Below are 138738 nucleotides of genomic sequence, written 5' to 3'. Positions count from 1 at the left end.
ACTTATTAACAAGTCAATGTACATTAGCACGAGGTACACGTGGCACACACGTATAACTGTCTAGTTATGCTGTCAACCATGCACATTTTTAATAGTAGAAAATGATGAAATTTTTATCATAATTAACCAATTTACTTTTTAATCTACCATATAAAAACTAATTTATTTATTTTTTAATAAATGAACTAAAATAAAATCTAACTCTTATTTTTAATTTAACATTACATACCATATATCACATTAGTTATTAATTAATTAATATTACTTTTTTTATTATCACATAATGATAAGTAATATAATAAATTATTTTTAATGTCAAACAATAAATGGTATTTTTTTGTTAATAAAGCCATCTTTAAATTCTAAAATAATTTTTGTTTTCATTTTTAGGGAGTTTTCATATTTTATTTCTATTTTCAAACATGTTGAATAAATAAAAATGAGAACGAGAATAACCTCTCTCATACTTTTATATGAATATATTTATTTAGATAAATTTATTTCACTAACTATTGAAAAGAAAAGAAAATATATCATTGAAAAAACCGCCGTTGCCGGGGATCGAACCCGGGTCACCCGCGTGACAGGCGGGAATACTCACCACTATACTACAACGACTTTGTTGAAAGAACTGGGCAAGCTATTATATTATTTTTTTCCGATAACATGTCTCATTTTTTGTACATTGAAAGTGGAGGCTTGAATATATCTACTAGGATTTAAGGTGGATTGTTTTATACCAAAATGAGTGTCTATTTATGGTTGAGTCATCTAAGAGACTCATACTTTGTATGATTCGCTTGCTTTTATTTATTTTTGTTATACGAATTCATTAACTAATTGTGTTGCTCGTATTCTAATTTATTATGTTTATGTCTGTATCCTTCCTTCAAGTATATGAAATATATATCTAATATTTTAGATATGAATCTAGTTATATAAAAATTATCGATAATATAAATTTAATATTTCACATATTACATATATATCATGCTAAAATAAAATTTATTAAATTCAGAGTGAAACACATGGGTATTATTTTTTTATTATTTGGCAAATGATGTATCATCCAATACCATAGAAATTATAAATTTTAACAACATTTTAATTTAACAAATTTTGATGAAGACTATCACCAATAATAATAGTTAGACAACCATTACCAAAGACAATACACAACACACTCAAATATTTTTCTCTCTTTTCCTCCTTTGGTTTGAGCCTCCGGGCCAACACCGCTCACATCACCATGCCGCTTTGCCGGACCTTGGTTCTCTCTCCCCTCCTCTGTGGCGATGTTGTTTAGGTCACTAAGGTTCTAGGTGGCTGTGTGTGGATCAAGCCTTGGGCTTTTGATTTGTATATGTTTGGGCTTTAACCCATCCTTTGTAACTGGTTTTTAATGAATGGATTTTCATCTGATAAAAAACAACAACAATAATAATGATTACACTATGATCTTTAAATAGAACAAGTAGAGGAAGACTTTTAAAATATATAAATTAATTTTTGAATTTTTTAGAAGTACAAGGACTATCAATTAAATAATTTTTTATAATTTTTGAAATTTTTATAAACAGTATCAAAATTTGTAAATATGAAAAATTAATTTTAAAAAACAGAATTAAATGATATAATACGAAGGTTAAATTTGTTGTTTTATAAGTTTTAAAATATTAGAAAAAACTTAGTTTTATTTTTTATTTTTAATCCGACTTCAAACTCTGACAAGATTTGAAAGATTTGGATCACTGTTTTAAATCTTTAGTTTACAATCAAAGGTGCTATCGCTATGGTAGAGTTGACCTTCAAAGAGGATGCCACCGTGCAGATAATGTTTATCTTTTATAAAAATTGTGGATTTAATTTTTATATTTAATTTAATTATTTTAATTTTTTATAAATTAAAAGTTTAAATTGTTTGTCTTTATTAAATAATAATTATTAAGTTTATTAAGTTAAGTTATGCTATTTTCAAATTTTAATATGAAAAATATATGTTATTTATTATATTATTCACTAAGAATTTAGCTTATGGATTAATAACGGTTATTTGTTTCAAGATTAACATTTCAAAATTTGAAAATTATAGAGATTTAGAATGATCTAGTTAGAGAATACGGGCTAAATTTACTATTGTTCGTATAGTACAATACTAATAATCAAATTTCACCAAATAAATTTATTTGCTACTATTTGAATTATGACTAAAATTGATAAAATTAAAATGTAAAAACTTAATTTGGCAAAAAAAAGTACAGGTACTCAATAGCAGAATTTAACCGAGAGGAAAAAGAAAAGAGAGGGGGGCCGGGCGGGGCCATCATGAAATGACCTGGTCAAAGGGAGGGACTATCTGTTTTTTTTTTTAAACAGAAAGGCGGGTTTTGGGGGCCAGACAAAAATTTAAAAAAAAAAAAAGGAAAGGAGTCCCGAGTCAGAGTGCTAAGAACCAGTCTGGGCCCCTCACCATTGAATTCTTCCCAAGCAATTTTATCCTCAAACACGACCCTCTTTCATTGTAAAAACCAATTGCAACAGAAATGCAACGCATTCAAACGAAAACCAAGTGTCTTTCTTGGGGAGAATCAGTATCAGGAGGTGATCATGGATACTCAAGAGCAAGAGCTTGAAGACATTGAGCTTTTCCAAAAGCATGTTTCTGATCGCTTCACCGAACTCTCATCACCACCCGAGGACGATGCCCTCCTCTCAGTTTCCTGGCTACACAGACTCCTCGATGTTTTCCTTTGCTGCGAAGCCGAATTCGAGGCTATTCTCATTATGGATCGTGACCCTTCCCAGCTCTCCAAGCCTCCTTTTGATCGGTTGATCCCTGAATTCATTGAACGCGCCGTCAAGGCTTTGGACATTTGTAATGCCGTTGCCAACGGGGTTGACTCCGTTAGGCATTGCCAAAAACTGTCTGAGATTGTTATTTCGGCTTTGGACCAAAACCCTCTTGGGGACGGCCATGCCAAGCGAGCTAAAAAGGCCTTACTTATGCTCCTCTCCGCAATGAATCTGGACGATAAAGAAGGTACCCATGTTAAAGCCACGGAAAGGAGCTGGTCCTTCGGTCGCCGAGGTGTTAATAAGGAGCAGATTGCCGGACATTTCAGGTCACTTTCTTGGCAGGTGGCTAAGAATTGGTCATCCGCAAAACAGATTCAATCCATGATGTACAACCTGGTTGCACCACGTGGAGCAGAGGCTTCGGGTTTGCCCTCTCCAATTTATACCATGAACGTGATCATGATATTTGTGATGTGGGCATTGGTAGCTGCAATACCTTGTCAAGAGAGGAACGGGTTGCCCACTCATTTCCCGGTTCCCAAGCAACTGAATTGGGCCCATAGCTTGATTGGATTACAAGAGAAAATCGCTGATGAGTGGAAGAAGAAGGAGAAGAAAGGGATGTCTGGATTGTTGGATGAGCTGCAGAAAATGGAGAAACTGGCTCAGAGTTTGATTGACTTTACGGATTCTTTCCACTTCCCTGGAGACGCTGAGAAAGTGAAGGAAGCAGCTGCAAATGTTTCGGAATTAAAGGAGATTTTTGGGAGGATGGATCAAGGATTGACCCCTTTACAGATGCATATTAGGGAAGTGTTTCATAGGATTGTAAGAAGCAGAACTGAGTTCCTTGATGTGTTGGAGAAGGGTTCTGCACCTGTCGTATAACTCTCGATGGCCACGGGGGGCTGTTGACTTGAAGGATACAATATTTACGAGATAAGATTTTGATCCTTCCTTTGCCTATGATTTGAAGATGGACACAAAATGAATATGTTGTTATTTTATTTATTTTTAAAGCTTTGGCCTTTGGTTAATATGTTGACTGTTATTTGATTCTTTGCTTCTCAGGTAAATGTAAATATTCAAAACTACTGCCGTAATATCTTGAATTAGGAGGCCTTTGGATTCACATTTTCATTTGCACTTTTCTTTTTCTTTTTTTTAATTATGGCGTAAGTTTTAAATTAAGAGATCGCATGAAAAAAATCAATTTATGCATTTAATTTAATTGATTTTCTTTTTTAATGTTTTGGTGGGATATTTCATGGATGGCTAATACTGTCATATCCACTCCACTGGATGATTTCGATTTACACAAAGGCTTTTGCTGCAAATGTAGCCAAAAAATTGACTCAAACAATATTGGGATAAATCTTGGAGATGTCAACCTCGGATAACATCTGTTTGGTTGGCTGGAATTCTTTTGGATTTTTGCTTTCTTTTTTAATTTAATTTTTGAGATTTGATTTTCTTTTTACTGTTTTAACAAAATAACTGTTTTGAATATCATTTGATTTTTCGTAAATATTTTTTTTAAATTTAATTTTTTAAGTAAAAAATAACCATAACTTTTATATGATATTTAAAAAATATTTGTTATATAGGACTTTAAGTTATTTCCACACTGTTAAATATAAAATATTTTTTATATAGAACTTTTAATTTATTTTACTATTTTATATAAAAACTAGAAGAGAAGTTAAATAAAAGCTTTTGTTTGCTTGGCATTGCATACGAAAAAGTCATACAACAACTATTTTAATTGTCTAGTGACTTAAATGAATTTTTTAATAATTTAATGACTATTTTATAATTTTTGAAGTGAGTGACAAAATGTAAACTTATCAATAGTATAGTCACCTTAGATGTAGTTTACCCAAATCTTGAAATATTTTTCGATAATATTATTTAAAACAATATTTTTTAAGTAAATACAAAAATTCAATAATTTTATATATTTTTTAAATATTTTTATATACAACTTTTAAATTATTTTCACCATTTCAAATATAAAATATTTATTTTTATTTTATAAAAATTAAAATTAATTATAAAATAAATAAATAAAATTCAATTGAATTTTGAATAATGATAACTTTTAATTGACATGTCATAAGTAATCTAAATAATCCGATTCAGATTGATTTTAGGTTTTTCAGAGCAATAGATTTTTTTCATTTTGGTCTAAACAAATTACAAAGTTCAAATTTTGCTATTAAACTTTATATTTGGTATAAATTGTGGATTTAATACCTATATTTTAATTTGATCAATTTTAGTTCATATATTTTTAAAATTTTAAATTTTACTCCTAATCCGATGGTGGCAATTAAATTTGTTTGGTTAAATTATGTCATTAATCTCGTATTATACGTGAAGTTATAATTTTAGTCCATGCTCATCAATTGGATCATTCTTCATGACTATATTTTTGAATTTTGAATTTCAAAATTTCAATCTTAATACAAATGACATTTGTTAAATCCATTAACTGATTTTTTGCAAGTAATATGTAAAAATAACAAAACAAACATAGCATTGCACATCAAATTTTAAAATAACAAAACTTAAATTAATAAATTTAATAATTATCATTTAGTTAGGAGTTTAAAATTCTAAAAATTACAAAATTTGAAAATGACCAAATTAATATATATATATATATATATTAAATCCACAACTTACTCAAAGTATAAAGTATAATAACAGAATTTGATCTATTACAGAACATACAAAATGAAAAATATTCCTCCTAAAACATACATTTATATTTGGCACTCTTATTTATTCAAATTCAAATAGCATAAAATAAATCTCACTAACATTTATTTGTTTTGGTTAAACAATTATTCTTCTAATTTTTAATTTGATATAACTGAGTTGTTAACCGGAATTATAATACTAGTAGTTTGATCCACGCATTAGGTACAAAATAGTTTTAAAACTCGTGGTTAGTATATACTTTTTTAATGAACTTACAAAACACGAACAATTAATCATTGGACTCGCTCTGATGGATATATTGAGAAAAAAAACGAACATTAATGATACTTACCCAAAAACAAACCAAAATTTAATTTCTGGTGACGAGGATAAAGACATGATTATCAGTGAGATTAATAAATAAAGGTTATTAGATGGAAAAAAGCCAATTGCGTACAACAGAAATGGAAAATTTAGATGATTACAAGCATTTGCAACAACCACTATAAGATATCAACGACATGCGTCCTCTGCAATTACCAAAGTGTTGTACATTTGGATTTGGTCCCACGTTGTGAAGACGAATAAAATAAAATCAAAATATATAAATATATTTCATCTTCCAAAAATGTAATCAACTAAGGCGTAGCAGAAGATATTAAATCATCAACTTATGATGTCATCTATCGTGTTTTAGTCCCAATATTCTGTGTTGAAAGCAGGAAAGATACAGCATACAGTGTCCAGGAAATGAAGATTGAGTGAGTAATCAAAGCTTTAAGAGCAAGCCAGATGATTAAATCCAGGTGTTGATATTTACAAATGACTTCTTATTATATATATGTAGGCAAAATTATTGTTACGAGATGCAGTGAATGAGGAAAATCAACACGAGATTGTCATCTACTGTGTTCTATACATTAGCTCTCAACATATAAATGTGTAGAAAGACCTCCTGTACACCCGAATTGAATATATACTGCATCCCACACTCACAACCCACACTTTGAGAGTAGGATAGGATTTCCCAGCAAGTCAGTTTTTGAACATACATTGATACTTATAAGTTAAGAAGGTGCGGTTATGGACGGATGTTGAGGAAGCCGAAGACAGAAATCTGGACGATGTACATGGTTATCAGTTTCTTGTCCACTCTCACCAGTCACCATGCCCGCTATGCTCTTCTTCTTCTTCTTCTTCTTCTTCTTCTTCTGCATCCCAAAGAAATTTTGCGTATGAAGCCAGGAGAAAACTGCAGAAGATCACACATTAAGTTTCAGGAGTTCCAACAATGGAAGTAGAGCGTTGAAATAGATTGAATTCAAAGAATCCATCAAGAGCTTTGAAACTTGCAAAAGCTTCAGGCAAATAGTTGGTCTATTTGGATCTTATAGTATTTAGATGCCAAGAACATATAAAATAAAGTAATTCTTTTGATAAATTGGTGCTTTTTTTGGGGGGGGGGGGTATTTTACCAGTCATGTGGGGAAGCCTGAACAGCTTGATCAAAGTAAGTTTGGGCTCTATGAGCATCCTTTTGGTTTTCCCAAATTAGAAGAGCATAGAGTGACAAAACATTTCCATCATTAGTATTTGCCAAAATTGCTCGCTCGCAGTACTCCTCAGCTCTGCCAAAATCCCCTCTAATCTGCAATCAAACAACACGTGAATCAATGTAACGAAACCAAGATGTAAATTCAGACAGATGAAGTTGTTTGTCAGATCAAGAACCCAACAAGAGTTTTCCGTCCTAAGAATTTATGCCTTACCTCTTTCAAAAACTTGGCATAATTCCCAAGAAAAAGCGGATTACCAGGATTTGCTTCAATCATTTTCTGGTAGTAAACATTAGTGCTGTCAGTCTCAAATAACCCTGAGCCGCCGCCACCACAATCATCTCCAGGGCCGCAGATACTACCACCATCCGTCACATTACTAACTTCATCATCATCCACTACTCTTTCTCCCAACTCAGAAATTGAAAATAGTGTTTGGATGGAACAAGACTTGGGTTCTGACTCTTGTTCTTGGTCATCACTTTCCTGCTCTGCTTGTTTGTGGAGGTCGAGAGAGTGCGGTGTTGGTATCATGGGTTTGCCCTCTTCTTTTCTTGGTTTTGGGATATTGAGTTGTTTATGTTTATGGTCATCAATGGAAGCTGGGGTGTACAAAGAGACTGATCCGGATCTTTGGAGAATGGGGAAGTCGGGGTCTGGTGATGAACAACAGTCTTTGGAGTGACATAACCATGAGTTTAAGATTGGTGTCGATAAGCTTCTCATGAGCAGCATTTCTTTCTTTCTTTTGAATCACAAACCCAACTAACCATATGGAAATTTCTACAAGCGAACCAAATTTGATATTTTCTTGCAATAAGTAACAAAGTATAAAGTGAGAGATTCTATATATATGATTCTTGTAAGGATTTATGCAAGTATCTGTTTCAAAGTGAGAAGAAGACTCGACAGGGTTTGGGTTTGGGTTTGGGTTTGGGTTTGTCAAGGAGGAGACTTCTCTGCTTACAACAGCAAATAGCTAACTGGGATTTAAAGAAGAAGAATAAAGAAACTGCGTATTATTTGATCAGATCCACCGGATAAGCATCAGCTCAATCCATCAAAAAACGACAAATATCCCAACAACCCTACTTACTTTTCCATGTCTTGATACTTCATGCTTTGATAAGATAATTTTATTTGATGATGATGATGATGATGATAATAGTATTATCTAATCTCGCCCTTGTCACGAGCTACACTTCCAAAACCATTTAATTAATTCATGAATTTAGTCAACTTTTCGTTTGTTATTTATATAATACAAACCCAAGTTTGAGATAATTAAATTTAAAATAAAATACAAAAATTCAACTTATTTTTATTAGTTAAATAAACTTAATCGTGTACCTTAAATACTTCATTTTTATCTCGAAAGGTTTTAAAAGTAAAACTTGACATACAATTAATACTTCCCACTAAATCCATTAATTTAAAACAAGAAAAAATAATATCATAATATGCCGTATGAAATTTATATAACAGACGAAGCATTAATCCACTCAAATTTATTCAGACATCTAATATATTAGATACAATTATAACTTATAAAACCAATATGATCGCAATATGGATATAGGTATAGCAGATCGATTTCCGACTTACAGGAACACCTGGAGTGGGCAAGCCACACTGTGGGCGGCGCATTACCAATCACCATCACCATCACCATCATTTGACATCTTAGCTTGCCCAAAACTAGGTCGACACGTGCCCTTTGCTTTTCACAGATAACACACACGAACAGATCGCTATCTTTAACTTGTTTCCAGGGAAATCCACACCACCCCATCCGAAAAACGAGTCAGATTTGGGCAAAGATTTTTTTTTCTTACCCGATCAATTGAATCCTATCTGAATTTCATTTAAATATAAAATTATATATTTTTTATTTTACTAATAACAAAACAGTAAAACGAGGGTCAAATTTGAGCCCAAGCTGTAGAGTATTGCCGTCAATGGTATTTCTTATAGATTTATATCAAATCTACTTTTGTCTACCCTTACCTCGTATGCATCAACGTTAGACAAACAATGGTCTTTTGTCAAATCTTCTGTCCATTTCACATTACTCAGCTGGTTTTATATTAATAAACCCTAAAATACGAGACCAATTCAAGCAGTCTTACTACCTACTTGAACCACCAAATTTTCCATTACTCCTAGTCCTAGACCACCTCCCAAGAATACAATCAACTAAACCCTTCCCCTTCCTCCCCTAACAATGCTGTAATTGAACATGAAACAAAACATCAATTCTCCGAGTCTAATTAATCATATGAATACCTCGTCCTACGTACAAAAAAAGCTGCATACATAACAAAGCTATGTTATCTACACCTTTTTTATTTCTAAAATAACTATTGCTAGACACGCATGTCTAATATATATAGATATGATTCTCCGAATATTAGAACATCTTTAAGGAAATTGAGCATAAACATGTCAAAAGCCCATCCATATCAGACACTCACCTCTGGTCCAAATAATATCAGTCAAGTACGTAGCTATTTGACCTGACTACAGCTGCATTAAAAGGGAGTAATGTTGAAATACAGCTTCTTGAAAAAGTATTGTTGATCTTGATATTATTGCAATAACTAATAACAGCTTTTGTGCAAAATCTCAATCATAATCTAATTGGTTAGCATCTCCACCATGTACTCAAGGAACAATAGGCCTGATATACATAAAATTTATAAATTCAATAAACGGCAGCAAGAAACGACTAATAGATTTTCATATTAATGCCATCTGATTACTCATGTAGCAACTCACTCTTATGATGTCTAATTAGGCATAAGAGTAACTATTATTGGGATTGATTTTGTAAGCAACATAGAAACATCTACGTTACCTGGATTCAAGATCAAGTATTGGATATCAATACGTAACCGACATAGGTATGCTCAATTTTTTCTAAGTTCTTTCATATATTTTTAGGAGCCGTGCCAGTGTATCTGAATATGTTGTAAAGGAACAGAAGTCAGATAGGATTCTTAAGGGAAAATAAAGAGTACCAATAATGCAGAATAACACTCACGTCAACAAGTGAATTTTTTCTACTCATGGTGACAAATAACGGTACATAAAAAGCAGTAAATGAATCTGTTAATCTACAACAACAATGGAAACTACAAACAGCAGCAAGCTACATTTGATCTTAGAGAGTGAAAGAAATATGGAATTGATTCACTAAGATGTTACAGGAAAATGTTTCCTTAACATAACAAAACCAATTGGAAATGGAAGAAAACAATTACATATCCATTGTCTATATTCGTGATGTATTTCTTGTATATATTTGCATGTATATAGAATCAAAATCTTACTAGCTTATCTTCTAAATCGAGACCCTTTATCTGGTCTACCAGAATTCCCCCCATCCCATGCAGAGGACCAGAAGAACAGAGACACCCAGAAAAGGACAGCAAAGAAGATCCGCACTTGATCTTGAAATTTTGATAACTTTCCTGCAAACTCTGTTCCATGAAAAAAGATCATAAGACGCCACCTTCTAAGCAATTTAAAATGCAATAAGCAAGGAAGAAAGAGTCAAATCCAGCCAATTACATGCAAAGGAAAAATATGGGTACTTCTAATTCAAATCTTTTCCATTACCATCGTCAAAACAAAAATTTCTCATCAGTCGCTTTTAGTCTCTGCATTTATGGATGATGTCCAAAATTAAGCACTAATGCTTATTTGTTTCAACAATTATATTATTTTGTTTAATAAACTACATTCCGGAGGAACTTGAAATACAATTGATAAACTATGATTCTCTCTCTTTATTTCTTTTTTCTTTTAACAATAAAAAAGAGTAACCTTGCCAATGTTTTTCCTATACAAACTTTCACTCTCTTTGTCTACGCTAAGCTTGAATTTACATTGATATATCTGCAATTTAAAGAAAAAAAAAACAGAAAGAAAAACTAAGCAATTAAAACTAGAAGGACAGAACCTCAACATAAGAAACCTAGGCTTAACCTAACACTCCGATTTCCCCATGCCCTTGGCCTCCTCTTGCTCAAAAAGAGTCTTCAGCATAGTATGTCCACTCAATTTCGGTTGTGAGTATTGAATATGGATATGTGTGCATATTTGAAAAGCTTGAAGGATCATATCCCGTACTCATATTAGAGGAATAGTTTTTGTTTTAGTCGACAAAGCCTAAATTTTGAAGAATTATTTATAAAAACAAATTAATCTGAGTTCAAACGCATGAATAAAATTACCAAAAATAAGAAAGCGGATTCAGAAGGCAGTGGAAACCTGGGGGAGGAGGCGGGTCGGCGTCAGGTGGTCCGGGGCCAGCCGAAAGACAACGTGGCGAGCGCATCTTGGAATTGGACCGGAGGCGGACAAGGAATGAGGGACGATGGGGATCAAACTTCCGGGGAAAGATCAACTGTTGAAGCGAATCCGAATGGAAGCTTTTGGAATTGGAATAAATGAAACAATAGTGATGGCGCCAAGGAGACGAAGCACACAAAGTGGTGGTCATTACCATTTCTAAGGTATCGACGCCAAATGTCTGAAATTGAGAAAACCATCAGTATATAGTAATGGGCTTGAACTGCGTGGCTCAATTTCTGCTTCGGGACTCATTATTTTTATTCATCTTCTCTTTCAATTTGAGCCTACCTCTTATCTTAATTTTTTTTTTTAAAAAAAACAGTTTTATATAATTTTAGTTAAATTTTTAATTTTAAAATCTTATATCATCCCTTTATTTCTTATTATTCTCTCGAAAGTATTTCTTTATTCTTAAATTACATTTAAATTTCACTACTTCAAGCATATACCCTTGGGGGAAAGGAAATTGAAATTTATGTTTGATGTATTGATTTTTAGTGAATAAAATAAAATCATTTTGGTCTTATCACTAGATGGATTTTATTTGCTGGTTTATTTGGAAAATGAAGCTTGAGGTCATCCTTGGTAGTAAGTATGTAGATATTAATGGGGTCATTTGTAGAATAAAATCTAATACTCCATAATATATGTCAGTCACCATATTTAACATCGAACGTCTTATATTTCATATAGTCGAACTTGCTACTAAAAATAGATGGGAGAATGTGATTTTAGAAATTGATTTTCTTATTGTCTTATCAGAAACTAAAAAAAAAGATTATGAGAGAAGTTGGAAGCTGAAACCAATTTTGAAGAGGTTTAATATTTCGAAAAATCAAGTGAATAACTTTTGAATCTAAAAGATCATAAGAGATGCTAACAAAGCTACGGACTGAGTAGCTAAGCATGCTAAAGTGGGGATGTGTTTGGAGGATTGAATTCATCACCCACTATTTTCTTTGGTGTTTATCTTGAACAATGATGACTTGTCAGCTCCGGCTGTTATCTAATTTCGGATTCGGCCTAACATTGGTAGAGTTGATTTTATGTCTACTCTTTTAATTTTGTTAGGCACTTATTTCCCCTGCTGATTCATTGGTGTTTTTTCTTTGTTGCTGATAATGTAGTGCTTTGTTTATTCAATCAAAACATGAATGTGTTTTTTTGAAAAAAAACTAATAATAATAACATCATTTTATTTTTTAACAATTATCACATTTGATTAAGTACATTAAATATAAAAATTTAAATCAGACAAAATACTGGTTAAATTTTTATTAGCAACATATGTTCAAACTGTTTATTTTCCCATTTCAGTTTCATACGGAAACACCCAGCATGGCAAACAGAGGTACTAAGCAAGCAAGTTCATACATGAAGGTATCAATTGATTGGAACTTGCTTCACATCCTTTTTGGGTTGTTCAGTTCTAGGGACGATGATAGAAAGCACACCATCCTTCAACTCAGCCTTAATATCATCGACTTTGGCATCATCAGGCAACACAAGGCTTGTATTATAGTAGCCATAGCTCCTGGCAGACCAATGCTCATCGCCGGAACCTTCTTCTTCTTCTTCCTTATGCTGCCCTTTTATGTTTAGAACCCCATCATCAATTGTGATCTTTACATCCTCTTTGGTTAACCCCGGCATGTCGTAATGCAGTTTGTAGCAGTCATCTTGCTCTTTTACGCGCCCAATCAACTGGGATGGTGTCATATTGAGGCTGTCGAATAGCCTGTTTATGTTCTCACTCGCTTGCAACAGTGCATTCCCAAGGCCTGATGGGAATAACTCTTTTAAGAACCAAAAAAGGAAAAAACAAAAAAGAGTCAGCTGAGAACAAGATAAGAAAAAAAATGAAGAATTAAACCAGGAATTTGAAATCCATGAGATTTACCACCATAAAGGGGAGGAGCATAATCATGTTGTTTATTCCTCCAATTCCAAAGACTCCTCCTGTTTTTCCTCCTAGGGAAAAGCCTGAATTTCTTTTCACCATCTGACACGGATACTTGTTTTTTGTCATCAGAGTCCTTATCAGTAGCTGTTGCCATAAACCTCTTCAGCATCTCACCATTCCACCTCTGCCTTTGCACCCCACCAACGCTCCTCTCTCCAACATTATGACCCAAAAGAGATGATGAAGAAGATGACAGCCTTGGGTGCAAATTTCTCAAAACCAAACGAGCCAGTGCCATTGTTGGTTGCGGAGATAGATGGTGAGTTTACAAGCTGCTACGCGGGCAAACTTAGAATGGTTGTACTTTTGTTTGTTTCCTGTTTTATCTTTTGTTGTTGGTGTCCAAGTGTTTGATGTTGAGGGAGGAAATTTAAGGCAAATCTTATACGTGTGTTGGACGATTGGAGTTTGGAGGAGTGTTCTGCGAGGTTCTAGGAGGTGGTGGAGACAATCCCATCAACAGATTGATAGACAGTTGAGAGGATTTTTCCTGGACCTTCTCAAACATTTTATAACTGTTACTCTTGTGGAGTGTTCCAGAGGAAAAGAAATCAGATGCTTTCTAGTTTCTCACTTTGTAAGATATTTTTTATCGTTTTTTTTCCTTTGGAAAAATGATAAATTTAGATAACAGTATTTAATTATTTCCACAATCTCTCCCTGTGATACCCTTGGGTAATGAATGAAAGTATAAATGCCTTGCCTAGAGAGTCTCATTTCTAGCAAATAGCTTCTAATGCTTGTATGTAATCCAGGCCAGATGTAAGTCAATAGCTCCGATTTAAGTAAAGGTAAAATAGGGCTTAAGCTCTCATTATTTCATCCTAATCACACACACAACTAATAGAAACTGAGTCATCGGTCCTTGACAACTAACATAATTTTCACAAAATAAGAAACAGTCTCTGAAAGGCGAGAAAGGTCTGAAAGGTGAGGCATTGCCTGGACTAAATGAATCTGTAAAGTTTTATCCTTAGCTAGTGAAAGGGAAGATCATAGTTATTGAATTAACAACTCAAAAACTACCTGGAATAAATAGTTGACCCCGCCCCAAACATCACATAAATTTTGGATTTGTCTCTCGTCCTTCAGATTCCAATCTAACCAACACGAAGATCCTGAGGGACTAGCTATATATCTTGGACTTTTGAAACTAATGAAAGCGTAATACTTTCTGATGGGACATATGGTCACAACTTATCACTAACCTATGGAAGAAATTTGGCGAAAAAAACAAATTGCTGTCTCAAACACCTGAGGCAGCCAGCAATTTTTTGGATTAGTTCCAATGCAATACAATGCCACGTTCAAAAAGGTCCATTCAGTTGGTGGGAAAAAAAACAGAACATGGGAAACCGCAGGTAAGCAAGACCCTGCAATTGCTACAATAGACATACAAGCGAGGCTAAGCTCTAGTGCGTTTTCCCTATGGGACCAATAAAAATGTTACAGCAAGTAAGATTGATATTAATATCTAACCATCTTCCAAATGCAGTTTTTATTCTGTTGCTCAGTCATACAATCCTTCCTGCTCCCAGACATCCACAAGAAAATCTATCATTTCCTGTCAAATTTCAGGAGAATGCAAATCAGGTAAGCAAGCACTTTATGATTATATGAGTTCGGTGGAGATGGGACTTACAGAAAGAGGAATAGGCTGAGGGAACAGCTTGTTGCTTCCAAGTAAACTTTCATAAGTTGCATTCCAACTGCAAAGCCAGAATCATTTAACCATGCAGAGCCAATTAGAAAGGGAAGTTCCTAAATGATTAGGGGTTATATCCCAAAAGTGATTTTCCCTCACCATACACAAAATTCTGTTTCAACTATAATAACCTAAGATACAGGTTCTACAATGGCAAGCATCTGGATTTTTGCTAAAACCAGGATGCTAGACACAAGTCTTAAGAAACCAAAAAATAATGCAAGCATTATGAATTATTGACATACACGCATTAACCTTCTTTGTTTTCCTTCTCTTTAATCTTCAAATCTTATGAGCTATGGAAATGAATACTAGGCAAATAAATATCAACATACGTGGAAAACAAAGTGAACTAATGGAGAAATCCAATGTCAACTAGTGAACAGAAAGACAAAGATGTCATAGACAGTAAATATAAAAAGGGACCTCAATTTTATGGTCGCAAATAAAGCATAGTGACAAAATATGATTCACACAGCCAGCCCCACATAGGAAAGGTTTGGTAGCAAATGGAAGAGAATTCATAGGAAGAATAGAACTTGAAGATCTTAAAACAATGGGAATTTAAAAAAACACTAATTAACACTAATTTAATACATTCTGATAACAACTCACTTTAGTTTCGGTTCTCGGGCCTGCTGAGGCTGATTTTCAGACTTCTTGTTTCCTACCCACAGCTGCCTAGTCTGGTTCCAGAGAATAAGGCCTGCATCCAAGAGCAGCAGTAAGTTGGAGAAAACGCAGCATTATCTTGTTTAGTGCCAAAAGTGGTCTGAACCGGACTATCCAGATTCCAGATAGGCGGTATCCAGATGTCAGATATATTAGTCCAACACCAACCAAGGTAACCCTTTGTTTTCTCACTACCAACCAAAGTAACTTAAGAACAGAGAACTTGCCATGATTTACAAATTCGGAGGGGCCATTAGCACTTGCAGCATTGCCATTTGGATCAAGTGTCTGGAGGCTTGTGCTGATTGAGGAGATGCTTCCCTGTGACTGCACAGCACTGTTATCCATATCACAAGTGCTAGTGGTCCAGAAACCTTCTGATATACTGGGTTTACTCAATTTCTGTCCTTGAAATTTTAATCCTTTTGATGACTCATTCACCAAGGGATTGAAAATGGGCCTCGTACAGCATCCTAGACAACCACTGCTCTGTTACAATCACGGATAATCAAATAAATGATTAGTACCATACCAAAAACTCCGAAGTTGTGCCAAATATCATGATAGAAAGTTCATTAGTAAGACACAAGATCATATTCACATAAATTCAGAGGGACACATTGAACTTATGCCAAGTACAATAAACATCTTGGCAAGACATCTCTTTCAAAATGACAAAACTTGCTAAGAGGTCATAGGGATTAGAGCACCACCTTAAATAGCCAAAAAGTACATAGTACAATAACAACAATAAAGCCTTCTCCCATGGTGTAGAGTAAAATTTCACCATTTTGTTCTGTTTAGGACTAACATCCCAGGTAAAATAATAGCAAAGTCCTTTTCAATGGTTTCCACAGATGTACTAGTTGATCTCAATCTACCTTTTTCTTAACGAGTACTCTCCATTAAATCACATAACCTAACAAAAAGCATTGATAAGCATTTTATCTCAAATGTTCAAACTAATTTAAACATGCCTCTAATGTTAACCCATATTGGTACCATCCAAATCTGTTCTGACTGTGTCCATTTTCTAGTCCCAACGTTTTTGCATATCCAAATGCCGACCAAAGAATCCTCATATCAGCCACAATAACCTTTTTTCGTACATATCAATAATTGAAAACCCAACAGTAGCTATCACAAAACAATGTTGATCTTTAAGATGCCTTGTAGAAGTTTCACTTGATCTTAAGAAGTATGTTGCATATGTAACTTCTAAAGCACTTCTTCATTTTAGCAATTGTACTTGTGGCTCCTTTGGTTGACTTCTAGAGTGATGCCATCATCATTTGACATGATTGGGTCAAAGTATCTGTTCAATTTGCAATAGGTTTTGCTCTCCATGTTTTATAGTTGCTCCATTAACATTCTTTCTTTTGTGAACTCACAATCCATGTACTCTATCTCAGACCAACTTGACCAAAAACATTCCATTCTAATGTTTCCTTACAGAACTCAAGTCCATGTTAGCCCTTGACCAAAAATATTCAAAGGTGATCCACGGTACAAATCTATTACTAAGCAGAGGTATTGGTCGCATTATTACATCAAAACTTCAACTTCTTGGAACAAAGCTAAGTAGGTATAAACCTACAATAAATGCTCCCTAAAGAAGTAAGTGCTGGCAGTTTATCTGAAAACTAAACCAATCAAAACTATGACTGGAACCATTCATTGACCTTGAAAATTGATGCCCAGCATTGCAGCGGGGTTACCAAGATAAACATCCCTTGATAATGGACTCAACACTTCTAACACATTTGAAACTGGGAAAAGTGGTAGGGCATTCTGAAGTCCTTATGTTGCCGTATCTTATCAACCTCAATAAAAAATCATTCACGTTCACTCAATAAAAGAAAAGTTATCCACTAAAATAAAACCCCTAGACAACATTGCAAAATTTCACAAATTATCAATGCTAATAAAGAAGCGCATACACTTCATGGCCATATCCATCAAAAACTAAATGGACTTTCGTATTTAGTTTCAAACAAAACCATAGTGGTTTGCAGAACCAAGTGCTACAACAAAAACTTATGATCATAATTAAAGAACCAAATGAGCATGGAATTCCTTAAGTAAAAAGGGGTCAGGATGAAGCTTATGTCCGAATTGAATGGGTTTCAGTACTTCCCATCAAAATGTTTACAAGTAAATGGTAAATTCAAAACAAAAAAAAAATGTGAGGAATAAAATTTCCCTAAGCAACTGGGGAAAGAATCAATAAAAACGGCATAAAACAACAAAATCGTATGAGGGGGAAAAAAACAGAAAACTTACCCCATATATACAAAACAAGAACTAGCAAAAGCTAAAAGAGATCTGCAACTCAATGGAATCTGATTTCCTGAAATGAAAGACCAAACATTGAGGAAACAAAAGTTAATCAAATTCATGGAAATGGAACAAAAACCCAGTAGACATAACAATATATATATATATATATATATATATATATATATATATACATATTTGATTGATTCTTCTTGGGAAAGAAAACAAATTTACCTGTGTCAATTTGGGTTTTCTTTGTTTTATTCAGCGTCTCTAGTTGCTCGAAAAATTGCCCTTCCCTGATGATGCCTTTTTGAGTCTTATTTTTCCTCTTTTATTATTGTTCTTCTTCTCAGTCTTTCTTTTCCAGCAACTTGGGCAATTTGAAGGATTAAAAGAAAAAAGAAAAAAAGCAGAGCTTACATAGACCAAAGAGTTCTGTTTAAGCTTTCCTTATGCTGAAGTGTTCCTTTTAACCCTTTTTTTTTTTTTTTGGTAATAAGTCAACAAAATACAAAGTTCCATATTTTGTTTTTGGTGGACCTTTTTTAAATATTAAAAAAAAAACCCTTAAAAACTTATTGTTATTTCTATGCTATTATTTAAATTTTATCTTAAAAATTATCTTTTCTTAAAATTGAATCTTCATGTAAGAAATTAAATTTGATAAAATAATAAGTAATTAACAAATTTGGGAATTTATGAAATAAAAAAATGAGAATGAAATTATCATAATTTTTAGAAGTTCTTTTTAACATTAGGGTATTTGTTTGCATATAAAATGTTTTCATTGTTTTACTGTATTTGTTTGGTGAAAATTAAATACCAAAGCAAATCATTCTTCAAAAAGTAAAATCAAAATTTTTTTTAAGGAAAATGTCTTATCAATTTTTTTGTCCGTAAGACATTTTTTTAAATTAATAAGGCTTTGTTCAGTATCTTCACTGTCGAAGAAACAAAAAGGGAAAGCTCAGAGCAACAAAAAGGAAGCTCTATTCACTGTCGAAGTAAAACAGTCCCTTATATTCTAATTTTTTATTTTTTATTATTTAGTCCTTAAAATCCAAATTTTTACTAGTCTACAACTTAATTCCTCAAAATCAGATTTTCTTGTTCTAGAGTTCAGTCCTAAACTTCGTTTTGTACAATTTTGTAAAAGTCTCTTTTCTAAAATTTCCAGATTTTATAATTTAATCCTTACAGCAAAAATTGTCAAAATTTCCAAAATTTAGTATTTGATTTTTGAACAGTTAAACTTTCATATTCTATTTTTCAAAATTGTAAATTCTCAAGTAATGTAAATTAGTCCTAAAACTCAAGTTTTGAAGTCTTTATTATTTAACCCTTGTAGTTTCAAACTTTACTATTTTATGCTCAACTTCCCAATTTTTCATATTTCATAATCATATAATTTAGTTACTAGTTACTACATCAATGTTTCAAATTTTACTACTCATACCCTTAGAACTTGAAAATTTACAAATTTTATAATATTGTCCTTACTTCAATTTTTATCAAGTTAAATCATTTTTCAACTAACTCATCCAAATAATATTCAAAATAAATATTTACCACTTTCAACTTAATTAAACATAAATTTATATTCCTTAATATACTGAAATTAACAATTAAGCTTAATTAAGATTAATTAAAATCAAAACATGATTAATTGAAATATAACTAAGCTCTCTGAAAAAAAACTCAATTAAACAATGAAAATATAATAAAACCTCAAATGTATATTTGTTTCGTTGAAAACAACTTTTTAAAAATATTTTGAAATCTACCAAACAATGAAAATATTTTGCAGATCCATCCAAACATTAGAAAATATTAACTTTTCAAAAAACTAAGTCATTTTCTATAAATTATTTTCTGAAAAATATTTTCATTGAAACAAATGAACCTTAACCTCATTATAGGTTCTTATCATATTTGTTCTTTTTATATAAACTCACGTGCTCCTATATTAACAACAATAACAATGGCAAATAAACTAAGAGCCGATCAATAAAAATTAATTTTAAATTTTTTATAACTCACACGCTATTAACAGAAATAAATTACCGTCGCACCATGACTCACACACCATAGTTTTATTGAAGTGAATAAAATACAGTAAGATTTTACTCCTCCATATGCAATAACAGTTCTCTATTTGTGAATATTAAATTTGAATGGTATTTATATATAAACATATATATAATGCGAGTTTTAGTTTAAATATTTTTTATTTATAAATTTGCATGTTGAAATAGTTTAATTTTATTTTGTAATTATTTTTGGAATATTTTAAAACACACTTATTCAATTATCTTGCAAAACATTTAATTATTGCAATTCTAAATTAATATTCTTGAAAATATTAAAGCCTTATTGGACTACTCATCCAAGACGAAAAAGAGGCCCGTGTTAATGTGGGCCTCTTACAGCGATATAAAAATTAATTAATATTTTATTTTTAGAAATGTTGCTTATTGGTTTAATGTATGAAGTTATGTATAAAATTTGATTTTATTTAAGTTTTGTAAATAATTAACACTATTACGGTTATAATCATTATTTTAAATTTACATATTACATGCACAAATAATTATACTTATCTAATATAAAAATAAATTGATATATTTATTTATTTTAATATTTCGGTTGAATAAAAATCAAAATTTTATATATATATTTGGACCAAAACTAAAGTTGAATGTGTATAATTATATAAAATTAAAGTTGATATATCAAATTATACAACTTATATATAATTTTAATATTCCCGTATTTTAATATAGAAGAATTATATTTGGCATAGCGAATATGCCACCAAATAACAATTGCCCTGCAATTGAATAGAAACATTTAAATAATCAAAACCAATAAATTCACCATCATAACGGTGGGCTACAATCCGACCAAACACTTAGACGCTTATTTTTGACCATTTTATTCATCATTTTCAATAATTAAAAAGTATGACCATAAAGTTTAGGGTTTGTTTGTGAAACACAAAATAATTGATTGAAAATATAATTATTAATTTTGTAGTTATACTCTCTTGTAATTATAAATATTTGTAAATTTTTAGGCGTATTTGATTGATAAAGTGTAATTATATCGTAATTATCTATGTCTTGTTTGATAGTATAATTTGTAATTATACCGTTACATAATTTATATAATTTTTAAAAATATTAATTACTATAAAATTTTCGTGAAAAAATTTTAAACAACAAAATTTAAAATCAAATCATCATATATATTATTAATCTAAAAAGTAGTTGATAATGCAATTGCTAATAAAAAAATAAAACATGATATGCAAATTTATCTAATTGTCCTGGTATATATTTGTTGAGTTATTCTTTTTTTAATATTTAACATATGCTCCTTAGCATCATGTGTTGGTCCTTGATCGAGTTTATTATCATCTGAATATAAATCTGCATCATTAAGATTATCAAGAAATCTCATTTTTCCATGTACTTTTCGAAGTACAGATCATCTCAATTCTACCTATGATTGAAGTTATGAAATATACATGTTCATAGGATCAAACATTATCTATTTATGTTATACTAATGTGATGTTGTTAATATTAGAAATAGTTTACTAGAACAACAAATGTCTTTCCAACCACATTTTGAAGCTTTAAATGTTTTAAATTAAAGAATTCACAAGCTATCTATAATGATTGTGCAGTACCATTCTCTCAAATGATATTATACTTATACCTTCATGATATAGTACAAGAAAATCTATTGTATTTGCAAAATTAGCACCAACTTTATAATATTTGGGTTCACTTGTCCAAATATTTTGTAGTTTTAATTATAAAGATTTATATAAACTTAATTTGGATAAAGGCGAATGGTAAAAAAAAATTAGAGAAAGATTTATGCTAGATTATATCCTTTTTATAATACGTAAATCAAGTAAAATTATATAAAATTATATTATATAACTTTTATAAATAAGGTTTTATAAATTATCTAATAACTTTCGTAACACTTATTATAAAAATATAAAATTTTTCATAATTTTATTTTTATAAATAAGTAGTGATAGAAAAGCTATAGTATTTTTTATGAATAAATTTATTATTTTTACAATATAAAATAAATTATGTCCGTACTTCTTGATTATAAAATTCTATAAATAAATATTTTATAACATTTTTATAACATGTAAATTATTTTATAATAATTTTTGACTATAACTTTAATTTTTAAGATTTAAATAATATAATTTTTGATATAATTTTATAAAATACACAAATTATTTTTATAATATAATTTTTGGGATTTATAATGTCATAACCATTTCGAAGGCCCATATGTATTCATGCATATATTATATATAATTTTATAATTTGTATTAAAATAACTTTTAAAATTTGACTTTAGTGTAATTGTTTGCATGATTACTTGAATTCTCACATCTCACGGATAATTGGAAAATATAATTGAGACACTTCAATTACATCAAATTCAATTATTAATTTATGATTGGTATAATGATTCAAATTATTAATATTTCTTTTAATTTATTTTAAACTTCAAAATTTTAATTAATTATATGACATAATGACTTATTTGGTTCTCTAACTTTATAAAAAATTTATTTTAGCTTTCTATTCGATCATTCATCTCTTTTAACCGTTAAACTTATATTTTTTTGTCAAATCACTCTAAGATGGACGAAAAAGTTAACATTTTTAACTTTACTTATGTAACAAACACATGGATTGCCACGTGGATGACACATAAATATTTAGTTAATTTTTAAAATTTCAAAATTAAAATAAATATAAAAAATATTTTAATAGTTTTTATAAATATGTGATTTCTTTTATAAATTTATAATATTTGACGCAATAAAAATATGGTAAATAAATTATTTAAAATAAACTTAAATTACCATGACAAAGACACGTCATAAATAAAAATATAAAATAACATAATATTAACAAGTTTGTTCACATCGTCTACACTCTACACCAATAAAAAATTATCATCTTTTTTTACAGTTCAATTTATTTTCATTAAACAACTTTAAATATTATAAATTTACAAATTAAAATTTAAACAATTTTTCTTCCAGCCTTCAATGTATATTATTAAACAATTTAAATTTGAAATATATTTTTCTACTTGTCAATAAGTATTAACCCATACATCAACAGTGATAAAGATAGATATGGGCTGATTGGTCAAATGAGGGGGGCAAAAATGGGTGGGTCCTTTTTTTCTTGTAAAACTGACGCTCACTAAATCTGAATAATTGAGAAAGGCAGCCAGCATGGTGGCCCCAGGCATAGCAATCAATCTTTGCCAAATTAACCAATCCAAAACTTACACTACTGTTAAACACAAAAAGCTAGATGATTAATGCGGTCCATTTACTTTTGTTTGGCCCAAATTAAATCACGAGATAAAATCTTGTGGGTCAAAATAAATTGAAACCACTCGTATAAGCAAACATTAAATATGGTATTGCTTTGTCAATTTGCAACTGGCTTCTTCATTTTAATCTTCTTTACCAGATTTTTATGCTGCAAAATATCGACATTCAAAAGTGCAGATTAGGAATATGACCATATAATTAACTTACCTGTGCTGTTTATTTACCAGAATTAGGAATTAATTAATCAAAATATTTAACTTTTCATTTGTAGATTTCTAAACTAAAGGATGAGTCCAGACAAAATATTGATGAAAACAGTTCATACTTGACAAAACTAAAAATATTTTCTTTTCTTTACTGATAATTACAAATAATTTTTATTTAATTTACATTTTGAAAAATATGTAACTTTGGTTTTAAGTCTTTCGTAGTATAAATATATCAATTTATTTTTGATAAATATATTTATTGTGATGCAATATATAAATTTAAAATGAGATTATGTTAATAGCACGCGAAAATTTAATTAAAATAAAATTATATATAAAAAGTATTAGATAAATTTAATGTTCATCTAAGTTAAGTAAAAAATAATGTGTAGTTTATGATTTATAAAGTTGGATAAAATTATAAAAAGTCAAAAAGGATGAAATTTACAACAGTAATATATTTTTTCCCGACATTTTCATTACTTACATTCTACCAAAGTGGCTTTTTTTATATTAAAAAAATGAAACTTTTTTTTTCCCAAAATTTAGAAGCGAGTTAAAAATCAATAAGAACTCTCCATTCTATGGAAACGAACACGATCCCTGAGAATTCCATTGAATAAAGCAATCCTGTTAGGCGGCATTTCATTTCTGCAAAATCTATCAACTTCTGCTGCTTCCGCCATTATCTTCTTTCGTTGTTCTTTCCTATACTCTTCTCCATTCCCATTTGTTTCCTTCACATTCTCAGCGAACTGCACTTTTTTCTTCTTTTTATCCCTTTTCTTCCCCTCTGACAAAATCCACCACCCATCAATAACAAAAATATGTCATAATTTAACAACAAAAAAGGAGAGTACATATATATATATATATATATATATATATCTAAAGAGACCCCATTAGTGTATACCTGAAGAGATGCAAGGACGAAGAGTTTGCTTAGGAGGAGGCAAAGCCTTTTGCCTCGAAAAAGTAAGGAAAATCACAGTGCTGGAGACAACCATAGCAGTAGCTAACACCAGACCACTTTGTGAACATATTCCTGAAGACATAGTGGCACCACCACACACCAAACTGTCACTAAGAAACCACCAAAGAAAGTTGCAGTTAAAGCTGTACAACTAAGTAGAGTAAGATTTCACCAAAAATAAAAACTAAGTAGGTAAGACGTGTAGGGAAATTTTAAAATAAAGTGGGTAATTGAGTTTCTATATATAGATTGAAAAAATAAAATGGGGGGGGGGGTTATTTTTTGAGGAAAAGAAAAAGGTCGAAATGAAGAATGTGGGGATATTTGAGATCTTAAAGAAAGAAAGAAGGAAGAAATAGGCGTGAGAATCTGGAATTCTCTGGCGTTCTTCTTATGGAGTTCGGTGTGGGATTTGGCATTTTATAAAATAAGTGCACCACACGGAGAAGGCAAAATGGAAGGGAGGAGGAACTTTTGGAGGACATGGGACAACCTGTGCTCATGGCCTTCTAGAACACTGAGTCAATGGTTTTTTTATATTAAAAATATTTTATTGAGAATATCAAATAATTAATTTTATTTTTAACAAAAAAATAATTTAACTCAGTAAATTAAATCATATATATCATTAATTCATCGAATTTTCTCTGTGTTGAATATTTTAACAGAACAAAGCATGCAAGTATCGATAATTGCTACATATGATGAAAGGCTCTGTTTCTGACAATCATTTATCAACTGAGAAGCTCTAGCTATTTAATTAAACAAAAACAAAATAAACCAAAATTTTTGTAATTGCTAGAAAAAAAAAAGCATACATCTGTTTTCGTGACATAGAAACCATAAATTTTAGAAATCTATGTGATTTTTCGACAAGTCACAAATCTTTGCCAACAAAAATCAGTATGTGGATAAAATGTAGTGGTGAGAGAGATCAAATGATGGAGGCACGGAAGATGGGAGAACCCACCAGTTGGGCATAGCAGCAGAGCACCATGTGTCCAATCAATCATGTGAAATCAAGACCCGGCTGGTGTACGATTTTGACACTCTTACACGCGTCCCCTCCTTTTTCTGCAATTCAGTCTCACTGTCTTTAGATTAACTGGCATTTTCTCTCCGAAAACCAAATAATAAGCTTATACTTTTCAAACTGGAACTATTTAAAAATAATTTATTTTGGGTAAAAATAGACAATTTTCATTTATTACGACATAATCCTTGTTTCCTGAAATTCAGATTGATTTGTTTGGTTCCACGTGTTTAATGCTTGTCGAAACAACCAAATTTCAATTTGTTATATAGAAAAGGACGTGAAAAATCAAAAACAACTATTTACGTTTCACAAGGTCGCCCAATGGCGAGTAGACATTTGTCGTTATATTTTCAATTCTCTATTAAAATAAAATTGATTTTGCAAAGCAAGTAATGATGATGTAGTAAATACCAATGGGGTAAAGTTGCTTTTTTAATGCGTAAATTATATGTAGACTTTTAATTTGAATTTGTTGTAGTATAAGTCGTGCATGTGTGAATCTAATTTAGATTTATTTTAATTATAATTATTTATTATTGTACTAGTAACATAGAAATATAATTATGTATCAATATGTCATCTATTTAAATATTTTTATGAAATTTTAATTAAAAATGATTGCGTTTAAGAGTAATAAATTAATATTAAAATATTTTAACTAAACCCCACAAAAATTATTTATAAGATCTTAAATTATTGAGAGATTACACTTCAAAATTTTATAAATAATTTTCTTTTATTCATCTTCAACTTTAAGATGTTATATAATTGTAAATTAAGTCGAAATTCTATTAAAAAGAAAAATTAAAGAAGTATTGAGATAAATTTTATAAAATTGAATCATCATTTTCACTTAACTTACACTAATTTAATTTAGCTAACTCAAACAAACATGAATTTTATAGATATAACTTCAACCTAAGCGTTCAAAAAACCTAGCACAAAAAATTAGACACAACAAATAGAATTATTGTTGGGGTGAACGCCCAATGCTACTGCAGTTGCACCAATAGCCGAGGTTAGAAAAATTGAAAACTTGATTGTAAAGGTGTCCGACCCACAATTTGTTAAACTTAATGTTAATAGTAAACCTGGTGATTTACTCTTCATGTATAAAATATTATCATATTCTATGGATGTTTCAACATGTCACAAATGGTTTTATCGGCACTGTCCTTCCAAAAACTGCCAAAGACAGAAAAAGCACATCTATTGATGCTATTGCCAAGTAGGATCTCATGGATATTTCCGATGGATTGGAGAAAGATGTGATGTAGACGTTTTATATATACAAATAATACAACGAATGAGAGGGAAAACATTTGCAGCAGCAGCATCGCAGAATATGCATATTCTGCAGTGTAGGTAGAATATTCTGGTTTTGCAATGGACAGCATCAAATAATATTCTACCTCGTAATCTTCATTGCTCCAAGCTTCCACCCAAAGTAATGCCTTTCTAAAGACATTTTATATACAAATCCAGGTGTGCATGAATATCCGCTTAGGCTCTTCACCAGTTATAGGAACAGTGAGATAGAGATGAAACACGGAAAAAAACATCGAGCGGAGGTAGCAAAAAGCTTACCTGAGTGGCGAGACGAGTTTATGTCTTACAAGGCATTGAAGAGGGAAGTGAAACTGATAAACCCCATTCGTTTTAATTCAAATGGAAAGAAAAGGTCAAGATCGTGGCCAACTGAAGAAATGGGGTTTGCCCTGTTACTCGCCAGGGAACTTGATAAGATCAATACCTTTTACATCGACAAAGAGGAAGATTACATAATCGGATTCAGGGTATCATATTGATTCTTTCCATACAATTAAATCAAAACTTTGTTTCTTTTTGTGTGTGTGTGTGGAATTGTGCAACAAGTACATTTTGGCTTGAAATAAATTAATTGGTTTTGGGCGTTTCATCTCAGGAGCTGGAAATCAGGGCTGAAAACGTGAACGGTAATGAAGAAATGTTGGAATTGCAGAAAGAAATTTTGGGTTTTCATTCAGAGATGGTGATGCTGCTACATTACAGTGTCATTAACTTTGCAGGTAGATATACCACCTACCCTTTTTAGTCATGTTGATTAGTATTGTAAATCATAGGTAATCAGTAGCTGAGTTAAGTGTCATTGAAGACGAAATGAAAATTATCAATCACCATCGATTAAGAGAGCTGAAATAGTAATAGGCAGAATTAATTGTAACCTAGAAAAATGAACATGGTTTAAACAGGGTTGATGAAGATCGTGAAGAAGCACAAGAAGCGGACGGGTGCCTATACTTCAGTTTACTCATTCTACATGCCAAGAGTTCTTCAACAGCCATTCTTCTCTACCGATTTGCTTTACAATCTTATCAGAGGATGTGAAGAAATACTTGACCGTCTCTCTCCCCCCAGTCATCCCTAACGCCCAATCTCATTCAACACAAGCAAGAAAAATTCCATATGATAGATTATAGATTTCATTTCAAGAACATGAACCAACTGTTATGATGTAATACTATCCAATGTAAATAGGACATGGGAAACAACAGCACAGATTGAAATGCTATGGATGCTATTAAACGAACAAAGACAAGGGAAATGTCCAATGTAATATTGGTTCACCAGGGTGTCTTTTAATGACCAAATTGGTTCTATTTCTATGCAGTGACATCTGAGTAAATATTTGATAGATATGGTGAGCTTTTCTTACAAGACTGAATAGTGAGAAAAGAAGAAGAAGTAAAACATGGATTTATAAGGATAAAAGATGAAGAGATTTCTGAAACTCTGTATTTTCTTGGGTAGATGAAAAGCAGAAACATATGCACATGAATGAGCTGGGAAAACATTTGTCATCCTCTCCTTTGGACCTTTGTTAATTAGTACCCCTTTTCAACTTAGTTGGTAGATTCGGTTATTTTAAATAATTTTTAACACAATAAAAATATAAGTACGAAGATACTGCCAAGATAATATAGGACAATGAAAAGGGGACATTAATTTGGATCAAACTTAGAACAGTACAATGTTGTGATATTTCTTTTTTGCCTTTCACTCAAAAGACTCACCTACCCTTTCTTTTTACTAGAAAGCTCGAATTGTATTTACATTCAATATTTGGTTAAAATATGCTGTTAGTCACTGTAATTGTACAAAATTTCAGATTTGATCCTCATGCTTTAAAAGTTAAAAATTCAACCCTCCTACTTTTTCAATTTAAAAATCTTAGTCCAATCATCATAATTAGTTGGTAGTTTCAGTCAAAATTTGTCTATTTTATATATTTAATTTATGTTATATGAGGGCAACCTAATTAATTTCCAAATTGACAAATTTTGATAGAAAATACTTACGATTTTAATGACTGGACTGATATTTTAAATAAAAAACTAGGAGGACTTAAATTTTAAAATTTTAAGGGTAAGGACTAAATATAAAAAATTTTCAAAGTACAGGGGCTAATAGCATATTTTAATCTAAATATATAATTTTTGGTCAATGATTTAGATTATATATCCGGTAGGAGTTTGTTACCCAGATAGATGCTAGTTTTTCTCCTCTTCACAGAAAATAGTGACTTGGAAGATGATGAGAGCAGTGATCTATTTGCTCCCGTTGACTTTCATCTTCTTCACCATAGCTGATGGTAAGCGCATCCTTCCACTGCTTCAGCCTCAGCCTCTTGAATCCTTCAAGGTCAATGCAACCCAGGTATGATTATGTCTCCGATTAGATTGATCTCTTCCTTCTGCTTCTTTTCCAACTCATTCCACTAATATGTAGCATTTCCCAAGTGATTAATATCCATACATGCCTTGAAAACATCTTCGATTATGAGATTGTTTTGGTGAGAGTTTGTTTGAGCAAATCTTGCTGGGAAACTTCAGTGTTACAGATTCCCCTGTTCATGAAATTTCCAGGAAGTTTATGAGGGAAAAGACAAATATAGTGTCAGTTTTTATGGGTTGTTTCATTTAACTTCTAAAACATACTGTTTTACATCGTTCCTTTGATAGAATGTGGGGAGCTGCACTTACACAGTATCAATAAGGACAAGCTGTTCTTCAACTACCTACACAAGAGATCAGATCAGTCTTGCATTTGGCGATGCTTATGGGAATCAGGTATGTTTTAATTGCCCTTATTGGACCATCACATTTCAACTGCTAAATGCTTTTTCAGTGGAATCAATGAAATTGGTAAGGGGGGGGGGCATTTTCTTAAAACAGAGTATTGTTTGAATTGAATAGGTGTATGCACCAAGGCTGGATGATCCATACTCGAGAACATTTGAAAGCTGTTCAACTGATACATTTCAAATAAAGGGTCCTTGCACATACCAGATTTGCTATCTTTACCTCTACAGGAGTGGATATGATGGTTGGAAGCCAGAGAGCGTGACTGTGTACGGATATTATACCAAAGCTGCCACATTTAATTACAATGTCTTTATTCCTAATGGGGTTTGGTATGGCTTTGATTTCTGTTATAGAAGGGGTTCCGCATCTGCATGAACAATGTAGCAAATTGTGGGGGGAGGTTCAGTTTGTGAATCTTTATTCAGGGATTTGGAGAAATAAGTTTCTTGTTTGAACATTTTGGGTAATAATGAGTAATGACTTGTTTTGCAGCGGTGATTGGCATTTATGTGGTGAGTGCTGAATGACATTATTGCTTCAAGTGCTTACAGCCTGTAGTGGGGACAAAATCCCTCTTTTAAGACTAAAATGGTGATAAAATTGAGAGTGGCAAATACAATAGAAGAGGAAGTCTATAACTGTGCTTACATTGCATTTCATACTGAAAATACCAAATTGATACTGAACAAAGTAGGAAATTGTTTTGGGGGGGGGGGGGGGAGGTTCAGGTTGTGAATCTAGTGTTTTTGATTTATTGGAGCTTTATTCAGGGATTTGGAGAAATAAGTTTCTTGTTTTAACATTATTGGTAATAATGAGTAATGACTTGTTTTGTCTGAGAAAAAAAGGCCGTGAAAAGATGCAGCGGTGATTGGCATTTATGTGGTGAGTGCTAAATGATATTATTGCTTCAAGTTCTTACAGCCTGTAGTGGGGGCAAAATCCCTCTTTCAAGACTAAAATGGTGATAAAATTGAGAGTAGCAAATACAAGAGGAAGCCTATAACTGTGCTTACATTTCATTTCATACTGAAAATACCAAATTGATAGTGAAGTGTGACAGGGCGCACTTATTGGTATAAACAAATAAATTATAATTCAAAAAAAAATTATTAGGCTTTACTTTAAAAAATACTACTCATAAAATACATGGTACAAATAATGATTTAAGATTTCAATATATTTTCAGCAAGTAGAAAGCATATCACTTACGAGTCAAAGATAAAAGTAACACATATGAGATATTTCTAAATTGAACTAAATTGTGCATTCAAACTCTCAATCTAATCATTACATCGCTTATTTATAGGGTACAAAACTTCAACTGTAAGAGATAAATGAAATTATCATAAAATTTACTTAGATAAAAATATTATAAAGACTCTTGTACTAGTGTCATGGATTGCGCAAGGGAACCCGCAACCATGACACATTTGATTGATCCATCTTGTTCACGAGGGGTCACATGGCCCAACAGGATTAACACGTTGCTTGGAGAGATTAAATGTCCATCTACAAAGCATGACAAATATGAGACATAATCTTCGAAAATATGCAATCGTAGAGGATTTATAATCTTAGAAGATTTGATTCTATAAATCTTAGAGATTTGATTTTGTAGTTAGCTTTTAATCTTGACCATTGATGTACTTTAATTTGTACCGTTGAATTTGGGGAGGATTAACAATAAATAGAGGCCTCTCCTCCTCATTATAATCATTTCATTCTTGAGTAATAGAATTCTTTGGGAGCTTTCACTTAAAACTCTTGTGCTTTTGCCTTTTATTGAGTTGCTTTCGCCTTGCATTGGTGCATTAGTGGGATTTTGTGAGAATCCTCAATTTCGGGAGTTAGACTGACTTAGACGTATTTGAAGCAAAGAAATCATTTAAGGCCGCACAGATTGTGAGACTAAAGATCTAGCGCTGTGACAATAGAAGGTGGATTGTAATTTTTTCCCTCTACTCAAAAGAAGGCAATTAGCCCTTATACGTTAGAAAACATGTGCAAATTGACCATTCTTTAAAAAATTTCATTCATATGTTTAGTTAAGTGATGATTTGGCTTTTTCACTTTTTTTTATGTAAGTGATTTGGAAATAAATGATGAGTACCATGGAAGCTCCAATATTAGGAGTTAGTTTGCATTTTATTCCCTCTACTAAAAAAATGACAAATCAGACACTAACACATGGTGTTGCCACGTGTACCTCATACTAACATGATAATATTTTTTAAAAAAATTATAATTATTTTAAAAACCACATCTAAGAAGAACTTGAACAAATAGTTATCTAAACTCAAATGAATTGAAGAAACATTTGTCTAGGTCAAACCCCCCTAAAACCAACTCAAATAAAGATAGAAGAATCTCCAAAACCCAAAGCTGTTAAGGGCACACATTAGCTTTGAGAAAACCACATGTGCAATTCTATGGCCGTCATCTAGTACCGTGGCTCCAAAAATCGACACCCTTCTCTTGCCAAAGCATGTGCAGCTGCATTAGCCTTCCTTTCAATGAAACAAAAGGTGATCCTTTCAAAAAACCACAATTTTGACTTAATATATCGAATAATCGGGACTCAACACTGATCTGTCAGGTGTGAAAGAAGTCAATTTGCACTTTTAATCCATCTTTCACAAATTTTCAATTTAATCTTTACGAAAAATTTACTATTCATTCTTTATTGCCCAATGTCTTGTTATTTTACTATTATTATTCGATCGATAAACTGTTACTTTCAGAAAATTTTACTATTTGAAGTATCAGCAACATCAAAATCAAGATTTTTGAAGGGTTAGACTTGGTGAAAGTTTTTCTGAAGAAGCCAATTGTTTGGTGGTTTCATACTTAATAGCAAGTTACTACATATATAGTTAATTAGTGTATACCATGATTTCTCTGCACTAAAAAGTAAAGCTTGATTCCTTCCTAAATAAATAAATAAAAGTGTTAACTCATATTTAGTGCCCTAAATAATATCTTAGAAGCCTTACCAATATAAGGAAAATATAAATCGGTACTTACAAGAAAGTAGAGTTTTAAGAATATGTATGTCCCATGTATAATAGAAAGGAATTTAACATATGAACTCTTGTTATAGAATTAAAATATATTGCTTTCTTTTAAAAGTAAACAACATGCTTGGATGAAATGGGTAGTAAATTTTATTTAAAATATATTGCTTGGTTAAAGATATAAATTTTATTTAAAATGAAAATAAGGTTTTTTCCTGTTGTTGAGAGTTGGATAATCAAGATATTTAATGTAATAGATTATGAAACTGTTGATGGACGATTCCCAATTATATTTTTTTAGATAAAACCTTATTCATAATTTTGTTTTTCATTTGTGAAATTGAACTCTAGTCTGAATAATTAAGTTGAATATAATTACTATAAATAAAAATATATAATTATATTTTGGGACACATCTACTTTTCCCATTACTTCAGTTTGAATTTTTTTTAAAATTAACTAGTGAATATTACCAGAGTGAACTGCGGGTATACGGTATGGTCATTAATTAGGCAACCTGTTACCATGGTTAGAAATCGTTTGATTTTTATTTTTTAAAAGTGAATAGTAATAACATTTGGAGTTTATTTCCAGTGTTGGGAAAGGATGGTAGCGATGCAGAAGTGGAAGAAATACATGGCCGGTATTTCAACAGTATCCATCTCACTCTTTCCACTTTGGTCTTTTTGTTGGTGTACTAATTAAAACAGGGAGGTTGTGGATATCATATTCCAAGATATCTCTCATCAATCCTCCTAATCCTATCATCCGTCACCAGTATTACTGTCTCCCTCCTAATGACTGCGGAAATCAGGTCAGTTGAGGGGATGGATTCAACACCTCCGCTTAATTGTTTCTTACCTTCAATTTCTACATCAAACGTCAAATCCATTCAATCTTTCATTTTTATTTCCATTAATTTAATCGTTATAATAATTCAAACATTAAAAATTAAGAAAATATATAAATATTAAAAAACCATAATTGCAATGAACCAAGACCTAATGAAATAATCAGAAAAGAAAATTGTTAAAAGAAAGTTCAGTTTTCAACTTTTAACCTTTTTTCCTCCAATTTCAAATTTTGGTCATAAATTGAGCATTCGATTTTTTGTTAAATCAATCTAATCATAGATGAAAACAGATTTCAGGCAACTAAGATTCAAAGTCCTGTCCAATAAAAAACAAAGGTTGAAGAGGTAAATAATCCTAAACTCGAATCAGGTTATAGACTAAATTACTAATGTAAAAACTTTACTATGTAAGTATAAAAGGTGAATCAAATTACAAGAGATTTAAAAAAGTTGATTTTATTTTAAATTTTGGGTAAAGCAAGTTTTTTTGAGAATTAAGTGATTTTTTCCTTCTCTATTTTTTAGGGTTTCTTAAAAAGAACATCCTGCTATAACTCCCGATTGGGTGCGCAACAATGGGAATGGAAAAAAACTTCTGGTTAAATTCTTCCAAGGCCCCAGAACTCTCTTATCTTGTCAATTTGATCCCTTTTTTAATTTCTTTTACTTTTTTTTTTTACAAGTTATTCAAGGATTTCGAGGTTTCCGCATCAGCTGACCTTGTATTTTCATATCATTGAGGCACATTTTGAAAGTGGTAAAATTTATTAGCTGGAGGGAATTAAATTTTGACTATTGGATTAAAAAATGTTTATTTTCCAGATACCAAATTGGTAGACTTAAAATACTTTAGGGCTAATTATGCACTAACCCAAAATATAACGACTAAGTGAAGCCGGGAGCTGGGGCTTTTGCAAGGAAGCAAGAAACAGAAAGAGATAAAAGAAATGGGGTGGATCGGAGACACCGTAGACTCCATCAAATCAATTCAGATCCGGCAGCTCCTCACTCAGGCTGTCAGTCTTGGTACGTTTCTTAATGGTTTTGCTAATATATGTTGCCCTGAATGTCATAAATCCCCTTTGGTTTTCTCAGTTTAATAATTCTCTCAACTTGTTTTAGTTTAAATTGAGATAAATTTTTAACCTTTTTGGAAAAACCCAAGCCAAATTGCATTACCCTTTACGAATCGAAAACCTTTTTTTTTTTTTTTAAATCTTTTTGTTTTGGATAGATCCAGAGTGGAGGAGCCTGTTTTGTTTCTGAGTTTGTTTAATGGGTTACTGGTGTTGACTGCCAATTTACTTGAAGATGACTCCTAGTGACTTTCAAGCCTAAAACAAGAAATCTCTTTCTTTTCTTTTCTTTTTTTATTTTATTTTATACTTTTTCTTTCTTTTAACTCGTATTGATCCCAAATGTACTTAATTTGGGTGAAGATTAAGAACTTGAAATCTAGATATTGATCACAAATTAAGATTTTGATACAAGTATATCTACCTTTTAATTTCTTTTATTTTGATCAAAGCTGAATTAACATGTTCGAGAGTTTAAGATATATCTATTCAAGTCCTGTTAGTACGGCATGCCTTGCATTCTCGAATAAACAAGTTTGAAAGGTTGTTGTCATTAGTTATCCTCCCTGTGAGATTTTAATCATACAGGAAGCCTTTGTGTTCCAGGTATGATCGTTACATCAGCCCTTATAATATGGAAGGCATTGATGTGCATCACTGGCAGTGAATCTCCTGTTGTGGTTGTTCTTTCTGGAAGTATGGAACCTGGCTTCAAGAGAGTAAGTGAACTTAAAGAAGCAAATGCTTAAATGATTTTGGTGTGTCTTGCAACCTTAATTGTAACCTTATACCACTTTGCAGTCAAGCAAAGAATGTTTTTCCAGAATCTATGAGTTAGAATACAGGAAACTATGATTGATGTTATATTCTTCCATGCACTATGGTTATTTCTTTCATGTCACTTTTTAAGCTACCGAGAGTTTGCCACTGTAAGATTTTTCTTTATGGCTCACCCAGTAGGAAGGAAATGTTTCCTTCTGATCAGAATTGTTGGTTCTCCACTTTAGAGTGGATATCCTGTCGTTTAGAGAAGTTCAGACTTCAGATTATATACTCTGTTATTTTAGAAAGAAACCTAAGATAGTTTGAGAATGAAGATCTTATGGCTTTAAAATTCTAGCTTGTAACTTAAAGCTTTGACTAATAGCATGTGTCACTTTTATTACTTCGATCTATTTTCCCCTGAAGTCAATATCCGTTTTTTACTTGTATATTACCATTATCATGGAAATGTCTCTGGACAAACTAAAGTATGCATTGATGACAACTATACTCTGCTAGTTATGGTCGGCAATCTGTGATTAATCATGTTCATGTCATTCAATTTAATGAGTTACTTGCTTTGGATGTGTAATAAGATCATAATGGAGGTTATTATATTTTATATGAACACTTCTATGAACCTACTTGACATGTCTGATCATTATTGTTCATTTAGATGCCCCTATTTGTAGCTGTTGCTTAACTAGTGAGGATTGTATCATATGCAGGGGGATATTTTGTTCTTGCACATGAGTAAAGATCCTATTCGTGCAGGGGAGATTGTTGTTTTTAATGTTGATGTAAGTCCCTTTCTTTTACTTTTTATTTGTTTGTAAGTTTTGTATTTTTTTTATTGTTGATACCGGTGTTTTTTCCTTAATGCTCTATTGCTAATTCATTTCCCGTACTGTGGATTTCTCAGGGCCGTGAAATCCCAATTGTCCATCGTGTAATTAAGGTAGCATTTTGATATTTTTCACTTATTTTATTGATCTTGGACTAAGGTGTATGCATCATATGATGGCAAAAAGTGGTTTTCAATTGATTTTGAAACTTTAAAGAGTTGCTGTTGTCATCTCTGTATGGGCATTTCATGCATGTTAGCAACCACTATTTTCACTTTAACATTGAATAGGAGCATAAAATCAATTTATTAAATTTGCTAGTATGGTTGTGAACAGTTAGTCTCATATAATAGTCAGTGTGTGAGGAACATGATTTTGGTCGATCAATTGGTACATGATTGATCAATTGATTAGTCTTAAATAGTGGATGACCAAGTTCTTTTTGCTAAAGGTTTGGTTTGAGATAATGATCTAAAGAATCTAATTTTCATAGACAAAACTTATTATTTTTAACAGATTTATCTAAGAGCATGATCTGCCATCTTTTGAATTTTGATATTAAATATTATTTTAGGTCCATGAAAGGCAAGATACTGGAGAAGTTGATGTCCTCACCAAAGGTGACAGCTTATTTGAATTAAGATTAAGGTTGTTAGAAATAACCAGAATTGCATTGTTTGGTATTTAAATGTTCTTCCTTTATTTGTTCATTTTCAGGAGACAACAATTATGGGGATGACAGGCTTTTATATGCTCAAGGTCAGCAATGGCTTCATCGGCACCATATCATGGGCAGAGCTGTGGGGTAAGCCTCTCACATTTGATAGTTCTATTTGTGTACATGGAGCTGATGGATATCATTTTTCATCATGTATGGTTGTCTTCAAAATCCATAGTAGTCCATCTCAAGAGTTCACACAGATGCACGTGTATATATTTTCATACATGCTTATTATGGAGATAGGGCAATTCCTTTGGGACAGCATTGCTGCTTTCATTTGAAATTTGGGTTCCAACTGATTAATTAATCTCAACATGTCATATTTCAAGCAAAAGGTTGTTGTACCCTTAGATCAAGAAGAACAAAACCAAAGTTTTCTGATTACTTTCCTCGATTGCAGGTTCTTGCCTTATGTTGGTTGGGTAACCATAATCATGACTGAAAAACCAATTATCAAGGTATGTTAAATGACATTGCTTTGCTTAAAGTAGGAAACCATTTCCCTACAGTTATGCCCAGGTTTACCTGTAACATCAATGATTATCCATATTATACAATACTCCTTTCCTTCATCAAAACTTGCTAGTGATTCTTTTCATCATTGCAGTATATTCTGATTGGAGCATTGGGGTTGCTTGTTATAACTTCTAAAGACTGATCAGCAAGTTGAAGGGTTGGCCAAATCTACAAGGAAATCCTCCTACAATTGCCAACGCTTCTACCCTCTCCTTGGTATCGGCCATTTCTTGCTTTTTTATACACAGAACAAAAATTACAATTCGATAATTTATGGCAGAAAGAAGTGTAGTGAAGTAGGCTTCAGCAACTGTGGTTTTACTCTGCATTTTTATATATCGGATTTTCAGCTGTGGATCCCATGTTCCTGAAATGTTGAAACTGAATTTTTATTTTTTATTTTTTTGAAAGAATGAAACTGATCTTTATAGAATGAAGGTATCAGTGATACCTTGTAGATCCCAGCCCTGATTTTTATTGAAGAAGATTAAAAAGCCCATGACGATTGTGAGCTATATTGGGCATTGGTGCAATGTAGGGATGAGCTTTAAAAAAATCAATCAATTTTGGTTCTGGTCGATTAAAAAATAGTTTATTTGGAAACAGATAATTGAATAAATCAATTTATTCAACTCTATTAGTTTATTTTATTTAGTTTTATATGCAATAATGTATTATGATATCTTTTAATTTATATAATATAAATGGTTTTCTTTAAATAGTGAAAATGACCACACAAAAATATGTATTTTAATAATATATACTAAAACAGGGGGGGGTGGAGGAAGATTGAATTGAAAAATAGAAAACGAAAAACCCAAGAAATAATGAAGTATGAGAGGCAAAAAAAAGATAAAGGGGGTGATGATGCTGGAAGCATCCTCCTAGTACATTCCACCTTCATCATCAAATGGAAAAGTTTAGTTTCACACACTGGAAATAGTTGCTGTGGGTCATCTATCTATAATTCAACATGCAAGCAACATCATTCACATCCTTATCGTATAATGGGCCAAGGCTGTGGATGGAAGATTGAGATAAATCAACTATTTAGGTGATGCATAATTAATAACTAATAATTAATTATTGTGTCTGTGCCAAAAGAAAGAAGAAATGAGGGAACTCTGAAAGAGATAAAAAGAAGGAAACAAATCCTTGGATTTTAGAGGATCCGCTCCTTCGTCATTTTCCTTCCATTTTTACGACTCCTTTGCCTCATTTCAAGCACACGTGAGAAAGGCGACAATGGACTCTTCACATGATTTATTATTACATCATCTCACACATTTTGCATCAATCCTTTATCTGTTTAACACGCAGAATTAAGCAGTTTTTAATTGTAAAAATCTTCATAGTGGATTGTCAAAATTGATGTTGGAGTTCCACCATGCATAATTGTTCTGCGTTGGTCTCCAATATCATCTGTTAGCACACGTACCATTCAGTTAATAGAAGTTTTTTACAGTTACAGTATTGGTTACAAGTTAATTATTCATCCGTTGCTTACCAGTCTCTATAAATACAAATGTAGTTTAAATAATTCTTTTTTTTTCTCTTCATATATAATTCTCGGATTTAGTTATCGTCTTACTCTCTAATATCATCATACCAAATTTTACTTGCAATTGCTCCGAGATATATATAATGTGGTAAGTAGAATTTTGCCTTTCTTTTGTAATTCAAAAAAAAATGATGTAATAAATTGAATGCATTAATTTTAATTTAAGTTTAAATTGTGCTTTTTCTTTTGTGGGTGCTTGAACATTTTATATGAATGGCTTTAATTTATGACCTGGATTGATAAGATTAGAGATTGGAGTTTTATGCCATAATATTTTGGTAGGTAATCAAGTTTGGGTTCTTCCAAATAATTAAATGAATCAATGAATGAGATCAGCTATGTAACACACATGGTATTCAGAGCTTCCTAAGAGTAACCAAAGCAGAGAGGGGTTTTAAGTGCATCTCTGAATTACCAATAATTAAAAGTACATTAATGCAACCAAGAAGTAACTTTGATGCATATGCAAAAGCATCAACAAACAAACAGGTGGGGGCAACCTGGTTAAATGGGTCCACTCTCCCCTGTTTTTGATGATCCCTAGAAATTCCTGAATTTTTTTTTCTGACAAAACAAAAACAGAACAGAACAGGGAAGAGATTCTCTTGCAAACTCACCTTTTTCATTAAATTTTTAGTTTTTACCACAAATTGAGACAGAGAAAAACCCTCCACAACCCAGAAATTTTAAAACTGTTTTGATACTGCTATATCCAAAAAGAAAAAGAATAACAAAAGTAGATAAAATAAAACCAAGATGCCAAGAGATGAGTGTGAATCAAGATTTTGCCTTCTGTTCATCATGAAATTTTGTCTCATCATCGTGACCCAAATAGTGAAACATTTACAGATTCGTTTAATTACATATCAATCCAAACCACATTTTTCTGAATAAAACAGAAAACAGTAATCGCTAACAGAACATAAAAAGATCAAAACTTGAAACACCCAAAAGAAAAAACAAGACAACGATCTATTCTTTCTTTCCTAAAGTCCGCATCTCAGTTCACGGAGATGGGCTAAAGAAAAAAAGCCTAAAAGACCATATATTGGTATACCAATATACCAATCAAGTTCACCGGAATTTCCAACTCCGGTTACCGGCAAATACAAGAAAAGGATAGGCAAAAAAAAGCCTATTTTGTTCTATGCTTACGAGGCTTTTTCCTACGATTCTTGGTTTGTTTCCCAAGAGCACTGCAGAAACCACAAGCTGAAACCTTTGGAGAAGGCGGGTCAATAGCAGGGGATACCTTACCACCAGTCCGGTAACCTCGTCTTTCACCATTTGATCGGTTTCTTTCGATGGTGTTGATGGGGGCAACACCCTTAACATCGTCAAACTTTTCTGGGTTACGGCTGTCTTGCAACTGCCTTGGTTCCTCTTTCTGCAGCTGTTTCGTGTCTCCTTCTTGTTGCTGCTCTTCTGGTTTCCCTTGATTCAACTCCGACAAAAACTTGTCATCCCAAACAAGCCCCGAAGACCCTTGCCTCCTAAAAGACACCGCTGATCTTTGCAAACCAGCCATGGCGGACGCTGGTACCTCTCGCTTCTTCTCTCTTCAATTAAACTAAAAGATAAAACCCAATATCTCCATTTAAATATTCGAGCTTGTTGTAAATATATGGAGAGAGTGGAGGATAGAGAAATCTGGAAGATTTGGTTAAGAAAAAGTCACAATAAGGCAACTGAGTCAATATTTCAAGTTTTTTTACATATTTTTTTCTGTCGAGTGTCAATTGTTCACTTAAGTATAGATAAAAAAATTTATGTAGTTGTAAAAAGTCGGTTTCTTTTTTTGATAATCGACATCATAATATTTCACTAAGTAGTATAATTAAGAGTTGGAGGACAGTAATTATCTTTTAAAAACGTTGGCGAATGAGCCTCGACCAATGGCCTAACGCCCACTGATTATCACTTCATGCTGATCAAGTTTAGAAAATAACGATTTTATATTTTTAAGGTCGATCAAGTTTTAAATAATATTCATTAATGATGTTAATCAAGACACATGAGAATGAATTTCGTAGGTAATAAGTATTGGTACATGGAAAAGTATATGCTATAATAAATTTAAGCATTTAATTCACACTCACTCTCTCTATAAATATTCACTCCAGCTTAAATAAATACCTAACATATCATATCATCACTTCCTTTTAGTAGGGGAAAAGAGGAAAATATACATGCATGATAATTCATGTAAAAGTAATTACACTCCAAGCTTTTTCCTCATCAATATTAATGAAGCTTTCCATTTACCCTATTTTATTTACTTCTTTTCTTAAGTGACCACAAGAACACACTTAATTTATTTTATATCTTTTGTTGATAAGATACCAAAAAGAAGGAAATTTCATTGTGAAATGGACTAGTTTGGAGAAATATTTATTGTGGAAGATGGCACATTGAAGAAAGTCAATAAATTGGACAAAATGAAAGATATGGATGAAAATTTGTTACCCCCACCTACATGATAAAAGCCAAAGGGAACAATTCTGTGTGATGGTCCCCATGTTTTGATTGGGATGTTCAGTGTTCACATTTGGTGGGCAATGTGAGAGGTGAAGTCTAAATTCTCCTTTATTGATTACTTTATAATTTTAACTCCAAAATCAAATTTCTCGTAATACCATCGGCCAATGTATGACAGGCACTGCAGTATCGTCTTTGCCAGTTGCCATGTTTGATCGAAAGAACAACTACCTTCATTTTCTCTTTACAACTACAAACCCAATGGAATAATCATTAATTACTAACTTACGTCACTCATTCCACCAAACTTGTCTTTCATTTTATTCTTTTTTTTCACTTAGTTGATTTTTGGATTTAATAATATTATTTTTAGAGTTTTAATTCATGTTTTTCTTTTTGAGAGTATAATATATGTTATTAAATTAGTTATTAATTCAAAATAATATTTTTCTTTTTTCTTTTTAAATATTTATTTGATTCTTAAGTACAATAAAATTTCAATCTCATTTATAAAATCTAAAACGTACCAAATCCGTTACAGGGCTGGTGATCCAGTGAGAAGCACGAAAAGCCCAATATAAGAGTTGGCGCTAAATTTAAGAATTCAAATAAATCAGCCGCCAAAACCTCTGCCTTGCTGTTAGATCCATATATCTACTTGATTTTTCTCTTCACTTTCTCGCACTTTCATTTCTCCCAAACACCCCAAAACAGGTATCTACTCTTTATTTTCTCTAAAACCTATTTTATTATTTTCTCAACTTTTCCAATATCTCCTTCTTTGCTTCTTCTCTGTTTCACAGTTCTTAAAGCATAATCGCTTTTTTTTTCTTTTTCTTTTTTTTTTTGGAATTAAAAGAAAATTTATGCAACGTGTTCGGTGAAATGTCTCAAAGATTGTTCGATTTTGAAGGTAAAATATATTTGAAGGGGTGGTTAAAGTTTCATCTTTAAGATGCACGGCAGAAAGGCGTATCAGTTGGTGAAAGAGTTTGCCGGTAGTGAAAAAGGGCATCTCAAGATTTTCAACGTAAGTCTGCTTGATTTCTCACTTTTGTGTGTATACATTATTTTCTTGCACACGCAACAATAATTTGGAAATGAATGGACCTGATTAAGTATAATTGAAAATTTGCTTGAAAATTTGGTTGGTGGGTATGTTTATTCTCTTTGAATTTGTGTGTTTGTGCCGTGCGCATTATATGCGCTTACGATATAATACATCCGAAGGCTAATGGGTAGTCTAGTATAGATATGTTATTTTTATTTTCGGCATAAATTCCAGAATCTTTGCATGCCTAAAACGCAGCCAGCATAAATGCCTCGAGTATGTGGAACTGAAACGTCGAGAGAACATTAGTTTACGTCAATTTTCGCAAGTGTTTTTCGTAGGGATGGTGCTGATACAGGGGCACAAAGAAAAGAGTAGTGGATGCAATGGAAGTCAGTTCCGTTAATCGGGACGGAGAGTTGGAATAAGGAGAACATGGGAGGAGAAAATGCTGAAGAACTTGAAAGAGTATGGTGTGGGGTGAATTTTTGCCTACTTGACCCAACCTAAACCTTGAGGGATCCACCTTGACTCAACCTCGATTCTTAAAAAAGAATTCATCCAACTTAAATTCAAATTTTAGTAGAGAATTAATTTCGATTTGACTTTTGAATTTAGTTTAATTGTTTTATTTTTTATTTTGAAGCAAATAAGAGTATATTTGTTAATTGTTTTATTATTTTATTTTAAAGCAATTAAGATTATATTTTTTAATTGTTTTATTTTTTATTTTGAAGTAAAAAAATTTAAATTTCTTTTGAGTTTGTAATTAAAATTTAATATTTATTTATCTATTAAAAGCAAAAACTTAATTTACAATCGTTTTTTTTTTTTTGTAAATATATCGAGGTGGGTGGATTTCAAACCCGATTTCGACTTTTTTTTTCCCCTAATTTCACCGGACTTGATTCATCATTAACTCAATTAAAAAAAATTCTAATCCTAACTGATCGGAGGGTCTGAATTTGTCAGATTCGAGGTTCTTAGCCATCTCACTTTTTTTTCTAAAAAAGTTCCCTTTTTTAATTTTTCAGAATGCATCTTTCTATATATATACACTAAATTTTAATCTTGTATGCATAGTACATTTATCTATTTTTAATTTATGAAATATTTTATTTTTATTTAATCGATTTAAATTAACGTGATTTAAGTTGTTAACATAATTAAAATATATTAATATATTAATAATTAAAATTTCAAAATATAAATAAAACCCGAATGAAAACAATGAAATTGAAAGATTTTATTTTTATTTTTATTTTTATTGCTATTAATGGAATAAAAATACTTAAATATTGAACTTTTATTAGTGATAATTTTTTATTTTTTTTAGCCTTACCTCATCATATTTGATAATTTTATTTCAGAAAAAAAATTCATGAATTATGCTGTCAAAGCTGTGGTGTAAATAGATTTGTGCTGTTTTTTAAATTGTTGTATGTGATGTCATCTCACAGGAAGAGCTGTTTGAACGAGTAGCTGAAGAATGCAATGAGCATCATAATGCACTTCAGTCATTGATAAGGTAATCCTTGTTGCTATTTTGCTTCTTTAGCCTTTTCTCTTTTTCTTAATCCATCTTTGTCCCCCTCTTTAGTGCAATTACATCTGCTGCCTTTTTCCATTTATTTATTCAATGAATCAGCATCTCTATTCTCCAAGTCTTTCCTACTACATCCTAGGCTTGTTTTTAGCCATGACCACTTCCTAGAGGTTTAGTTCTGTATGCTTTAATATCTTAAACTCAATGCTCAATTCCAATGGTACTAGTTGCAGTAGGTGGTGTTGTCTGAACTTCCAGTGGAGCTTGAGGTTGAAAAAAAGTACTGTAATGGAGTATTCTCTGAAGATTTTGGCTATAGGATGTAAAATATACTCTTGGGGATGCTGCTTTACTATTGTTATTATGGATTCGCTTGGGGGTTGGTTTCAAATTCTAGTTTCACTTCTGCCTTTAACATGATTTATGTTATGATAGGAAAATGCAAGAGGAGGGACTAGAAGTCCAAACAGCTAGAAATGCAGATCATTATGGAGCACTCGTCCATCACCTTTCTTTAATTCGCAACAAGCGTTGCCTAATGGCATACGTGTAAGTATATCACCTTTCTTGCTAATTTGAGTGTTTAGATGAAATTTATTGTTATCAGCTGCTAAATTTTATACAGGTACAACCGAGCTGAAATTATTCGAGATTTGGCATGGAAGGTAGGGCTGCTTCATGAGCTTCCATGTGAAATTAAGGAGAAGTTCAGTGACTCAGAGGAACAGTATTTCAAAGATCATTCTAAATCTTTGAAAATGTACATGTCACAGCTGAGTCTTGATGTGAATGTGGTAATGTCTATCTTCTCATATGAATTAAACATTTTACCATAAGAACTTAGGAATCTAGGTTTATCTCCATGCGAATGGCAAACCTTCTAAGGTTAAAAATTAAAATGGAGGCCTTTAGATTATGATTCAGTTGTTACTTACAAAGAACTATGAAAACGGTTACGATTATGAAAACAGGGTAATAAGTACAAGCTGTCTTCCTTTCCTTCTCACAAAGCATTGAAAAGCATCTGTTGAGTGTGACCTAGATTGCAATGGCTGAAGTTATCGGTTTGTTTTTTTTCAGGATATGGTGCCTCCGAAAGATCCCTACATCAAGGTAAGAGTGCTTGAAGATTTGGGAAGTGGAATAATTCTTAGTGATAAATCTGCCAATTTTGCTAGCCACTCAATGCACTTTCTGAAACGAACTGATGCAGAGCAATACATTGCACGGGTGGGTTGCTTTTTTCCAGTTAGTAAGCTTTATATCGTGAAGAAACTACTGAATCCTGACTCATTTCTCACTATTTGTTTCAATAGGGCTTAATGGAGGAATTGATAAGCTGAGCCTGAAACAGTTGTTTATATGATGTTTCATATATTCAGCGGCCAATACGGTTAGCTTAATACCGAACCTGTTTATTCATTCACTCTTGAGTGCATTTTAGGTCTGAGCAGGACAAATGTAATAAATGTTACTTTGACAATGATAGAAATTAAATTTGATTTTTTTTTCTTTGATAGCGTTTTATATATACATTTAACCAAATATTTACATCTAAAAGAAATGGTAAAGGATATTAACATCTTTAAATTCTTTTGTTAATTTAGGTTTTCAAAAATAGCATGAGTGTGAAGAGAAACACGAATTTCTACTCCCAAGTGACTGTTGAGGACATTTTTATAATCAAACGGGACCTTTTTCTATATTTTTAGGGACTGGTAACCAGTTTTTTGCATTAATGAGATGTAGGTATCTATTGTCACTTTCTATATTCTTTCTCATGCCTTTTTTAACCCAATTTTTTAATATATATATTTGCTGTTTATTAGCAAGAAATAAAAGACGGTTGCTCAATTTCACCACTTCAAGAAAATGACCCGAAAACAAGAACTTCATCTCATCCATAAACATCAAATCAAATGTACTTTATGACTCACATTTTTTACAAGTTGCGAAGTACGGTCTGCAATAAAAAAAATCAGAATGTAAATGGAAAAAGATTTGGGTGAAGAAAAAAACCCTTAATGGGCAAATTTGGAACTTGGTTACCACCAATGGAATGACAGCCTTCAATCCAAAACCATGCCCATCCCGCCTTTTCTTCCATTTCTCTCCAGACTACCATTCCTGACCCAAGTTCCTTGTACAGATAAATGGCCTCTTCGCTGCCCACGCATTTAATGCTGCCCCAACTCTTCCCACCCAAAAGCTTTCTCCCCATTTCCATTGGCACCTTTTGGATTAACCCCCATCTATCCCCCTCCTTCAGCCCCCATATACACGCCTCTCCTTCACTTGCTCCACCCACAAGCGTCAACCCACCGTTGTGGCACAACAGCGCCGCAAATTCAAGCTTGTCCGCCATTGGAACACCGAATCCTCGCCACCTGTGGCCATCAATCTCGTACCCCATTACGCTATAAGCTCTGGCTGAAGTCATCCAGTAGAGAACCCCGTTTGAGTACACACTCTCATTTGGTGTCCACACCGTTAGTCTCACTGCAAATTCCGTTGGCACGAACCCCACGACGTGCCACGTGTCGTCCATCGAGTCGTACATTTCCAGCTTGAGTTCGTACTTGGCACCCCCTCGTGGTGCTTCGGACATCCCGCCTGCCACGTAAACTCTGAAGTTCGGGTTTGGACCGTGTTGGACTGAGTCTAATGTTACAACGCCAACCGCCGGATTCGTTCTACTGGTATTTGACATTGGAAGGTACCTAAATTGCCTAGTAAAAGGGTTACATAGAGCTAATTGAAGAACTGTACAATTTGTTGGTCTCACAAGGATAAGAGCGCCGATGGATGCAACGGGTCGTACCGGGTCGGGCAAGAAATCGAACGAGAGCAGGTGCCAGTTGTCGATGACCGGATTATGGACATAGCAGTGTTGGCCACGGTTTCGAGTTGGGAGAGCCAAGAACCAAGCTCGGTGGTGCAGGGACAGTAGAATGAAGGAGGTGGCGATGGGGTAGGTGTCGACACACGCGTTCCAATGCCGGCAAGTGGATCTGGCACGTGCCAAAGAGTCCGGGGAGAGGAAGGAGAAGATCTTAGCTAGAACGTCAAATGGAAGGTTGCTCCACATTTCTACTGGGAACAAAAATGGTGAAAATGGTTGTGCAACGGAGAGGTGTATATAGTTCGTATAGGCAATTATTGGAGGGTGAATTATAGGACCACATGATATAGAGATGCGTGACCTACGTCACCTTGATCATGTGACTCTGTCATTTTATTTGTTAAAACCTATAAAAGGGTGGTTTTTGGAAGAGCCCAAAGGCCAAGAGCATTGAGAAAGAGAATAACTTGAAAAGGGAAAAAAATAATCTCCTCTCAGATGCTACTTATTAATGAATGCTGTTGGTGTTGGATTGATTTTTCATATAAATAATGGGTAAACTACAATATAAATTGAGCTGTCAAATAATGTAACCTTTATATAAATTCACACATCTTATGATTTTTTAGTGCTAAATGTCTGACTTTTAGGACTAGGTTGATCCCCAATCCCTAGTATGTTGATCCAAGTTGAGTACAGAATTTAATAATATTAAAGTGTGGGGTAGTTAAAACTAATGATGCTTGTATTGTTTAAATTAGGTTTAAGGGTAAAAAGTTGTCAAATTTTTTAATAAAAGTAATTAAGTTTTTGTTTGTTTTTTCCACTCAATTGGGTATTTGAAATTTTAAAATATATAAAAAGATTTTCAAATTTTTCCAAAAAGTAATTAAGCCATTGCCTTTTTTTTACATTTAATTGAGTATTTGAACTATCAAAATACATTAAAAAGCCCTAAGATTTTTCAAACAAAAACAATTAAGCCCTCTTTTTTTTATACTCAATTGGGTACTTTAACAGTTGATCTTTAAAGTTAATTGTCCCTAATTTTTCAATTAAAATCATCCTGTGTCACAACCACGATGATATGTAGCAAAAATTTATAAAATTAAAATCAATAAAAATTATAAAATTATAAAATTTTAATAAAAACATTGAAAATTAGAAAAATATAAAAATCATAAAAAATATAGAAAATTAGAAAATTTTATAAAAATCATAAAAATATAAAAAAATGTCTTTTAACCATTGACTTTAACCATTGACCGTTAAAGTTAACAACCTCCAGTTTTTTCAATTAAGCCATCACATGTCGCAACACAGCGTGACATGTGGTGAAAAAAGATAAAAAAATAAAGATCAATAAAAGTTATAGAAAAATTATAAAATACTTCTTTTGGTATGATAATTTTTATGATTTTTTACAAATTTTATATTTCTTTACATTTGTCATCATTTTCTTACGATTTTATAAAATTTTATAAATTTCTTTTCTATATTACTATATATTTTATAATTTTTATGGCTTTTATAAAATTTTACACTTTTTATATATTTTTATTTTTGTATTTTTATATTTTTATTAAAATTTAATAATTTTACAATTTTATTTTTATAATTTTTTATCACATGTCACACGTGATTGTGATACAAGATGAATTTAACTGAAAAATTAAGAACAGTTAATCAACTGTTAAAATACTCGATTGAGTGTAAAAAAGAGCAGGACCTTAATTACTTTTTTTGAAAAAATTTGAAATTTTTTTTATGCAATTTAAAAGTTGAAATACCTGAAAAGATAAAGACTTAATTCTGAAAACATTTAACTTTTCACACATTTAAGCTTTTAAGTAAAAGGCCAATGAAGATAAAGATGAAAGAAACACGCCACAGTGACAGCTTTGGTAGTCAATAAAGTCAAAGCAATGACGTTGATTTCATCTTTATCATAAACTCAAGATTTAATCAAAGCATCTAGAGATAGATTAGTGCTTATTAAAGCTACACATATATTTTAAGTATTTATATAATTTGATTACCACACATGATCTTACTACATAACAATCCAAATTTTAATTTTATTAACTTCAAAATTGTTGATGTATTTAGTACCTATTTATTACAAATGACGAAATGAAAGAGTGATCAATAATGATATTTTTTCTCCTCGTTTTTATTGGTTTTATTTCCCACCTTCACAAATCCATTTTTTATATAAATAAAATAAGAGAATTCACATTAATTTCCTCTTCATATCTTTAGAAACTTATTGTCATTCTCATTATTTAGAGCTTTAAATTACAAACACACATATCGGAGATTGAATATTTATTTGCTCTTTTTATTTTTGCATTAAAGAGCGTATTTAGTTTTTTGGGTGGAATACCTTAAAGGAGATTAAGAGATTTCTCGTTGAGTGTTTGTAAAAGCTAAAAGAATTTAGTTAAGTCAGAGAAAGTTCTTTTTAAGCCTTTGAAAAGATAGAGATAGTGAATATTTATACATTCTCCTTCAAATACAACAGTTCTTATAATGAACCAAGGAATCCTTAGTTGATGTATACCATAGTAGTGCATGTAGATAATTGGGGTTGAATCATTATGAATCAAAGTGTTTAAGTTTTTTTCTCTCTTCCCGTTAATTTAGAAAAATTTGTAAATTCTTTTCAAAATCTCAATTCATTCCGCTTGGTATTTTTAAAACCTAACATAAATTTATTTAATCAAATATTTTAATGAATTTAAAATTCTTATTTATAAGTATGATAAATTGTATTATCAAGTAAATTTGTTTATCCAAACAATGCAATAAAATAAAATCATATTTATAAAATATTAAAAATAGCAAATTTTGTAATATAATCAACGTTAAATATTATATTATTAGTCTGTGTTTATTTGATTTGTTTAAAAAATGATGATGAAACAAATAAATAAAGAGAAATTAAATATTTATTAATGGACAAAGGAAGCTTGATTATTTTAAAGATGCAGAGATTCGTCTAAGAAAGGTAGGAAGTTTTTTTATAATATCCCACAATTTGTCCTCTTCCTTCCCTTAGCTCCAACAAGGATTTTTAAAAATAAAAATAAAAGAAAATTGCGGTGCTCCTGTATATATATTTTTTATATAAACACTATAGATGTTCGTTTAAATTTAGCTTCATTCCCTAATTATTCAATGATTTCACAGTCTAATATTTGCATTATATCAGATTCTTATATTACGAGTCGCGAATTAGAATTTGGGATTTTTGTACACATAATGTTTCATAGAAGTCAACTTATTAAATAAGGTTTATTTGATCTACATTAACTAACTCGATTCGTGAACCCATGATTAAGCATATCTACTTGAAGTTTTGATGGTCCAGTGAAACACTCCAATAAAACTAGAGTTACTAAGGTAAATAGTGTAAATCCTAAAAGGGATAAAATTATATAGAATTTAAATCCCTTAAGACTCTCCATTATAGATATGATCTAATCTCGACCTTTGATGTAACTCAATCTGCACCGTTGATTACGATGAAGTTCAACTATAAATAAAGGCTTTCCCCACATTTGTAACTATTCCATTGTATTTAATTATTCTTGAGTTAAAAATATATTAAGAGTATTTACTCAAATATTTTGTGTGTATTGTTTTCCTGTGACTTTTCAACTGTCTTGTTGATTTTTTCGTTTTGAGTTGATTTCGTTACATTTTTCTGCGCCTCAGAGAATTTTCGAGACAATTTTCATATTTTAAGAGTTAGACTAACTTAGATGCATTTGAAGTGAAAAAAAAATCACTTAAAATAATGTTGCACATTAATTCAAAGAGTTAATAATTAATTTGATCCTTGAGTTATAGTTAAAAAATCATTTTGATATTTTTAAAATCTATAATTAATTATTTAAAAAGTATAAAAATATTTAAATAGGTCTAAATCTAAAACATTCTTAAAAAAACACATTTCTTGCAAATCTTTGTTATATAAAAAATATAAAAATTTCAAAACCGTTCATGAACCTCTTCATTCACATTAACTTCACGTTATTTTACTCAAAAATTGCTTTGTAAATTTTATTTATTTATTAATATTTTTTCAAAACCCTAATAAAATACTCTTAATGCAAGATTCAAATTTCCACTACTAGACAAATTATTGCTACTCAAGTTTTTATAAACAAAATCTAGGCTTATAAATTTTTTGATAATTATGATAATTATGAATTTTAATTTTTGAAATGTAAGATTTTCTCTTTTAATTTATAACACAAAGTACCCTACTTCTTTTCTAAACTAATCATTTCTTTTATGTAACTCCGATTGCTCTTCTTCGTTTATTCAAACCCACCATTTCTTCTCTCAAGTTTCAAATCAAGATTTTACTTTTAACTATAAATAAAATATATATTATTTTTAATGATATGAGGAAAGCGGAGTCAATGTTATTTACATGAAAAAGAGAAAAAAGAGTAAAGAAATATGAAAATGAAGAGAGTGTAAAACAACAAAGCAAATGAAATAACGAGTAGGATCAATGTTATTTAAGTGATTGGATATTTAATATTTTTTTACCAAAGTTTAAAGATTAAATTTTATGAGATTAGATGTGAAAAATTAGCTGCAAAATTTTTCTTTTCCTTTTGAAATTTAATTTTATATGAGTTTTTTATTTATTGGTAAGAGTTTTAAATTATTTTATAATTATTGTTAAGAAAATTTTAAAATATTAAAATGATTTTTAACTATAGTTTAGGGATTAAATTAGTTATTTATTCATTGAATGAAAGTGCAACGTTAGAGCCGAATCATGAAAATATAACAATTTGATTATGTAATTTTAAAAAATTAAGTGGTTGAAATATAATTTTAAATCAAATTTAAATAAATAAATAAATGGAAACTTCCATGAGAAAAAAAAGAAAAAGAAAATGGAAACTAAAGTAAAAAGCGAGAAGCACCATAAAAATAGGACCATAAAGCGGGTCCCCGCTCCCCACCACTTCCCACTCACCCAACCTGCACATTCTACAAACACAAGATGACAGGCAGAGACTTAACTCCTCCCTTCTGTTCCTCATTTCTTCGCTATCTTCTCTTCTTCAACTTTAAAATTTTAACAAGTATACTATAGTGAGAAAAATGTGTGTGTGAGTGATTCTTATACTCCAAACCACAAAGATTCTTTCCCCGCTTCCCGTAAACTGCTGCTTCATTTCTAAACCACTGGTACATATCAATACAATCCTCTGAATTTCAAACTTTTCCTTTTTTGTATTCACTTTGCCTTTGTCGCTTTTTTCAACTCTGGAAGCATAGAAAGTGAAACCTCCCAGAGTTTGGAATTGGGTTTTTCGTTTTTCTCTCTGGGAAGGCGAATCCTAATTGAGTTGGTTTGTTAGAGCAGCTTTGTCTTTTTTTGTTTGTAGCTGTTCGTGATGAAGTTTTTGGTTTTATTCAAGGCTGAAAATTTGATCAAGTTTGGACTTTTGGTTACTTCTGTAACTGGGTTTTGGTTTTAGAAGATAGAGATATTGAGAGAAATGTCTTTTGATTATTATTTTTTGTTTTTGTGAAAATTAGAAGTTGAGATGGTTTCTATGTATGGTTTTCTCAGGTGAACTCTAGCTAAAATTAATTCGATTTCAGATGTGGGTTTGAGTTGGCAGATGCTGATATACATTGCCTGTGGAATTTAGAATCATATACTTATATGTCGAGTTCTATCTGATACTTTATGTGTTCAGATGTTGGATAGAAGCTTGCAAATGTCGCTGAATTGCCCATCTTACTTATTAGTTAGGCAGAGAACTCTTTGTTATAAAAGGTTGAATCCAGTTCGTGCTATGCCCCCATCTTCAGTGATCTTACACACTGATGAAAGTGGGAAATTTCCTGAATCTAGGAAAACTTGTAATTCATTAATAGCTTCTTTAAGCAGCTATGATGGGCCCTTGCTCAGTGCTCCTAATACTGTGGGAATACTTGGGGGGTTATCTGTTGATTCTACTCTAAATTTCTTGAGAAAATTAGTACATTTGAGCAAAGAGAACGAAGTGAAATGTATGCCTTTTGTTGTTTGCTCTGATCCAGTTTTGAATAGGGAGCTTTCATCACTGGAGAGGAGTTTGTCTTCCCTCTGCAGTAGAAATGAACCTTCACAATCCGATCATACCCGCATTGTCGAAAATCTACGGAGTAAAAGGGTTTTCCTTGAGAAATCAGGAGCTCACTGCATTGTAATGCCTTGCCATATTTCTCACTCATGGCATGATGAAGTGTTTAAGGGGTGTTCTGTTCATTCACTTCACATGGCTGAGTGTGTTGCTAGGGAGCTTAAGGAAGCTGGGTTGAAGCCACTGGAAACCGGGAGCCCTTTGCGTATCGGGGTTCTCGCCACTGATGCAACTCTAAAAGCAGGGTTTTACCAAGAGAAACTGCAAATTGAGGTAATTGTTTTTGCCCTGTGAAATAAGCTCAATGCATCCCTTTAGGAAAAATATGTAGTTTGCAAAAATTCATGTAAGTAATAAACTATTAAACAGATAATAATTATTTGAAAGAAAGAAAAAGAAAAAATATTTTAACTAGGTAAGAAGATCATTCATGGTTGACCGTATCTGGTTTGAATGCTTTTGAAGGTTCTAACTGAAACTTTCACAATTTTGAAGAAAAGCAGATAAGATTGGAACACCTGAAAGGTTTAAACTAAAGACTAGCTTCATCTATTTTTTATGTTCATGACAGAGGTGAGTTGCCTGCCTACCATTTGCCAAAAGATTTCGGAGGTGAAGGAATGTTTCATGGCTTCTATATTACCTCTGGGATCTCAACTTGTTTAGATTATATGTTTGGTTCGGTAGGTGATGCCACGCATTATATTCGAGTGTAACTCATCTTTCGGAAAGTTCCAAAAGTCTGTTTTTTAAACCTAACTTGCTGTCTTCAACTGCCGTGGAGATATTCAATGTTGTTAATTTGGCTGTAAATTCATGTTCTTAGTTGTTCATTTTGTTACTCTACGCAAGTTGGAAGAAATGCAGACAAAGTTCACCAAATTTAATGGTACCAATATTACTGATCTCTATGTTTATGACCTCATTGTAATGTTATTTCGATTCGGCATGTTCATGTCCCATATAATACTAGTTTAGGCAGTTCGTGGTACCGATTTGACTATTGAGACAACTTAATAGTTACTTCAATATGTGCATGTAGGGGTTTGAGGTTGTGATGCCAGATAAAGCAACCATGGAACACGCAGTAATCCCTGCTATTGATGCTTTAAACAGAAAAGACATGGAAGGAGCACGGAATCTACTGAGAATTGCTCTCCAGGTTCTTCTGGTTAGGGCGGTTAACACAGTTATCATTGCATCTGATGATATGCGTGATGTTTTGCCTCGGGATGATCCACTTCTTAAAAAATGTATTGACCCTATGGACGCATTGGCCAGGTCAACTATAAAGTGGGCACAGCAAGCTGCGGAGGAAGGTACATAAAAGCTGCTAAATTAATATTTTCTAAATGCATTCTTATTGTGTGTATTTTTTGGGGGGTCTCCTTTTCAATTACAAGTTTTTTTTTTTTTTTTTCCATTCTTGGGGATTAAGTTGTGAAAATGATCTGGATATTGTTGTGCACTATTTGTGTCAATTAAGAAAGGATATAAGAAGAGAAACTAGAGAGGAAATTAGACATAAGAAGTGCCTCTTTGTTAAAGATTGTTGCAGAAATCAGATATGTTGGTCGAATTTTCTACCATATTTTATGTGGTCTACTGGTTGCATTTCATCAGATCACTGTGCAAAAATGGCACCTTGTGATTTTAATATTCATTAATCTAACCTTTTCTGTCTGCTAGCACCAAAAGCTCTGAGCTTTACACGCATCACCCAAAGAAAAAGAAAAGGTATTGGCGTGAATCAATAAGAAACAGATCCTATTCCTTTCTCACAATGTATATGTTTTTCATGGGATAATTTAATATTGAAAGGGGTAACTGTAAGCAACAGATTTGGGCCGAAACTTCAATAAAACATATAAAATGAGGCCAACATAAACAAAGACAAGGTTTGGAGTGGGTTGGGTTGGGTTGAGCTCTGTTCTTTTTTATTTTTTTAATAATATAGTGTTAGAAGTAAATCTGTTTGTGGGCCAAGCTAGGCCACAACTCTTTTCTTTTCTTTTTTTGTTCTTTCAATTCTCTTAACCAAGCCTGGCATCTAATGATTCAATGAAAATTTGTATATTAATTTCATAATTAAATTAAAAAATAAATGTTACCGTTAAATGATAATTTGGGTCGTACTCGTACCATGCCAGTTTAAATTTACAAAAATACAATATCCTGATTTTGACATGCTAATATGATTAGCCCGAGTATGTCTAGTTGGAAGAGTACATGTTGCCTTTTTCTTTTCTTTTTTAAATCCAGTGCGTGTAAACTTTTTGAGATACAATAGGTCAATAAAGGGAATCCTATGTTTTGAATATACTTGGATTTTTTATTGCCACCTTTCAATTCTAAGTTTTTTTTGTTTACGTAGACGACAAGAGGTTTTTTTTTAAAAATAATGTAACGACTAAAATGATGGCATTTTTTTATGTTATTTTTGTTTGGATTAGAAAATGGAGTCGATAAATCTTTAAAATATTGCCAAGTTTAGAGATCTTGAAATTCGTGTTTTGAGATGTTGTCTATACTTAAATTAATATTTTGATAGGGAGAAAACAGGATTAAGAATAATAATAGAGTAAAAATATCTTTGGAAGAGATCATACCAAGTGCCACTCCAATTTGAATTCGGCACATTGCCTTACTGATGTAATTTCTCTTATTCTTTTGGGATGTTGGCACTACATTTCTCATGTGTTTTTTTGAGTTGTGTAAAACTTTCTATTTGTTGAATGAAGATGAACTCATCTTCTACCTCGTGGCTCTATTTATGTTAGTCAAATAAGCTATTGATCTCTGGATCTTATATGGATCTAAGTCCATTTTATTTCATTTGCATAATTTTCATTAAGTTACTTCACACCAAGAACTTATCTGTGTATAAGTCTATTTCAAAATTCTATAACTTATTGTAGAGTTATGCCTCGTATTTTTTAGTTTTTCTTTTCACAGTTAAACTCTGTTTTTAGTTTACCACTTAAACTCTAATTAGTATAGGTCATTTTAATATTATTTTACTTACAAATTTAGCCTATAAATATGTCATTTTTCCACCCTAGAAAAATAACCCTTTATGCATTTAGTTATTAGGTTTTTTTCCACTCTAATTAGTGAGGGTTCTTATTTCAATTTCTTCATTATTTTACTTGTTCGTTGCTTAACCGGGTTTATCCCCAACAAATTGGTGTAAGAGTTAGTTCGATTTCCGCAATCAACCTATTCAGGGATAAAAACATCACAAATTTCAACCTGTGACAAGTTCGGATGATGACAATTTTGATTCAGGGAGATATTGAAAAGGTCCTTACAGAAAAGAAACCTACAGATATGGATAAATTAGAACGGAGTAAGTTAGATAAAAAGACTGTATCCACGATTCAATTATGTCTAATAAATAATGTGTTGCAAGAGGTTTTGATGTAATAAAAACAACATTCACCTTATGGAAAAAGTTAGAAACCCTTTACGTGACAAAGTCTCTAACTAACCAATTAGTGTTGAAACAACGGTTGTACACGTTCCGCGTGAACAAATGTGAGCACCTTAGAGATCACATTAGTCAATTTATTATTCTTTTTAATGATTTGAAAAATGTTGAGGTTTAGATTAACGATGAAGATCAAACTATGCTATTATTGTGCTCTTTACCCCTTCATACAAGTCTTTCAAGGAAACCCTGATTTATGGCAGAGATAATAGCTCATTTGAGGATGTGAAGGGTCATCTGTTAAGAAAAGACAAACTCGACAATGAGTTTGGTTCTAATAGCAAGTCAGATAGGCAAGCCTCAGTTTTGGTAGCATCAAGGAAGCAAGACAAGAGATGTTGCTATTGTAAGAAGTTAGGTCACGTCAAGGTAGGTTATTACAAATTGCGAAATAAAAGGGTTGCTGAGAGCTGCGAGAAAGATTGAGCTGATGCTAATTTGGCTAATGGCAAGGATGATGATTTCTTGTTGGTGTGAACAAGTTAAAACTCCAAGCTTACATTTGAGTGGATTCTGGATTCAGGGTGTTCTTTTCATATGTGTCCCAACAGGGACTGGTTCTCTACATATAGTTTAGTTGAATGTGGATTTGTGCACATGTGGAATGATTCACCTAGTAAAGTAACCGGTGTTGGTACTATTTAGATCAGGATGCACGACAGGACAATCAGGACACTGTTAGATGTCAGGCATATGCCTGACTTAAAGAAAAATCTCATCTCCATCAGAATTTTGAACTCGAAGGGTTGTAGAATTAACATCGAGTCAATAAGCATTAAGGTATCCCGTGGGAATCACGTTTTAATGAAAGGTAAAAAGATTGACAGTCTTTATGTTCTGGAAGGATCAACGGTGATTGGTTAAGCAAGACATCCCTCGTTTGTTAAGGAGTCGAAGAAGACTCATTTGAAGCAAAGACAACTTGGTCATTGGAGGGAAAAATGTATGACTGATTTGTATACGAGAGGTTTTCTTTTGAATACATGTTTTGAAAAGATAAGGCATTGTATTCGCGGAAATCAGACTCGAGTCGGTTTTGATTTGACAGTGCACAAGTCAAAGACTAGAAGTCTTCCAGCTTCTAAACACAATTTCGACTCAGTTAATATCCTGCATAGTTCGAGATAAGCCCGTGGTAGGCTTTGTCAAAGAAGGCGTTGTGAAAATACGAGTCAATGTGGAGATTTGTGGAGTTATGCATTGTATCTTTTGGCTTTTCTTCTCTCAATCAAACTTTTTTTTAAGTTTACCACTTAAACTCTGATTAGTGTAGGTTATTTTAATATTATTTGACCTACAAATTTAGCTTATAAATAGACATTTTTTCCACAAAAATAACTCATTACACATTTCGGTATTAGCTTTTACAAGCTTTTAGAGAATTTTGTGTTTACGTTTTTGGGGGTTCTTGTTTTAGGTTCGGGGTTTAGTTTTATCTCCATATTTTATACTTTTTGTTTTTACCGTTTTAGTGAAATTATCTTTGCTCGTGGTTTTTTAGCCTCTTAAGAGGGTTTTTCCACATAAAATATTTGTGTTTAATCTTTTCAATTTCTTTATTATTTTACTTGTTCGTTGCTTAACCGGGTTTATCCCCAACACTTATATACTATTTGTATTTAGAATTTTTTTAAAAGAGAAATTACAGTGAAACCAATATACATTAGATTATGGAATACTCACACTGCTATGTCTTGAGTTCAAATCTAAATATATGTATGTATTTTTTTACATTTTATATAAAATAAAATAAAAACACCCTAAAATATATTTATTACTTTGTAAAACAATATTGATCTTTGACAGTTTTATAATTGAACCGAAACACAATTAATAAATAACATCAACTCAATAAACTTTTAAAAAACAATATAAGTTAACCTCAACGCAAAATTTGATTATAAAAAAAAATCCTCAAATTGTGAAGTCTTGACTCAATTCGAAAACCACCGGTAGGTGAATCTTAACTTGTTTTTGTTTTATTTTTAGCTCGAAAGCAGCCTTGCATAGGAGTTCAGATAATGACATCATCTATGTTATTTAGATTTTTTTTGAAATATCCATATTTAATAATGATGATATATATTCAAATATGATAGATAAAATTAAAAGTAATATTTTGAAAGGTAAATTATTATTTTACTAAAGTTAATGCACATAATAATTTCTAGTAATGTAAAAAAGAGAAGAGAATCATCTTCTTTTAAGAAAGCCAAGCACCATGCATTACAAATATAAATTAGTAAACTCTCTCTGATAATAATAAAAATAGAAAAAAAAAGTACAACAGAAAGCATCATCATCACAAAAATTACTGGACTGTCGTAATTTTTATGGGGGAAAACATGAGAAAATGCTAAATAATTAATTAATTTAATTAAGGGACAAATGGGTTGTAGTGATGATCAAACAAAGGGGTTTTACACCCTGTTTTCTTCACCCTTGTAGCACACCCCCAAAGCAATATATTAAACAGGAAAAACAAAAGCAGTAATATTCTTCTCTCATTTGAGTCTCTCTTGGTTTGCAACACCTACAAAGCCAAGTCAAGAGCCACATATATTAATTAGACTTATAATCAATTTGCATGAAAAAACTAAAAGTTAAAAAAATATACCCAAAACTGGATAGCTTGTATTTAGTATGAAGTTCTAGCGGTGAAGTCTCTTGGGGCACTGCATCTGAAACATTCCATTCGGCTAGCAAAGTTGTGCTCATTGCATCCCGACCTGCATTCATCCATCGGTCGAAACTTTTTTAAAGATAATTGTATGAATCAGTTCAAATGTATACATTAAAGTTCTTTGAAAAGCAGTCAAAAGAAAACTGTAGTACGGAAAGGAAAGATATACAGTAGCAACTAAAGCTGTTGAAGAACAGAACAGCTTCTCTCAGTTCATTTTAATTGAAATATTATGTATTTACACCTTTAAAGAAAAAGGACAACAAGAATTCACCTGGTACATATCCAGTCGCCGGATTTCCAGCCGGATCGATTACCGCCGCCAAATCCTCTAGAACGCGGAACGTCGCTGTCGAAACCTCCGGCAGGGTCGTCCTTGAATGCACCACATTTGAAGCAGCTGGAACGACTGGCGAAATTGTGGGTACCGCAGTTTCCCGCAGTGCAGTACCAATCACCAGGTCGGACGTCGGAGCCGGTGGCGAATCCAAAGGAGGAGCCACCCCTCCCACCACCGTAGCTACCGAAGTGATCACCCGACCGGAATTCCCCGCAGCGTTGGCAGGAGTCCCTCCTTTGGAAGTTTAGGTGTTGGCACGACCTGCAGTTCCAATCTCCTGGCCTGCTCATCTTTTCTTTTCTACTCTCCAAAAAAAAAAAACACATTTAATTCAACAGCTAATACAAAATCTGAAAAAGAAAGCATTAAGATTTGAAGTACTAACCTTAATTAGAAAAATGGAAAAGGTGGTGAGTTTGAGTTAAATAAGAGAATGGAGTAGGAAGGAATTCTTGAAGAAACGACTCGAGGAAGGCCTCTTTATATATAATGCTTAGACCATAAATGGAGGGCTAGCTGTGTGTCTACTTTTACGTGTTCTTCACATTTAACCTTGATAAATGAAATATAAATACTTTTTATATTTAGTAAAGGAGGAAAAGAGATAAAGAAAAATTCTGGGTATGATTCCAAAGGCAGAAATATTTTGAAATTTTCAATAAATGCTTTGGCTTGGCATTCTTTTTATTAGGGTTTTGGTAGTGCATGGACATATACATATGATGCATCGGTTTTCGGGTGAATAGAAACGATTGAGCTCTTTTTTATTTTATTATTTTATATATGTTTTTGCAACCCAATGCAAATATCCTTTGCGACATTAAAGTGAGGGATTATAGTACAATATTATTACTTCTCCACTACTAAATGTCTTGTGAACTGTGATTTTTTTTCCCTTAATGGATCAATATTTCGAGTCCATTTTATGGTTTTTTCTTTTGAATAACATAAGTAACGCAACCAATATAAATTAGTGCCTCCGAGATAATGAACCTTTTAATTGGCAAACAGCTCTCCAAAAATGGTCAAAGCATTTAAATATCATATCATGTGGTTTTTTTCTTTTGTAATTTTAAATTTCATGCTCTCTCACTAAATTACATCTTGGTAGCTCTTATTCCTTGTACGAAACAAGTCATTAGAACTATAATATAGTAAATATAAATCAAACGTATAAGTCTAATTTACAAATTTAACAAGCTAAATAATGGAATTTTCAATTTATATGAATTTGAGTTATTTCATTCTTATAATTTTGTTTTAATTTGTATAGAACAATGATTAAAAGTTTTGTCAAATATTTACGTGACATCAATTTAAATTATGTTACTCTCATCTCTACGCCTAATATAGAATAGGATTAAATTACAATCATAATTTTCGAAGAATTGAGAAATATAAATACCTAGGTTATAAGACGAATTTAGTCACGTTGGAATAAAATATAACGGCGTTCCTGATAGTGTGGTCAAACAGGGCTGAAGGTGGGGATAGCGACGGCTTGATATTGGGGGGAGGCAGTGGGATGCAAGTAGGGCAGGGGAAGGCAGCAGCCCAACAAAATGAGGATCCACATCAAAAGCCAACAGGGATATCCGTATCCCCCCTTCCTTCCTGTTACCCTATAACCACAACACACCTAATCTTCATTCAATTATGCATGAACCTTAGTAAAAGGTGTTTTTGACCATTCCCATGTGGGCCCTTTTTCTAAATCTGTACCATTTGAATTTAAATATAAGTTAAAATTAGAAAACAAACTGATAAAAAATCAGAAATTTTTTTATCTTATAATTGTACACTTTGTAAAAATAAATAACCGTAGAGTTTACAGGGTTGGTGTATGAGATAATTTATTTAAAAATATTAAATGAAATTTAATCTCTCTATTTTATTTTTGATAATTTAATTTAATTTTTATATTTTAAAATTTAAATCTAATTGATAACACGATTAAAATCATTCTATTAAATTCACTTGTATAATGTTTTAAAATAAAAAAATAAAAATTCATTTGATTATCATATAACGTTATAATCAATTTGAATTTAAACAGAAGAGTTTTAATACTATTAACAAATAAATTTGTATTTTAAATATGAAAAATAAAGAAATCAAATTATTAAAATAAAAGTAAAAGGAGTGAATACCATATATAAAAAAAATACAAGTACTTGACATATATTTTAACCTTTTAAAAATTAATCCATATATTTAATATTTAGTTAATATTAAAATCAGTTATCACGTATCAAAAATAAAATTGAGTTGACAGTCAAAGAGCAGTAACAAGCGTTGCTTGGCGTTTAAGGAATATTCTAGACAATGAAATCTAGGCAGTGGCACGGGCCAGGCCTCAATTATTTAGGTCATGTCTCTTTCAATCATACTTTGGAGAATCGACAGTCAAATAAATATGAGTAAAATTGTTGCTCCTTTACATATAAATATATTTGAGTATTCTCCTTTTTGTACTTAAAGCGAATTTTCCTATAATTTATCACCAGCCCAACTTTTTTTTTCTAACATACATTTAATTTGTAGGATTTCTTTACAAAAGAGATTTCATTTAAAAAAACAAAAAATAAACATTACAGATATTGAAATTCAAAATTTAGACAACTACAAATGAATTTATTTATTTATTATATACAAGAGATGTTTTGCTTAAAAAAGAGAGAAAAAAAATTATAGCTATTGCAATTTAAGTTTTGCTAATGAAGGGTCTCCTCTCTGCTTTTCCATTGTTTTAATGTTTTGGTTGAATGAGGTTAAAGAGCAACTAGCTTTAGTCTTTTGGGTTTGGTTTTTTTTTTTTTTTTTTATGTGTTGGTTCATAAAGAGGGTTGCTTTATTTATATCATGAATCATTGAATTGTGTTTATCCTTTCTAAATTTGGGTTTTAGTCCCTGATTTGTTCCATGAAAGTACCCTACTTTATATTTATATATATTAAAATAAATTACTTGTGATTAAAATTTAGAACAGGTATCAGATTTAGTGGACTTGGTATTCATAGAATACAAAATAACATCAAATGACGTGGATCAGGGTTTTCCGTAAAGGCTCTCTCATTCATGCCACATTTATTTTTTACTTTGATTGATGAGTCACATACAGTATCAAAGAGGAGAAAAATAAAGATTAGAAAAGGAGGCAACTAAATGGAATCATGCATGCACAATTTTCATTATAAATTTGATATTTTTAGAGGAAAAAATTTGAAAAAAAAAAAAGAAAAAGAAAAGGCAAATGAAAAAGAGAGAAAAAAGAAGAACAAAGGGAGAGTTTCAATAAAGATAGGGGTTTGAAGCTGATGATGGAATATAACAAGTCCTTCGAGGTTTTCATTTTGACCATCTTTTCTTTTTCTTTTTCTCTCTCTTTTCTGCGCCTGCTTTGCTTATTCACTATTCCTTTCTTTTTTTTTCTCTCTCTTTTATCTCCCAAACCACCACCTTTTTTTTTATCGTTTATTGTGATATTTAACATGTTTTTTTTCTCATATTTATTATGAATTACGAATATAATAATTAAACACTAAATCCCCATAACTATTTTTCTTTTTTTTCCCCTCAATTCATTCTCTCTCCAAAACCAATATTAAAAAAAAATGAATGAATGAATGAAGTGAAGGGAGGAATTGGGAAAAAAAAAAAAAAGGAACTGTCGTCCATTCTCTTGAAGAAGGGAAAAGGAAGAAGAGAGCAAACTGTAAAGCGAAGTGGTGGGAAGGGACTCGCCTTGGGAATCTCCATGCATCCTTTCCATCATATGTTTAATTTATTTTCCCCTTCTTTCTTTTGCCGTGCTTTTTGTGTGCTCTGCTCTGCTGTGCGTGTGTTTTTATTAGCTTAACCATACATTTCCTTCTACTTTATTTCCTTTCAAGTTCAATTACAAAATTATTAATATTATTAGGAGAAATTATTAATAATGTAATTATCCCTGAAATTATATAGACTTCTCAAGTAAAGTTCATACAAATGAAGAATAAATGAATCGTTCAAACATACTTTTATATTTTGATCCACTTGTGATTAATAGTCAATATATAAAAGATTTTTTTGGTACAAAAAATAGCTATAATTTATACATTTATTGTCCGGTTATGAAATTAAACATACTTACAGTTGAATGCCAATATAATTGACCTGTTAATTAAGATAATGCATGCGAGAGTAACCATATTATATAAATATAAAATCTAAAAAAGGAGTTTTAAAATTCCCTACTACTTTAGAGGTTTAGGAAAGGGGCCGAGATATAAGACTAGCATCTTGGCATACCAGTTTCAAAAAGAGTGAACCCTCTCAAGTATGATTCAAGCAAACAAAAAGCTAACGCTCTTCTGTTGCTTAATGTTTTTTTAGCATCTCTTCATGTGTACATATAGTAACATATTTTGATGATGTGGTATCATCAAGTTTACTCATGACACATGCTTAAAGAAAAAGGTTTATTCATGGCACATAGAATTATATTTCACTATAATAAAAAAATTACAAAGGTCACTTACCAAATATAATTGCATTAACCAATGCCACCTGCGCTTTTTTTAACCTTACTTTGCATGCAATTTTATGTAATTAATTAACCATATCACATGTAGATCATTTGTAATTAGAAAAGAGAAAAAAGGAAATGTAGAACTTTATGCTGTCGGCTACGTCAAGCCCACTTAATTTGGGTCCTTAGTTCTAAACAGTTTCATAAAGTGGGGGGAAGCCCTCGCTTTGAACCCATTTATTTCCATGCACTTTTCCAAGTGTAGTACATACAGATAACGGCGGACTCATTTTTGTGCAATTGAAAGGAAGAAAAATTATATACCGACAAATTTATAACAAGTTGTTTTAAGGATATACGCATTTTTGGTTAAAATGGTATAATTAAAATGATTTAGTTTAAATCTTATAATTTATGTGTTCTTTAGATTTTATTTAAAAATTAAAAAAATAAAAAAGTACTCATGAAATAATATTTGTTATTTTTTAAAAGTAACGTATTTTAACCGATTGAGTCTTAGTTTAATTGGTGTTGGTATTGTTGTTAGTGTAAGAGGTCGTGGATTCGAATACGCTAAAACGTATTATTCTTTCACTTAAGGATTAGGAAGGGGTATAATAAAAACTTATAAAAAGCAGATATAATAAAAGACCTACTATTAAATTTGATCTGATTTGGAGAATTAAAACTTAGCTTTCCCTTATATAATTATTTGTGGAGGCTTAAGTGTTAAAATTAGAGGCCAATTGACACCTTTCAAAAACCTGCACCCCCCATTCTCTTGTTTGGATCTTTCACCAGCAGCTTTCTTATCAAATCATGCGCCTTCCCCATCTCTACCTTTACTTGAACAAATCCTGGGAAATATTACGGGTTGTTGTAGGATGTTTGTCAAAGTTTTCCCCTCACTATCACCTCAGAAAGGACTCCCGATGCTCACCCAAGGCAAATCCAGCAATTTTTAGTAGTGACTAAAATTTAATTATAATTTTTTTATAGATCAAGTTTATTATGTATTAATTTATAATTTATATTTTTAAAAGATTAAATATAAATCTTTTCATATTTAGGAGAGAAAGTGAAATTTTACTATATATTAATTTATATATTTTTTATTTATAAGAAGATTGGATTAAAATTTTTTTATTATGACATCAAAGTGCAATTTCTATATATATTAATTTATAATTTATCTATTTATAGAAAGACTAAATTAGAAAAAAAATCATTTTTGAGACCAAGGTCCCTTCCTGTCTCTTTAAATTCGCCTCTGCACCAATTTACACCACTTCCATGGCCTAATCCTGGTATCACCTCCGGAGCCAAATACTCTCGCGTGAAGATATTCCAATGCTACAAGCACTTCAGCTGCATAGGATCTGCAACACCAGTGGTTCTTATACCATTACAAACACAAAATTACGATTACATGAACCAATTGGGTTATGTCTGGAGTTCCGAAAATTCAAGGAAATTTTTCAACAGATATAGGTTTAGCAATATGAAGACTTACTTAGCTGATGGGACATTAAATCTCATATCAGACTGGCGTTGCAGAAGAGTGAGCAAGTCGCCACCAGGACAGTACTCCCTAACCAAACATGAGCAGTGGAAGAAATCAAACTCTGCATATAACGTTGGAAGGAAAGGATGATCAAGCATTCCCAGAATGTTCAGCTGTATGCAACTTTTCTTTAACTCTTAGTTAATCCCTATCTATTACTTTCATGGCATAAAGGCAGTGATGATGGTGGGAACCCGTGGCGGTGTTGTTAATCTTACAAACATATACATTTCCTATACCCCCACCGCCTACTCGACGCAAGAGCTTCAAGTGTTGGATTCGAAGTTGACCATGTTGGGATAAAAGTCGGTTAATGGTTGCCCAAGCAGGATTGTTTCCTTTGTGGGGTTTGTGAATGGTGGATCAGAACGAAGATGAGGATTGATTAGGAGTAGAATCAGATTTTGGCGTGGCCATTGTTTAGATAAGTGAGTTTCATTTGTGTTCTTAGCTGCTGATTCTGAATCTATACACACTTGCACCCCGGATCCCAGCCCTAATAAAAATGAGCTTTTTCTTTTTCCTGTTGAAATATATATATATATATACATTTAATGTGTAACTCAAGTCAATTAGTGGTTTAATTTATCTTTGGGAGAATTTAGGACGAAGCCTTTCACTGAATTACTTTGAATGCGGGTATTTTCAAGCTTATTAAAATTTTAAACTTATTACAACCCAATTAATTATTTATCTTATTATTATAATAATTAAAATAGTAATTATTAAATTTAAAAATTCATTTAATAAAAAACTTCCTAAATATCTGGTAATTGATTCAAAGCTTCTAGATTAATGAAATAAGAGTTAAATTTGTAATTCTGGATATCATGAAGTGGATGAAAATGAACTCTTGTACTTGATTTTGATCAGGCACCTTAGTTCTTGTTATTGACTCATTTGGAATAGCCATATAATAATGTATGTAACCAAAGATTTAATTGTAGGGTTTAAATTTGATATGATTATGATTTAAACAGTAAATTGCATAATTAAATCATTATGGAATGACATTCTATCCTTAAAAATCAAGTTGATAAAATCAATCAAAATTTAATTGCATTAATTCATTTAACGCACATTACCGACAACACTCTCTTAGGACATTTTACGACATGTCAAATAAAATAATTAAACTATTTATAGATGGCAAATGACTAGGATAAGCAAGGGAAAGCAGAGAAGCAGAGTGGAAACGCGGGTTTCAAGTCCTGGGAGGAGATGGGTTGCTTGGATGATCGGTGCTGGTGGGCTTATTCATACCCAGAGTGTTCTTTACTGCATCAGCTGCTCCTTGTGCAATGTTCTTCATTTGCTCTCCCGTCTGCACCAGAATGATTAATATCCCGGAAAAAAGAGGAAAAACATGTCATGAGTGATTGATTATTTTAACTAAGGATCCGAAGTTTTTAAAAAAGAAAAAAGGAGGGATGGATGCCTGCTGAAGTAAGTTGGTGGCTTGGGAAGTATATGAAGAGGTCTGATCAGAAGCTTGAGAGCCCTGGTTCAACATCTCATCCCTCGCTAACTGTTGAAGGACATGCCATTCATTAATTTTCATACATGAAAACCACCCTTTAATGTTTAATTAACATCTTTAAGAAGAAGAAGAAGAAGAAGAAGAAGAAGAATTAATAACCTGAGCTTGACTGGTTGTTTCAGCATTGTTTGCAAAAGTCTGAGATGTATTTTGTCCCGACATTTTTTTTTCTTAAGGAAAAGGAAATTTTAGTTTGAAATATGAATAAAGTGAAATGAATTTATAGGAGGTTGTTATGGGTAAACCTCAATCTAAGCATTCACCAGCACTTGGCAATGGCATGTTATGGCTTGAATTTTAATTGGTGGGTCAAGACTCAAGCCTCGGCCTACCGTTAACCACGTTTTGGCAGAAATTTATGTTTCATATATAAAAGTTACTGATTATTTGACAAAAAAGAAAAGTTGACCGTAATTTTCGAAAATGAAGTGTCAATGCCTTTCTGGTTCAGACCAGACATTATAATTCAGATTTAAATAATTTATAATCATTTCCTAAATAATCGAGTCTAAAATGAAACCTTTTTTAAAATTTCATTAATTAATAAATTATTTATTTAAAATGCTCTGAACTACATGTCTTAATTTTTTCCCCAGAAGATTCTTTATATAGTACCATACTTTCATTCTCTAAAGAAGCAAAAGCCTAAAAAGACATTATACTTTCATTCTTTATGTAAAGTGTGCACCAAAAAGAATTTAACACTAATTGAAGCAAATCCAAGCTCTCAAAGCTCTTAAGATGTCACTTTTCTTATGCAGATGAAATCATGCTAAAGAACAATACATGCTTATAAATAGTACCCAAAAAAAAGGGTTTAGAGAAAGTTTTACTTTTACATTCCTGCAAATATGATGAAAATTGCAAATTCTGGAGAGATACTAAAATTGAAAAGGCCAATGGGATTTTCGGTATTTGTTCGAGAAAGGAACAACTTCCATCAAAGAATCCCGGTTATAGCAACAGTACCTGCAAGTTGGCATCAAATCTTCCTCTCCTACGAGTACGTGTGCTTCCTGGTGTAAAACATGAATGAGCAAAATTTAAACTCCGAATTTGTTTGTGGGATGTCTCCCGTTTGCTTTTCCTTAAATCAGTATGCAGTGTATTTTCCGGTGAGAAACAAGGTTATGGTCTGTGAAACTCATTGCTTTTCTTCTTCTTTCAATGGTTATCAGATCACTTTATGAGCTTTCAACAGAATGAACACCAACCAATCGTTACTACTCAGTCACTCATATCATCAATCCCTTCAAAATCACTAACCCCATCAGATGCTTCATCAAGTGCTTCCCCATCTTCGTTCTCTTGATCATCAGTTTCCATTGCATCTTCCGGTTCCTCTTCATCACTTTCATCCGTGTCCTCAAATATTACTGGAATTGCAGCATCCTCAACAAACTCATCCTCAACAACCTGTCATCAAAATCGCAAACAACAAGAACATAAGTCCTAAAAAATTAACGCATAATTCCGATCACCACAAACCTTAACATAACACATACCCCTGCATAAAGGAAGTCTAAGCAACTTGATATTTGAAGAGCTGATTCAAAAGTTGAGACTCTAGATTCAATAAGCTGCATAAAAACAAGCATTCACATTATGAATATTAGTAATATGATTGAAGTAGGCCAATAAAAGATGTAAATATATATGTTTTTAAAAAGAACAATCCATAATTATAACCCCATCTGACCTGATACAAAGAGTTCAGAGCAAGAAGAGAGGATTCCTGGGACATAATTCCACTAGCGTGATGAAGAAGTAAACTTTTTATCCAAGGAAGCGCACATGCCAATACTGCACCCCTGTGTTGATTTAGAAATATTATGTATAAAATTTCAGCAGAAGTTATAAATGAAAATCAAGAGAACTATGCTATCTAACAATAAGCAGTGGGCCAGAAAAGGGAAAAAAAAAAACTGAAAAGAAAAGCAATGAGCCACCAGAGAGTGAATAGACTTTGTTAACATCACTGTTTTGTCCAGGATCAGTAGTAAGTGAATCGACTTTACATACAATTACAACAGTAAGGAAAAAGGAAGAGTACAAATGTCTTCAAAGTAATTCATGGTTGGTCAAACATATAAAACATTACCTTGATTGAGTTATAGATACAAGAGATTGTAAAAGCTTGAGAACATCAGATGGATTTAATTGGGAGACTGAATTTGCAATAACCTGTGAAAGAACAAAGTTTTCATATTAGCGTTGCTGTTATACATAAACTTCCGTCAACAAAAGACTAGTGAGTATGAGCTGACCTTCTCATCTTGAGTGTATAAGCAATCTAACAGAAGTGCATGATCGTCAGCACGGAGTGCCTGCTTAAGCAGAACAATAACTGAATCCGCGATGGGAGGCTTGCCATGAGTAGAGGGTTCTTTTCTTTCTTGGTTTTCATTGGTTTCATTTTTTCCATTTTCTATTAAATTTAAACTTGCAAGTTTCTCAGCCATGGTAGGCTCACTCGGATCATCATTGACGAGAACTCCATCAACATTCTCTCCATGACCTATTCCAAAATCACAAGTAAAATAAATCTCAAGATAAAGAAAAAAGTGCTTGTTTTAACAACTATTATAGAGATCTGATATGCATTAAATCATGTATCATATTTACACCGATAATGCGGAATACTGTGTTCTTGGTATCGCCTCATTTGACATACACAATATGCTTCCTCAGAAGACATGTTGCTCTATCAATAGGATTAAGATACAATATGAATAGCAAAATCAAAACCATGTAGTACATGATACAAAGAGATAAGAAAGAATAGCAAACATCATATTTTAATATTTCATTCTTCCTAGCCAAGGGTTTTATTATAAACATTGATACATCAAGCATACGACATACATGCACAAAATTGAAATGCTAAGTTCTATAGAAATTATTGTTTGAAGGGAAGAAACATTTTGGAGTCATTAAGTCCTATGAGAGAACAGGGGAAGGGGAGGCAGCGCATGAGGTTTGTATGATTTGATTCTTATCCAAAAACCATTAGGACAAAGAAACAGATACTTTGGAGAAAAAAGTAATAAAAAAAGAAAAAGCCATTCAATTTAAGAAAACAGATTCTTATCCAGAAATATGTGTCAACCCTCACCAGTATCATTCGTGCTTCTTGTCGTAGCAAGGTCTGGATCAGGAGCAGCTCTTTTTTTATTTGGTTTTCCATTTGGATCAACTGCCATTCAAAATAATTGCATATAAAGTTTGACTATTCAAAATAAAAGATTGGGATTTTTTCTTTAAGAAATAAGCAAAGTTGCAGAACCATGGATTATTATAAAAGGCATTTTAGAAAACAAATTTCCCACCTTTTAACAAAGATGTCCCATTTTCTTGAATAGTTTCAGTCTGATCCACAACATTTATAACAATATTCTCCCCTGCTTTGCTAACATTCACAAGACTAAACTGTGGAGAATCTAATGGACCATAAGCAATAAGGGCAACAACCTGTTGGTCCATGCCTGTAGCATGTAATCTAGCAGAGATAACAGGAATACGACTTTTCCTTGAGCCTGCACTCTTCTGCTGGTCTCCCTCTGCTTTATCAAGTTTGACAGTAATCTTCGTTGGTTCAACATCATCCTGGGAAACGGTGTCCAAATTCCAAACATAAGCAATACCAGACTCCGAAAGTGCCAAGATCACAGAACCATCTTCGTCACTACCACTATTCTTACATTCAAAAGCTAACGGAGGGCGAGGCATTGAAATAACAGAGCCACCACTCAGAGTTTTGGAACTCAAATCACAACTCCAGACTTGAAGATTTGTCTCCCCAAACCCTGATGTAACAATTGTCTTGGCATCATTGGATATACTTATATATTGCACAGGATCCTGTGATAACAAATAAATGAAAACCATCAATGCCTCAAGGATACAAGGAAAATCACTAAAGATGTCAGACAAGTAACTCACCAAATCATCAGGAGACTTTAGAAGCTCTTTCCCGTTTTCCAGGCTGGAGACACGAAGCTTACCATTGGCCAAAGCCAAATACTTCCCATCTGAAAAGCATATTGAAAAAATAATTAACAAGGAACAGAAAGTGAGTTAATAGAGCAGTAGACATTTCATAACTTACTGACCTTGTGAAAATGTCAAAGAAGTGATGGACCTTTTGGAAGCTTTGAACTCCCTTATCAAATCTCCATTTTCTGAGTTTATTTCAGATGCCTTTCCATTGCTTCCAATGACATACAGACTATGACCTTTATTTCTGAATGAAAGACCTGCAATTCCACTGGACAAATAATGGCTCAATATCAGCTAAACTATCCACTAGAAAAAGATAACCATGAAGAAATTTCACATGCTTAGTGTGTTCACTCAAAATCATGTAAAAGAATAAAGAAGAAAAGGGACCAAATTTCACCATAAACAAAGATAGACACAAGGTGCAATCAGATGGAAATGATGAAACTCCAAGCACTTTGGCAACAATAATTCTTAACAAATTTATCATCATACCTAGGATAATAACCAGTAGATGACCACTTCTTGTCACCAGCTAAGACATCAATAATCCAGATGTCCCCTTCATTTAATCCAATAGCAAGTAAGCAAGTTCCACGCCCCTTTTTAATTATCGATACAGAAAGAATAGAAGAATGATTAAAAAACTGAAAAGGCATGGAACATTAGAAAGCTCTCAAGAGAATCTGGGGCTACCTTCTTTGGGATAAAACTGCAAGCCATACAGGAATAACTATTAGGAAGGTTGCCATCTGACTGCTTCCACTCCGCCAATAAACTCCCAGTACTTGTGCTCCAAATCTGCAAAAGTTCAATGAATTTTTGCCAATATAAGAGGAAAATAATACTTATGTAATGCTTTCTATCAGGTGGCACTGGAAAAGATTTACACCCCCAGAGAGAGACTGAAACAATGCAGAATCTTCAGTATGAAACCAAAATGGCAAAGAAAACATTTAAGCAATAAGAATTGTAATCCCAAGTAAATTACATAGAACAACAATGATCAAGTTACAAGCAACCATGTTCACAATTTCCATTAACTACCCTACGGTGATGTTGCTATCAATTAAAAAAAAGCAACCAGCATCTTATCACACTTCATTTGACCTTTATTAACTGAGGCCATAACCCCTTGAGATAGCTTCTACATGAGAGAACTCAAATGGCTATTGTTGATAAGAAACAACCACTATTCCTCAGCAAATATCATAATCTAGATTAACCACTCATGATTCAGTGAATTGAAACAACAACCTTCATTTCACAGGTTTGAACATTTGCTTAATATCTCTTGCAACTAATCAAGACAAATGTATATATTCGCAGAGTAACATTTCAACGAGGGAAACTACTTTTCACCACGCAACACTTTTGAACAGATTATAAAAGTAGTGCTTGATTCCTTGTGCATGTTTATTTGTCTCAGTACCTACCACTAATCACAACTGATCTTCACAACAACATTTCCAATATAGGATTAGCCCTTAAACCAACCACCTTATCATAAGCATTGAACAAACATAGGTAGCGGTACTTCTTTATACAAACTACAAATTTATACTCTTGCTTTTTGCATGAGGAAGGGAAAAAAAAAGGAAATAAAATATCAATAAAAGAACTCCAAAAAAGAAAAAGAAAAAAACAAACACTATGAGATATCGACAACCTACATAAGAAAAAGTTGATAGGGGGAAACAAGAGAATTACTTTAACAGTTCCATCCGGAGACAAAATGGCGAGATAATCACCTTCTTGAGTGAAACATGTAAGGAGGGGTTTCACTTTCTGCTTTCCCATTTACAGAACCAAACCCAAACTCCTTTATTCTTTCTTTGAGATTAAAACAAGAAGGAACTCTAAATTTCTGCAGTATTCGGTGCAGGCTGCAGCAGACGTGATGAGGAAGAAGTAAAACAACAACAAAAAAAAAGCTACGGGAGAACGAGGGTTTTTGCGTTTTGGACTTCGGGTTTAGGGTACACACACTACACTATGGGCCGGTTGTACCCGATCCAACTCTATTCTTAAAAAGGGTTTTATATTTAAATTAGGATAAATTACACAATTAGTCACTAAATTATGAGTAAGATTTCATTTTGGTCACTTGACTAAAAAAAGTTACAACTTAATTACTGAACTATTTAAAAGTTTTCATTTATATCATTGGGCTATTAAAATTAATATTATATGTCTTTCTTTGTTCGCACTATCTACACCAATTGAAAACTATTTTTCCCCTTCTTTTTTATAATTCATTTTTTAATAAAATAATTTTGGACATCATTAATTTGTGAACCAAAAATCAAATAATTTTTTTCTCTGATCTTCGACATTGATCGTCAAATTGACTTGAATCTAAAATATGTTCTTCTACTCGTCAATTGGTATTGATCAAACATACTGATCGCCAAATCCTCGCTTGGAGTGTACTAGCAAAACTTTAAAAGAAAATCTTAATAGCCAAATGACTTAAATAAAAAGTTTTAAATAGTTTAATGATTAAATTGTAATTTTTTAATTAAATGATGAAAATCAAAACTTAACTATAATTTACTAACTAATAATAATAAATTTATGTACGTACTACATATGGGCCCGTCTTACCCGACTCTTATTAAATAGGGTTTTATTTAAATTTAAAATAATAAATATTAAGAATTTAAGTTGAGATGATAAGAGGTTTTTTGCAACGTTAAGGAAAACCGCTAATTTAATCAAAGTTGAATTCGAAAACGTAATACCAAAAATGCCCACCAAACATTATCTTTGGGTTGGGACTTTTAAGTACTTTCAGCTGTCTCTCTCCAACAAGAAGGTGGCTACCTGTTGTTGCTTCTTAAAAGACCTCTCTCTCTCTCTCTCTCTCACACTATTTTCCTTTAATTAATTTATTTTCCATCGAAACGCTCCCTTCAAATAAAATTCCAATCTCCTGTTTCCAGAAATCTCTGGTACGTTCGAACCTTAAGCAATCGTCTAATTTCATCTTAATTTTAACGATTAACCCTATGGATTCCTTTAGATTTCATCCAAACTGCATCTGGGTTTATGATTAATTTACTTCTGTCTCTTTTTTTTTTGTTAACCTAAGGGAATAATTCTGATCTTGATTAATCTTTTTGGTTTGATTTCTTTCTTTTCGGATAAAATTTAATTTATTTGTCTTATATGATCATAACTGAATCTGGATTTGTTTTAATGTGCTTGAATTTTTGTTTTTGACTTGTTATTTTCATGCTTAATTTATAATAAATGTCATACGAAATTTGGAAATGGTTGAAGCGATGCAATTGATGCATATTTTCATATTTGTAATTTATTCACACATGAATTTCAATCTCATAAATTGAATATTATTATCCTAGGGATTCAAAGAGTGCCGTATAGAGGTGTTGAAAAAAGGCAGATTTTTAAGATAATTGTTACTGGTAATTTTTTAAAGTTTCAGAAAAAAAATGCCAAAGGATAGAAGGGTTGGTTCCTTTTTTTTTGAACGCTCTAGGGTCTCTCCTTACCCATGTAGTTCCAGGGGCAGGGATGCCAAACAATGCCAACATGAGGATCCTTTGGAACTAGAATTTGGACTTGAGGATGTTAAAGAGTGGGAGGATGCAAGGTGTCCTATTTGCATGGAACACCCACATAATGCGGTACTTTTGCGGTGTTCTTCCTTTGAAAAGGGTTGTCGCCCTTTTATGTGCAATACAAGCTACCGCCATTCAAATTGTCTTGATCAGTTTTGTAAGTCATCGGTGTCGTCTCCTTCCACTGCTATGTTGCAGGAAATTCCTTTGGGAAACTTGACCTCTACTTCTGATGGTTGGAGGAATCCACCGCCTTTTTTTGATCAGCAAACCGAGGCTGGTAGTGATAAGCAGCCAAAGCTTCTTTGCCCTCTTTGTCGAGGAGAGATTTATGGCTGGAGCGTGGTAGAAGCTGCACGTCAGTTTATGAACTCCAAACCCAGGAGTTGTTCTTCAGAGACATGCGATTTCACTGGGACTTACGGTGAACTCAGGAAGCATGCTAGGTCTGCTCATCCTTTGGTCCGGCCAACTGAAGTTGATCCAGAACGACAGCGTGATTGGTCTAGGTTGGAGCGTGAAAGGGATTATGAGGACATGCTGAGTTCAATCCAACCAGTTGCTAGGGAAGAAAGTAATGGAGAAAGCATTTCAGATCTTGAGGATTTTCGTTCGTGGTTGACAATAAATCTTGCATACTTGACACTTGCACTTGAGTTCATTAGTGATTCAAGAAACAACGAACATGATAGATTTAGGAGGAGACCAGGGAATAGGAGGTTCAGGTATGATCGAGAGTCTGATCATGGTACAAGGGAGAATAATAGTTCCACACCAGATAGAGCACTCTTTGGCCACCGCAACAATCCTACACCAGAAGAGAGAGTTCCAGGTAGACATCGTGGCTCACAGGGAATTCTCCATTGGAGGAATCGCAATTCGCCATCTGACAGAATTCCCCAAGGCAGGCGTCAGAGTTCGCAAGCTGACCGAACTCATCGTGGTCAAGGTGGATTGCGATGGCGAACACCTAGATGGTCCACGTTCAATGATGGGCAGTGATTGGAGCACATTGTCTAATGGTTCTTCCAGTCTCAGGTACAAAGGATTTTATGCTCCAGTTCAATGTTAACTGTTGTTTCTTAGCTTTCTCGTATGTCCTTGTTCATTTTCATGCCTTTTTTTCTTTTTGCAGGTGGAAATAAAAGCAGGAGGTCAGTGTCAGTGTTTAGGTCTATTAAATGTTAGACTTGGAAGTAGGAAGATAAGCCATTGTTATCCCTTTTCTTTTTTCTTTTTAATCACAGAAACAATGTTTAATGTTTGAAACATCAATTTCGCTTTTGAAATATCATGTGCTTTTGCAAAAACTTTATCCTCCATTGTGATTTATAAGTTATGATTTTTTGCAGTGTGGGGATTGTTTATAATGTTGTTGGAAGCAATTTTGAGAAATGAATTTATTTTCTTCATTTTCTAGTGCTTTTGATGGATGATTTTGTGTAAAACATTTCTTTTACTTAAGAAATTATTTTGAGTGAAACAAACATGGAAAAACTTAACAAAATTTAGCATTAACATAAATTTATTTTATTTTATCAAAATTCAATATTTGTTCCAGAAATGGATGTTATGAAACCATTTTATTGGTTTTATTTCTTTTTTCAAAAAAGATTTCTGATAGTATGTTTATCTGTATCAAATCTGTGATGACTCTTAATTGCTTTAGTTATCCTTTTACCTGTGATGTTGTATGGAATGGCATTTACTTGTAAAATGCAGCTGAAGCGTTAAGTATCATAGGTGCTGCAAGTTAGTTATTCTTTTTAAAGATTTTAGGGTGATGAATATTAATAAACCAACATTTCTTTCATTTGAATTTTTAGCACTTGGTTTACTTGAATAGAAAGATTTAAAAAACTTTTGCAACTAGATTCACTTTTGTATTAGTATTTTTTTAAGTTCATTTTGATATTTGAACTTGACATCTATATTCTTTTGGCTATTGAATTTGGATTCCATCAAAATTTAATATGTGATCGATGTTATTGGAACATGATTGGATGGGTCAATTGAACTGATTGAATTTTCTAATCAATCTATATTTTGTTTGAATAAAGGGTTGAATCGATTGAATTAGAAATTACTCAAAATCGATAAAATTGAAAATTTAGGTAAAAATCAATGGTTGAACGAGTTGAATTGGTTTAATGTATTAAAAGAATTGTGAATTGTTAATTATTTATTTAATTATTATTGATCTAATGGTTGAACCGATTAAATAAATTTAATCAAAAACTAGTGATCTAATTTGTTTAACCATAATCTAATTATTAAAATATTGTGATATTATGTTATTAAAATTTTAATTTTAATTTTAATTGATGATAGTCATAAATGTTGTTTTAATAAATTTTATATTTTTAAGTTCAGGAATTAAAATAAATATAACTGAATAAAAGAATTAAAATAAAACTTATATTACTCTAAAAGTAAAGTATTCTATTATAATAGACTTGACTATACACATTGGGGAAAACAATGAGCAAGGATGTAGGCATTAATATTTCATTTCAATTAACGATAACATCATCTTGAGCGTGGAGTCGATCCATCTAATTTACCTTATGCTAATTTACGTTTCTATCCTTGTATAGAACTCCATAAGCAATATCACTATGCAAATTCAAAAGCCCGACAAAATTTATTGAGATTTTCCTCGGCGTAGTGCGACTCTTTACCAACGTCTTTTTTCATCTTTTTTTATCTTAAACTCCTACTTTTCTCTCTCGTTTTGCACTCTTAAGGAAGACCTTTATCATTGGCGTTAGCCGTTTCTTCAGTCTAAGTTTAGCAACCAACAAGAGCTCTTTCACTCTTGTATTGCCTTTGTTAATCGTGTGGTCCGTAATCTTTCTTGGTTCCCTTAAATTCCAACTCTTTCTTTTGAGAAGGTCCCTTTAATTTTTCTTCGATATTTTCCATTCGGTCTCTCACACGCCAACGCTTTGTTGTTCCAACCAACCACTGCCTATTCTTCTGTACACTACCCACTTCGCAGTCTCTCCACTTAGGTCACCAGTTCCCTCCATTCTTCAATAGCAGAGCTTAAATGGCTATGTTTTGATTTATCAAGTCTTTAGTTTTTGGTTGTTGTGTGGCCAACTCTATGGCTGTTGAACAACTAGCTAGCCAGCAGCTTGCTTACCGGCTCTAGTTTTGTTCCCATGCTCGATTTCGTCCAATTTTTTCTGTTAGGAAAGGACAAGCCATCAAAATAATTAGTTTTTTTTTACTAAGGTTTGGGTCATTGTGTCATGCAGTGTTTATCATAACGCTTAGGTCTCGTGGTGACTTGTTTTTTTCTAAATCTTGAGTGACTTATGGTTTATCAAGTCTACTCGTGAGTTCAATTTTGTTTAGGTTTCGTTGCATCTATTATTTTAAGTCAAAGATGTTTTCACCGTCAGAGGAGCAATGAACTATATAGGAACTCATCACATTATGATTGATGGTTAAGATTGTGTTGTTGAGAAAATTGCTTGTTTCAAGTCTTTTTTATTTTCAATTTAGGTAAGGAGGCTTGTTTCAAGCGATGAAAGTTCTTTTTTTCGTCATAAAAATTTAATTTACTTGCCTTTCGAGGCTTTGTCTGGTATGAGACCGAGGTGTTCGATCACTTTCTTTGGTATTTATAATAGGGTTTGTGACTCTGTTAACCTTTGCCTGTATGAAAATTTTGTTCGTGCTTTACTTATACTCTTTTTTTGTGAAATAAAATGAACTTTCAAATAATAAAAAAAGACAACTTATTAAGTGTTTCTCATTCTTTGCTTTTGACAAATATCACTTCAGGAACATAAATACAATACTAATTATAACATGAAAAATTATTTGGTACATTATATTATAGAGTATAGTAAAATATTAAAAATACATATATAAAGTTTTTAAAGCTATTTATGAAATAAAAAAAATACGCATGCAGTTATAACATAATCAAAATCATATAATATAAAAATAATTGTGAATCTTTTTGTTCCAAAGCCACCTTATCACATCATAATTTTTTTCTTAGCAAACAAGCACTAAGAAAACAAGAAAAGAAACAAAGCAGAACCATTACGATGTGTTTGATTGCGAAAAAAAGTTGAATGATAGGATGAAAAATAAAAGATCTTGCTTGATAGAGAAAAGAAAATAAGAAAGATGATGAATAAGGGAGTGAAAAATAGGATTATAATTGGCAAAACCAAAAGCAAGAGCAAAGAAAAAAAAGAGAGAAATTTAATGATAATGCATAAAAACAAAAAAAAAATGAGAGAGTTGAATTTTAATTTGAAATTTACAATTTTTTGTTCTCACATTGCTCAACTTTACGAAATAATAAATTTAACTTTTACATATTTCGTACTAAGCACATTAATGAAAATATATATATATATATATATATTCTAGTTTTGCTCCTTTTACTTTCTTTTTTCTTTTCAATTTTGTACCAATGAAACTCTTATATTTGAAAGGAAAATAAAAAACACGTACAATGACCAGAGCCTGAGGGTACCGCCGTTGAACACAGAGAGATATCAGTGATGACATTTTCACACGAGCTGGAAAGAAATGGTGAAATGGTTTAAGGTTAGGGGTTTGTTAAATGTAAGACACTGTCTGAACACGACAAGTATTTTTCTTTGACTTGAAAAACATTATAGTTTGATGAAATTTATTTTACACAAACAAACAGTAAAAAGTTTGACAAGATTTTTTATTTTATTTTTAATATTTCCACCGAAACAAGCACGACCTTGATGTCCAATATCACGTACATGAAATAGGGAGAAGGAAATGTTCATTTTCTTTTGTTTTTAATTTTTTTATTTATTGAAGTGTATGGTGAGGTTTAGGGTGCCACCAAATTTCCCATATTACTGTCACATGGATTATATAATCAGTGAATCCCCATTGAAACGCAAAGCTAAGAATTAAAGCTCAGCTTGTCTGATCTTCATTAAGAGCTGCATCAATGGCCTTCCATAACAATGAAGGAAAAAAGGCAAAAAAGAAACATTATTGGTAAATTTGGTAAAGCCCAAAGATAAAGAAGGCGACCATCAGTTGTCTTGTCTTACAATTTTGAGGGATTCACATGAAAGGAGAGGTCGATGTTTGATGCTTGCTGGCTAGTTGTTGTTCTGTTTCTTCTTTTCCTTTCCAAGTATAGGACTTGTTCTGTGAGATATAAGTGAAAGTCCCATAGTTTTGCTACAACAAACTGCGCTTAAGTTTTGACATGTATATATCATAATCGAGAGTTGAAGTTTCTGGATATGGAAATAGAAAATGGATGCCACTAATTTCACATTTCACATTATAACCCATACCAAATTGCTGTGAACGCATTCAAAACTTTATTTTCAGCACAGCAAAAAAAAAGAAACAAGAGACAAAAAAGGGATATAAAGAGGGCTATTTCAACAATACCATATACCCCAGCAACCAATTTTGTTAAACTACCTTATTTATACATATATAGTTTTATCTCTCTTTCTCCAACATTATTGTTTCCCTCTTCTGTTCTTCTTCCATTAGCTTCTACTATAAACCGGTGCCGTGCTACAGTTAACGAGATCCCTCAAGCCCCAGCCTTGCTGTTAGCCAATTGCAGACCTCATCCATCTCTTTAGGGACTGTGTAATGCCCAATCCTGAACACCCAAATCAACCAATACTTCAGATCATGCATGGTTTGTCAATTAGCAATGAGCTGTAATTACTGTTATTGCAGAAACATATTGCAGTTACCCTTCATAGGTTTTAAAAGTGAGGTTTCGGAATCCTGCTATACTCAATGATTGGGCACATTTTTCTCCATTCTTGTAAGGGACAACATCATCACCTTCAATAGATATTATAGGAGGATCAGATCATGTTAAACATAGAACGGAGAAAGTTAATGCTTGTCCGCAAAGCCTTTGAACTGTGAGATGAAGTAGGTTGCAATATTTGCTTAAACGAGACATAAGACACTTACAGGTTCCATGGCTAAGCAAAATTGGCAAGGATGCAGCACGCCTTGCGGCTTCACTGGATACTTCTATTTTGTTCCTTAAGCCCCTGCCAAGCAAATAGCTAATCTCATGCTTGCATGTCAAAGAAGTAGAAAACATGACATGAAATAGTTTACAAGTGACTTCTTGAGAAAAGTAATCCTGAAAGATGCCATACCTTGAACCTGGAAGCCATCCACTTAGTCCAACAACTGCCCTTAGGCTGATGGGGTATGGGTTGCCATTTCCATACCTTCCAAGAGCACAAGCGGTTGCAGAGTAGAGGGCCATTGCAGCACCCATACTAAAGCCTCCGATACCGACCTTAACTGTCATAACAAAGTTGACATGATGGTAAGAATTTAAAACATCAATTTATATTTCGGCTTAATATTCTATACAGTTAACGAAATGAAACATTAGACGATGGCACAAAGACCAAAAGACTACAATCTGGGGAGGAGGATAAATAGTGCATAAGATAGCATATTCCATCAGTAGTAAATGTTTATTTCTAACTCAAGTCTAAACTTTATTCAAAAATTAAGAACTGAAAAAGGGGTAAAAATTAAACCGCCACTTCATTTGCAGGTATTGATTTGAAGTTCAATTTAAAGCATCTTGTTTAGTTTATTGTTGAAAGAAATTTGTGTTAGAATCTTGTAGGATACATCTTTTTGTTGATAACAAAAATAAAGCCTTCGAAATACCATCAGATGGCTCTGTTGACAAGAAGTTTGCAATATGTGCCGCTGAAGCATCTAAACCTTCCCAATCATCCGGACCATCTTCTGAAAGCTCACCAGCATCAAACCCTGATGCAAGCAATTAAAAAAAATTATTATATCAGTGGCAAGCATTACAAAATAGTGCTTATTTCAAAACCAGATTAAAAGAACCAAAAATAAACTTTACAAAATAGTGCTTATTTCAAAACCAGATTAAAAGAACCAAAAATAAACTTACATGCAGTGCAAGGAAATCCCCCAAGAATGGCCACAGGACGAGTAGGAGCGGTGGGGCAAATCCATTTTATCTGAAACAATAGAATCAAGAGAAATATATAAGAATTATTTCTCTTGAACTATTCATGTCTGACATAGATACGGTTACAGGTACAGAAATGACTCTGCGAGAACTTTCTAGATATATGCTTCAAATCCACAACATTCATAACTGAATCAAAGTAACAGAGAAGCAATATGTGTATCAGAAAGTATCATTTTTAATTTATGAAAGCATCCTTACATTTGGTAGAGGAAGGCTTTCCAAAATCTGGGACCAGCTGCAATGCAACAGGAAGAAAGATTAGGATAAAAATGCTAGTTTTCTAATTGACTTTCTGTGCTCTATTCTCAGCTACACATGAAAATGCAACAGGAGATAAAGCTTCTCTATTTTTTTTTTTTTTTGAAAAAGAAAATAAGGAAATAAAAACTTTCTCAAATACTGGGATGAGATCATAATATGAGGGCAGTAAGCATCCCAAAGGCAAAATAGCTGCAAATTTGCCACTCTTGTCCATGCAAGGTGATAAAGAGTAAAAAGTTAGTGATAAAAACCTGTTTTACCTTGAATCTGGAATTTGTGCTTTATTGCTGTGGGATTAAGTAAAAAGGAGTTCTAGAAACACAAATAATAATAAACAAACATGACCATCCTTTGCCAAAAAGATAAATAACGTTTTGTTAATTTGGCATGAGAAAATCAAGTTAAATTTGTGGTCCAGCATCTATGAACATGGAATATACTCATTTTCACATCTAGAGGCTTTCCCAAATTGAGCTTAACACTCAGATGAGACAAATAAAGAAGAATAATATAACGAATATTATTATTTCACAGCTGCACTGCTTTCTCCAATCTCCATCCAACTTATTCCATTTAATAGTACAATGAAAAGAAAGCATAACAACTCTACAGTGAAAAGCATAGCATGATATGGCCCCTTATAAATAAATCATGCTCAAACAACTTTTCTTCTTTAATGATTCAGAAAGTCCAATCTTCTGATACAGGATTTTTGCTTAAATTCAAAAGGATGGCACAAAACTGTATGTCTGTATATGGTTCTCATGTTTGGGATGGGATGGTCTCGATTCAATGAATGAATTTTATAGAAAAAGTGATTGACACCCTGGTTGTCCCATATGGATATGAACTTGATACTAAAGGACACATATCATGCTTCTTCAGCAGATTGTTTGTAGTAAACTAAGTGACAAATGCAGGAGTTTTGTAAATCCAAAGATGGGTTTATTTGATAATCAAAAAGGCAATACAGCAACTGAATAATGAGAGGATAAAAGAGAAGCAATAATACCTAGAACCATTGTCACCAAGGCCATGAAGCCAGACTATAGTTGCCTGGTGTTTTCCTTTTGGTCGAACAACATGCGTCCTTCCAAAGTCAAATGTCTTTCTAGCAGTTCCACTACCTAAAAAAATCGCACCCATAAAAGGTTAAGTTCAAAGAAGATAAAACATTAATTTGAGAACTTATAAATGAATCCAATAATTAAAAGGCATCATCAATCCCTATATATATCTGACAGAAACTAATGCAATGAGAAAAAGGAGTAAACACAAAGAAAGCAGCAAACCGGAGCCGACGGTCTGATATGAATAACTCATGTTTTTGTTTTCCTAGTACTTGTGAGAATGCAGTAAAGAGCAGGCCAAAGTATGAGGTGACACAATGAAGAAAACCCAGAAGGGGTATTGCCTATTTATAAGCAGGAGGGGCAATGTGAAAATGGAATAAAACAGGTGAATATTGAGTGCAGCTGGCTACAAACTCAGCCTAAAAATTGCCTAGAAAACTCAAAAAGGAGCGAAGGGAAGGGCATCCTTGAAAAGGAAGGCAAGGACAAAAGCAAATGATCTTTTCAATAGTAGAGAGAATCCAAGCAGAAAAGAGCGCCAGCACTCCATCATCCAACCCCTTAATAGAGATTTGCAATATAGAGAGAATCTATGCTTGTGGGCAGTGGCCATACAATAAAGCAAAATCCCCTGCAACAACTCAACAGAATATTACTGAAAACAATAAAAAGAATAATCAAAATTTGAAAAAAAAATAAAAAGATAAATTTTTTCTTTCAATCATTTGTTTATGAATTCTTTGATGATTTGATTGATACCCATTAAGAATAAAAACTTAGAAAGATTTCAACTTCCATACATCCGTTCAAATTCATGGTATAATGGGAAATATACTGAAAGGTTCCATGACTCATGACTAGATACATACACATCTATACATGCGTACAGAAATATGTATAAACTAATTACATTCTCTTTTTTGGAGGGGGATTTTTCGTATATATTTTGTAAAGTTTGCTTTTTTGTTCTCTCTTTCTCTCTCTCTCTCTCTCTCTATATATATATATATATATATATATATTAGTATTGTAAAGTCTACCAACCTCAATTTGTTTGTGGAAGAGACAGCAAGAAAAGAAAAGCATGTGATCCTCTATCTTCCTTTTCTGCTTGCCACCATGATTTTTGGTTTGCTCAGTTCCCACCATAAAAGTTTTGTTTTCCTTCATATTTATGCAAAGGTTAACATGAATATATTGACTTTAAAAAAAAAAGGATTTGTTATTTATTTGCTACGCTGGAAGCAACATAGCTGCTGAAAAGCCTATTTACTATTACTAATACCATTGAAAATTGCAGAGTTGCAGACCCACTATTTAACTGGTCTCATATTCATTCATATCAATGTTGTCTCTGAACCCGTGTTGTTCCATCACTTTTGTACCTAACAAAATGCAACCTCCAAAGAAATTTAGGTTTGGTGGATTTCATCCAATCCAACTAATGTCACGACACACATGCAAACTCTATATTTAACTGGTTTGACTAAAGGGGAACATATTGCTGACATGGCAAGCGACAATTGGTTTATGGTGCTGAATGCTCACATCTCATTACCTTATAGGTCAACTTTTCAGTAATTTTTTCCCCATGTTGTCTAAAAAAATATGAGGCCCAACTTTTTCATTGTCAACTCCTTTACCCCTACTTGCTACCAAACACTCATTTGGAGCAAGCATCAATATCAAGTATATATACATATTACACGCACTCACATTGGAATGATGCTTAATCTTTTGAGTTTAGTTCATTCATTCTTTAGGTTATTATGAGTGATAAACAACATATGCTGTTGGCACTACCTCTGTGTGTTGCCTAATTTATTACTAATATAAAAAGTCCGCTTACCTGATGTTTATAGGTATCGGATAAAGCTAGCTTGTTTATTATTTGATTTGAAATCTGGGAAAACCAATGGTTTTAACATCACACACACACATACATATATATGTGTGTGTGTGAGAGAGAGAGAACAAAGAAAGGGGCTTTATTTGGAGTAACTTGTTTGTATAAAGCTATTTAAACAACATACTATTCTTTTTTTTCTTTTTCCCTTTTTTTGTCATTTCAAGCCAGTAATATTCATATAAATGGGAGAAAACAGTTGTACATAAATATACATATTATATGTTTGTAACCATATTCATAGTTTTTGCATTTTAGATGCAAGGAAAAACAGAAATGAGAAAACTTAAAGTAGTACTATTGCAAAGCTGGATAAAACTTGGGGGAAGAAATTTCATATATATATACAAGGGCAAAAGGTAGGAATCTTTTATCGGGGACAGGATAAAAACAAAAATAAAAAGATCATGCTAAAAGGACTAAACTAAATTATTAATTGCTAAAAGTGGCTAAAAACAAAAATTCTCTATTTTATCGAAGAGGGCCCAAAGCCCTTGTCTGCCAGCTTTCGGTTCGCCCCGTATATCCAACACTCACCCAAATCTAGGTCGAAAAGCTGGTTCTCATGTAAGCATGGACTGAGCTAGCTCCACAACAGTTAGGAAAGATATAGAATTTATAGAAGGTTTAGGGTTCTTTTTGTCCTTAATAATTTAATTAGTGAATATAGGTTAAAAGATTAGTGATTGAAGGGTACCAACATTTTTCCAAAAATCAAAGTTGGGAGCAGTCAGGGGCAGACAAATGGAAAAGCTGCACATTTGGTACCTCTAAAAGAATAATTTTGCAATTAAGTCACTTTAGCCTCTTTGTTAAATGAAATTATATTTTTGGCCCTATTATAGATTAATAACTCAATTTAATCTCTTTTAACACAACAGTTTTTAACTTTGCCTCCAAAAATTTTGTGAATTTATCTCGACCCCCACACGATATTCCTCGCATGTGAACTAAGATATAGAATTAGTTCCTAAAATTAAATAGGAGATTGACATATCATGTGTATGGGTTCTTTTTTATCTTTCTTAAAGAAAGATTGTGTTCATATTTTATCTTTATATCTTATACATATTCGAAAATTAAATATATCATTTTTGTAATTGAGTTATACCTACATTATATATATCTTACCTTCAGCATACTGTATTATCTTTTTAATATATATATATATATATATATATATCATTTGTTAAGATCAATACAACGAGAGAATCATAAATATAAGAAAAATTCACCCAACCAGCCTTACAAATTTGACAATCTAATTACATGCAAAAGGCATTGATGTAATATATAAACTGTGGGGCTAATTGCAAGTCTTTTCGGAAAGCAGAAGATAAATGATTCGAGAGGCTGCTATTCCATTACTGGGATTCACACTCTGCTGTTTTCGGGTTTGTTTGTTTGTTTTAAGTTTACAACCACAATCAAATACTAAATAAAAAGAATAAAATCCATTTCTTATAGTACAAATGGATTAAGAATTAAAATAAAGTGTGGAATTAAGTAATTCCATTACTAATATATCGTGCATTTTAAAAAAATATTTATTTATTTAAATTTTAGAAGTTTCAAGATATAAATAGTTTTAAATGTTTACACAAAAATATTATTTATACCATTAAAGATGAACACAGTAAAAACCTTCACATTTGGACGAGGGATGATCGGTTGTAGCTTAAATGTTAAAATTGATTTAGTGAGTCTTGCTAACCAATGTTCCCAGTGCAGTTTGTGAGATAAGTTAATGTAGATTATTATATCATTTCTATAATAATAATAATAAAGACAATATTGTAGCAAATGCTAACGTTAAACAATTTTATTATAAACTTAAATATTGAGGAAGGAGATGTGATGGTGAAGACTTTAAATGGCAATATAAAAGCTTTAACCAGAAAGTGAGGGGATTTTTGAATCTAATTCTTTTTTGTCGTTGTAATCTCCAGCAAGTTAAAATGAATAATAAGATATTGCAGAATTCTAGAGGAAAGACGGTTAGAATACACGTTGCAGAGAATATATCAGCCTTTCGTTCCTTTTTGGTTGCAAGAATATGAATGTCACTTTCTTCAGGTTTCATTTTCCTGTCCTTTGTTTTTGTTGTTTTTAGCTTCTAATCCATGCACGCTTTTGTTTGTGAATCCCAATGGGTTAATTTGATTGCAAACTTTTAAAATCAAATTAATTTACACATTAAATGATTTTAAGTTTTTTGAATGAATAGACTTGGATGGCTAAAAACGGATTTTAATTGGCCATAGTTTCAAGTAGGTTCATTTAACCAATATTTCAAAATCATGTTGATGTAATTGAGATCATTTTGATTTAATTTAATGCAAGATGAACACACCCTTACTCAAAACTGAAATAGAAATATATAAATCTTCTTCACCATGATATAAAACCGTATTTAATAAAACTGCGTGAGATAACAATTCCCAACTGACAAGGGCATTGATCTGAGCTGAGGGCATATTTTGGGTACTGACTGAGAGATGAAAAAGAAAATGGAGCATCTGATGAAAAGTTACCAGTGAATTTCAGATTCAATATTCCAAAGTTACGCCAGCAAAACGTTTAACGCCAGCAAGTTTCTTTCACGAAAGAATGGAAAGGCAGCCATAGTTTATTTGCCAACGCATTAAAAGTTCACCTAAGAAGATTCATAGTTCAAATAGACCACTGTCTCTAGATTGCCCCAAAAAGAAAAAGTCATACCATCTCAAATGTTGCGAGAGCAACTGCCGCCCAATTGGAATCAAACAAGACATGAAGATTTTAACATTTGAAGGTGCACTGTCTACTGGACATCATTCCATCTTACTCCAATTTTATTCCAATAGGAACAACTGAGTTGCAATTAATGACGATCGTCTCCATGTCCATCCGGAGGTCCTCCAGGACCTACAACTTCCAACTGCAAAATAACAGTGGAAATAGTTAGGAAAACCCTAACAGCACGTTTGGTTCGCTGTATTGGATTAGAGGTGTAATGGAATAGAGGTGTAATGGAAAAGCTGTGTAATAGCAAATCAACTGTTTGGTTGAATGTAATGGAATAGAGGCGTAATAGTAATCCTGTGTTTGGTTGAGTGTAATAGAGGTGTAATAGCATAATGAAAAAACTAAAATGACTAGAATACCCTTAGCAGAAATTTGTTTTGGTAAATGATTATTGTTATTGTTATTTAAATTTTAATAAGATTATTATTATCAATAATAAATAATTTAATCATATTTAAACATAATTATTATTAAATATATTTTAATTAAAATATATAATTTAATAAAATTCTTAATAATTAGCATAAATTTGTTTTGGTAAATTATTATTGTTATTGTTATTTAAATTTTAATAAGATTAATATCAATAATAAATAATTTAATCATATTTAAACATAATTATTGTTAAATATATTATAATTAAAATATATAATTTAATAAAATTCTTAAAATTAATATTCTTATATGAATTTACTCAAATCATAATATATGATCTTGTAAAATATAAATTAACATAATTATTATTAAATATATTATAATTAAAATATATAATTTAATAAAATTCTTAATAAATAAAATTCTTCTATGAATTTACTCAAATCATAATATATGATACTATAAAAGAAAATTTCAAATAATTAATATTAAATATGATTTAATTAAATATATGATTTAATAAAATTTAAAATTATTATAACTAATATGATTATAGTTTATGAATTTGTATAATTTAAAATAATAATTATTACATATAATTTAATAATAATATATAATTTCATAAAATTCTTGATAATAAAAATTTTCTTATATGAATTTATACAATTTAAAATAATTAATATTAAATATAATTATATAGTGATATATAATTTCATAAAATTCTTAATAATAAAATGTTCTTATATGAATTTACTAAAATCAATATATAACTTGAGAATTATATTATGCATAAACATAATTAACTTATATTAAGAAAAGGTTAGATGAAAATGAAATTGTACATTAAAATCCATATGTTATATAGTTTTACAACATCAAAAAGTTTGAACATTGATATTTAATGGTAAGAAAGAAATCTCCTAACCCATTCCAATCGGGCAACTGAAGGTAAACTAAAGAAAACGATCATTTGAGTTGGATGGTCGGGAATTTTACTCAATGCATCATACCCGATCGTTGGTTAAACCTTCAATTGACCATAAGGCTGAATATAAATTTGAAGCTCTCTCTTCCATATGTTGTTCTGACTTCTACTGAACTACCACCTCGGAGGCAAAACTCCTACTGATTTGATCGCCAACGGCCTGGATTTTCTCCCCGAACAAAGTGGCAGCCTCATTAAATGAAGAAAACACATTATCACGAGCATCAGATTTCTTCTTTCTCTTGTTTGAAGATGAGGAACCCCTTGGTCTCGATCTCCTCGCGGATCCGTGCGAAACATCCATGTCATCTAAAGAGACGTCAGCTTCGTAGTCATAGAATGTGTTTCTCTCTTCATTCATATCTGTAGTACGTTCATCATCAGCATGTATTTCTTCAAGAACATCAGCAGCTGTTTGAGCATCTCTCCCAGTTGCTCGATCTCTTGCGTATATGGTAGTAAGCTGGTCATAGTAAGGGAAAGTACGAAATCTGAATTGGGCGGCTTCTTTGTGACTCTAAAAAAATGAGGAAATCATATTAGTCGTAAGTTTGGTAAAAATAATATAATAAAGACTTGAAATAATCTTACCTTTAAATAGGACTCCCAAACCGCATCTTCAGCAACAACGAGCTACCTATGCTCGTCCCAACCAAAACCGCTATTGTTTTGGCCATTAAGCATGTTGTAGACGATTGACCACTCCCTTTTAAGTAACCTAATCCTTGATTCAATATTAGGTTTCGCCTTCAACATTGCATTTCGTAAAACCGTTTGTAGCATTCTTTCCAACTCGTTCAAATAACCGCTTTGAACCCAGTATCAAGATTAAATGTTCCAACATTGTGTAGGTCCACCATCTTTGAAACTAATCTCGCATCTTCCTCGAACCCATTTTCTTTTGCTTCCTCGAGAAGCTTGAGCATTTGATTCGGAACACCGACATAATGATCTTAAGAACAAAAAAACAAATTATATTAATTACTATTTTAATATCATGATTCAAAAGGTCAACACTTTATAAAATCTAAGTAATTAAGTTGAATATCATGAATCAAAAGTTCCATAGCACAAAAATTTAAAATTATAACACATCTTTGAATTAGAAGAAATTATATTATAATTTCGTAGTTTAGTACAATACAAAAATCAATACAAAAGTTTCACAAAAGTTTCACAAACTAATTTCTAGATGCTTGCCATTCATCGAACATTTGGTTGGCTAGTTCCATCCTCCAAGTAGCCCAAGCATCCGATGGATGAATATTTGTGATATTCGGTTCATCGTCATCCACCACATTAATTGTAGGTAATCCTTCTCCCACCTCCGCTTCAATGGGATCACTACTCATATGGGTTCGAATAAAATTATGGAGCAAACAACATGCAATAATAATTCTATTGTGCACCCTTACAGGATAGAACGATGGACTCCTAAGTATTCCCCATCTAAGTTTTAATAAGCCAAAGCATCTTTCAATGACATTACGTCTTTGAGGCATCTTTCATATTAAAAAACTCTTGCGGAGAACTTGGCTGATAACCCTGACGCCACTCGTTCAAATGATATCGTTGTCCTCTAAATGGTGCAAGAAATTCCTCACAATTTGTGTATCCAGCATCAACTAGATAATAACAACCTATAAAATAAGTTTCATATTAAAAATGATTAATTCAAACACAAAGTTTGATCTTAATGAATAAATCAAAGTCCTCTAACTATACACTTTACCATGAGGAACTTTTAATCCATGTCTTCTACTAATGGCATCTCAAGAACCCGTCCATCAAGAATCGAACCTTCCCAACCGGAAGAACATAAACAAATTGCATCTCGGTGTACAAACACCTAGCATATTTGTTGCTATGTCACCTTTTCGTCCGATATCTAGGTTTATCAACTGTTGGAACCCTAATCTTGATGTGGGTTCCATCAAGAGCACCTAAGCAATTCTATATCACATGATATAAAACCTTGAGTTAGAATACTAATTTAAATCTAAATCAAGTAAATGTTGTTGAAGCTATATATAAAACTTAGTCCTATACCTTAAACCATTTCCACCTTGTGTCAGAAGAATCGGCTGTAATTGGCTCCGGGTTTTTAAATAACACATCTTGCAAGCGTGTGACATGACATTTAAAACACTATGAAATGCTCTGCTAACAGTTTCCCCGGACCTTCTAAAGTGATGCTTGATAACTCGATTTTTCAGGTGATGGGAGATGATATGTAAAAACATTGCTACTTGCTCGTCAACAAGCATGAACCTTGTCGACTTCAATCCCCCTATCGATTCTAACATCTCACATAATTTAAAAAAGGCACTCTATTCATCCTAACTTGTTCAATATGGTCTCGTCACTAGCATATACAAGCCTATTCACATAATCTCGTTTTGCATAAAAATCTACGGTATAGGACCTAATCCTTGGTCTATGTAGGCTAAGGTGGCACCCATTCTAAATAAGAACCAAATCGCGATTCTCTGATTTCCAACCATATTGTCACAAACAATACTAATTCTTTTCGCCTCACACTTTGTGCGATTAAAGCGAGCGAGCCATTCTTGCAACATTTTAAAATTAGAACACACTATCAAAGAATTGAAGTTGCAATTACACATTATCAAATAAAATAAACAAGACAAATTTAGAACACACGAAGCAAAAATTATCTACTAAATGATATCGTTGCAACTTTAATTTCATTTCTTTATCAATCACCCAAATAATAATGAAAGAGTATATTTAATTCTTGATGATTAGTTTAATTAAGGTTTTCTTATTTCAAAATAAGTAAAATGAAGAATGAGGATTTGGTTTAATAATGAAATTGAAGTTTTATAACTTTTATAACATTTTAAATGGTAATTTCATTTTGTAAAAATATATATAACTTTGAAGAGGACTTATTTTTACAAGAATTGTTACTTATCTTTCTAGTATCAAGTTTAAAATACATGTTTAGCATTTTTCATCAAAAATTATTATTATTAAAATTTCAGAATTCTATAGAATTTATTAATTTAACGACCAAATTTGACTTTTAAGTAAAATTTGTATAATTTTATTTATCATATTATATATCGTTAATTTTAAAACTTCCTTACACTTTCACAATTATAATTTATGTATTATAGGAAATCATATTATGAATGAGGAATATTTTATGTATAATGTAATTGACTTAAAATCTAAGATAGAATTAGACAATAATAAATTTCAGTCCATTTATCCATTTTTATAATTAAGATAACATTATTTCCATTATAGGGAAAAATAATTTTGAATCAATTAACATTTGTTTTAAATAACATGTATTGCGTGCATAAAAGGTTAATTATAATCCATGAGCATTTAATTTCTTCAAAAACTTATATTAAATTTTAATATATTATGTATAATTGAGGTAAAATTAATTGAGGTAAAATTTGAAGGTTGGTATTTGTTAGATTATAACTAAACTCATTATAATTTGGACATTTAAATATATTGATTAGTTAATTAAAATCACCCAAATTAATTGACCTAAAATGATATCGTATAAATATATTGATTAGTTACTTAAAGCATGTTCAAAGTTTGATCATTGAAAATTTTTTTATTGATGATTAGTTTAGTTAAGGTTTTCTAATTTCAAAATAAATAAAATGAAGAATGAAGATTTAGTTTAATAATGAAATTGAAGTTTTAAAACTAGATAATAACATTTTAAATGGTAATATAATTTCATAAAAATATATAACTTTTATCTCATTTACATGTACAAATTTATTATTAATGATATTGTATTTACATGTACAAATAATTGTGATTTGAAGCCCATTATTTGTAGGCATAATGCTCTTTAAAAAAATGTTACCTAATAGTAAAAACATATAACTTGGCTGATAAATTCAAAAAGAACAATGGTCATGCAACAATAACCATAACCATACAAACAAAAGCTTTAATGAGCATTACAAACATACAAACAAAACCATATTCATTTGGGAAACAACAGAACACTGCTACATCAATACTAACTCAGTAATGCTCAAATCAGGACATTGCGATGTGGAAGTGTTGGAAAAATGTTACTGTAATGAGAAAAGTGCTCGGATCAACCTTTTTTTTGGGGAAAATATTTATGCTATAGCTAAATATAGTATATCAAAGCACGAACAACCATACACCAATCATCATCCATGAGCCATATTTTAAATATGATATCGATCAAAAGCAAGTATCTAGATAGTTTATTAAATCCCTTGCCTACCAATCATCAATACTTACAATTATGCAACAATCACCTTTTAAGTACTTAAATGGACCGTTAACTTTCTAGAGTAGTCTTACCTTCGCTCTATTCCAGAACTTTGAGAACTTTCTTATTAACCTCTCTCTTCTTGCAAAAACATAAGAAAAATAAAACATTTAGCCATTGGTTATAGGCTTATAGCAGAATCTTGATAAGCGAGGAACACAAAAGAGGAACTATGAAACTATTAAATCCAATTGCATAGCTTTCAAAGGATTCACTGGATTTTCTTTGTTACGTATGATACCAAAGCGACAAACCATTAAACCCAATTCCAAGTTCAATAACCTACACCTGAATCGCCTCCTCATTTCCCTCATTATTTGTAATTAGTTCTCACCTCCCTTTTCTTCCTAATAAAAGGCCGAACCAGCAAGTGTCCTCTTTTCATTACAATATGAGAAGACTAGATAATAATTTTTCTTTTGTTTTTCAAGAATCTGGAAGCAGTCATGGCACAACCATAAAACCAACCATATTAAGTAAATTCGATGCCTAACATCCTACATGTAGTAAGTTGCACTCGGTTAATACATAACAAACCATCGGCCTCTAATTCCCCACATTCATCCCCATTAGCAAACAACACAATGCAGGCATATGTATCATCAACCGAGCAAAAAGATTCAAACTAACTTCAAAAGTGATTTGATGCTCATAATTTATCCATCAAACCTAATTTCAAAAGGAGACAACAACAATTGATAAGCTAATTTAGCCAATGATTTGGTGAAGAATGTAGGAGAAACATCATTTGCTTTAGATATGCAATCATCAAACATGACCAAAATTTCTAGTTCATAGCATGAGCAATAGCATGCAATTATCTAGATTCTAGAGGTTCATAGTTAAGACAAAGCTTAGCATCGAACAAAGTAAGCTTCCAAAATTTAAGAACAAAATCAAAAGAGCAGTTCAAAACCAAGTAAATGACAAAGGTGACACTAAAATGTATAATCACTTACGAGTAAATTAATAACGTTTTACAACCTTACCACAACCAAAAACTATTAACCATAATATTAAACCGATATACAAGAAATTAAAAAAAAACAACGCACCATAAACAATTAAACAACAAAGAAAACCACACGAATTTTCACTAATACAACAAAAGCTTCTCTTTGATTTTCATGGACTTCACGGTTTTCACATATACGCTTGCGAGTGTTTGTGAATTTGACAAATATAAACAAGATATCTACTCTCTCTAAATCATATTCTTGAATTATGGAACTTTAACAAAACATAAAAATATTGCACGGAATAATGTGCCATCTTTGGCTGCAATGAGGAAAATAGAAACTCAACTCATGAATGCAAAATTTGTCATACGAAAATGGAAATATGATTTACTGAAAGAAGTATATGCTTTAAACTTTTTGATGTTGCTCTTTGAAAAATCAGGATTTATAAATTACATCGCACATAATTTATATGAAATCACCATCAGAAAGCAAGGGATATTAAACCCAGAAAAACTTTCGTTAACTAAAACTACAGAAGAGTAAAAGATTCATAACCATGAAATCAGCATTAAACTACTGAAGAATAAAAAGCCACAAGTGCAATTATACAATAATTCCAATGAAATCAGCAACAATTTCATAAAATAAAATAGCAATTTCAACAGAAACTACTGAAGACTAAAGATTCATAACCATGCAAAAATATTTGATAAAAGATTGTCGAACAAAAGAATTGGCAGATTAATTTGGGTTCGAAATAAAACTCACCCGATATTGGATTAGAGGTGATGACCCGAAAAACGCTTCACTCTTTTTTCAATGGATTCAGCTATCAGGTATTTCCAATTTTGTGAAAATATTGAAGAACAGTAGAGAGTTGCAGATAGGGTTGGGAGGAAATGGGAGGAGACAGAGACTGAAGAAACGATGAGGACAGAATAATAAACAAAAACGGTGGGAGATGGAAGGAGAAATTTTGAGGACAGAATAGGAGAGGGTCGGGTAGGGAGGGAGGGTAAAACAAAGAGCAGGGGACGGAAGGCGGACGTAATAGGTATTACAGGGATTTGGGAAGGGATTACAAAAGCAGCGAAAAAGGGGATTAGGTCGGGATTGGTTTACGCCCGTAATGCCTATTACAGCGAACCAAACGCCGGATTAGAGGCGTCATATAATACGCGCGTATTCGGCCTGTATTGTATTAGGTAATACACTGAACCAAACGCCCTCTAAATGTGGGAAACAACCGAATTCTGCACAGGTTCAACAAGGCTGGAAGAGTAAGAATGCCATTTCATTCATTTTCCTAATTGCTTTAGAGGGCAATTGACTAAGGGAATGGAATGAAAGCGTCCAGGACTCGCTTCAGTCATAGCATTGGAGCCACAACCTTAGTTTCAAACTTTTGGGCTTTGGGTGGCAAAAAAAAATCACATAAGAGATGTAGTTCCAATTACACCCTTCAGGTACGGTCTAGATATCTTAAAACATTTACAACTCAATCTAAAAGATAATTGTTTGTTGCATTCACTGCTCATATTAACAGAATTACAGCTGAAGAAACCAGAATCCATATATATATAAGCTATTTATTGCACCAACTGGTTTTTCAACCATGCTAGTTGACTATAGCCCAGAGGCCTAACTGAGAATAATACTAATACTATTTATTTATTCCACAACTCCCCACATCATTAACAACTAATTCAGAGTTTTTTGTGAATTCATGAATGGGCTAACAGAAACCTCTAAACTGGATATGGGTCCAACGAATACAAAGAAATTGATATTGGATGTGAAATCAAATATATCAGCTTAATCTAAAGACAAAATCAATGTTTTCTAATTCAAGATGTCCACTCACCACAAAATACTGTGAACAAACTGGACACTCATGCAGCTTGCCTTTCTCCAGCCAAAACCAAACAACATCATGCTCATCCTCTGCATTTTTTAAACAGGTAAATCAAATGAGCTTCACTATTGTTCAAGCAGAATAGAAATTTTGTAAAATTATGAGGAAAACATACAAGAACAACCTTAGTTCGAACTTATACAAGCAAAAATAGAGAATTAAAGAAAGAAACATACCACCTTCACCTCCTGGACATCCAACTATTCTCTTGTCATAGTAGGACTTGACAACAGCAGGTGCTTCCTAGTTCCTACAGGCAGATAAATGATTTCTACCATCAAAAGTCAAGGCATCACTTACGATTTCATAAAGGTCAACATTTCCAGTTTCTAGAAGAAGAAAAAAAGGTTTTACACCATCAAATAGAGGCCCAAACTCAAATGGATAAATCTACAAAAGAAAGTCATAGTTAGCATGATGAGATGCACATTAAAGTACATTGATGTAGTAGAAAGACATAGCATTAAACTTTAACACACTCAGAGAACAAAGCATTTGGTAGAAACACTTCTCTTCTCTGCACTGTATGATAATATCTGTAACAATCTAATGTCCAAGAAGTGGTAGAAGTATGATGTAGGACGCAAATTGAACCATACCATATTAATGATGCTCAAAAGTAAAATATAAACAGCCCAGGTTTGGCATATGGACTATTACATCTCAATGGAGGGTCAAGATCACAGTTCAACATCCCCCTCCTCTCATATCTAGTCTACTGGTGAGCAGGGCCCAAAAGTGAGAGGAAGAGAAAAAGAAAGAAGAAAAATAACCTTGCATGCAGAACTAAACCAAAGGACTCATATAAGTTATACCAGTAGGTGCTAATATTCATAACTTGAATAAAAAATGAATTAAAAGGCAATAGATTAAACAAAGGCTAACAGAAAATTGGAAGGCAATTCAAATAAGTTAACAACATCGAGAAGAGTGTGGCAACAGTACAAAATAATGCACCTGCTAACATCTTCTGGTATATAATTTACTTGCATTATGAAAAACCAAATAACAGTTTTAAGTATAAACAGCTTCACGAAATATCACCATTAGGTAAAAGGCAAACCATCTAAATGGAAGTGCACAAAATTCCAAGCACTTGAAGCCATGTAGAAAATCACAAACAAACAGAATAAAAGAATGAATGCAACAAAGAACACAGCAGTAAAATTATTTTCACTATTTCAAACGCCGTCTGTCATTGTTTCCATATGATATAGTGCACATGGTCAAACACGAGTTCTTCTATTGTAATACACTTTCAAAGGCATTACATACTAACCTTTGTGCCAAAAGGACCGACAGGATTGTTTACATCTTCAATGATTTTCTTCCCCTAAAAAAGGGACAAAAAAAAAAGGATATCAAAAGTTAGTCATAATGTTTACGACAGTATACTCGACAATTTGAATCAGACACCGGAAGAGGAAACATCACCTCAAGCTCAGCAGCAAGCTCCTCGCGCTCATGACCAGTGGCGATAGGCATTACATCCTCAACCCTCTTTTTTCACAGCAATGTCCGCTATACAACCAATCCAATAAAAAACAAAAACAGGAAATCAATATCGGATACCCCATCGACAATATGCTTTTCAAATAAAGAACTAAACTCAAACTTCTATCTCCTTCATAATTTCGAAGCCCATTAATTAATGATGATTTAAGATATTCATACAGATATAAATGAATACTTAAATTTTATAAGACTCTACCTAACGGATGCAATGCTTAAAACCAAAATGAACCGTTGAGAGTGATATAAGGAAATTAGAGTTACCTGACCCGGCAGCTAAGTGGCGAGTGAGGAGCGATGAGGAAGGCAATGGAGAAACTGAACATTTGAACTAAAGCAGCGGCGTTTTAGAAGGGGATCGGCGTGAACTGTGGTTAGGGTTTCTAGTTGTGGAATCAGTAGCCTTCTCCACAAAGTTCTGAATTCAAAGATCTGAGGGTTTTAATTTTGGTGATCTAAGGTCACGCCCCAGCTTCTTTTGAGAAACATCAACAATAAAAACGATTTTGTTTTTCACTTTCAGTGCCAAAAGAGAAAAGGGCAGATTCGGAAAATGTGGAAGCTGACATTGCCGATGATTGGGTTAACTGTATGTTTTCTTCGGGTCACGCTGGCTCTTGCAAACTTTCCGGGAATTTTGGGCTCTCGGTGCAGTTCGAATTTATAGGCTTGTTGAGGTTCAGGTGGGAAATTGCCACCTCAACAAAGGAAGAGATTTGGAGGCACATTAGCCTGGCTTGCGTTCCAACCCGGGTTTGAACTTTTTATTAAGACGGGGGTTTTAAGGAAGATTTTTATGTAAATCTAACTTTTTATTTGGGGTTTGTACGGTTTAGAAATATTATTATGATTTCTTTTTCTTGATAATTTATATATCTATTATCATATATGGATAGTTATCTTTCAAGTATGGATTTAAACTCAACTTTAATGAGAAAATGAAATAAAGTACTTAATAATGTATCTTTATAAATTAAGAACTACGAGATTGTTCTTTTGTTTTGGATGACATTTTCTTATCAAATCAAATTGTTTATGATATTTTAAAATCAGAATTTTTAAAAAAATATGTTTATTTAATGATTTTGAGTAAATGGTAAAATTTCTTCAAATCATTTTTAAAAATTATTTTAATGAAGAAAATTCAATATAAATTATATTTATTAAAAATATTATATAATTATTTTTTGACAATCAAAATTTATTTTAAAATATACTAATATTTTACATAGACTTAATAAATCAATACCTAATTAGAATTTAATTTGAAGTTACATTAAAAAGTTATTATAGATAGAAAAGACTGGAGCAAGAAGGGTAAATAAGGTTAAGCGATCTTTAAAAAATATTTTATATTATTAAAATATTCATATTATATATGTAAAATATTTATTAATAAATATTTATAAAATGTAATAGTATAGAAATTTCAATAAAATATTAAGAATGTTATTTAAAATTTTAAATTATTATTGATGTTAAAAACTTAAATAAAAATATTTTATTAAAACAAATTATTATATTAATATTTTGTAATATGATTAAATATAAACATGTATGTTTAAGAACATTAACACTTCCAATAATTGAGATTAATATTCAATATTTTAAAATTTAAATTTAATTATTATATTTAGCTTTGTTTACGTTTTATATAAAAATTAAGTTAAATTAGTAACCAACATCTACTCTTTAATGGATCTACATAATCTGAGAATCAATTACTAAGCTTGCTCAAATTGATATATTAAGAAACTAAAAAAGTTCCTTATAAGGAAACCTTTTTGAGAAGGATTTGTCTTTTCCCAAAATGTGAAGTCATATAAACCGTAGAATGTATATATATTGTAAATCATTGATCATAAACAAGCACACTCTAAACTTAAACTTATTTATAAATCATTTAATAAACTGTTTTTATTTTAATTATCAGGTAATTATTAATATTTATATTTTATTATGCCATATATAAAGAAATGTGTTTATTTTTCCTTTATCTAAAATTTCTAGCTTTTTTATTTATTACTAGAAATAATGAAAATATAATATTTTGAAAGTAGAGTAAATTTAGATTGTAATGTTACTCCTAACGTAAGCAATTAGACGTTGCCCTCCACCAATGAACGGGCTCCCTAATTGGGTTTTTGACGAGTTATGTTGGCAGCCAGCGTTGATTGCTAGGGTTTGCCATGGAGGCAACTTTTCTGTGAAGATTATTGGAAGGAACAGCCCATTCGAAGCACATCAATTTTGATTCAATGAATATTTAGGGGAGACGTGTGATAAAAGAGCTTTTGTTTTAGATTCAATGAATTACTTTTCCTTCTGGGTTATGAATGAGTTTTATGTTTTACTCCAATTGCCTGAACGTGTAAAGATACTGGATAGTTCGCCGTATCGATGGTTGCTCCATTCTGATAGATATGGGTTATTTATGACGAACTCTGATTATGAAATTCTTTATATCGATGAGAGATGCACCTTAGTACCGGATAATCCATTACTTTATTAAACCACAGAGATCGGAGGGACCCGCACACCTGGACAAAGCTGACGTGGAAAGATCTAAATTAGTATACCGTAAAAAAATCATCCTCCACGTCATCAAAAAGGGCACTCACAACGACTATGAGTCCCACCATATACGAGACGACGGAAGTCACTCATCGACGCGTGACACCTAAAGATACAAATGCATCACCGATCCAACGGTCTAAAATCAATATTACAAGGCACAATCAACCGTCTTTCCTCGAAACAGACACAAACACTAAACATAACCCAGATTTCAGACGAATATAATAAAAAAAACAACAACGCAGGATTCAGGATTTCCACATAGATTTTCATTTCGACAAATTATTCTTACCATTAACTCAGCAATTATTAGGCCTCAATCACATACCGGCCAACCCGATGTATCGGACGCAAGACGAGACGCGATCGCCGAGTGGTACATCATATCGTGAAACGACGCGTTCTCCATTGTCTTCCTGCGAAGTTGCTTCGCTTTCTCCTCGGTGAAGCACCTGAGCGAGGATTTGGATCTGGATCGACCCGGATCTGAGTCCGATTCGGATACTTCGGGATTTCTCTCCGATGTGACGCCGATATGGCCATCGTTGAGGTAATCGGGGTTGGAGGACAACCCGAAGAGGGGAGCCCACCAGGAGGAGGAAGAAACGGGTTTTCTGCGACTTGGATCGGGTCTTTGAAGTGAACCGGCTGAGGCCCGGATCGGGGTTGAGAGGGAGAATGCAAGAGTTGTCGCCATGGAAAACAAAGAATTTCTCAGAGAGAGAGGTGAGAGCTTTTGGTAAATGAAGCAGAGGGGAAAAGACCACTATTAGGTCTTGTGGATAGAGATCGGGGAAACATCCTCTGCGGTCTACAAGGGTTAGGCTCGTTGGAACCTTTTGTGGTATGAGGGTATATTAGGCACAGTAGAAAAATCTTAGCCCTATGGTTGGTGGGTTACACAAGTATTACAGTCAGAACGGCTAGAGAATATTGAAGCTCTTGAAAAAAGGTCAAAAAGTGGATAAGATAGGACACGTGGACTGCATGGAAGAGAGTGCGGAGGGACTTATTTATTTTGGATTTATTTGTGCACTTTTTTTATGGTAAGCTGTCAAAAAAAGTGCAAAATGGGGACTTGACGGAGTCGTCAAGGAAGGAAGGGATATTTTTGCCCCAAAAAGATTATTTTAATTTCCTATAAATTAAATATAATAAAAATCACATTTCCAATCAATTATGAATTGACAGTTAAAAAAAGTTATTTTCATCTATTATTAGGATGAGAAATTATTTCCTTCTCCATATTCTTGATTAGAGGTGTTCATAGCCCGGACGGCCTGGCTCGTCTGACGGCCCGCCTGAAATATGGGAAGGTTTGAGTAAAAATATAGGTTTGAAATATGGGCTTGGGCAAAAAAATAAGGCCCGTTTAGAAAACGGGCCGGGCTTTGGTCACTATTTTTTTGCCCAGACCCGGCCCGACCCGGTCCAAATATAATAAATATATTTTTTTATTTTTAAAAATATTTTAAAATACTTTTTTTTATTTTTAAAATACTTTCTGTAATTTTCTAAAAAAAATTTGGTGTTTATTTAAAAAATAGGCAGGGCCCGGGCTTAGGAATTTTTCCCGGGCCGAGCCTGGACAAAATTTCAGATCCATATTTCGGCCCGGGCCAGGCCCGAGCCTAGGACTTGGGCCGAATTATTTATGGGCCCAGACCGAACCCGGCCCGGCCCATAACACCTCTATTCTTGAATTTTATATATATTTTTTATCGTGTTTTAATTTTCCATTACTCCATTTTTTCTCCTTATCTCACTAGGCCTTGGACACAATTGCGTGACTTGGATTGACAGGTTCTGATATCATTAAAATGGAAAATTATTAAATTTTATAAAGTAAATGAGATAATTTTAATTTGATAATTTAAAAAAAATTAAATCTATATATTTATTTTACTTTTTTATAAGAAAATGGAGGATAAATTGTTCAAAGATTGAACCAAAAATCTGATATCAACAAACTTAACTTCAATGAAATCTTTCGTGTTTGTCCCATAGGTTTATTTGGCATTTATTTACTATTAATTTTGTCCTTTCAAATACAATTTCAATACATTTGGATTAAATTTTATTTCTCTATAAGTATACTTCAATTTTTTATTTTTCTTCTCAATAAAATTCCAAAATGTTTAAATTCTTCTCTTCTTCTTTTTTCACATTTTGCATAAAATTAAAAAAAACATATGTATATAAATTATTTTTCTAAGTGAAGCCTTCTTCTATTATAAAATAATGGAGTTCTTAGATTCATAATCCTTACACATTAAAATGATATAATAAATAAAGTATTATGTCGAGAAAATTTTGAAGATTTACAAGTATTTATTTTAAAATATTATTTATAATAATATAATTAAATTTAAATAAAAAATAGTTTACTTAAAAGGCAATTTCCAAGCATATGTAATCCATCTTTTAAAAGATGAAGTTTGGATCCGATTCAGTTTGGGCCGGATATTGTGAAGGTCTTATTGGGAAATTTCATTCATCTCTTCTTATTCGCAGTCCAAAAGACAACTTCATTCATAAGCCTATTTTCTCCTCTTCTCTTCAAATCAACGTTATCAATTTCTCGCCTTTTCTTCCCAAGCAAAGCACATATTTTCCAACAGGAAAACAAAATTAATTAATCAATAAATAAAAACCCTAAGTAATTTTGGTGGAAATGTCGGGTAAAGGAGCGAAAGGGTTGATTACGGCTAGCAAATCCGCCAAAGACAAAGATAAGGACAAGAAGAAACCCATCTCTCGCTCATCTCGTGCTGGTCTCCAGGTTCCTCTCTCTCTCTGTCCCCCCCCCCCGGGGGTTAATTTTCAGTTTGAATCAGCTTTTTCTTTTTTATTGCTTTTGTTTACGTGTATTAGATTTGTACTTATGAAGCATTCTCCAATTCCTGCCAAAAATATAGTTTCAGGTCAAGAAACGGAGATTTTTCTTTGTTAAGTTATTATCATGTCGATTTCCGTGCAATTGTTAATATTTATGTATTTATTTGAAAAGAAGGCTTTCTAAAATTACTAGTGGAATTATTTAAGCGGGAATTTGCATTAGTGTTTAGTTTTCTTTTTTAAATCTGCCTGATCTATTGCATCATATTGAAATGAATACTTTCGTTGCTACGTTAAGGCATAATTTTAAATATTGGCTTTTGATGCAAGTCCAATCGTCCTAGCACGTTTCTGTCCATTTTGATTTCTGGGTCCCATGGTCTTGCTAAATGCCCTCTATAATTAAAAGCTTATAGTTTTAGTTTTATTGTAATGGATGGCACTGAAGGTAGCCATTGCCTCTGTTGATGTTTGGATTGAGCGTATGAACAATTGTGCTTTTTGTGGATTACCTTCATTCATCAAAGTGATGTTAGTTGTTGCAAAGGGGACAGTGTTCTATGAATAATTATTGTCCTGAGTTCTGCCTTATTAATTGTCATTTACATGATGAGGGCCAAAAAAGGGGGGGGGGGGGTAAGCTGGGTTGGGGAGTTGGGAAAATTTGTTTATGTTGATAACAGTGGTTTGCCTTATCATCGAAACCTTCAAAAGCGTTTTATATCTGCGTGCAATTCTTATTCCAAGGAGCTGGGGAAATTTTTGTGAATAATGGTTGAGAGTATGTTTTGTAAGAATATCTACTTTATAACTTTTGCTTCAATTCAAATCACTAGGTTTCAGGATATGCTGGTTTAAATTCCTCTTATCTCCCATTTGGTTTGTTTTATTTACTGTCTGATATCATAATAGTTGCTTTAAGTTTAGCAAATTGGTTTTTTGAACATAAGATATTTTTTTGGTTTCTCTTGCTTCTCTAATGTTAATTAAAAGAGCATGAGGTACACAAACAAAATAGCAGCTTTGACATTATAATCATTAATGAAGTTTGTGGGCAATTTTATGGAGGACCGATGCACAACATGAATTTTGCTTGCTCCCTATCATGGCTTAGTTGGTTTTGAGGTACCTTATGGGAACAACTAAAATGAACAATTTAGTTATTGCTTTGGTAAAACTATCTTGCATTAGTAAAAGTACATATAAGGTTGAATTTATTACTGATAGAAATATTTTCACAGGGAAGGAGAATGCATTTTACTTTCGTAGTCTAGATTAACAATTTATTCCAAAATTCAATTTGTGGATGGCCATTATATGGTATGTTCTGGCAAAGGAGCGTTAAGAGTCAGTTGTTGGAAAATAGGCTTAAACAATATAACCACTTGTTACATTGAAATTTTGCCCATTAAAGCCACATGATAAGCGATTTTGTGATCATACTAAAAGTAGCATTCTGTTACATAAAATCTTTGCAATTTGGAAGATGTCCATATTGTTGAAGAACATTAAAGGGATGCCTGTTAAGTTCTTGTCAATAGTGATAACTGATATGTGTGCTAGTTGTATGAGATTGTCTTATTCCACATTGAGAGCTCTTAACTTGCTCCACCTTGATATTGGTTTTGCTATCCTTTCAGACTCGTAATTGTTTTGATCACCCTCTACTATCACCTAATACCCTGAACTTGTGCTAATTGGTTGTATTTTTTATAAATTTTCGATAGACTAAGTATTGCTAGGAAGCTTTTCAATGGATGTTTTAGTACCTTGAACTTGTCTTTCTTCTCAGCTAAATGTAGCTGTTTTTTTTTTATGGTTAATGAGTTATGAAGTCTTCCAAATCAGCATAAGTTTCCACGTTTGAAGTAAGGCTGTCTTCTGCATCTGTTTTGCATAAATTGGGTTTTCTGTATGTGATCGAGGCATAAATCATCATCTTTAAGATGGAAGATATACTGGATATTTCATTACACTTTGTTCTCTAGTAGATGTACAGTTAATTCCTTGAAGTTATAATGAGATGGTTCTTATTGTATTGTATGCACTCAATGTAGTTCCCTGTCGGTCGTGTCCACCGTCTGTTGAAGACAAGAGTTAATGCACATGGAAGGGTTGGAGCAACAGCTGCTGTATACACTGCTGCCATACTGGAGTACCTGACTGCAGAGGTGCTAGAACTGGCAGGTAACGCAAGCAAGGATCTGAAGGTTAAGCGTATAACGCCTAGGCATTTGCAGCTTGCAATTCGGGGTGATGAAGAACTTGATACCTTGATCAAGGGAACCATAGCGGGGGGTGGCGTTATCCCGCACATTCACAAGTCGCTTATCAACAAATCCTCTAAGGAGTAGTGTATGTTAATCGGTTTCTCTGTTGGCTTTTGTTTGTAGCCATATTAAGCTCTGAAAATTGTTTTTGGGGCCTGCTTGTTTCTGTACAAGGTGGATAAATTGTTTTCGAGTAGATAATTATGGAAAATTTAAGGATTTGAATTAGAAAGATGGCTTCAAGTTGCGATTCTAATATATACCGCTGATAAGTTTTTATGGATGGATTCAGAAACTAGTCATTACTGTTATCTGAGATTCATTTCAATTTTATTCATTGATCTCCCTTTGCTCAATTATTCTGCCATACCATTGCCCAACATTATTCTACATGTAAGAGTTAATAACATTATCGTTACTGGTTCATGAAATCATTCAAACTTAAAGAGCCAAATGACACTGAATGTAAGACCCAAAAGCTCGAATTACCAATAATATATTTCCCTCCATAGGACTATGATTCTAAGTCATAATAATCTTATCGTGAGAAAAAAATGCTCATAAACTGAAGAAATTTTTTACTTGTATATTGATAAGCGTATTGACATGGTTCAGCTGGAAACTGGGAGGTAGCCAAATAGGATTCGGAAAGAACTTGCACACAAAAATTGGAAGATTTGATCCCATTTCTAATTTCACAAACTCCCCTACCCTAGCTGAGTTTGATTCTACAAGTATTGTATGCTAATCCAAAATAAAGGCCCCCCCTATTGCATGCTTCTCGTCTTCCTAGATACCTCTTCTCATTGCTTTTCAATCACCACTCACAAGTAGGGTTTCACAACAAAAAAGTGAATCCCACACCTGAATATGGAGAATGATTTGTGTATTAATGGGGTCCTAATCCGCATACATCTTACGATGTGTAAAAGCAAAATCCTTCCTGTAAGATACGAACCCTGCCTGTATTTAGATATGTTAATACCTCCAAATGGTTGCTATCTACTGCCATTCCATCTTTAGCTGGTTTCTAACAGCTTCTATCTCCTTTTCTTGTCGCTGTTGAGACAGGAGTTAGAAAACAAGAGATATAACAATCTTGAAACCGGTAAAAATAGAAAAGGAATTATAATGTATGTAATTAAATCCAAATAGGTCATATTTAGAACAAAAAATTATGGGTAGGATACGATAACATTGATGAGCAAATTGCAAGGGTGACACTGGCCTTGGCCACCCAAAAATGGTAAAAGTTCAGTTTATCCCCTTCAGAAAATTTTAAGTTACAGGCTAATACAATGGGAAAATTGGCTGGTAAATTGTCTCCATAACATCTACTTTTATAGCATGCTTATTTTAATCTTGTATAACCCCATTCTTAGTTCCAAAACTTATTTTTAACTAAAATTGTCTCCCTTTTTTTTAGCTAAAATAACCACACAAAAAAAGGCTGGACCTTCATTATAACTCAATTCTTGGTCTTTGTTTTAAACCCAAATAAGCATTTAATCTTCATTTTGTGCTCAATTTTAAGGTTTAAGTTATATAAGCACGTAAGTAAATAGAAAGAAGTTAGGATGGCATTGGAAGCACCTCATGTAATGCCTTCCACCACATATCTGATTTTAATTGCAGTAATCGCCATTCCATTCCCATATCAAATTCAATGTTATTGGGCTGAGAAGCATGTGATGTTGACTTTGCTTTTTTCTGGGATAAAAGAAAAAGACAGTTCAAATAGACCCTACTTATAAATAAATAAGCATAGTTAAACTTAAAACGATATGAAAGAGAAGAGCAGATGATACTTCAACAAAGCATGAATTAGTTGATGCAAAAATTAAGTTTACCATATCTTCAGTCTGCCTTTGAAGTTGGAGTTTGTCAATGGTAAGATGGCCAACAAATCCCACTTTGGCACCCTTCCTCAAAGACTCTCTCCTCGCAATTAGTGGTCTGCAAGTAAAGAAAACCATTAGTAGTACTAGTAAACCTCTTCTCCCAACAAAGTAATACCTCAGTACGTTAATATATCACGAACTCTATAAGGCAATTTACAATTTATATATAATGAAAGTATGAACCAAAATGTTATTGATATTTACTAAAACATGTGGGTATGCTAATACAGTGCTCTCACATGTGTTCAACTTAGGGTTTTCCTATCATCTTATATTAAGTTAAACAGTTTCAGCTATTACCAGTTAGTTTTAGTCTAGATACTTAATGTAATATCAAAGCCTGGGTTCTATTCTATTTTATTGCCCCATGTGAGGTTGTCCACCTCTTGTGAGCTTGCCCATGTTTAAGCTCTTGCTGAACCACATGTCGAGAAATGTTATATCTCATATCAATTAAGTTTTGAGGTTCTTGTTATCTTATATTTAAGTCGAACATCCCCATGCTTATGTTGGGTGCTTAACAACATATACAAAATTTTAAGTTCTTGTTGCAACCCTATCAATTACAACTTCCCCATTTTCTTTACCATTCTTTCCCCCTTCACCTGCAAGCAACAATCTAACTTAAAAGAAAATTTGTGAGTTCGCAAATGAAAAACAAGGAAAACAATCTAATATGATGAACTTATTAAATACCTCCCATCAGCTAGCATTAAGCATCTCTTCATTAATTGGAAAATTGCTGAGTTAGCTGCTTCTTTTGACTTGAATATAATAAGAGCCTTACCTATTAAAACACAGGATTTTTCTCACACTTTCAGACTTGAAGTTGCAGAACAGATAACTCAAAGATTAATTACCAATGAGTTCATCTGATTGTTACACAAAGTTACTTTGAGCATGAAAGCCATAAGGAGGTGATGTACCATAGCAAGGGCAAGAAAATGTTGTCTGTTCTATCATTTTGGCCTCAACCTTCTCATTAAATGCATGCCAAACAAGATCCTGAAAATGAAATTCCAGATAAACTAGTAAACAAAATGATGAGGAATATATATATTTGGGTCCAGGAAACTTCAACAAGATTATGATATACTTAGCATTTCCAAGCAGAATAGCAACATGCATGTGTAATTTAACAACTTTAATCTAAAATTTTATTCACAATAGTTTCAGACCACACAAACTACTTTTTTGGGATTTGAGTAATCTATAATCTAGAACATATCTAAGCATGATTTTGGAGAAACTTTTGAACCGAAGAAATGTTTTTTATTATTTATTATATTACTAAATTAGCATTAAATTAATATTTTATTTTCATTATAAAATTTTGAATATTAGAAAATTATTTTATTAAAATTAAAATTACACATTCACTAAGATTTAACTTATTTGGTTTTGACTTACACTTCAATAATGTAAAATTAGGACTTACCGTTGTAAAACAAATGCATTAACATTTAACATTTAAGTATTTTCATTCAGTTAGCAACTAAAATCATTAAAAGAAAGTTCAAACTTCATTATTATTTTAATTCAAACTTTAATTATAATTTGAAAATTTTTATTGTAGAAATATTTTAATTATGTTCAATGCTCTGAACAATATATTTACATTAATTACATGAATAAAAAATATTATTTAATGGATTAAAAAATAAACAAGTAAAATCACCAGCAAGGAATTTGACACTATGAACTAGTAACCAAGAAAAATATCACAAACCTCGACTTCTTCTGATGTGTAGGATGGATCCACATTTTCAAGTAAGACCAGCCTACCTGATTCCTGAGCTCTCTCAAGTCTTTGCTCCCAAGGCTAATGAAATATAGGAGATAAAAAAAGATAAAACTTATCAAGAGACGATATTATCAACCAGTCCATCTCAAAAATGACCAATGTTCATGTTTAAACTTTAGCCTTAAGCTAATATACTTCATGTTATGAAATTTATATATCACAAAAGATGGTGAAACACCAAAAAGACTTAGCAAGGATGATGTTTACAAAAGATTATATGAATGGTAGACATCTGCTATGAACTATGTTGGTTGGGAGACATTTTAGAGATATGGTGACAAAATAAAAGGATGAAGCAACTACATGAAAACTTGGAAAAACAACTAGAGAGAAAATAATGGTGAATGGTAATAGAGAAAAGGCTTCAACTCACTTGTTGCTCGAACCAGTTGCTTCTATCCTGCAACAGTCAAAATGGAAGATATTAGAAGGGTTGCCAAAGTCTTAAGAGAAACATACAAGTCGACATCTCATACTAAAAAGATGCAGAAAGTACATCATCTGGTACTCTTGAAACCTGTACAAGCTGATTATCAATGTTTATACCCCTATCATGTCCTATTTGACCATCTAAATTATGAACTTTATCATTTGTCCTCTCATCCAGAAAAAGCTTCCTCTTTTTATAAGGCTGGACGTCATCAGGGCTAGAAAGTGAATCTTTAGGAAATTTCACTTCAGCTTTATCAATTTCATCTCGAGCTTCCCACTGTGAGCTTCCGCTATGCTGAGTACTACTGTTAGAGTTGGATGTCTTGGGCCTTGGTGGGATATTCTCACTTGGAAGATGCACTTGCTTGCTCATGCTAACTGGTTCTACCTTTGGTTCTGCAAGTGCCAAGTGCAATCTAATTTCATCTACTTATTGAGTTTATGGATACATCATCAAAGAAAAGAATACACAGAAATCACCTTTCACCAATGAGCTTACTCTGCTACCAGAATTATCATCTTTTACAGTAACACCATTTGATTTTGTTACTACTTTTATCTTGGAAGATAATTTTGGTCTTTGAGTTTGCCCCTTAACATTTGATTTGAGATTGATTCGGCCTAACAGCTTTTGTTCTGTTTTCTTGTTGAAGAAGTGCTCCACTGCAAACATTCAGAGAGACAAATAATCCTTCTACAGCCTCGCTTGTGTTTATTCCAATCAAAAATTTCGGAGCAGATAATAATCTAACCTTTAACTCTATCCACCATATCAGGAAAAGTATCCGATATTGCAAGCTCTCCAACATCGAAATGGCAGCAGAAGAAATAGTCCGCCCGTCTCAAATCTGCTTCAGAATATGCTTGCGGATTCCTATGATCATTTGATGTGCAGACAACATTGCATTTTCCAACAATCGATTCCTACATGTGTAAAAACATGAAGATCATGCATAATTAATTTCCATATTATCTTGATTGCCATAAAACTTACACTCAATTGCAAAAGCTGCACATTTTGATGATCGATCACAATCATCATGAGTGGTCAAAACGAGGCCTACTACAGAGTCAAACTATATAACGATCAAGACAAATACATTGACACAAGAACAATTTCAAATGATGACTAAAATTATAAAAATAAGCAAAATAAAGAAAATGTTAGAACAAAACCAACAATAAAAACGGATGAGAAAATTACCACGAGATTGATATTGGAAACCCCACGTCCTTGACCCGAAGCCAAGAAAATCTCGTTCCAGCGAGGCTCATAATCACCCAAATAGTTCCTGATTTCACTAGGACGCATAAACCAAACAACCTTAACTTTCTTAACATGGTCTGGACCCTCAAACAACTTTACTAGTTTACCAATGGAAGCTTCGGGTTGTCCAAGGTCAAAGTAAACACAATTGTAAACAAAATACTCTTCACCCTTAAAGATAAAGGACTCGTAAAACATAATGTCGCTGTTCTTCGCTCCAGCCCCTATCGGAATACCCCATTTGAACCCAAGGTTTTTTTCTTCTCGATTCTTCTCTCTGATGTGTGACATTTTGCATTAACGAAAAAACAAAGCAAAAACAAAAAACAAAAAGGGTGCATAAAAAAAAAAACTTGTTCCTTTTTTTACAGTACAAGAACACAATGTTTACATGTTCACATTGTCGCTGTTCATGCAAAAAATACTTAAAAAACACATCTAAGAATCACACAGAAAAAAGAAAAAGGACTACAATATACTAATACATTACATTATTACTAGAAAGAAAGGAAGGAAGGAAAACCCAAAAACGTAAAATGAATTTGGACTTAAGAAAGTGAGAATGAAACTGATATTTTGGGGGGGCTTTGTTTTTTGTTCAAGGAAGGGAGGGTGATACTGATACGGGAAGCATAAGTTTCTATTTGAAAAAAATAGTGATATGGAAAGCAGAAAGCTATAAAAGGCTGCAATGACAATGACAAGCATGGAAAGGAAATTAACTGCAGAGTGCCGCCTGTTTATAGAGTTCATAGGAGACTGGCCTAGGCTCAACCTGCGCCAGAATCACCCTACTCGCTACCAACGGGATTTTCTCTTCCACGCGCCTTTCTCTAACGGGCCTTTTAAAAAGAGAACTTTTCTAGGAATTTTTAATGAAATTCTAGGGTTTTTTTTACATGATAATATAAAATAAATTAATATATATAAATAAGATAATAGAAATAATATTTACGAGAATAGTCAAAATATACAGTAAAATATGGGTGTCGTCTGACATATCGGCGTATCATTTTATTTCGAATAAAAAAATTTTAAGTACAGTCAGATCAATCGACGATACTCAAAAAATTTCTAAAAAAAATTTAGCTGAAAAAACTTGTGTTTTAATTTTTTTTTTTTGTATTAAAAGCACAAACTTGTGACTGAACGGTCACTTCCATCATGCTGATGCCCCCTAATAATTTGGTTGCACCAGTTTTAAGAAAAAATTAGCTAAAAAAATCATGTTTTATTTTTTTGTATTAAAAATACGAACTTGTGAATAAATGGTCATTTTCATGTCAGCCGTCAGGCACCTGACAGCTTGGCTGCACCAGCTTGACGGTTGACATGAAAGTGACCATTTGGTCACAAGTTTAGTTTTTTAATGCCAGAACAAAATTTAAAACATAAGTTTTTTTTTTAACTTTAGCTAAAAAAATTTACAATAAATTTTATTATTATAAAAGGGTGTTGGTTTGGTCCCCAACTCTATTTGGTCACGAGTTCGTGTTTTTAATACAGAAAAAAATTAAAACGCGAGTCTTTTTAAACTTTTTGGGTGCCGCTTGACATATTAGCGGCACTAAATAAAAAATATTTTTTACTTTTTTTCCTATATACTGAAAAAAAACTCATACTTACCATACAAAATACGAGTGCTGTAGATTGATCCGGCTGCACCCAAAAAAATGATTTTTTTTATTAGAAATAAAGTGGTGTCGCCGGCACCCATATTTTACTGTGTATTTTATCTATTCTCGTAAATATTATTCATGTTATCTTATTTTCGTATATATTGATTTATTTTATATTATTCATATAAAAAAACCCGAAATTCTAGCTTATCTATTTTTTTTAGACATTTAGGAAATTTTACATTTTTAATATTTAAATTTGAAGTTAAGTTAGGAATTATTGGTTAAAGGGTTAAAAATTAAATTATATATATAATTTTATACAAATTTTATTTTGATTATAAATTTTGATGTTAGGAGTTTGTGAAGATTAAAAAATCAGAATATTATGTATAAAATTATAAAAAATCAAAATTCTTATATAAACATTGAACTCAAAATTCATGTGTAATTTTAGATTTATCCTTTAATTAAAAAATATTTAATATATTATTAGTGTAATTTAGAATGTTTAATTTGACAAACAATTTTTTTTTAAAAACACGTACCATTTTAAAGTATGATAAAAATAAAACATTTTTAATATAATATCTAAGCTAAAAACTAAATCACTAAAATATTTATTTTAGTTAATTAAATTTTAATGAAGAAGACTTAATCCAATTAATTTTAAAGATATAATAATAATAATCGTTTTCAGTAACAACCCAATTTTCAGTAGTGTCGAATAGTGATTTGAGATCAATAAATTCGATGAAAAATTTAAAAAGTTTATTAATTAATAATTATAAGTTAAGCGTGATTTTAGAAATATTTTTGAATTAGTGAATTTTGTGATTTAAAAGAAATTATTAAGTAAATTGGGTCAAAACGAGGTATCAAGACCTCAATATTATAAACTGAGCCGTAGATATTTTTATAAATATTACGGAGTGTCATTAGGATAGTATTAAAGTTTAGTTAAGAAATTTTAACGTTTCGATGGTTAATTGATTAAAAAGGACTAAATTGAAGTAAGGGTGAAAATTGAATAATAGATTAAAGAAAAGTTAAAAGGACTAAATAGGTAATATGCCAAGCCCCATAAATGAGGCGGCACAAGTATTATAAAAATCTTAGATTTTATGTTTTAAATATATTAATATATTATGTAATTATAAAATATTGTAAAATAAACCAAAATTATGACAAGTGTGTGGTAGAAATAAATCCAAGTGTATAAATAAAATACATATATTTGTGATTATTTTGTATTTACTTGTTATTTAAGTAAAATTATTATTATATTATTATTATGTTATTATTATTTTAATATAAAATATAATAGAAATAAAAGAATAGAAAAGAGAAATAGAACAAAATAGGCAAACGAAAAGAGAAAGGAAAGAAGGAAAAGAAAGAAAGAAAAGAAAAAGGAAAAATAGGGTTTTTGAGCTTCAAGCTTAAATTGGTAAGTCAATTTAGTCCCTTTTCTCTTAGTTTTGATGTTTTGGAATCCTAGAATAAAGTATTTTGAATTTATGTTGAAATTTTGTAAGATATTAGATTTTTTAGGCATGGTTCATGTGTGGAAAAATGATGAATTGGGGTTAAATTAATTTAATTTCAAATTAGAAGTTAGTAAAGGATTTAATTGTAAAATAAAGTGTAAGTTTTGAATAGTAGGGACTAAATTGAAAGAATCTCGAAATTTGAGATTTATGGTGAAATTGAAGAGTTAAAATGAGTTTATAGTAAGAATTAAGAGAGAATATGGAGTTAGATTGGGAAAATAACATTAGTATTGATAAGGGATTAAATTAGAATTTAGGTAAAGTTTAGGTATAAATGGAAATATTTTGATGAAATTGTGTATTAATGATTTTTAATTGTTTAATTACGTAGCTAATGTCGTGCAAGAGTCATTGTCTGAGAAAGGAAATGAGAAGGTGAACAAGGAGTGACTCGAGAGAAATTTCGGTTAGTATTATCATAATTCAAATTTAATTATTAATTGTTAAAATTTAAATTAATATACACGATAAGCAAATTGAGGTAATTATCACGATTGAATTGAATGATAAATACGTATTGGTATTGAATTTATTAATAGCAATTGTTGAATTTTGAATAATATGTTTAGTAAATAAAAATAAGGTGAATATCGATATTGAATTAAATGATATTGAATTGTATGTGAAGTGAATGGAAATTATTAGTGATATGATTTGAATTAAAAGAATTAATGTGATATTGAAATGCATATTGGAATGAGAAATTGATTTGAATTGTGAACATTAGAAATTGTGAATCGAATGAAATTGAAATGAAGTATGAATATATATGAGTATTTGATGGTACATTGATTGGAAAGTGGAAAAATGTAGTGGTATTGAATTGTATATTGATTAGAGAGTGAAAGTGAATTTGAAATGAATTGTGATTGAATTGTAAGTGAATTTGAAATAGAAAAAAAAATTGATTTGAATGCCCTATTAACTAGTCGGGTTGAGTCAGATATAGTTGGCCTGCCATAGGATTGGAAGAGTTCAAGGATTTTTCGACCTTGACTCGAGAGACACTGGGTGTCACTATATATCTTCGGATAGTTTTGATGAGGTACTGGGTACCAACTTTCTTCAGCTCTGCCGATGAGACACTGAGTGTCAACTATTGCTTCGAACTATCCGATAAGGCACTGGGTGCTATTCTAGTGTGTTTGGTTGGATCCGTGTATCCGCCAAGGTCCGAGTCTTGTTAATAGGGGTAAATAATTGAAATGAGAAATTTTGAATAAGTGTGATTGATTGAGCTATGGAAAGAAATGAGAAAGTGAAATTGTGAATTGATATGTGAATTGGAAATCGATATATGAGATTTGAAGATATGAACCCAAAGTTCATGGTGTGATTAAGAATAAATTTTTGTTATATGATATTAGTGAGTACAAATTGCAATAGAATTGATATTGAATATAGTGATAAATTGAATGAATTGTATGTGAATTGAAATGAACTATTGGAATGAGATGTGAAAAATCCAATGGAATTGAGATAGTGAAATAAGGTGGTATGACTACAATTAAATACAATGTTTGAAATATTGCTTATTTGTTATTAATTATCAAGTTGATTTAAAGTATGAGATAATTAATGAATAATTGTAGACATAAATTAAATGTATATAATTTATCGATTAATGTTATTAATTTGAATTATGGTAATACCACTGAGTATACCCATACTCGGTGTCGGTTGTTTCCGTCTTGAGTTAGTAGAAAGCCGTTGTCCGGTCCAAACATCGAGCAATCCCGACCTCAGAGAAATTTTAGTGATGTACCTTTGTTTTGATAATGTGGCATGTACCTAGGTGATGTATAGGTTAAGTATAAGAGTTTTGCGATTACGGTTGTAGAAAGATGTTTAAATTGGTTATAAGAATGAAATGGAACTAAAATGACATAATTTATACAAATATGAAATGAAAATGATTAAAGTATGCTATGTTTGTTATTTATTTATGAATTAGTTATAAGTTATCCGATATGTCTGGTAATGCTCTATAACCCTGTTCCGGTGACGGTTTGGGGTTAGAGGGTGTTACATTTTCAGTCAAATAACATATCTCAATGTAAAGGAAAAATAGGCTTTTTTTATAAAACTAACTTAAAAAAATTAATTAATTACATAAATGACCTATTTTTTTTAATTAAACACGTAAATGAGCTAAAATCTATAGTGAAAGTTGATGAAGCCAAAGAGTTTGGTGCCACCAACATGCCACGTCAGCAACCAAGATAAAAAAAATCGATTTTTTATTAGAGCCTTGTAGAACAGCGCTACCTATATAAATACTAGGGAAATACTATAATTTAAAAAAAATGGAGGGACTTAAAAAAAATTTGGTGGAGCCAAATAATTTGGCACCACCAATTTTCAAAGTTGCCCACCTTTTTTTCCTTTCAAAATTTTATATATATTGAGAAAGCCTTTTTTTTTTGTCTTTATCTATTAAAAAATATTTTGAAATTTTAAAATTTTAAAATTGGTTATACTTAATTTTTTTAATATGTTCAAAATTTTAATATATTAAATATATTAAAATTTTAAAATTGGTTATACTCAACATTTTCTTTAACATATTTAAAAATTTAATATATTTAAATATTTGAAGTTTTTTAAAATTTTAAATATATTAAAAATCTTTTTCTCTTTACCTATTAAAAATGTATTAAAATATATTTTAAAAATATATTGAATATATTAAAATTTTAAAATGGTTATACTTAACATTTTTTAATATATTTAATTTTTAAGTTTTTAAAATTTTAAATATATTAAGAAAATATTTTTTGTCTTTACCTATTATAAATATATATTAAGTACATTAAAATTTTAAAATTAATTATACTTAACATTTTTTAATATATTTAAAATTTTAGAAAACAAAAAATTTAGAAACTAGTAGCGCTAATTTATTTGGCTCCACCAAAAAATGAAATTTTTTTTAAAATCTCCCTATTTTTTAAAAAATTATAGTTTTTCTCTGACATTTATACATATGACGTCATTCTATATGGCTCCACCAAAAAAAAAATTATTCAGATTGCTAACGTGACATGTTAGTGACGCCAAACTCTTTGGCTCCACCAACTTTTATTGTAAAATTTAAGTCATTTACGTGTTTAATCAAAAAAATAAGTCATTCATGTAATTAATTAATTTTTTGGGTTAATTTTATAAAAAAGCCGGAAAAATATGATTAGTCACTTAAGGTGGATCGAACTTTCAGTGGGATTTTTTTTTTTTTTTTTATGTTCACAATTTTGAAAGTTGTGAAATTTCTAGTGTCAAAAAATCAAAATAAATTAAAACCATGAAACAAATTCTGTCCAAATACCAAAATATCTTTGAATGTTGACACAATGCTCATATGTATTCATTGCTAATGTTGAGAAAAGATATGTACAAACACTGCCATTTTGCCACTCCTTTTACGTGGCAAATAATATTTAACTTGTCAAACATTGCATCACTAGTTGATACTTAACACTGTTAAGGACAACCCAAAATCAGAAGGAAGGAAAACAAAAGATGTAAAAGAAAATTACAAGTGAGAGAACTCTACATACAAACAAACACCCCTCAGAATTAGGGGTCAAGGTAAAAGGCTCAGAACACATCAAAATTACCCAAAACAAGAGCTCCAATTTTATCTCTTCGTTTCGGGGTAAATTGTTTGGAAACTAAGTAAAGAAAAGGGGGGATGTGGAAGGAAAAATCAAAAGTAAAAAAAATGATAGAAAGCTCCTACTTACGTAAGTTAAAAAGGTGTCCTACTGACTCTTTGCAATTCTGGTTTGGATTAGCAATCTGCTTATGAAAGGTGAAATAGCTGCAAGTAATGCCTTGGGGCATTCCTCATGCGGAAGATGGCCGCACCCGGATATTGCAACCAGCCTCTGCATGGCAACAAACATAGCAACATCAGCAACACAGGATAGGTAGTTGTTTAGTGAACAATACATTTAAGTAACATAACCCGGAAACAGGCAACATTCTCTCCAGACAAGAACAGTGTTTTGAGGTGAACACTCCAACAAGGAATTTAGCAGAGTTTGTGTGAAAGATTTTCAATTTCTTGAAAAAACTACAACTCGGAATAGAAAAAGAGTGATATGCCAAGAAGATTGCCCATCCTTGGAATATTCAAATTTGAGAATAGAGGATAGAAATTGAAGTGGATTACATACGGAATTTACAAGTTTTGAAGCCATGGCCTGAGAAGATTTAAGAGAAATATGGGAATCTTCAGCACCAGCAATGACCAATACCGGCATCTCTTCAACAGCATTTAAAAGTGATGTTGCATTCTGTGGTGAAAGGATTGTTTCATGTGACAACCTGCATATTTCATGAAGTGCTTCATCCCAACCCCCTACACATAGTGGGGCCTGATTGAAGCAAGATGAATTCAGCAAACCAAATAGGTAAACAAACTGAAACTTCAAACTAGTAGATATCATGCAATTTCAGGAGCCTAAAAAAAGCTACAAAATTTTCCGCATAGTAGTTGTGTGTTAGTTCTTATGCTTATAGAACTGTAGTAATACAGATGGAAATTGCTCTCCCCTTGTTTTTCTTTCAATTTTAGGGTTTATAATTTAGGCAATCACGGAGACTTGTGAAAATCAGTCCATCCAAATGCAGAAATTTGTACTTTTTGTCAATGTCATCATTCTGCATATGTGCACTAACCCTGGAACTTTTATGCTTTTTGGTTTGACATGGTTTCTTTTGAAGAAACCCTTATTCATTTTGCAACATAGACCATTGTTTCAAAAGTAAAATGAATACAGTTGAGACTCCGATGCCCCGATTCTACAACATCTTCTCAGATTTTCTCTCATTCATATGCAAGATAACAATTCTACTTTTAATTTTGCAGAACATATACCTTATAAAGGTTCAAAACTTCTGTTGTTAACTTAGTTGCATCATACCAAGCACGCCTATTCACCACTTGTGTAATTTCTGTTCGGAGAAGCGGACGAACTAAGTGCTTCTTCCCAAGTGAAGTGCGCAAGAGTATCCTTGCAAAGGCAGGAACAACTTCTCTTGACAAGCTAACACTTAGCAAAACAACTGCTTTGATAGTAATCTGGGTAAACCACCAAATCAACACAGGATAAACAGTAAGAACCGAGCTTAATCATTTTAAGCCATTCCTACTAACAGAGATGAAATGGGTCATAACCATTTAAAGAAATATCTCACAAAATGTTAAGCATATAATTTGGAATTTCAATGAGAACTGACACTCCAGTATACAGCTACAAATTTGTGAATATCTAACTTAAACCTCTTGTGCAATATTCTGTTAGTTAAATCCACAAATAAAATCTTTAGACATTACTCATCAGGAACCAATAAATTGAAATAGAACATCTGAGAAGAATAAATAACTGAACATTTTTCTCCAGGTGTATTCTTCCAAATTTAATGATCTTTTAATTGTGTTATATTCCAGTAAGTCAAAACCACAACTACGTTTCTTCAAACTTCAGGAACCAGTCAAGTAAAACAGGAAATCTGACGGGAATAAATAAATAAACAAACATCCTCCCCTCTAGATGCTTTCTTCTTGGTCTGTTTACTCTCCATGCAAAATGCCACTCCTTTCAGTGAGCAAAGAAGGACTTAAACATACCAAGGTTTAATTTTCTATCCTTCTTTATTTGGATTCATTAGTAATAGTCATGGAGGTTTACCTACTTGACATAAAGTTGTCAATAGAGGTCAAATTGGCAAAATGATGCTTGTAATAGAACATATGGAGAATATCTGAGACTCCTTAAAAAATCTCCACAATAAAACAACCAAACCAGTCCCTTCTACAAATTACTCTTCCAGGCTCAACACAAATGGAATTCCTTTTTGTTTATTTGACAATATGCTGTTTCTGACAAAACAAGGTTTTATTATAGGCATCCCTAAGATTTTTCTTATTTCACAGATGAAGTAGCTATGCACCAGTAAAAGCACCAATGAGTAAGTGAAACATTAGATCAAAATACTGGATATATTAGTAAAGATAAATTTTGTTGTCTAAATCATCCAGACTGATACAGAAATATCATGAAAGCTCACTCACGTTGAAAGAATTCATTGAGGCTTGGACTTTTTGTGCGGCCTTCAAAGCAAGCAAGCCTCCATCATCATGGCCAACAAGCACCACTGAAGAAAATCCCATCTCATAGCAAAAGGAAAGAAGCAAGTCAACCTGAAAATAACAGGTCATTAACTTCATATACAAAGATACAGAAAGAAAGTCCTTCAAAACTCAAAAAGAACTTCTAGTATTTTATGTGTAATGTAAGGCCTAGAGCGCTCATAAAGAATTGTTTATAAACATGGCACAAGCAAACAATTTAAGGCATTTAACTTGGTAATTCATCCTCAGCACCAGAAATGCAGCTCACTCACAAGAATCAAGTAACATTTAAAGGAGTGCCTAACCAGACCTGAGTTTCGAGCTTGTAAGGATTGGGCAACTCTTTTCCCTCCCAATCCCTTCTGCTTGGCCTAGAAGTCAATCCCCAGCCAGGGCGATCAAAAGCAGCAACTGAACAACCAAGCTGGCGAGCAAGCACTCCCATCACATGCCTCCAAGAAAAGACTCCCCCTCCAAACCCATGCACTAAAACAATGCCAAACTGGACATTTGCCTCTATCTCTTGCTCTAAAGTCCCAGAGTTCAAATGGCTTGTCTCAGCTTGTGCAATTGAATCCTCAAGGCTTAAAACAGGAATATCTTCAGAAAGAACAGGAGAGTTTGGGGAACCATCCAACAATGGAGCATAGAGTGAAGAGCTGTGGAATTGATTACTATAGCTTCTATGAAGATGGTTATATTGCGTCTTTGGCAACACACTAAGTGCTTGCCTATCAAACTTTAGCTTTCCAGGAGTTACTTGGGGTGTAGAACTAACTTTAGGTTCTAGAAAGGTAGTGGATGACAAAGACCTAGGGGGTGAACCAGGAAAGCAGAGCTTGTAATGAATGGTAACCCCTTGCAATTTAATGAATAAACTATCTAGGTCAGCAAGTAATCTAACAGGGAGTTCCCCTTCATCGCGAGATTGCCCAAAAGGCTTTCTCCTTGTTTCACTATCGCTTTTTGGAGTTCTCCCTGCAGAGGGAGTGGGAGATCGTGGAACCTTCTGAAAGCCAGAGAAAACATTTTTGCATGAAAGAACCTGCAATAACTTGAATGTTACTACAAAAAATAATATCAATACGAACCAAAAACAGCTATAAAGGGCACTGCAGTTGCATTAGTCTAAGCTATGTAAAATCAAACTACTAGCTTACATCTCATGGAATGGAAAATACATTCAGTTGTACTTAGAGAAAGAATAAATATTTGTTTCACTTATCAAAAATAAGAAAAACAATAGAAGTTTTAAGATTAACAGCTAAAACCACTGAACTTTCTCAATAAATTTAGAAAAAGAAAAATCAAACTTAAATTCATGGAAAAAGATAACCAAATCTTTTGGGATCCATTTCGTTATTGCTATTTGCCGCTTAAATATTGTGCCCAAAATAATTGCTAAAAACAAAAGATAATGATAATGATAGAAAGCAAAATCACTATACACTAAACGGAAACAAGCAACTAAAATGCAAAATTAGTTCTAACATAAGTTCATATTATCCTAAAAAAATCATGCATTTTATAATGCAAAAGAATCATTAAAAGATTAACTTCGAATTGTTATGAAAAAAAATTTAAAGCTAGCTTTTTGCGTCAGAAAGCAAAGTTAATTGTTATTAAAAAGAAACAAAACAAAGAAAAACTTTAATTTCAATATATTACGTAAAATCATGCATTTAGTTATCGGAAAAAAAATCCAAACTTTAACTTATCTTCTGGATTTTGCCTCTGACAAAAGAAAGGAAAAAAGAAAGTAGCGAAGGCAATAACGAAATGCTACCTTATGTAAACAAAAACACAAAAAAAAAAAATTGAAACTGAACCGGAAATGAAAAGCACGAAAACTTACCGCTTCGGGGTCAACTCGATGAAGCAAAAGCTTTCTTCTTGCTCTACAACTTGTTCTATACGCAACTACAGTGTGACCAAGTGCGAAAACTACTGAGGAAAGAAACAAAACAGGCATCCCCCATGATTTCTTCAAATGAAGCCTTTGCTTTGCAATGGAATAAGCCGGCGATGCCTCTGCATCCGCCCCTGCCTCTATTTGAGAAATCACCGTAAAAACACATGCTTTAACCGAAAGTACGAGAATCGAAAGGAATGAACATAAAGTAACCGTTCCTAAGTATGGTCCATGGGATAACGCTGAACCGTCACACAACGAATATACACCTGCCAATTATACCCAGAAAACAAAAGAATGAGAAATTTTGAATTAGGAGGTTTTTTTTTTTGCTAAAAGTTATTAAAAATGGAATCGTACAAGATATGATTATAGATCTGAGGATGGAGACGAGAGGGATATCAGTTAAGGAGTTTTTGAAAGCATAACGACGAAGGTGCTCGTGGAAACTGTAGCACGTGACGCACGTGAAGCTTGAGAGTAAAAGGAAAGGGACCGTGATGTCGCATATCGCCACCAGCAACGGCAGAGACGAAGCTAGAAGTGACGCCAACATCGCCACCATGAAAAAAGCCGTACGTACGATCCTCCTCGCTTTTTCGACCACCATCCAAGCTCTCATCACCATGATCGAAAATCCCAATCGGACGGCCACGATATACTCTCCCAGATTTAAAAAACCAAAACAAAAGAAAAGAGAGAGAAGTTTGTTTTAGAAAACAATTTTATGTTGGAGTTGAAACCTTGAAGAAAACCGATTCAAATGCCGGATACAATGGTGGTCTATCGACCATCTTCCGACTGAGGAAAAGTTAAAACTTTCAATTCACGGGTGCCGGATATCGTCGTCAATCGAAACTCCCATCAATTACAGGCTCTTCTTTTTTCTCTTTTTGCAAATTAAATCAAATATTTTTCTTCTTCCTTCTAATTCAGTTGGGCAGTATAGATTGAATTTGCCTCTCCTTTTCTCGCTTTGTTTTCGTCCTCCTTTCTTCTTTGGTTTTCTCCCCTGACCCTTTTCGTTGTACTTCGTTATTTATTTATTTATTTTTGTTTCTTTACTGGAATTTGAGGTTTTTTAGTGGGGGGTCTTTCTTTATTTGTTTAGTTTGTTTTATTTTTATAATTTAAATAGTTTAATTTTTATTTAAATAAAATATTTTAAAATTATATATTTTATTATTTAAATATGTAATTGAATTAACATAATAAATAAACTCTACTCAATCTATAAAATTACTAAAACTACCTTATACATTCTAAATAAACAAGTATATTTTTGTCTTATTCTTATCTTTAAAAACTAATAATACTAAATAGTAAATTGTAAATTTTAATATTACTATTTCAATCAAATATTTATTTTATTATTTGTATACATCCAATTTTATTAAACATTGTTTCACCCTATTTTTTTATATGTTTATAAATTTTGTCGATATTACAAGTAAACATCACATCAATATAATTAATGAAATTATTAATATCTTTACATATTTAAATAAATCATATTATTATAATGATACTTTTACCTTTTATTATATGAAAAAATATTAATAAAAGGTTACAAGTTTTAAGATTTGAATCAATGCCAATGATAACGATAAGACTTTTTCTTTACCACTTCAATCAAGATTTTATTTTGACATTTTATACATTTCAATTCCATTACACAAACTATTTCACTCGTATTGTTATGTATTACATATGTGTTTTAAGTACGTGATTTTTACATGCATGCTTATTTGAAAGGAATTTCTAATAAGTTATTGTTTTATATATGATATAATGACAAACATATTATGAGTTATCAAAACTATAAAAGAAAATAGTATCAACTATCAATGATCAAAATTGTACCAAAATTATTAAGTGTTTCAATTTAATCGTTATGAATCTTTTAGATTTTTAAAAAAATTATAATTTAAGTTATTTAATTTTAAAAGATATATATTACTTTATGGTTTTAAAAGATTAATTTATTAGTTTTTTCTTAAATGGATTAGTGGTTGATTAATTAGTAACACCAATTTAATTAAATATTTTATAAATAATATAAATATTAATAATTAATAATTTTTCTGAATATAAAATAAAACAATCGTGTGAAAATTAAGAATTAAACTTATTTGATACAAACTGGAAAATAAAAACTTATTTGATGCAACAAAAGTAAGTTTACTTGTTTTCAATGATAAAGTTTGTAAGCTAATTATTATTTTAGTTTTTAATGATTTTAATTAAACTGATTAAGTAATATTTGTGGTGCTCGCTTAAAAATTAGTATTGATGAATGGCCATTTCAATTTATTAAAATATTTAATATATAAAATTAAACAATAACAGTGAAATGACAACTTTGGATATACGCATTCCAATAATAATACTTTTAAGAAAATACAATATTTAATTTTGATATATATATATATATAACTTAATTAAAATGAAAAGGTACAACACATTTAAATAATAATAATACGTGTTAATAAATAAAAATATATTTATAAAAATTTTATATTAGAATTAAATAAGGTTGTGGTTATATTGATTATGCTAGAAGTTTAAAATTCATGTAGTAAATTAAATCTTATCAATTGTTATAGTATTATTTTATTAAAATAATTATCAATATTTGTTATTTTAAAATTTTAAAAAATTCTTAATGATTTCTAAATTGAATAGAGTACTAATTAAATGGTGACATCAATTTAATTAGAACTTTAAATAATAGTATAGATTATCAAAGAAAAGTTCTCAGTCACACATTTTAATCTTTAAAATTATTCGGTTAATTCATAATAAAATATTAAATATTATGTATGATAATAAAATATATTAAAAGTTAGATTAAATTGTGAGTATATATACATATACGATAAAGGTAATAAAGCGTGTATAGTAAAATAAAATGTGTAAAAAATTACAATGAAACTTTGGTTTAGTAGTAAATTTAAGATTTTACTAATTTAGTTATCATGGATTCTAATCCCATTATATCGATTTTTAAAATTAAAAAAAACTAAAATACTCTTAAATAATATAAGTTGTTTTAATTACATAACGATATTTTCATAATTTCTCTAACTTAGCTAGTGACCGGTTGAAGGTAGCACCAATTTAGTAAAACACTTAATAAAATAGTAAGTATAGATATACAACTGATGGAGATAAAAATTGTGCATATTAAATAAAATGCATAAATTATGGCCAAAAATTAAAATTGTATAATATATTGAAGCTTTAATTGAGTGGTAAATTTAAAATTTATTAATCTAATTGTTGTGGGTTCAAATTTTATTACATGTATATTTTTGATTGATTTTGTTAAAATAAAAAATTAAAATACCCTAAAATAATATTTTGTTTTAATCATGAAATAATATTTTGGTAATTTTCCTAGTCAATAAACTACTTAATAATTATTAGTATAAATAAAAAATTATTATATATAATAATTTTAACAAATTGCACCGTTTTAAGTTAAAGTTGTACGTAAAATGTGAGTTTATTCTAGTTAATTATCGACAAATTTGTTAATGGTTATAATAGGTGATTCTATTAAAAGGATCGTAATTTTAAAAAGAATAATTTTAACAAATCTGTTTAGTTCACTTGTTAAAAATGTAATAATTTTAATTAAATAAATAATAAATTTCATAATTATGGGAGGAAATGATGATTAATTGAATAAAATTTCTGAATCTGACACCACTTAGTTCCGGCGTGGATCTCTTTTCACTTTCATTTCCTTTCTGTCGACAAGTTTCTTCATCAGTTAGACTGATTTGCCCTTTCTAGAAAATTATGTTTCCAAGTAAATTATTTACATTTTTGCTTTATTTAAACTAAAGTCCCACCTTATAATTTTTTATTATTATCTCTCCTTATAGATTGAAAAGATTGAATATTAGTTCAATTGATATTGATATTGTTGCCAACACATAAGGATATAAGTTTGAATATACTTTACACATATTTATCCTCGAATTTAAGAATTAAGAAAAAGTTATAAGTAGGCCTAATCATGGTCGGGCTGAGTTGATACAAAATTTTAGACTTATTTTTTAGACCAAAAAATTAGTCTAAAATTCTATCTTAACTCAGTCTAAATTGAAAATGCTGAATCTGAGCCTGATTCAGCTTGTCTATATTATTTTTTATTTATTTTTATATAAAAATAATTTTTAAAAATATAATACATCAAATGCACTAAAAACATTAAAACAAATGTTTCTCAATAAATTGAAAATCTATTTAAATTTTTTTACACATAAATAATATTAAGATAGTTGCAACTTAATAATCAAATGCATTTAAAACAATATCAAAATTAATAATAAAATAAGAATTATATAATGTCCAAACAATAACAACAAAATAGTAGAAAAATGATAGCAAAACAGTAGTAGGAAACAAAAAGTTTGGTTGATTCGGATCGGACTTGGCTCGAGCAAAAAAAATCCTACTCGAGACCCAACCCATTAATAAAATCCAAACCCATTTTTTGAGTTTATATTTTTTTCAAACCCTCTCACCTTTTGAGCAAGCCTTCAGGCCTATGCGGATGGCCCGACCCGTGATCAAATCTAGTTATAAGTAATTTTAAGCATTGTATAAAAAAATAAAATAAACTTAAGTGCTTCACTGGGCCGCAAAGACTTCAAATAGATAAATTTCTTCACGTATTTTACGAATCAGACCAGTTCAAATAGATCAAATGAGCACATTTGTTACGGGTTTTGATATGTAGTACGTGACACGAGGATTTTGTTGTTTAGACTTTGCGTTTTATATTGTAACTCATTTTTTTATGAATGAATCTCATCATTTGAGAAAAAACAAATCCTAATTGTTTATATCTATTCTCCAGTCCAGTTTTAATTTATTTATTTTTATAAAATATAAAATTAAATTACGACAAAAATGGTGTAAAATAGAAGATGAAATTAATTTACTGTAAATAATAATATATTTTGTTTCTTTAACTTTGTATAATAATATATATAAAAGAATAAATTAGTTGTTTATTAAAAAAACAAAAAAAAAATTCAAACAATATTTTATTTAACCCATTTCACAAATAACCGTGGCCGCTTGCGCCGATTTCTGAACCACCCGCATCTTTTAGGCGATTTGTTTCGGCGTAATTGCGATTGCCTACTTCGTTCGCTGTGCTTCTTACTCCATGTGCATTTCAATTTTACAAAATAATTAATTAAAAATATTGATATTAGAACCCAATCAGTGTTTGATTCTTCATTATAAGGTATGTAGTTTCTAGAAATTCCCGCTTGATAACATGCGGGAAGAAAGTTTTCATATGATAATTCACGTGACTCTTTTTTATATAAAATTTGATTCAATTAAAATATTATTAATAAATTATTTTAAAAACACAGGTTAACAAAAACTTAAATGAATATTAATCTTTGACTTTCTTTTTCTCCCCATCAATCTCTGACTCTGAAATATGCCTTGTCAATTTACTTATTTATCCTCACTTGTTTTAATTTTAATTAATTATACTAATAATTATTTATATATTTTAAATTTACAACGTTTTAAAAATATTACGATTGAGAAAATAAAATAATATAAATTTTAATGTTTAAAATCTTTATGTGAAATATTAACCAACTACTAATTTTTAGATTATTTAATACTTTTTGTTGTATTAATTTTTTTCTGCTTTTTAAAGTTTATATCTATTTATCTATTATATAGAATATAGAGAGAGAGAGAGTTGTAATATATATGGACTATAATTTATAAAATATATTTTTTATTTTTACTCACTAAAATTATAAATTATAATTTTGTGTAATTATTGGGATTTTAACATATAAAACTGTTATTTATATAATTAGTTTAAAATGATAATTTATTTTCAAAAATGTGTTCTTTTAAAATAGATTTCAATTTCATTTACTAAAACATAATTATTTATACTAATCCATTATATGTTTGTTTATAAATACGGTTTTACAAAATGAAATTTTAACAATTATGTTATCAAAAATATTTTAAAATTGTTATAATTGAAAACGTGAATATGTATAAACAAATATTAAAGTATTATTTTTAATATAAATATTTATTTTGATGCAATATCTTTTTTACCCATAAACTCCTTTAAACTCAAACGCTCAAAATCATATCCTTATGATTATTATAATTGTAATCGTGCCAATTTAGTTAATGTTCAATTACTTGACATAAATATTAAACTGTTTTATAAAATGAAACATTAAACTAATATTATGTAGTTAATTATTTTATATTTTATTTAATAATATCTTAATTAAGTTTTTTTAATTTTATATATACATTGGCTAATAGAAACCTTAATTAGTTTTTAAATTTATTTTAATTATTAAAAATGCAGATTGTTTTTATGGTTTCTTTTTAAATAATGTTGGAAGTTGTGATATTTTTAATCAAAATTGTATTATTAAATAAAAATCTGTTTTGATTTTAATAACTAAAATGTTTTATTTATTTAACATGTTTAAATATTTTAAATTATCTTTAAAATATTTCAAAACTGTTTTTAATTTTAACGTTTTCTTAATATATATTTAAAATTGCTCAAAAATATTCTTTAAATTTTTTGTATTTGAAACATTTTTTCAATATATACTGTTAGTTATGATGTGAACTTATATTATATTTTAAATAGAAGTAAAAGGTGTTTAGTGTAAGAAAAAAAAGACAAATAAAACTGCTTGTGAAATCTCGTGTATTGACTTGATAATTAAGGTACTCATCATTGTAGCGTGGTTTGAGTTCGAGTCGTGTTAATTATGTCGACATTGCTCTCTTATTGTAATTAAAAAAAATACCCGTGAGTAATTAAAATAATTTTTAATGGTAATGATAAAATTGTTAAAAAAATTAAATAATCAAAATAAAATACCTTAAAAATTGAGTGATAAATTTAACAACTTACTCTAAATTTAAATATTTCATATCTAAATTCTTTGATTCATTCTCTGCTCAATTTGGATTCAAAATTCAAAAAAAAAAAAAAAAACTCCTTTTTCGTACAGTTGGAAGCAAAATTTGAGAGTATAATAAAATATCATAAAAATTTAAAAAATGATAATCTCAAAATAAGAAAGTCAAAAGAAACGAGAGTTTTCCCACCAGTGTATGAGACAAAAGGGTGACTGAAAACATGAAAATTCGGAAGACGTAAAAAGGCGACTGCTAAAGCATGACAATGAGTCGAGTCACCCCCTACCCTATGTCCCTATTCTCATCCTATTCGCTCTTTACAATAATTTTTCCTGTTCATATTATTTCTAATTATAATCGTTTTTTAATGAGATTTTAATATATTTATTTATTCCTATCACATGGTATTATTTTTAAATAATGGTATTTGTATTGCTTCCCACGCTCACCTGCTGATGTCGTAATGGGCCCTTTATTTCGGTCCCATTCACATAAAGTTCCATACATTCAGATTCTTTTCTCGTTCAAAGTCTTGTTTGTGAATTATTATTTATCACTTTTAATTTTTTGAAGTATCTCTAATTTGCCATTAATTAGATAATTTTAGGCGTAAAATTAAATTATAATTTTTACGATGGTAAAAATATAATTTTATTGTTTTAATAATTTTTCAAGAATTAAATTAAATTTTTATATTTTTAAAAATATCAAATTGCAATTTTATATTTATTAATTTAAAATTTTAAAAACACTTAAATGTAAACATTTTTCTTGGACCTTGCCAGCACCCCGGTTTCTCCCCTCTATATATATTAATTCGACTGCAAATTTCAAATGCATCTCATAATAATTCTAATTTTTTAATTGTTTTTTGGAGGGGGGATTATGTTGCAGCTTAAGCTCAATCATGAAGTCTTGGATTCTTTAAATGATTCAATTATGAAATTGACTATAAGGCCATTTCATTTGTCAAAAGAAATGCAGCATTATTTGAGAGTTATTACGTGACTAATTGTTGTTCACATCAACTCTTATCTACTTTGTTCTTATTTTTCCTTTACAAATTGCTTTCATAGTTTTTGCACCGAAAGTTAATTCCCAATATTGAAATTCCTATTTTCTAAAATGAGAAGTTTAAGTTACTCACAAAAATATCTTCAAAGAACATTAAAAGAATATGTTTTACACACACAATAATAATAAGAAATACTTCAAAAAATAATAACAGAACATATTGAAAGCATTTATATTTGATACATATAAAAAAAGGTCAATATGTTTGTAGATACATATCTAAATCTAATACTTACCCTCAAATAAAATATCATAAGTATGGGATACAATGCTCTATTGTCCAATCTAAATGAAGGGGGAAAGGTTTTCTTGTTATTCTTTGTGAATATATATAGAAGTTGGTACAGCTAGAAGACCTACAAGAATGGGTTGTATGGTATTAATAAAGATATATCGTCTTACTCAAAACCTAGCCCCTCCACTAATTATAGTTTAATAGTCAAGACTAAGGAGGTCCACTTTAAGTTGATTTAAGAAGCATTATCCTTTTATTCAATTAGGCCCTACCAAAATTTTAAAATCTTTCTTTTTTTTATTAATATTCCCCATTTTGCTTTTTTTTTTTTTGGGTGGGGTGAATTTGCCTGGTAGTATAAATGATTTTAGGGGTGTTGAAACAATTAATATCCAAATTAAATTATCATTAATTGAATTATTTGAAATATAAAAATTTTAACCGTTAACTAAATCAATTTTTTTCAAATACATTAACCGAATCAAAATATATTGGTTAATTCAATCGGTTAATTGAAATTTATATGGTTTTTTTGTTTTTGATTAATATATGAAACATATAAAAATACATTACTAATATTCTTTTAATGATTCAAAAACGTTAGATAAAGGTGAAAACAATAAATAAGAAATTAGAAACACTACATAAATCTTGAAAGTTAACTACCAAACAAAAGTTAACAATTACATAAAATATATATTATTTATTTCAGTTAATTGGTTAATTATTTGATTTCGAATCGAATTAACTGATAATTAAAATTTTAAAAAATCATTAACCGACCTCTGACCGAATTAAACTCGGCCACCAACCGATTAATCGAGTTAAACCGGTTTGGTCAAATGATTCGATTTTAACTGAACTATGAATACCCCTAGATAATAATAATTATTTTTTTAAAATTATTTTGGTCATTTTGTTTGTTATTTAAAAAAAACGCATTGAAAAGTGGAAATAATCAAATTACAATTTCATCTCTTCAAGAATTATAAAAATACATTATGACTTTTTAAGATATTTCTAATTCGATCCTCTTTTATAAGTTTTCAGCTTTAATCCAACTATTTAAAATAAATTAAAACCTAAGTCAGTGCATAGAGCAAGTGGACTTTCCCTGAATCCCTGATAATATTGTCAAGCACCCCAGAAACAAATATCTACTGCCCATTTGGAGCCATTGAGAATTAAATATTATAATAAAACAATTGACAAAACAATGTCTAACTTTCTATAGCATGGGGACGATAATATATCCAATTTTATCACATTTTCTTAAGTGCATATAAAAATCACATTATAAAAACAATGTTTTTTTTTTACGTATAATTTAAAATAGCAATGACTAATATTCTTAATTGCTTGGGTCCAAGTTAGATGCGACCAAGAAAGAGAGCAGGCTTATTACTAAATGAATTATAGTTAAGCATAGTTTTAATCTTCTAATTTAACAAGATATCATCTTCATATTTTTCAATTAACCATTTAATGATATTAAATTTCATGTTTAACTCTTGCCTATGTTTAAAGAAAAATAGTTACAATATTGTATTGCTAATCAAGATTATTTTAAAAGGCGATAATTAATTTACGAGCATCTTAGCTTCCTCACAAGCAATGAGAGTTCATTTTTTGCAATACAAATATTTGTCATTGAAGTTTTGTTTGGTGGCGACCCAAATAGTAATGGGACATTTAGAAATATGAAATTATAGATTCAAAGTTTCCATCACCTCCGGCCATGAAAACAACAATTTCGAAAGGGCAAATTGTGGACAAAGATATTTACCCTAATATAATATTGAAAGCTATTTCCCAATTCCAATGGGTATAGGAGAGACACCTTTCGGTCTAATCACAGTCATTATTCATAAATCTTTATTGATCACAACAAATTTAACAATCAAAAAGGAATCTCGTAACGGGTGGTTTAGACCAACCATAGGCTTCATGGTATGCAGCACTAAAAGGATTAAAGTAGCAATATATTTACTTTCTTCCCAACTTCTTTTAACTCCCCCACCTTCCGCCCTAAAAGGATTAGGTCTAAGACAATTTAGTAGGAAATATTTGAAATCATCAACAAAGATAGTGATGGACATTTAAACCAGTAATATATAAATAAAGACCACAAACAACATAAGATATTCACTTTAATTGTGCTTAAATAGGTTGAGCTAGAAATAATATGATATTACATTGGGAAAACAACATTAGGCTGTATTAGAAAAGATAATATGCTTTGCATTGTCATCTTTTTTTGGCTCACATATGAGAAAATTTCTGCCTATTTTGGGGTAGCCGGTCCTGCCGATGTACGGTTTGGGTCTCCAATGTGACGAGTTTCACTCAAAAACAGCCAAATGGGTTAATTTTATGCTTTGAAAAAAAGATGCCATTGGTGTAACAGTTCTTGAGGAAGGGGTTGCCTGCATTTACCATTTCAAGCCAAACAAAATTTAGTGCGGTGGATCTATTTATTGGGGCTGTCTTAGGTACATAGGCACCGAATGCATGCACATACAAACAAACATCAAGGTGTACAATAGGATTTGTACCAAGTGCATGTTTCGACTTGTTAAATTTTCACAACAAATGCATGTGCATACAAACACACATCAAGGCGTACAATAGTATTTGTGCCAAGTGCATGTTAGTTCTTGATGTTTGACAACAAACGCACCCACATACAGTCTTCATTGGTTCAACAATTATAGATAAGACATTCACTCAATGTTTAAAAAACAATTAAATTTTATCTAGATTTATTTTCATCAAGTATATTTCGATTTATTAATTATTTAGTTCAATGATTATATCATAATGATTAATTACGATTATAATTATAAACTATAATATTTTTATATTAGAAAAAAGAAAGAAAAATAATGACATTTTTTTTTGTTGCCAAAAGAATTCTCTAAAATTTTGTTTATGTGACAATAATGTCGATTAATTGGACTAACCGACACACTTTTCTTAAATTAAGACAAGCTTGAGTTAAGAGATTTGAGATCTAGCTTAGTTCAATTGGGGATATAATTTATTTAAAAGTAATAATGTAAAATAATTTATTGATAAATTTTTCATAAAAAGGAATGAATTTAATGAATATATATATATATATATATATATATATATATATTATCATTATTTAAAATGTGAATTGAAATGAGAGTACATCTATTTTTCATTTGATATTGAAGCATATTTTAAAATTTGAGATTGATTAGTTTCAAGCAATGTAGCCTAATTTTAAAAGTTCACACTTATAAATACATTCACATAATACGCAAAAGAGTAAAAGGGAAAAAGAAGAGAAAAGGAAATGAGTTTCAGAAGAGAAAGAATAAATTTAAATTGGCTGAATTTTAATTTAATTAACATTATCTTTATTATAATAATAATTAAGATGTGGGTTTAAACATATTTAAATATATATTTTCAATTTAAATATTTGAGATTATAAATAGAAATAGAAATAGACATTGCATATATAAATAAATCAATAATAGATATGAACAGTTTTGTTAAGGTACAGACATGAATTGGAATAGAGTGTTGAACAAAAAAAGGAAATTGAACATATAAGAAAAAGAAGCCCATCGGAAAAGAGGGGCCCATCCAACCACGTCCCGTAACCTTTTTAAAGGATAAAAATGGAGGTAGCAATGTTGTGCTGGGCATCTTGGCCTTGAATCTCTATGCCATGATTTTTGGGCTTTCCTGGTTCAACTTATCACGCTACTTGGTGGTCTAGGTATGGAACCTTTTCGTTTTGAACAACATGAATGTAACATCTTCAGTGAACATATGAATAAATAAGCATGATTATTAAGTATCTGTATTAGCCTAATGTATATCATTTGGATTTAAGAAAATTTACATTTAGCTAATTCAGTATTAATTCGATTGGTATATATATTAATGTTAATATAGGAGGACGTAGATTCGAGTGTGCTAAAGAGCTTTATCCTCTTATTTATAGGTTGAGGAGGGGTTATGGATAATTTTAAACAATGTATCAAAAAAAAACTGATATGATCAAAATTGTTAAAAAATTTGACATATTTAATAATGTCTCGTATTCATATCATTGATGTGAAAAAACTTATATATAAAATACAAACTATCAACAACATTTTTAAAATTAAATTAATGATTAAATTGGTCAAACCATTTATTTTTCGTTTTGATTAGTCCAATAATAAAAAGAGAGAAATTGTCTTTTTATTATTATTATTTTTAAATTCTGCCCAAGCACTCGGAGAGCTTTGATTTAGGGATCATTGATTTGGACAAAACATAAATAAAATGATTCAATTGTTTTTAATTTGTGGTCTAACTTCAATTTTAATGGTTCACTTTAAAACCGGTATAATCCCTTTATCTATATCGATATAATTAATTTGAGGTTTTGATTATAAAAAATCTTTTAAATCAAAGCAATAAAAAGAAAATAATAAGTTTATGAGTTTATCGGTGTTTAACTCGAATGGATCCCTGGAGTAAATCTTGAGCATGATTTGAAGTGAAAAGTTATAATAAACTCAAAAACCAAACAGAATTGAATAAATGAAGAACAGAGAAGAATAATTAGAACTTAAATTGAGATTGCTTGCGGAATTGATAACAACCTCTAAATGAAGTAAATCAGAACTAGAAAATTAAACATCAATTTAATATATGTAAAAAAAAAAGAGTCCAGATTTGAAACCCTTTGATCATAGTCATATCCTATATAACCCTTTGATCAATTGATAATTAAAAACGCCATTGACTATATATATATTTATAAAATCCATAATTGACTTGCCACTAGGAAGAATCAAAGATAAGTGTGATGACCAATACTGCCAATCAAGGTATAGTGATTGAAACGAATTAAACAATAGCAGGTTTGCTCACAAAAACATGGGTCACCGCTGGCGGTGCTCACCGTCTCGAGGCAGCAATTTAATTTTAAAACCCTAAAAAGGTCCCTTGGAGCCACCCACAACATCTCCGAAACTAATAATTCATAAACTTTTGTGTCTGCTTTGGAACTTTCAGACACTGAGAGACAACCAAACCGTATCTACATTCAACACGGTAACGGAATCTACATTCAACTGGAGCGGTATCTGATCTGATCTGATCGATGTATATGATTTATAGATATTGTTTTGTAATTTTTTTATATTTATAATTTTAATTTTAAAATACCTTTTTTTATATAAGAAAAACATCAACTAGATGTCATTCATTCTTCTCTTGCCAGATGTGTTGGAAATATAAAATTAAATTAAAATTCCTTAATATTATTATATAATAATTTAAAGAAGAATATACATATGTTGGAATTTTAACATTTTTGCTTGGCTTTAGTTTTCAATTTAATTATATATGGGCAAATATGTTGGATATTAATTCGTTTTTGTTGAATTTTTTTTTTGAATGCAGTGAAAAATATTTTATTATTGTTATATCATATTCGCGTTAAGACACGTGGCAAGTCAAAAAGATAATTGAATAATAAGCTTACCACCAGCAAATCGAGAGATTACTTGCGAGCTCACCTTCTCGAAACGATTACCTAGGCAACAACTGACCTAATCTTCATTGGTAACATAAAGCTGTAGGTTACTAAAGGTCATGTGAGCTTAACTGCTTTATTCCATTAGAGTTAGAATGAATAATAAGGTCTATCCTGTCACATACATCTCTCACACGTGCTTCGTAATGATGGTTGGATGACAAGTCAAACATGTTAATATCATATTACACATGATCCATTATTGTAAATAGTTTCAGGAACGATGAAGAATAGATCGATTATTCAAGAGTACTAAGCTTACATTTTGCCAACACATTTTTAGCCCTTAGTCGGAGATTATGGAGAATGACAATGAAGAGAACTCGAAGGTTGGGGGCTAAAAGGGCGTTGGCAGAATGTAAGCTTAGTACTCTTGAAGGGTCGATCTATTCTTCATTGTTCTTAGAGGTATTTATATGCATGAATCTTGTGTATTATGGTGTTAACGTGTTGGATTTGCCATCTAGTCATCATTATGGAGTGCATGGGAGGGATTTCTTCGATAAGACAAAGATGTTTGTGACAGGACAAACCTTATCATTTATTTTGACTTTGATGGGATAAAACAGTTGAACCCAAGTGATATTTGGTTACCAATGACTTCATGTTCCCAATAAATATTAGGCTATCTGTTGCTCGAGTAGCCATATCGGGAGGGTGAGTTCGCAGGTAATATCTCAGCTTGTTGGTGGTAGACTTATTGTTCAAATATCTTTTTAGTTTGCCACGTGTCCTAACACGAATGAAATATAACAATTATAATTATATTTTTATATAGAAAAAAACAACAACACTATTTTGATTTTGTCAACGCTAATAATTACTTTTCTCTTATTTTTCCATGGTTCTTACAATTGTATCTTAATTTTAGTAACATGTGGTGATTATGTCCCTTAATTATTGGGTCTAGGCTCTAAACCTATTTTTTATGCTGTTACCCTTTATCGGAGGAGCCAAATACCATTTCAAACCTAAACTCATTCCCAATGATTTAGGGTTTACCATCACTTGGCATTTGAGATTTATTTAGCCCTTTATAAGGATCTGGATAAATTCCAAGGATTTTTTACTTTAAAAAGAAACATGAATAAAAAAAAGGCAAAATAAACCTTTATATGAACAAACACTAATTTAAATTTAAAAACATTTTGTAGATAATCACGATTACTAAATTCTAAATATGATCACTGAAATTAAGCATATCCTCGTGTAAACAAATTAAGATAATATAAAAAATTATGCCAACAATTTATTAAAAATACTCAAAACCCTATGTAATATATGATAACAAAATCACATTCATACTTTTTATTTATTATAAAAATGATTTTACTGACGTTATTAAATTAAGACATAATAATAAATTTAGCTCTCAATATTTATATTTTTTGTCGGTTTAACCATTATTTTCTTTGTGCTAATTTGACTTTTAATTTTTTCAAAAAAGTCAACCCACTTTTTAAGGAAAATAATAACTAAAACATTATTTTTAACATTGTTGACTTAGCAAATGGCATGGTAGTCCATATACATGTTATGTTAATATAACATCATTTGTCTTATATGTTTCATCAACAAATAATTCAAAAATTATAAAATAAAAAATAAAAAAATCATAAAATTAGCATGAACTATATGTGGATTGTTATACTGATTGCCGTGTTTAAAATGTAACATTTTAATTAGTATTCTCGTTAAAATATCATTTTGACTTTTTTCAAAAATTAATAATCAAATTTGACTCTTTTAAAAGATGAGGTTAAATTTAACTATAAAAAGTTAAATTAACGAAAAATATAAGCATTAAATACTAAATCTGAGATTATACCTTAAATTAACTCATTGCACTAACATAAATATAATATAGATGAAAAATTTATGAAAACATTATCAATAGAATGCCACTTAACTTATTCATATAATAAAATTTACCTAAGTATTTATTTAATTTAACCGTGAAGTTAAGGTTTTTTATCAAACCAATTATCAAAATATAAAAAAGAAATATTTCATAAAGAAACGATTATTTTTCGGATATTATAAAAAATTTGAGATAATTTTTTTATTCATTTAAAAAGAAATTAAAAAAAATTGTCACCAGTATCGGCATAGTCAAGTTGATCATTTTCTTCAAAATGACAAGGTGTTTTGGGTTGGGCGAGACTGTAAATGCACACGTGACACTTTTTTGCAAACTTGGTGAAGATACTTTTCGTTTCCCCCCTGACCCGTGACTGTACTTCTTTTTCTAATTTATATTGGGATAATTATTTATTTAGCTTCCAATTTTTTAAAAATATTTTAATATTTTATTTTTTGAACTCTTAAACATGTGATTTTATTGAATCAATAAATAGAAAAGTTAATGCTTTTAATTTTATTGACATTGGATAATACACGTAGATTTTTGTATCGATCACACATCATAATTTAATTAATTTTTAAAATTTAAAAATTAAAAACATATAATTTTTAAAATTTAAAATTAATTTAATATTTATGTGTCATTTACGTGTATGTAACATTAAAAAAATTAGCTAAAA

General features: G+C 31.4%; 22 protein-coding genes, 1 non-coding gene and 1 pseudogene across 34 annotated transcripts; 8 read left to right on the top strand and 16 right to left on the bottom strand.

Annotated features, from left to right (window-relative positions):
* Positions 1–546: 546 nt before the first annotated feature.
* On the bottom strand, positions 547–618 carry TRNAD-GUC (transfer RNA aspartic acid (anticodon GUC)). The gene has a single exon. It is a non-coding gene; the product is annotated as a tRNA-Asp (tRNA).
* A 1814-nt stretch (positions 619–2432) lies between these two features.
* Positions 2433–3942, top strand: LOC105765895 (hypothetical protein). The gene has a single exon (XM_012585171.2). It carries the CDS (start codon positions 2608–2610, stop codon positions 3682–3684), a length of 1077 nt encoding a protein of 358 aa, XP_012440625.1. The 5' UTR covers positions 2433–2607; the 3' UTR covers positions 3685–3942.
* Positions 3943–6311: 2369 nt separating this feature from the next.
* LOC105769892 (uncharacterized) lies at positions 6312–8133 on the bottom strand. The gene is made up of 3 exons (XM_052631595.1): positions 7272–8133; positions 6978–7150; positions 6312–6754 (listed from the first exon to the last, which is right to left on the bottom strand). The coding sequence occupies exons 1-3, from the start codon at positions 7791–7793 to the stop codon at positions 6658–6660; spliced, it is 792 nt and encodes a 263-aa protein (XP_052487555.1). The 5' UTR covers positions 7794–8133; the 3' UTR covers positions 6312–6657.
* A 2081-nt stretch (positions 8134–10214) lies between these two features.
* On the bottom strand, positions 10215–11673 carry LOC105769891 (uncharacterized). Its single transcript, XM_012590843.2, has 2 exons — positions 11334–11673; positions 10215–10540 (listed from the first exon to the last, which is right to left on the bottom strand). Exons 1-2 carry the CDS (start codon positions 11569–11571, stop codon positions 10395–10397), a joined length of 384 nt encoding a protein of 127 aa, XP_012446297.1. The 5' UTR covers positions 11572–11673; the 3' UTR covers positions 10215–10394.
* A 988-nt stretch (positions 11674–12661) lies between these two features.
* LOC105769782 (26.5 kDa heat shock protein, mitochondrial) lies at positions 12662–14456 on the bottom strand. Of its 2 annotated transcripts, none has more exons than XM_012590641.2 (2): positions 13318–14456; positions 12662–13213 (listed from the first exon to the last, which is right to left on the bottom strand). In XM_012590641.2, exons 1-2 carry the CDS (start codon positions 13616–13618, stop codon positions 12801–12803), a joined length of 714 nt encoding a protein of 237 aa, XP_012446095.1. In that variant the 5' UTR covers positions 13619–14456; the 3' UTR covers positions 12662–12800. The 2 variants fall into 2 exon arrangements, with proteins under 2 accessions (XP_012446095.1, XP_052487463.1); XM_052631503.1 differs by having other exon boundaries at positions 13321–14456.
* A 144-nt stretch (positions 14457–14600) lies between these two features.
* On the bottom strand, positions 14601–18501 carry LOC105769783 (uncharacterized). 2 transcript variants are annotated; one of them, XM_012590642.2, is made up of 6 exons: positions 18269–18501; positions 18041–18107; positions 15985–16241; positions 15701–15791; positions 15023–15089; positions 14601–14944 (listed from the first exon to the last, which is right to left on the bottom strand). In XM_012590642.2, exons 2-6 carry the CDS (start codon positions 18043–18045, stop codon positions 14891–14893), a joined length of 474 nt encoding a protein of 157 aa, XP_012446096.1. In that variant the 5' UTR covers positions 18046–18107; positions 18269–18501; the 3' UTR covers positions 14601–14890. The 2 variants fall into 2 exon arrangements, with proteins under 2 accessions (XP_012446096.1, XP_012446097.1); XM_012590643.2 differs by having other exon boundaries at positions 15985–16246; positions 18269–18499.
* Positions 18502–24010: 5509 nt separating this feature from the next.
* On the bottom strand, positions 24011–25084 carry LOC105765793 (uncharacterized). Its single transcript, XM_012585042.2, has 2 exons — positions 24554–25084; positions 24011–24433 (listed from the first exon to the last, which is right to left on the bottom strand). The coding sequence occupies exons 1-2, from the start codon at positions 24693–24695 to the stop codon at positions 24204–24206; spliced, it is 372 nt and encodes a 123-aa protein (XP_012440496.1). The 5' UTR covers positions 24696–25084; the 3' UTR covers positions 24011–24203.
* A 2060-nt stretch (positions 25085–27144) lies between these two features.
* On the top strand, positions 27145–28056 carry LOC105770568 (SPX domain-containing protein 2). Its single transcript, XM_012591825.2, has 3 exons — positions 27145–27445; positions 27574–27697; positions 27881–28056. The coding sequence occupies exons 1-3, from the start codon at positions 27191–27193 to the stop codon at positions 28054–28056; spliced, it is 555 nt and encodes a 184-aa protein (XP_012447279.1). The 5' UTR covers positions 27145–27190.
* Positions 28057–29157: 1101 nt separating this feature from the next.
* Positions 29158–30264, top strand: LOC105770569 (embryo-specific protein ATS3B). Its single transcript, XM_012591826.2, has 3 exons — positions 29158–29345; positions 29651–29758; positions 29885–30264. The coding sequence occupies exons 1-3, from the start codon at positions 29220–29222 to the stop codon at positions 30146–30148; spliced, it is 498 nt and encodes a 165-aa protein (XP_012447280.1). The 5' UTR covers positions 29158–29219; the 3' UTR covers positions 30149–30264.
* A 4232-nt stretch (positions 30265–34496) lies between these two features.
* On the top strand, positions 34497–37996 carry LOC105768074 (uncharacterized). The gene is made up of 8 exons (XM_012587808.2): positions 34497–34669; positions 35326–35438; positions 36210–36281; positions 36404–36439; positions 36901–36946; positions 37044–37131; positions 37448–37505; positions 37655–37996. The coding sequence occupies exons 1-8, from the start codon at positions 34591–34593 to the stop codon at positions 37703–37705; spliced, it is 543 nt and encodes a 180-aa protein (XP_012443262.1). The 5' UTR covers positions 34497–34590; the 3' UTR covers positions 37706–37996.
* Positions 37997–39891: 1895 nt separating this feature from the next.
* On the bottom strand, positions 39892–40818 carry LOC105768076 (uncharacterized protein At1g15400). The gene has a single exon (XM_012587810.2). The coding sequence runs from the start codon at positions 40650–40652 to the stop codon at positions 40260–40262; it is 393 nt and encodes a 130-aa protein (XP_012443264.1). The 5' UTR covers positions 40653–40818; the 3' UTR covers positions 39892–40259.
* A 1329-nt stretch (positions 40819–42147) lies between these two features.
* LOC105768073 (uncharacterized) lies at positions 42148–45711 on the top strand. Its single transcript, XM_012587806.2, has 7 exons — positions 42148–42316; positions 42516–42632; positions 44114–44181; positions 44635–44748; positions 44825–44993; positions 45280–45429; positions 45516–45711. Exons 2-7 carry the CDS (start codon positions 42558–42560, stop codon positions 45540–45542), a joined length of 603 nt encoding a protein of 200 aa, XP_012443260.1. The 5' UTR covers positions 42148–42316; positions 42516–42557; the 3' UTR covers positions 45543–45711.
* A 361-nt stretch (positions 45712–46072) lies between these two features.
* LOC105768070 (protein UNUSUAL FLORAL ORGANS) lies at positions 46073–47492 on the bottom strand. The gene has a single exon (XM_012587802.2). The coding sequence runs from the start codon at positions 47285–47287 to the stop codon at positions 46178–46180; it is 1110 nt and encodes a 369-aa protein (XP_012443256.1). The 5' UTR covers positions 47288–47492; the 3' UTR covers positions 46073–46177.
* Positions 47493–52026: 4534 nt separating this feature from the next.
* Positions 52027–54797, top strand: LOC105768072 (uncharacterized). Its single transcript, XM_012587804.2, has 3 exons — positions 52027–52261; positions 52650–53481; positions 54251–54797. Exons 2-3 carry the CDS (start codon positions 52780–52782, stop codon positions 54533–54535), a joined length of 987 nt encoding a protein of 328 aa, XP_012443258.1. The 5' UTR covers positions 52027–52261; positions 52650–52779; the 3' UTR covers positions 54536–54797.
* Positions 54798–58874: 4077 nt separating this feature from the next.
* On the bottom strand, positions 58875–60273 carry LOC105768075 (uncharacterized). Its single transcript, XM_012587809.2, has 4 exons — positions 60107–60273; positions 59656–60021; positions 59316–59427; positions 58875–59231 (listed from the first exon to the last, which is right to left on the bottom strand). Exons 2-3 carry the CDS (start codon positions 60009–60011, stop codon positions 59337–59339), a joined length of 447 nt encoding a protein of 148 aa, XP_012443263.1. The 5' UTR covers positions 60012–60021; positions 60107–60273; the 3' UTR covers positions 58875–59231; positions 59316–59336.
* Positions 60274–66881: 6608 nt separating this feature from the next.
* LOC105767582 (late embryogenesis abundant protein 1) lies at positions 66882–67741 on the bottom strand. The gene is made up of 3 exons (XM_012587149.2): positions 67435–67741; positions 67234–67323; positions 66882–67119 (listed from the first exon to the last, which is right to left on the bottom strand). Exons 1-3 carry the CDS (start codon positions 67495–67497, stop codon positions 67000–67002), a joined length of 273 nt encoding a protein of 90 aa, XP_012442603.1. The 5' UTR covers positions 67498–67741; the 3' UTR covers positions 66882–66999.
* A 302-nt stretch (positions 67742–68043) lies between these two features.
* On the bottom strand, positions 68044–73268 carry LOC105770130 (uncharacterized). Of its 2 annotated transcripts, none has more exons than XM_052631710.1 (12): positions 73045–73268; positions 72031–72135; positions 71830–71936; positions 71448–71602; positions 71278–71366; positions 70665–71196; positions 70451–70531; positions 69603–69853; positions 69437–69519; positions 69035–69146; positions 68841–68915; positions 68044–68751 (listed from the first exon to the last, which is right to left on the bottom strand). In XM_052631710.1, exons 1-12 carry the CDS (start codon positions 73132–73134, stop codon positions 68563–68565), a joined length of 1869 nt encoding a protein of 622 aa, XP_052487670.1. In that variant the 5' UTR covers positions 73135–73268; the 3' UTR covers positions 68044–68562. The 2 variants fall into 2 exon arrangements, with proteins under 2 accessions (XP_052487670.1, XP_052487671.1); XM_052631711.1 differs by having other exon boundaries at positions 73086–73247.
* An 884-nt stretch (positions 73269–74152) lies between these two features.
* Positions 74153–76333, top strand: LOC105769827 (uncharacterized). 5 transcript variants are annotated; one of them, XM_012590723.2, is made up of 4 exons: positions 74160–74288; positions 74867–74987; positions 75120–75959; positions 76057–76333. In XM_012590723.2, the coding sequence occupies exons 2-3, from the start codon at positions 74967–74969 to the stop codon at positions 75921–75923; spliced, it is 825 nt and encodes a 274-aa protein (XP_012446177.1). In that variant the 5' UTR covers positions 74160–74288; positions 74867–74966; the 3' UTR covers positions 75924–75959; positions 76057–76333. The 5 variants fall into 5 exon arrangements, with proteins under 5 accessions (XP_012446170.1, XP_012446177.1, XP_012446175.1 ...); XM_012590716.2 differs by having other exon boundaries at positions 74153–74288; positions 74703–75959; XM_012590721.2 differs by having other exon boundaries at positions 74867–75959.
* A 3862-nt stretch (positions 76334–80195) lies between these two features.
* On the bottom strand, positions 80196–84354 carry LOC105771105 (uncharacterized). 3 transcript variants are annotated; one of them, XM_052630793.1, is made up of 10 exons: positions 84336–84354; positions 83511–83922; positions 83231–83345; positions 82156–82192; positions 81874–81943; positions 81618–81722; positions 81086–81236; positions 80892–80974; positions 80663–80756; positions 80196–80565 (listed from the first exon to the last, which is right to left on the bottom strand). In XM_052630793.1, exons 2-10 carry the CDS (start codon positions 83539–83541, stop codon positions 80481–80483), a joined length of 771 nt encoding a protein of 256 aa, XP_052486753.1. In that variant the 5' UTR covers positions 83542–83922; positions 84336–84354; the 3' UTR covers positions 80196–80480. The 3 variants fall into 3 exon arrangements, with proteins under 3 accessions (XP_052486753.1, XP_012447959.1, XP_012447960.1); XM_012592505.2 differs by lacking the exon at positions 84336–84354 and having other exon boundaries at positions 83511–84202; XM_012592506.2 differs by lacking the exons at positions 83231–83345; positions 83511–83922; positions 84336–84354 and adding an exon at positions 82350–82466.
* A 3436-nt stretch (positions 84355–87790) lies between these two features.
* On the bottom strand, positions 87791–100684 carry LOC105766786 (cytochrome c oxidase subunit 5b-2, mitochondrial-like; annotated as a pseudogene).
* Positions 100529–101375, bottom strand: LOC105768093 (uncharacterized). Its single transcript, XM_012587831.2, has one exon. It carries the CDS (start codon positions 101314–101316, stop codon positions 100936–100938), a length of 381 nt encoding a protein of 126 aa, XP_012443285.1. The 5' UTR covers positions 101317–101375; the 3' UTR covers positions 100529–100935.
* Positions 101376–103136: 1761 nt separating this feature from the next.
* LOC105768092 (probable histone H2A variant 3) lies at positions 103137–106064 on the top strand. Its single transcript, XM_012587830.2, has 2 exons — positions 103137–103401; positions 105515–106064. Exons 1-2 carry the CDS (start codon positions 103294–103296, stop codon positions 105809–105811), a joined length of 405 nt encoding a protein of 134 aa, XP_012443284.1. The 5' UTR covers positions 103137–103293; the 3' UTR covers positions 105812–106064.
* A 218-nt stretch (positions 106065–106282) lies between these two features.
* LOC105766785 (protein ANTI-SILENCING 1) lies at positions 106283–111874 on the bottom strand. 3 transcript variants are annotated; one of them, XM_052631578.1, is made up of 12 exons: positions 111069–111874; positions 110617–110788; positions 110345–110527; positions 109929–110260; positions 109806–109832; positions 109358–109450; positions 108555–108633; positions 108325–108415; positions 107578–107683; positions 107321–107437; positions 106686–106786; positions 106283–106591 (listed from the first exon to the last, which is right to left on the bottom strand). In XM_052631578.1, exons 1-11 carry the CDS (start codon positions 111420–111422, stop codon positions 106730–106732), a joined length of 1611 nt encoding a protein of 536 aa, XP_052487538.1. In that variant the 5' UTR covers positions 111423–111874; the 3' UTR covers positions 106283–106591; positions 106686–106729. The 3 variants fall into 3 exon arrangements, with proteins under 3 accessions (XP_052487538.1, XP_052487539.1, XP_052487537.1); XM_052631579.1 differs by having other exon boundaries at positions 106713–106786; XM_052631577.1 differs by having other exon boundaries at positions 106283–106786; positions 111069–111873.
* Positions 111875–117633: 5759 nt separating this feature from the next.
* LOC105768091 (uncharacterized) lies at positions 117634–123412 on the bottom strand. Its single transcript, XM_012587829.2, has 7 exons — positions 122715–123412; positions 122298–122623; positions 120753–121487; positions 120383–120511; positions 119186–119389; positions 118482–118682; positions 117634–118190 (listed from the first exon to the last, which is right to left on the bottom strand). The coding sequence occupies exons 1-7, from the start codon at positions 122980–122982 to the stop codon at positions 118065–118067; spliced, it is 1989 nt and encodes a 662-aa protein (XP_012443283.1). The 5' UTR covers positions 122983–123412; the 3' UTR covers positions 117634–118064.
* Between the last annotated feature and the right edge of the window lie 15326 nt (positions 123413–138738).

Source organism: Gossypium raimondii, chromosome 5, assembly GCF_025698545.1.
Source record: "Gossypium raimondii isolate GPD5lz chromosome 5, ASM2569854v1, whole genome shotgun sequence".
Taxonomy (NCBI): Eukaryota; Viridiplantae; Streptophyta; class Magnoliopsida; order Malvales; family Malvaceae; genus Gossypium; species Gossypium raimondii.
Note: the sequence above shows the minus strand (reverse complement) of the source record. Positions and strands in the feature narration are given on the sequence as shown.

What these genes read in the sequence shown, in the direction of transcription:
- LOC105765895 (XM_012585171.2), top strand. Translation starts at nt 2,608, where the DNA reads ATGGATACTCAAGAGCAAGAGCTTGAAGACATTGAGCTTTTCCAAAAG.
- LOC105769892 (XM_052631595.1), bottom strand. Translation starts at nt 7,793, where the DNA reads ATGCTGCTCATGAGAAGCTTATCGACACCAATCTTAAACTCATGGTTA. An exon ending in ATGCCAAGTTTTTGAAAGAG is followed by an intron (nt 7,151 to 7,271) that starts GTAAGGCATAAA and finishes GTTTGATTGCAG; the next exon opens with ATTAGAGGGGATTTTGGCAG. An exon ending in CAGGCTTCCCCACATGACTG is followed by an intron (nt 6,755 to 6,977) that starts GTAAAATACCCC and finishes GATCTTCTGCAG; the next exon opens with TTTTCTCCTGGCTTCATACG.
- LOC105769891 (XM_012590843.2), bottom strand. Translation starts at nt 11,571, where the DNA reads ATGGTAATGACCACCACTTTGTGTGCTTCGTCTCCTTGGCGCCATCAC. An exon ending in CGACCCGCCTCCTCCCCCAG is followed by an intron (nt 10,541 to 11,333) that starts GTTTCCACTGCC and finishes TTCATGGAACAG; the next exon opens with AGTTTGCAGGAAAGTTATCA.
- LOC105769782 (XM_012590641.2), bottom strand. Translation starts at nt 13,618, where the DNA reads ATGGCACTGGCTCGTTTGGTTTTGAGAAATTTGCACCCAAGGCTGTCA. An exon ending in TGCTCCTCCCCTTTATGGTG is followed by an intron (nt 13,214 to 13,317) that starts GTAAATCTCATG and finishes GGTTCTTAAAAG; the next exon opens with AGTTATTCCCATCAGGCCTT.
- LOC105769783 (XM_012590642.2), bottom strand. An exon ending in CTCCGAATTTGTAAATCATG is followed by an intron (nt 15,792 to 15,984) that starts GCAAGTTCTCTG and finishes TCTTGGATGCAG; the next exon opens with GCCTTATTCTCTGGAACCAG. An exon ending in GCCCGAGAACCGAAACTAAA is followed by an intron (nt 15,090 to 15,700) that starts GTGAGTTGTTAT and finishes CTGGCTTTGCAG; the next exon opens with TTGGAATGCAACTTATGAAA.
- LOC105765793 (XM_012585042.2), bottom strand. Translation starts at nt 24,695, where the DNA reads ATGTCTTCAGGAATATGTTCACAAAGTGGTCTGGTGTTAGCTACTGCT. An exon ending in TCGTCCTTGCATCTCTTCAG is followed by an intron (nt 24,434 to 24,553) that starts GTATACACTAAT and finishes GGATTTTGTCAG; the next exon opens with AGGGGAAGAAAAGGGATAAA.
- LOC105770568 (XM_012591825.2), top strand. Translation starts at nt 27,191, where the DNA reads ATGAAACACGGAAAAAAACATCGAGCGGAGGTAGCAAAAAGCTTACCT. An exon ending in ATTACATAATCGGATTCAGG is followed by an intron (nt 27,446 to 27,573) that starts GTATCATATTGA and finishes GTTTCATCTCAG; the next exon opens with GAGCTGGAAATCAGGGCTGA. An exon ending in CAGTGTCATTAACTTTGCAG is followed by an intron (nt 27,698 to 27,880) that starts GTAGATATACCA and finishes TGGTTTAAACAG; the next exon opens with GGTTGATGAAGATCGTGAAG.
- LOC105770569 (XM_012591826.2), top strand. Translation starts at nt 29,220, where the DNA reads ATGATGAGAGCAGTGATCTATTTGCTCCCGTTGACTTTCATCTTCTTC. An exon ending in TCAAGGTCAATGCAACCCAG is followed by an intron (nt 29,346 to 29,650) that starts GTATGATTATGT and finishes TTCCTTTGATAG; the next exon opens with AATGTGGGGAGCTGCACTTA. An exon ending in GCGATGCTTATGGGAATCAG is followed by an intron (nt 29,759 to 29,884) that starts GTATGTTTTAAT and finishes TGAATTGAATAG; the next exon opens with GTGTATGCACCAAGGCTGGA.
- LOC105768074 (XM_012587808.2), top strand. Translation starts at nt 34,591, where the DNA reads ATGGGGTGGATCGGAGACACCGTAGACTCCATCAAATCAATTCAGATC. An exon ending in CACTCAGGCTGTCAGTCTTG is followed by an intron (nt 34,670 to 35,325) that starts GTACGTTTCTTA and finishes TTTGTGTTCCAG; the next exon opens with GTATGATCGTTACATCAGCC. An exon ending in TTGTTGTTTTTAATGTTGAT is followed by an intron (nt 36,282 to 36,403) that starts GTAAGTCCCTTT and finishes TGGATTTCTCAG; the next exon opens with GGCCGTGAAATCCCAATTGT.
- LOC105768076 (XM_012587810.2), bottom strand. Translation starts at nt 40,652, where the DNA reads ATGGCTGGTTTGCAAAGATCAGCGGTGTCTTTTAGGAGGCAAGGGTCT.
- LOC105768073 (XM_012587806.2), top strand. Translation starts at nt 42,558, where the DNA reads ATGCACGGCAGAAAGGCGTATCAGTTGGTGAAAGAGTTTGCCGGTAGT. An exon ending in GGCATCTCAAGATTTTCAAC is followed by an intron (nt 42,633 to 44,113) that starts GTAAGTCTGCTT and finishes GTCATCTCACAG; the next exon opens with GAAGAGCTGTTTGAACGAGT. An exon ending in CGTTGCCTAATGGCATACGT is followed by an intron (nt 44,749 to 44,824) that starts GTAAGTATATCA and finishes AATTTTATACAG; the next exon opens with GTACAACCGAGCTGAAATTA.
- LOC105768070 (XM_012587802.2), bottom strand. Translation starts at nt 47,287, where the DNA reads ATGTGGAGCAACCTTCCATTTGACGTTCTAGCTAAGATCTTCTCCTTC.
- LOC105768072 (XM_012587804.2), top strand. Translation starts at nt 52,780, where the DNA reads ATGTTGGATAGAAGCTTGCAAATGTCGCTGAATTGCCCATCTTACTTA. An exon ending in AAGAGAAACTGCAAATTGAG is followed by an intron (nt 53,482 to 54,250) that starts GTAATTGTTTTT and finishes ATGTGCATGTAG; the next exon opens with GGGTTTGAGGTTGTGATGCC.
- LOC105768075 (XM_012587809.2), bottom strand. Translation starts at nt 60,011, where the DNA reads ATGAGCAGGCCAGGAGATTGGAACTGCAGGTCGTGCCAACACCTAAAC. An exon ending in GGCGACTGGATATGTACCAG is followed by an intron (nt 59,428 to 59,655) that starts GTGAATTCTTGT and finishes GGATGAATGCAG; the next exon opens with GTCGGGATGCAATGAGCACA.
- LOC105767582 (XM_012587149.2), bottom strand. Translation starts at nt 67,497, where the DNA reads ATGTCGGGACAAAATACATCTCAGACTTTTGCAAACAATGCTGAAACA. An exon ending in AAACAACCAGTCAAGCTCAG is followed by an intron (nt 67,324 to 67,434) that starts GTTATTAATTCT and finishes GTCCTTCAACAG; the next exon opens with TTAGCGAGGGATGAGATGTT. An exon ending in CCACCAACTTACTTCAGCAG is followed by an intron (nt 67,120 to 67,233) that starts GCATCCATCCCT and finishes ATTCTGGTGCAG; the next exon opens with ACGGGAGAGCAAATGAAGAA.
- LOC105770130 (XM_052631710.1), bottom strand. Translation starts at nt 73,134, where the DNA reads ATGGGAAAGCAGAAAGTGAAACCCCTCCTTACATGTTTCACTCAAGAA. An exon ending in GCAGTTTTATCCCAAAGAAG is followed by an intron (nt 71,937 to 72,030) that starts GTAGCCCCAGAT and finishes ATAATTAAAAAG; the next exon opens with GGGCGTGGAACTTGCTTACT. An exon ending in TAGACTTCCTTTATGCAGGG is followed by an intron (nt 68,752 to 68,840) that starts GTATGTGTTATG and finishes TTTTGATGACAG; the next exon opens with GTTGTTGAGGATGAGTTTGT.
- LOC105769827 (XM_012590716.2), top strand. Translation starts at nt 74,793, where the DNA reads ATGCCAAAGGATAGAAGGGTTGGTTCCTTTTTTTTTGAACGCTCTAGG.
- LOC105771105 (XM_052630793.1), bottom strand. Translation starts at nt 83,541, where the DNA reads ATGAGTTATTCATATCAGACCGTCGGCTCCG. An exon ending in ATATCAGACCGTCGGCTCCG is followed by an intron (nt 83,346 to 83,510) that starts GTTTGCTGCTTT and finishes CGATTTTTTTAG; the next exon opens with GTAGTGGAACTGCTAGAAAG. An exon ending in AAAGCCTTCCTCTACCAAAT is followed by an intron (nt 81,944 to 82,155) that starts GTAAGGATGCTT and finishes CTATTGTTTCAG; the next exon opens with ATAAAATGGATTTGCCCCAC.
- LOC105768093 (XM_012587831.2), bottom strand. Translation starts at nt 101,316, where the DNA reads ATGGCGACAACTCTTGCATTCTCCCTCTCAACCCCGATCCGGGCCTCA.
- LOC105768092 (XM_012587830.2), top strand. Translation starts at nt 103,294, where the DNA reads ATGTCGGGTAAAGGAGCGAAAGGGTTGATTACGGCTAGCAAATCCGCC. An exon ending in CATCTCGTGCTGGTCTCCAG is followed by an intron (nt 103,402 to 105,514) that starts GTTCCTCTCTCT and finishes CACTCAATGTAG; the next exon opens with TTCCCTGTCGGTCGTGTCCA.
- LOC105766785 (XM_052631578.1), bottom strand. Translation starts at nt 111,422, where the DNA reads ATGTCACACATCAGAGAGAAGAATCGAGAAGAAAAAAACCTTGGGTTC. An exon ending in TTAATGCTAGCTGATGGGAG is followed by an intron (nt 107,684 to 108,324) that starts GTATTTAATAAG and finishes CTTTACTTGCAG; the next exon opens with ACCACTAATTGCGAGGAGAG. An exon ending in AAAGGCAGACTGAAGATATG is followed by an intron (nt 107,438 to 107,577) that starts GTAAACTTAATT and finishes CTTTTATCCCAG; the next exon opens with AAAAAAGCAAAGTCAACATC.
- LOC105768091 (XM_012587829.2), bottom strand. Translation starts at nt 122,982, where the DNA reads ATGGTGATGAGAGCTTGGATGGTGGTCGAAAAAGCGAGGAGGATCGTA. An exon ending in CCTCAATGAATTCTTTCAAC is followed by an intron (nt 119,390 to 120,382) that starts GTGAGTGAGCTT and finishes TGGTTTACCCAG; the next exon opens with ATTACTATCAAAGCAGTTGT. An exon ending in AAGTTTTGAACCTTTATAAG is followed by an intron (nt 118,683 to 119,185) that starts GTATATGTTCTG and finishes TGCTTCAATCAG; the next exon opens with GCCCCACTATGTGTAGGGGG.